This window comes from Sus scrofa, unplaced genomic scaffold, assembly GCF_000003025.6.
Source record: "Sus scrofa isolate TJ Tabasco breed Duroc unplaced genomic scaffold, Sscrofa11.1 Contig1206, whole genome shotgun sequence".
Lineage (NCBI taxonomy): Eukaryota > Metazoa > Chordata > Mammalia > Artiodactyla > Suidae > Sus > Sus scrofa.
The window spans coordinates 1,341,982-1,446,464 of NW_018084833.1; the positions used below are offsets into that span (position 1 = coordinate 1,341,982).

The 104,483-nt window shown below is 66.1% G+C and overlaps 4 protein-coding genes across 22 annotated transcripts; 3 read left to right on the top strand and 1 right to left on the bottom strand.

Annotated features, from left to right (window-relative positions):
• Nucleotides 1-1,237: 1,237 nt before the first annotated feature.
• CARD9 (caspase recruitment domain family member 9) lies at nucleotides 1,238-9,371 on the top strand. 10 transcript variants are annotated; one of them, XM_021081151.1, is made up of 13 exons: nucleotides 1,238-1,432; nucleotides 2,660-2,859; nucleotides 3,142-3,279; nucleotides 3,832-4,136; nucleotides 4,215-4,394; nucleotides 4,480-4,623; nucleotides 4,823-4,948; nucleotides 6,431-6,622; nucleotides 6,941-6,982; nucleotides 7,203-7,251; nucleotides 8,475-8,536; nucleotides 8,952-9,034; nucleotides 9,121-9,371. In XM_021081151.1, the coding sequence occupies exons 2-13, from the start codon at nucleotides 2,676-2,678 to the stop codon at nucleotides 9,218-9,220; spliced, it is 1,605 nt and encodes a 534-aa protein (XP_020936810.1). In that variant the 5' UTR covers nucleotides 1,238-1,432; nucleotides 2,660-2,675; the 3' UTR covers nucleotides 9,221-9,371. The 10 variants fall into 10 exon arrangements, 6 of the variants coding, with proteins under 6 accessions (XP_020936810.1, XP_020936811.1, XP_020936809.1 ...); XM_021081152.1 differs by having other exon boundaries at nucleotides 1,268-1,432; nucleotides 4,516-4,623; XR_002340974.1 differs by having other exon boundaries at nucleotides 1,269-1,432; nucleotides 7,203-8,401; nucleotides 8,475-8,571.
• Nucleotides 9,372-9,569: 198 nt separating this feature from the next.
• DNLZ (DNL-type zinc finger) lies at nucleotides 9,570-11,304 on the top strand. Its single transcript, XM_021081159.1, has 3 exons — nucleotides 9,570-9,815; nucleotides 10,004-10,143; nucleotides 11,048-11,304. The coding sequence occupies exons 1-3, from the start codon at nucleotides 9,615-9,617 to the stop codon at nucleotides 11,214-11,216; spliced, it is 510 nt and encodes a 169-aa protein (XP_020936818.1). The 5' UTR covers nucleotides 9,570-9,614; the 3' UTR covers nucleotides 11,217-11,304.
• A 2,738-nt stretch (nucleotides 11,305-14,042) lies between these two features.
• Nucleotides 14,043-41,243, bottom strand: GPSM1 (G protein signaling modulator 1). The gene is made up of 14 exons (XM_021081153.1): nucleotides 41,112-41,243; nucleotides 34,736-34,957; nucleotides 33,823-33,958; nucleotides 32,966-33,108; nucleotides 32,190-32,313; nucleotides 31,861-31,976; nucleotides 31,372-31,527; nucleotides 30,369-30,477; nucleotides 29,203-29,326; nucleotides 23,087-23,157; nucleotides 22,138-22,317; nucleotides 17,003-17,162; nucleotides 16,503-16,711; nucleotides 14,043-15,575 (listed from the first exon to the last, which is right to left on the bottom strand). The coding sequence occupies exons 1-14, from the start codon at nucleotides 41,174-41,176 to the stop codon at nucleotides 15,369-15,371; spliced, it is 2,022 nt and encodes a 673-aa protein (XP_020936812.1). The 5' UTR covers nucleotides 41,177-41,243; the 3' UTR covers nucleotides 14,043-15,368.
• Nucleotides 41,244-50,778: 9,535 nt separating this feature from the next.
• Nucleotides 50,779-99,562, top strand: CCDC187 (coiled-coil domain containing 187). 10 transcript variants are annotated; one of them, XM_021081057.1, is made up of 28 exons: nucleotides 50,779-51,289; nucleotides 56,017-56,522; nucleotides 57,961-58,059; nucleotides 60,062-60,157; nucleotides 63,483-63,617; nucleotides 63,834-63,899; nucleotides 64,135-65,252; nucleotides 65,465-65,559; nucleotides 69,269-69,828; nucleotides 70,130-70,217; nucleotides 74,234-74,346; nucleotides 74,946-75,098; nucleotides 78,614-78,666; nucleotides 79,012-79,125; nucleotides 80,164-80,285; nucleotides 80,374-80,465; nucleotides 83,205-83,290; nucleotides 83,839-84,029; nucleotides 85,163-85,250; nucleotides 86,484-86,630; nucleotides 87,503-87,654; nucleotides 89,807-89,970; nucleotides 91,884-91,972; nucleotides 92,144-92,219; nucleotides 94,159-94,286; nucleotides 94,617-94,708; nucleotides 95,114-95,190; nucleotides 95,441-99,562. In XM_021081057.1, exons 2-28 carry the CDS (start codon nucleotides 56,057-56,059, stop codon nucleotides 95,743-95,745), a joined length of 4,965 nt encoding a protein of 1,654 aa, XP_020936716.1. In that variant the 5' UTR covers nucleotides 50,779-51,289; nucleotides 56,017-56,056; the 3' UTR covers nucleotides 95,746-99,562. The 10 variants fall into 10 exon arrangements, with proteins under 10 accessions (XP_020936716.1, XP_020936720.1, XP_020936718.1 ...); XM_021081061.1 differs by having other exon boundaries at nucleotides 94,617-94,693; XM_021081059.1 differs by having other exon boundaries at nucleotides 94,620-94,708.
• Nucleotides 99,563-104,483: the final 4,921 nt, after the last annotated feature.

Below are 104,483 nucleotides of genomic sequence, written 5' to 3' on the forward strand. Positions count from 1 at the left end.
CCCAGGCACTGACTTCTGGGAGCCTCGTCCTCCTTCCCAGCTGCGTCCTTTTCACTCTGGAAATTTCCTACACACGAAACGAGACAAGGGTGCCCAGCGCGTCCTGCCCCTGCTCCCGCATACGGCAGTCACCGGGGCCCCCTGCACCCAGGTGTGACGCGTCACACAGGCCGCAGGCTGACGCCCCCTGGCAGGGGCGGGGGGTCCCTTTGCACCCGGGACTCAGTTAACCGAGTCCAGTTTTTCTCGCGACCTCCTCTGACCTGTGGGCTAAGTTTTCTTGTTCAATTTCCAAATGCTGAGTGAGGGTCCCGACGTCTCTGTGGCTGCTGCCTCGCCCAGAGCACACGACGTCTGCCTGAGCTCTAAGCCACGGGAACTGGGTCGTTGAGGGCCCGGTACCAGCCTGCCTGCTGGGCATGTAGGAGGCGGTGGCTCAGTCTCCTGCACCAAGTCCCCACCTGGCTTTCGCGGCTCCCGCAGGGGGCTCCCCATGCCCAGAGGGTGATGTCAGCTCCCCGGAAGGCCAGGCCACCACGCAACCCAGCAGTGCCAGGTCTGTGCCGGGACGCCCAAGGTTTCTGCGAAGTGGCCCGCTGACCATCCTGGGCAGAAGGCAGAGAAGCCCCCACACGGCCTGAGGCGTGAGACCCCACAGGAAGGGAGCTGGCCAGGCGGGAGGGAAGCTCCTCAGGAAGGGGGAGCCGGGAGCACCGGCCAGGCTCCCATCCAGCCCGTCCAGCCGCAGCCCCTTCGCGGAGCTGAAGCTGGCAGCTCGGTTCAACTGGCAAAGCTCCCCGGGCAGCGCGGTGGCCTGGGGATTCCCCAACCTGGCCAGGGTGCAGCTGGCAGCCAGGGCTGGGCTCCAGGCTTTGCCCGGCCTTCTGCAGCCCTTCTGAAGTGCTGGGGTGGGGGGCTGCTGTCACTGTCATGTGTCCTGGTGGAGAAGGGGTGGTCCCAGGAGGGGCGGGGCCGTGCCAGCCACAGCAGGCCAGTGTGCTGCGGGGCGCCTGTGCCCGGGGCCCTGTTTTGGGACACCACACCGCCCCCTCCTGGGACCAAAGTGGGCCAGCAGGGGCTCGAGCTCTGTCAAGCCTTGGCTCGCACTCCCCACTCCTCAGGGTCAGGGCTGGGCCTCCAGGGCGGGCCCTGGGCCCCGCGGCCAGCCCTGCGCTGGCTGGCAGGGCTCTGGGCAGCCTTCCTGGGGAGCCACTTCCACTTCCCTCCCCCGCCCCCCAGGCCGCCCTGCTCGGGCGAATCAGCAGCGGCCGCAGGGATGGTCCCTGCGGGGTTAACGCCAGGAAGTGCGCTCCCTCCCGCCCCACCCTCCCTGGCCGGCAGCCGCGGCAGCTCCCACCGCTCACACACCGGCTTGGCGGCCCAGGCTGGCCGGCGACCGGCCACTGCACAGGTGCCTCAGGAGGACCCCAAGGTAGGCTGGTCTGGTGCCCTTTCGGAAAGGCGGCGGCAAGCCCAGGTGGCTCAGGACTCTTGGGACAGGGAGAGGGATCTGGCGTGAACACCCCAGAAGGGCACCAAACGGCCTCACCTCTGCTGCCCCGTCCCCCTCGCAGCCACCTGGCACGGTCGCTTCGGTGGAATGCACAGCAGGTCATCGTCAGGCGTGGGTGCTGTGGACTTGAGGCTAGAAAGGCCGCAACAGGCCAGGTCCAGAGACCGGCCACCAAGGTGCTGGTGATTCCTCTGGACGCCGCGCCTGTCGCTAGGCGGGCGGGCCGAGGGCGGTGGGACCCACAGCCACGGCCTCTGGGATACCACGGCCTCTGGGACCGTGCCCCAGCCCCCGTGGCCCGGGAGCCGGTGTTTCCCAGGCAGGTTACAGGCTCAGTCCCAGGTGTTGAGGCGGGGTCTCTGTGCCCCCCGACCCCTCTCCCCCAGGAGGAGGCATGGCCACATGGCTGCTCCTGCTCAGCCCGCCCCAGAGCGTGGTCCCTGCCCACCCGCTGCTGGAAGGGCTAGCAGAGAGCAGCTTCCACGTAGATGGTCCCCTGTCAGGGAGCCAGCATCCCCGTGCTCAGCACTGTGGCCGAGGAGATGGGGAGAGCCCGGGGCCAGCTAGTGCCCAGCACCCAGAGCCTGGAGGAGGCGCGCAGCCGCGTCCTGGGCTGCCTGGGCGACACAGCTGGGCCCTCCCCATGTGCCCAGGGCCCTCCGGTGGGCTGCTCTCAGTCACGCTTCCTGGAGGGCACCACGTCCCTGGGCCTGACCGGAGCGGGCCAGCTGGGCAACTGTTGCATCACCAGCCACAGGAAGCAGAGGAAGGGATGGGAGTGGATGTGCGGGGGAATGAGGAAGTCCCGCGTGGCATGGCCTGCCGCCCGCAGGTGGGGGGCGCCCCAGCCGGGCGCGGGCTGGCCGGGGGTGGACCGGGACCCCTCCCTCATCTGCCGGGGAGGTTGTGCCAGCGCTCGGCCCAAACAGCTCCTGCTGCCCCCTCACCTCCAGGGAGGGAGGCAGCCTCCCTGCCCGCCCACAATGCTCGGGGAGGGGGATTCTCCCTGGGCACAGGCTGGGGGGGTAGCGTGGGGCAGGGGCCCAGGGTGACGGGGGCGGGGGAGAGGAAGCCCAGAGCGGCCAGAGGGCGGGGGCAGGGCAGGGCAGGGCGGCGGGCCAGTTGACGGGCCCTCTCTCGGAGCAGTGCGCCCGCCCGCACCATGTCCGACTACGAGAACGAGGACGAGTGCTGGAGCGGCCTGGAGGGCTTCCGCGTGAAGCTCATCTCCGTCATCGACCCCGCCCGCATCACGCCCTACCTGCGCCAGTGCAAGGTCCTGAGCCCCGACGACGAGGAGCAGGTGCTCAGTGACCCCAGCCTGGTCATCCGCAAGCGGAAAGTGGGTCAGTGCCGTGGGCGGCGGGCTCTGCCCACGCTCGTCCCTGTCCCCGGGAGGCCTGGCCGGCTCGGCCCCCGCCCCGCCCCCCCCATCACCAACCTGTCTGCCTGCGGCCGGGGCGCCGCCATGCACAGCAGAGGCCCCTGGGAGAGCCACACGAGGTGGGTGGCCGATGGGGACTGGCCCAGACCCACTCTGCGGCCACCCCGCGGGGCCTCGAGGGGCCACACGCGTGCCTGGGGACGCCGGCCGCCCCGGCCCCCAGCCAGGCCCATCTGGGTTGCAGGCGTGCTCCTGGACATCCTGCAACGCACCGGCCACAAGGGCTACGTGGCCTTCCTCGAGAGCCTGGAGCTCTACTACCCGCAGCTCTACAAGAAGGTCACGGGCAAGGAGCCCACCCGCGTCTTCTCCGTCATCATTGGTGAGGAAGGGCACCGGGCCTGGGGACCCAGGGCCCGGACTCAGGGGCCGGGGCGCCCCCCTGACCTGGGCCCCTAACGGATAAAGCGTGCATGCGCTCTGGCGGAAGGATACCGCCCGCCTGGGGCCCGCCCGCCCGCTCTCCTGCTGCAGCCCGGGGAGGGGGCAGGGGCCGGAGGGAAGGGGGACCTGAACTCCAGGGCGGGAGCAGGGGGAGGGGAGGCACAGGCTGATTCTTGGCTCAGAGCCCCCCTGCCCAGAAGACCACCTGACCCCACTAAAACCCTGCTCCCGAGAGGCCGCGGCAGCCGGAGAGGTGCCGCTCTCCTGGTCCTGAGTCGTGTCCCCTCGCCTCTCAATCAAGATGACCAAAGTGGACAAAGAGGGAGGGACACGTGAGCCCCTGGCTGCACCGTCCTGGGAGGGGCTGGGGACGGGGCCTGCAGGTGAGTCAGGACCAGACCCCTGGGCCGGGCTCCCCGGGCCGCCGGTCCTGGAGCCGCGCGAGATGCTGGGCTGCTGGGCGCGCCGTCTGATGAGGCCCGGTCCGCAGACGCGTCTGGGGAGTCCGGCCTGACGCAGCTGCTGATGAGCGAGGTGATGAAGCTGCAGAAGAAGGCGCAGGACCTGACGGCGCTGCTGGGCTCCAAGGACGACCTCATCAAGGAGCTGCGCGTGAAGGACGGCCTGCTGCGCAAGCACCAGGAGCGCGCGCAGAGGCTCAAGGAGGCCTGCGAGGCCGGCGGCCGCGAGCTCCAGCGCTGCAAGGACGAGAACTACGACCTGGCCCTGCGCCTGGCCCGTCAGAGCGAGGAGAGGGGCACCGCGCTCATGCGCAACCGAGACCTGCAGCTGGAGGTGCCTGGCGGCGGGGCGGCCGGGCGGGCGGCGGGCGGGCGGCGGGCCCCCGGGCTGGGCTGACGGGCGGCCCCGCAGATCGATCGGCTCAAGCACAGCCTCATGAAGGCCGAGGACGACTGCTCGGTGGAGCGCAAGCACACGCTGAAGCTCCGGCACGCCATGGAGCAGCGGCCCAGCCAGGAGCTGCTGTGGGAGCTGCAGCAGGAGAAGGCGCTGCTGCAGGCCCGGGTGCAGGGCCTGGAGGCCTCCGTGCAGGTGGGGCCAGCGGGGCGAGCACAGCGCAGCCGGGCGGGGGGCCTCCAGCCCCGCCGCCCCGCCACCCTCTCCCTTGGCGCCACAGGAGGGGCGGCCGGACCAGAGCAGCCCCTACATCCAGGTGCTGGAGGAGGACTGGCGGCAGGCGCAGCGGGACCTCCAGGAGCAGACCCGCACCGTGTTCTCCCTGCGCAAGGACCTGCGCCAGGCCGAGGCCCAGCGCGCCCGGGTACGCGGCCCGCGGTGGGGGAGGTGGGCTGGCCTCTCAGCGCTGCGTCCCTCCCGGCCCCTTCCTGCAGGCGAGGCCCGGCTGGCCGGCCGGCCCCGCCCCGAGCGCGTGCTCCCCAGGCTGGGTCCAGGGTCCGGGCCCCGGGCCGGGGTTGGCGGGGCTGCGGGCGGCGGGGTTAGCTGCCGTCTCGCCCCCGCAGTGCCTGGAGGAGAAGGAGGTGTTCGAGCTGCAGTGCCTGGCCCTTCGGAAGGACTCCAAGATGTACAAGGACCGCATCGAGGCCATCCTGCGGCAGATGGAGGAGGTCGCCGTCGAGCGGGACCAGGTAGCGGTCAGGGCAGAGCCCCTCCGGGGAGGCGGCGGTCAAACAGGCTTTACACAACGCAAGCAGGTCACGCTTTACACACGGTTCTCGCCGAAGAAGGAGAGACGTTCCCCGGTGGCGCGGCAGCAGGTTAAAGACCCAGCGTTGCCACTGCCATGGCTCAGGTGGATGCTGCGGCATGGGCTTGGTCCCTGGCCCGGGCACTGCCCGCAGCCGCGGCCAAAAATAAACTGAGAATGCTGAGGACGCTAATCCCCGCGCCACCTTCCGCTGTACTTGCCGTTTCTTCTTCGCTCTACAAGAATGGGAGTTTTCTGACTTGTTTTGCAAATGGTTTTTTAGCTTAAGAAGCCGTGGCGCCTGTGTGGGCTGCCCTCTTGTGTGCGGGAGCATGCCCGGCGCAGGGTGGCGTCTGCTCCCTGCCCCATCGCTCTCCTTTCTAATCGGTCACAGCCGATGTTCCAGTCGCTTTCTGGAGGGTGACTGTCACTTGGTGTCAGGAGCCTTAAAACGCAGATTCCTTTTAGCCCAGCAATCCGCTTCTAGAAGCCTCTCTCATGGGAACCACAGCCGTGCTGAAAGCCCGGTAGGTGGGTTCTTATCTCAAGGCCATGGACACAGTGAGATCGGGGGCGGCACCTGGAAATGGGCAGCTCAGCAGACAGGAGGTGCCCCCACCCACCGCAGGGAGTGCAGGGCTGTGGCTGGGCCCGGGAGGCCCTCGGCCTGGGGAGGCTGGGGCCTGGCCGCCCAGGTGAGTCAGGGTGGGGGGTCTGTTTGGTCCTAAGCTGGCAGCATGCACAGAAATGAAGGCAGTGCTCTGACTAATCAGGCCTTGGGAGTGCCCGTCGTGGCGCAGCAGTGGTGAATCCAGCTAGGATCCATGAGGACGCGGGTTCGATCCCTGCAGCGTAGCTGTGGCTGTGGCGAAGGCCGGCAGATGCAGCTCGGATTCATCCTCTGGCCTGGGAACCTCCGTATGCCGCAGGTGCGGCCGCAAAACAGATCAAGCCCTGGCCGTTTGGGGTCGCCTGACACAGGGGATGTGGTTGGGCTCCGTGAATTGCGGCTGGAGACGAGACTGGCTTGTCCTCGGGTGACCAGGGGCGTGGGGGTGCGATGAGAGAGGTGGTTAAATCCCACAGCCGTCAACCGTCGTGCTCCTGAGCTCAAGCCCCACCCAGGGTGTGTGACCCCCGCGTGTGGGGAGGCGAGCGTGTGCCGAGCGTGCCAGGGAGCGGTTGGCAGGGGCTAGTCCTGAGGGTCATTGTCTGTAGATTTTCTGAACATACACGCGTTCTGTCACGCGCCTGTATCACGTTTACGACCCCAAACACGAAGGACGTGCTTGAGGACAGAGGAAGAAGCCAGTGCCGGCCCCCCGCCCGCCCTCCTCGCGGGAACACGGCTAGAGATGGGGCGGCCTGTGCTGCGCTTGCGGGGTCCCCACCGCCTGCCCCGCCCTGCGCTGCCGCCCCACAGGCCATCGTGACGCGGGAGGAGCTGCACGCGCAGCAGGCCCGCAGCCTGCAGGAGAAGGACGTGCTGCGGAAGCAGGTCCGCGAGCTGAGCGAGAAGGTGGACGAGCTGCAGCTCCAGCTGTTCCAGCGCGAGGGCCAGCTGCTGGCTCTGGAGGACAGGCTCAGGCGGCAGCAGCTGGATACACCTGTCCTGGTGGGCCTCCCTGGGGTCGGGGGACCCTCGGTCAGAGCCACGCCTGTGCCTCCGTGGGGCCCGGGGCTGTGTCCACTCTGGGGCAGGTGTGTCCCTAGAGACCGCAGAGGCCCGAGGAGGAGCCGCCGGTCCCCAGCCCTTCCTGAGCCACCTCCCTCCTGCTGGTGGGCTCAGGGCCTGGCAGGCTGCTCTGGGTGCTGTGATGGGGACAGAGAGGGGCTCTGGCCAGGGGCCTCCCTGGAGGGTGGGCTGGTCTGGGACCCTTCTCCACGCCCACCCCCGCAAGCCTGCTGACTGACGCCTCTTCTGTGACCCCAGAGCTCTGACCTGGAGGACAGCTCTCCCCGGAGCTCCCAGGAGGTGAGTATGGCCCCGGGGGTCAGCCCAGGGCCGGCCTCGCGCGGGGCTCCGGGCCTCAACCTCCGCCAGCCACCCTCCCGGTGCTGGGCAGAGCAGCGCGGGCCCCTGAGAAGCTTGCACCGGGGCCGGGGGTGGGGCAGTGACGGGGAGGGGCACACAGAGGGCTCGGCCGTGCGGTGGGGGGTGCTGGTGTAACCGGGTGCCCATCTCTCCTGGGAAGCTCTCGCTCCCGCGGGACCTGGAGGAGGACGCCCAGCTCTCAGACAGAGGTGAGGCGGGGAGCCGTCTGGCGAGGAACCTGGCCAGAGCCTCTTGATCTGCTCAAGTTGGCGCCCACCCTGACCTTCATCACACAACCGAGGACGCGGCTGCCCCAGGACACGCGCCCCAGCCCTGTCCCGCTGGCCTTCACCGCCCCGCTTTACAGATGGGGACACCGAGAAGCAGGGGGATAAGCACCCCCCACGGTTCCCAGCAAGCAAACAAGAGCCCCATTTGAACCCAGGGTCCATGTTTGCAGGTCCAAATCCCAGCTCCGTCCTTGTGGGCACGCCTGGCCCTCAGAGCCCACTCGAGCCCCGAAGGCAGAGTGGCGGCACCTGCCCCCTGGAGCAGGGCCCTGGGGAGGTGGCAGTGGGTCCTGCCCGGGTGTGCCATGCCAGGGAGGGTGCACAGCATGCGGGAGGGGGGACACAGGTGGATGGCACTGGGGGCTTCGTGTGCGGGAACATAGGACACAGGGAGGCAGAGAGGGTGGTGACAGGGGCTCGCTCTGAAGGCGGGTGTCAGATGGGGGTTTTTGAGGACTGGGCGGGGAGGGGGCGGGGGCGGCGCCGCCCGCAGAGGTAGTGCGTGAGGCCGGACAGACTTCCTCAGCGGCAGGCTTGACCCCAGCCTGGGGGTGGGGATGCGGGCAAAAGGGGAAGAAGAGGCAGCAAATGGAGAAGTAAGGGCTCGGTCCCTCTGCTGCTGCCCAAAGACCTGAGCTTGAGGCCACCGAGCCCCCACGGGGAGAGGCAGGCAGCGCCTTCAGGCAGCCAGCGGCACCCTGGGGTTCCCAGCCCAGGCTGCTGTGGCCCCTGGCGGGAGGCCGGGTAGCCTTCAAGGCCAGAGGGAAAGGTGGCAGCTTCGGGAGAGACAGGGGGCTGGGCCTCTCCCACGGCGATGTCCCTGGGACCTGGAACCCACAGGCCCCAATAATAACCAGTTTAGGGGGTCAGCCCATCAGAGCACCGTTTCCAAGAGTCCTGAGCCCTGGGCCCGTCCGGGCGCTGGCAGGTTTGGGAGAGTCTGCTTGGGAGCGCTGGAATCTGCTCCTGGAAGCGAGGAGGGGCCGTGAGGTCCCCGAGCCCCAGTCCTCTTGTCTGTGCAATGGGAGTCCAAGCATGCACCTGGCAAAGGGCACAGGACTGGCTCAGGGTGAGGAGGTGGAGGTGCCGTGGGCGCGTCCTGGCAGGTGGGCAGGACCAACAGGCACAGCTCTCCTTTCCAGGTGGCCCGGCCATTGAGGAGAGTCTGGAGCAGCAGAAGGAGCGGCTTTCGCTGACCCCCACCGTGAGGCTGCCTGGGGACACCGGGACACCCGGGGGGTGATGACAAGGCTCTCTGCCCTGGGGCCCCTGGGGTGCAGTGTTTGGAAGAGAAGGCAGGGTGAGGGCCAGGCCGGGGCTCTGGCCGCCCCTGCCCCCTGCCCGCCCCGGAAGCCTGTCTCCTGGGCCGGGTGCAGCGCTAACCTGAGTGGGAACTTGGCCTCTCTGTCCACCACACGGAGCCTGACAGCAAAGGGGCTGCAGGGACACTGCAGAAGGAACACTGGCCGGGAGCCGGCCTCACTGGCTGTGCACCCCGGCCCAGCCTTGGCATCTGAAAGGCGGGACAGCCCACCCTGACCCCCCCCTGGTCCCCAGTTCGCAGCCCCAGGGGTGGAGGTGGGGTGCCTGCGGAAGCCTGAGCCTCACCCCTCCTCCAGGACGCAGGCCTGGGCCGCGGGGAGCCCCCGGAGAAGGAGAAGGGGCGGCGGCGCCTCAAGGAGAGCTTCGAGAACTACCGCAGGTGGGCCCCCGCGAGCAGTGGGCAGCAGGGGCAGGGGCACGCCTGCGCACACCCGTGCACATCCGCGCCGTCTGGGTCTCCCGCAGGAAGCGGGCCCTCAGGAAGATGCAGCACGGCTCGAGGCAGGGGGAGGTGGACTGGGAGAACACCACGGGCAGCGACAACACCGACACCGAGGGCCCCTAGCCGGCCCCTCCGTCCAGCCGCCTGGGACCTGGCCGCTGCCCCGCTAGGCCGCCTTTGTTGACGAGCACGGGCGTGTTCTGTCTCTGGGGAATGCACACGCACGTTGCAGTGTTAAAAACGCAGCCGCGTCAATAAACGAGCACCGTCCGGACACCGCCTCCTTCATGCTCTCGCTCAGCGCGCCCCCGCCCACCCCGCTCCGGCCAGCGCGCACCGCCGGGCGCCAGGGGGCAGCAGAGCGCGGCCCGCCCGCCGGCGACGGAGGCCGAGGAGGGCCGCTTCCGCCGCGTGCCCGCTTCCAAGATGGCGGCGGCGCGGCCTCGACGGCGAGGGGCGGGGCGGCGCGGGCTCGGCGGCGCGGGGTGGGGCGGGGCGGCCGGGGCCGGCCGGTGAGATGCTGCGGGCGGCGCTGGGCCGCTTGCCGGTACTGTTGAGACGCGCGCGGCCCCGGGGCCCGGGTCCGAGGTGGCTGTGGGGGCCCAAGGCGCGCCTGGAGGCCGAGGGGAGAAGGCGGACGTGGGGTTGGGGCCGGCGGCGCTGGAGCTCTGAGCCGGGACCCGGGCCGGCGCACTACCAGCTCGTCTACACCTGCAAGGTGAGTACGCGGCGGGGACGGGCCTGCACCCGGCGCTGGACGGGCGCTGGGGCCAGGACCAGGGGGCGGGGCCTTCCAGGAGAGGGGTGGGGCTATCCCTCGGGGGCGGGGCCTTCCGGAAGGGGTGGGGCCTCGCGGGGTGGGGCTAAGGCCGGGGAGGCGGGGCCTCACCTCGGAGTCTTGCCCAGGTTTGCGGGACTAGGTCTTCCAAGCGCATCTCGAAGCTCGCCTATCACCAGGGTGTGGTCATTGTGACCTGCCCCGGCTGCCAGAACCACCACATCATCGCCGACAACCTGGGCTGGTTCTCGGACCTGGACGGGAAGAGGTGAGGCTCCCTGGGCAGGGTTGGTGACAACGGAGGCCTGTATTGTGGGCCCAGCCTGGTGGATCCTGAGTCTGGGGCCCCACCCAGCCTCCTCGGGGCACCTTCCTCCTCATTCTTTTTTCTTGGCTACTCCCGTGGCATGTGGAAGTTCCCAGTCCAGGGATCGAACCCTTGCCACAGTAATGACCCGAGTCGCTGCAGTGACAACGCAGGGTCCTTAACCTGCTGTGCAACAGGGGAACTCCTGGGGCGCCCTCCTCCTAATGAGGGTTACAGAGCTTACCCCCCGCCAGCTGCCTCGCCAGAGGTGCACTTAAACTTGGAGATCTCATAAATCACAAGTAACTCTCTGGTGTAAGTGTGCCCCGAATACACAGCATGCTTTGATTTGCTGAGTCTCCTGCCCTAGACTAGCCTCCCTTGACCTCTGCCCTCTGGAAGCGGCAGGGCTTGATGGCGTGACAGGGCCATGGGCCTCCCCTGAAACAAGGGCTTCAGACTAGGTTGGCTCTTTTTTCTGGCTGCACCTGCGGAAGTTCCTGGACCAGGGGTCGAACCAGAGCCACAACAGTGACACCACCAGTTCCTTAACCCGCTGAGCCACGAGGGAACTCCAGACTGAGCTGACTCTTCACAGCAACAACTTGCCTTTCATCTTGTTCCTTCCTTACCCAACATGGATTTTGTGAGTGCCTGCCCCGGGCAGGGGTCCCAGCAGGCAGCTTTCTTGTCCTCTGCTGACGCTGGCTGCTTGGCCGCTCCACACTTGGGCGTGTGTGCGAGGTGATGTGCTCGGGGCCCTGGGCCTGCGCCTGACTTGAGCCTGGCCTGGGGTGTCACTGAGGGGCCGAGATGCAGGACAGCGGCGGGGCCTTGAGCGCCATGGCGCCTTCCTCTTTCTTAGGAATATTGAAGAAATCCTGGCGGCCAGAGGGGAGACGGTCCACCGAGTGGCTGGCGAGGGGGCCTTGGAGCTGGTTTTAGAGGCTGTGGGCCCCCCCAGATCTACCACGGCTACGGGAGGGGCTGAGGACCAGGACCCCAGCCACCCTGGCAAGACGGAGGCCAGCTGACCCGCTCTCTGCCTTCAGGAAGGGTGCTCTGGCCGCGGCCGCTCTGGACGTGCCTGTTTCCTGTCAATAAACAGATGTCATTTGCAGATGCTGGGACCTCGGGCTCTCCTGTCATCCCCGATTCTGGAATCAGAATGACTCTCAGGAGCCCCTCCAGGCTGCGGGCTGGGGCCTTGTGCGGCCGCTGGTGTGTCCCGGTGGGAGGGGCCGGATGAGGCCCTGAGCCCCTCCTGGCTGGGCAGTGTGGCGTTGGGCAGGTCACTTTGCCCCCCCTGGGCCCCTGTCTTCCTTCTGCAGGTGAAGGTGCCACCTTGTCAGGAGTGCAGGCCTAAAGCTGAGACTCAGGACAGGCGTGGGGTGGCTCAGTCATGCCACACGTGTCAGCCCCTGATCTTGACAGCCAGGGGGGCGGGTTTGGCACCTCCAGGCCCCACGGTGATCTTGTCCCTCTGGCCTGGCTCAGGGAGGCCCTGCAGGTCCTCTGTGCCCCTGGACAGCACCAGTGAGCCAATGCCCCTCTCAGCCTTGACCCTCAGCTGCCAGCCAAGCAAAGTCCAGAGCGCTCACTGAGGCCGCAGGCAGGCGGGGCAGCCGTGGTGGACGCAGGGGGGAGCGGGGGGCTGCCGTCTGCCCGGGGCTGCTGCACGCGGGCCCCTCCCCCCGGGGCGTGCGATTCGTCTCCCAAGCTCCCCTGACTGCTTTCTCAGGATGTTCCTGTGTTTATGAAAAGCCTGTTTATTTCCAGAAGTGTGTTCTGGGCTGTGTGACCTTCAACATTAATCACCAGCCGCAATCTCGCAGGATCCCGGCAGAATCTGAGCTCCTGACGGCCGCCCCCGTCGCCCGGGGCCCCGGCATTGTTCTCTAGGCGCTGGCGGTGTGTGCTTCGCTGCGATTACCCCCTGTCCTTCCCGCGGGGACAACCATCTATTATCCCACCCAGCGTCAGACCTGGAGGCTGAGCCGGCCCCGGGCCCGCTCCGCACAGGCCCCCAGCGGACCCGCCGGCCTTGAAACGCCTCAGCGGCTGGGCCTTGCTGCCCCCAGAGGGTTGGGACCAGAGTCTGCGGAGCCCCAGGGAGCTGGCCGGGCTCTGAGTGCAGAGCTGGGCTGGGGGGCACCCAGGCCGGACCCCCACCGTGGGGGGAACAGGGGCCTGGGGTTTGGACCTGTGCTCACCACGCCTTTATTCGCCTGCCTTGTGAGGCTGTGACATCGGGCCTGGAGGCCGGGCAGTTCTGGCAACAGTAGCGACGCCGTGGAGGGCAGTGGGACAGGTTCCAGACGGCTCGGGCGCCCCTCTGCCCAGAGCCTGTCTCTGCACCGGCCCACTGGGCCTGCCTCCCTGCTGCTCCCGCGGGAACCAGTTGCTCCCGCTGACCCGGGTGCTCCCCGATTCCCCGGGGGTGCCTGGCCCCTCGTGGCATCTGGGAGTGTCACCGACTCTCCTTGGTGGTGGCGTCTCCTGATCGCCACTGCCCACCCTGGACTGGAACCACATGGCTGTCTCCTGGCCTCCAGTCCCCCTCAAGCCACCCCTGGCTCTCTGTACCAACCCCATCTCCCCCCCTCATCCCAGTCCAGGACCCTCTTTGACAGGTCTAGGCCACCGCCCCGTGACACTGGGACAGCACTGCCCCCAGTGCTGTCCTCCCAAGGTGGAGCGAGGCAGTGGCCTGGAAGGTCTGAGGACAGCTATGCAGGGACCTGTGAGTTCGAGGACATTAAACTTCTTCCTGCAGGACTTCTCAGAGCCTTTATCCTCTGACCTGGCTGTGAGCCAGCGAGGGACACGGTGCCCTCTTATTTGCCGGCAGAGTGCCAGGCTTCCTGGAGCACTGAACTCGTGGGGGGGGGGCTCACCCCTCCCTTCCTCGTGGGCCTTGCCCTCACCCACCCTCCTCTCTCCTTCGTCTCAGGGGCCACAACCGCCTCCTGTAGCCCCTGCCTACACCTTCTCCAAGCGGCTCCCCTTAGCTGCGCCCACCCCCCACCCCCCGGGCTCCCCACCATCCAGCCTCCCGTGGTCAGTGGGGGGTGGCAGGCCTCTGCACAGCGGGTCACCAGGAGTGAGGCAAGGAGCCTCTCGCGTCTCCACCGCTGTCCCCAAGCTCGTTCCTCCCCAGGCCATCCACCGCGCTCCCGCCGAAGCACCGGGGCCGTGCCGTCGCAGGACACCGCCCTGCCCTGCTCTAAGGGGCCTCAGTGCTGGGCAGGTGGGCGGAGGGGCCACGTCGCCCCCCTGCCACAGGGGCTCGGTGGGCCACGCCGTGCTGCCCAGCGTGCCGGCAGCTGCTCTGCTCCGGTGAGTGGGAGGCCTGCTGGGCCCACCTGCCATCTGCCCCCATGTAGGTACTGGGGTGGTTGTGCCAGGCTGACGTCAGCTGGTTATTAGGGGCCTTTCTAGGGTAGGGCTCTCTGCTGGGTGTTAGCTAGTGCCTCCTTTCCAAGCCCCCCACTGCCCCCTCCAGGGCTCCATGGTCCTTCGTGGACCAGCTGGACCGTCCGGGAGAGCCCCCGCAGCTCCCTCCACATGTCCCAGCATCAAGAGATCTGCTCAGAGAAGGCGGCCTGGGGCTCTAGGAGGCACAGCTTTGCAAGACCCTTGGGCTCCAATACCAGCATCCTTGCTGGCTGTGTGTCCCTGGGCTGCCGCTTGACCCCTCTGAGCCCTGGCCCCACGCGGACAATGCCCGGGGGTGGGCGGGAGGCCCTGCCTCTGAGCCGCAGGCCCCCACAGTGCAGCCGAGCTTACCCGGCGGAGGCCGTCACTGCGCCGCCGGAGGGGCCCACACCCCTGCCGGCCCCCATCCCAGCACAGACCGCTTTCACTTGGCAAACTTTATTTTCTCAGGAAAAACAAGAACAAATGTACCTCTTGGGTCGGAAAGGACCCACTGACAACATGGCAAACACGTGTGGGCAATAAATACGCACGTACGTTCAGGTGTGTGGGGCGGCCGAGCAGGAGCCTGTCCCGTGGCCTCCGACCCCACACCCGCCAACCAACCCGGCCCAGGAGGCCGCTCCGCCCAGAGGTCCCCGGGCTGTACCGCGGGGCGGGGTCCGGCCGCCTCCCCACACGCATCAGAGAGCAGGACCGCAGGCCGGGCAAGGCACCACCCAAGAGGGGCCGCCTCGGGCTGTGGGGGCTGTGGGCCGACCCAGGACCGCTCCAGAAGAGGCGTCCGGGGCGAGGGGCGAGGGCTGAGGCCACCATCTCCCACGGGAGAAGGCAGCGATGTCCGCTCCCCGCTGCTGGGGGTGAGGGTTGGGTGCAGGCGGGGGTGAGCTGAGCTGGGCCCCTCCCCACTTGTGCTGAGCGCACAATGCCTCCTCCAAGCTGGGCCCTCGCGCCTGCTGCCTGCCGCCACGGCCGGGGTACAGGCCTCGCTGCCAGCTGGTATTCCCAGAACCAGGCCGCCGCAGCACCCAGGGTCCTGGCTTAGAGGGAGGGATGTTGGCAGCTCAGGACCAGGTGCCCGGTGGGCTGGGGGCTGAAGTGCCAGGGTCTGGCGACCCCGCGTGGGGGCCCTGCCTGCTCAGGCTCCAGGCTTTCTGCGACTGCCTTCCCGCTGCCTCCTCTGGCCCCGGGGGTGGGGAGGGAGGGAGAGGGACCGTTGCTGGGTAAGCCTGTCTGTGCTGGCTGCCCCAGGACGGGCTTTGGGAGGACAGGAGTGCCTGTGTCGCCGGCGGCCCCAGAGAAGAGGCTTCAGAGCCACCGTTGCGGGCTGGGGGCTGCAGGGTGTTCACATTTGGACAGGGCAGGGGGTGCAGGGAGAGCATGTGGAGGGTCTGGACAGCACCGGGAGTGGGGCCGACATGCGGAAGGCCCGGCCAGGGGCAGGGGCAGGGCAGGGCAGGGCAGGGGCGAGGGCTGGGCTGGGCAGGCCCGCAGGAAGCTGCGTACCACGTGGGGCCGGCCCAGGACAGACGCAGGCCCGCGGCCCTGGGGAGGGGGACGCCAAGGGGGCTTGTGCCCAGCGTCCGGCTCAGTGGGAGGGGCTGGGTGGCTCAGAGCCTGCCCTCAGGCATGGCCTAGGGAGGATTTGGCTTCTTGGGGGGGCTGTGGGCATCCTGGACGTGTGTGAGCCCCCCCACCCCAGTGTTCAGGAGTTGGGGTGGGGCGGGCCTGGCTCTGGGCGCAAGGCCTTAGCTGGCACCAGGCTGGCACTGCTGCCGGGGCTCCGGCGGTCCGCCCGCCTCCGGCTCTGGGCTGCCTGCGAGATCCACCCGCTGCTCATCCATCCGCTTGGCCTGGACCCTCTGGATAAGGCTGAAGAAGTCCTCGTCAGGCATGGTGGGGCCACGGGGCAGCACGTCCGGGGGCGGGCAGCGCTGGTCATCTATCCTGGAGGACTGGGTGGACACGGACACGCGGTTGGCGGCCTTGCTCCCAGGCCGGGGGGCCCGGCCCAGTGCTCTGCGGCCCCAGGGACTGCTGTCGGGCGTCAGCGCCAACTCAGGAGGACTGCTCGGGCCAGCCTGGGGCCCCCTGGGAATCAGTTCCACGGGCAGAGCTGGGACCCCTGATCCCTGAACAGCCCACTCGGAAAAGCTCTGAACCAGAGCCGCTGGGTGTGGCTGGGCCAGGGCTGCCGCGGTGTGGACACCAGGACACCAGGGCGGGGCCCCAGTGGGTCAGGGGGCCGAGGAGGCGTCTGGGCTTCTCTGCAGGGCCTGGAGCAGATGGGCTGGGAGCCGGCGCAGCCGCCAGAGCGCACGTGTGTGTGGGCGGGGGGCACGGGGGTGCTCGGTAGGGGCTGGTTTTGACGCTCCTCGGACTCGCCAGGGGCTGGGCTTTGCTCTTCTCTGTGGGAACGAAGGTCACAGCTGGAAACGTTCCAGCTTCCTGCACAGGGGCTGGGAGGCTGCCCCTTCCCCAGCCATGGCGCTGAAGGTCTCCTGACCCCAAAGCTGCGCCTGCAGCTCTGCCCTGCCCGCTGGCTTTACTGTACCCGTGGGGATGGCCAGACCCCCGCCCGCTGCACCCGGGGCCGCGCCTGGCCCTCGTTTTTTTCCCACACAGGTGTCACGGCTGGAGGAACACCTGAGGCCAAGACCTTGGGGTCCCAGCATGGGAAAGGGGGGCCGCCCTGAGAACATCCTGGAGGGCCTCGGGGGCCCAGGAGGAGGACCCCAGGTCTGGGCACCCACGGGCACTCGGTGGCACTGGCCGAGCTGGCCTGTCCCTGCTCCCCCTAGACCCACCCCGAGGGCAGGCCGGTGTGGAGCAGCCCGGGGCCAAGGACGGGCGAGCCCCCGCTTCCCGGGCTGCAGGCCCACCTGGCATTTGATGAGCATATTGAAGAACTCGTCCCCGGGCTCCTGGAGGTCGCCGTCACCCCGGAGGTGCCCCAGGTTGTTGTGGGTTATACGCAGTCCGGGCAGGCTGCCCACGCTGGCCCGCTGGTCGTCCAGCCGGCGGCTCTGGGAGCTGGCAATGAGGTCGAAGAGCTCCTCGGTCTGGGGGGAGGCTTTCAGCGAGGGCTGGGCTGCGGGGCACAAGGGGTGAGGCCCTGGAGGCTGGCGCCCTGCGACCCCAGGCCCCGGCTGCTCTCAGGGCCTCCGCTGTGAGCCCCCACCCACCTCCGGGGGCCCCAGGAAGTGCGGGGGGAGGGCCCGGCCTCCCACGCCAGCTCTGACACCCTGTGTTCTGGAAGGCGGGGTGATGACACGTCTCCCAGGAGGCAGCTTTGGGCGAGGCGGGGATGCGGAGCTGACAGTGACGGGGCCCTCACAGCTGGTCCGCCCTGCCCTCGAGCCCTGCAGCAGCGGCTGCTCACCGATCCGCTCCTCCAGGCTGGGGGAGGCTGTGGCTTCGGCGGCCGCGGCGGGCTGGCCCTCCTCCAGGGGACAGCGCTGGTCGTCCATGCGGCTGCTCTGGAACTTGCTCAGCAGGTCGAAGAAGCACTCCTCGTCGGAGGACGAGGCCCGCGGGATGCCCTGGGGGCAGGGGCGGGCAGTCAGCGCCGGCTCCCCCAGACACAACTGGGGCTGCTCGGCTGGGGCCAAGGTGAGGCTCCTCCTCTCCGACCTGCAGTCCCCCCACGACCCCGGGCGCCTTCCCCCACCCCCGCCCACGTCTCCCGGGTGGAGGCCACCCTCAGCCAGGCCTCTGTCATCCTGCTGGACTTGGCAACAGCCCCGCCTGGCAAGCCTGCCCCCACTGGGCGTCGTCACCCCCCAGCAGCAGCCCCGTGCTCCGTGCCCACCGGGCACTACTGTGCACAAATGCAGCTCCTGCAGTGAGTGCCACCTGTGCCCGGGCACCCTGGCACCCGACACAGCGCTCACTGGTGTCTGCTCAATGAACAGACGAGTGTGCGTGTGAGCCACTAGGCTGCTGGCAGGCTCGGAGCTCTGACGGCCGCTGTATACACTCGGAGTGCCCTGGGCCAGGGCCCTGGCAGGGTGATGGCGGACCCAGAGGTGCCAGCCACATGAGGTCACACCATCAAAGCCGAGGAGCCCAAACCATGGGAGGCAAGGGCTTCTGGATGCCCCCAGCCCTCCCCTGTGGGGTCTGGATATGTTTACGTCGAGCCGGTCTGTGTGCAGGCCCGGAGGACAGACGCGGGGAGGGCCAGGCCGGAGAGAAGGTGCTGCGGTGGCCCAGCCCCTCCCCCGTCTGCCGGCCCGGGTTTGAGTGTGAAGGCCCGCGGGCTGCTGAGCACGGGGGCGCAGAGCCCGGAGGCCCCGCCGGGAGTCGGTCCTGGTCGCCGGCTGGACCACAGGGACTCCGGGCGATGCTGTCGGCGTGCAGCCCAGACAGTAGGGAGGGCTGACCTTGGGGTGACCCGGCTGGGCCTGGGCAAGGCCCTGGGAGGGAGGGGACCCTCGGAGGGGCCACGGTTTTTAGGGGAGGGGGTAGGGTCTGAGGCCAGGTCACTGGCTGGATGGCCTTGGCTAAGCCCCCTCCCGCCCGCCTCGGTCTGCACCCCGTGAGGCATGGTCTCTCTGAAGGACCCCCCCACCCCCCGCAACAGGCCTGGTCCAGCCTGAGGGCTGACTGGGCGGCTGCGGGAGCTTCCTGAGGGCACTGGGCTGCTCGAGGACGTCCTGCGCCCCCTCCCCCATCAGAAGCTGGTGCCCTTGGCTGCTCAGAGTTGGGCCCGGCCTGAAACGTGTGACCTTCAGAATCCCACCACCCAGAAGAGGCCCAACACAGCAAGAACTCTTCAGAGCTGGGCTCAGGCTGCGGGGCAGCGCGGCCTCCGAAGGCCAGACGCACCCGTTGAGCCGAGAGGGGCGGCCGGGCAGGCAGTCCCACTGACCTGAGCCAGCACGTGGCAGCTTGGCAGCGAGCCCCCACCAGGGCTCAGGTCCTGGGGACACTCCCCACCCCCTGCCTGACCTGGGAGGCCCAGAGCCAAGGCTGGGGGGCTCTATCCTCCCCCCTAGAGCCTAGTGGGGAGGGAGCACTGGCTCCGAGAGCCCTGGCAGGGGCTGCGCCCACTCGGGGCCTCCTGGGGGACCTGCAGGCCCAGCCGCTCTCTGCTGGGTGCGCCACGTGGGCCTCCACCAGGCGGTCGCGGGCTCCGCTCGCAGGCCGAGGGCCCTTTGGCTCAGCCAGGCGAGGGGTGAGCACAGGTCCACCCCGCTCAGGGGACACCTGCTCCCGGCCCGCAGCCCAACATCGGGCCCTGGCTGGGTCTGCAGGTCATCAAAGCCAGGCGCCTCCCAGAAAAGGTGTGAGCCCTGGGCCCTACTTCTCTGGACGCACGCCCCCAACACTCCTCCAGCCTCCCCTGGGCTGGGACTCAGGCTCCCGGGGTGCACCTGGAGGACAGTGGGGGGGTTTGCCTGGAGGCCTCTTGTGGCCCCGTCACCACCGTGGCCAAGGCTGGGCCGAGAGCCCCTCCCCAGCCGTCCAGACAGGCTTCAAAGGCCCGAGACCACAGCACTGCGCCCTCCAGCAGGACACAGTCAGGGGACCTGGGGGCCACCTCCCACTCCTGCCACCCTCTCCTCTGTCCCAGAGGTCGGAAGCCTGGCCTCACTCCAGTCCTCCTGCAAAACGTTCAGCACCCCGGACGAGGAAGCTGGCTGGGTCACTAGTCTGGTCACGCACTGTACCCCCCCGCCCCAGGCCTGGAGCTGCCCGCCCCGACAGCCAGCCTGGCCATCGCCTCAGGGCTGTGGCTCTCATGGCTCCCGAGCTGCCCAGGATGGAGAGCAGGGGTGGGAGGCAGCTGGGCCGGTGGGCAGCCTTGTGCCGGACGCCCCCCCCATACCTGACCGCTGGCCCCCAGCCAACCACACGGCCACTTGGGTAACTGCACCCCCCCCGCCAACCATCACCCCTGCCCCCCAGCTCACACGGGCCACGAGGCTCCGCCCATGTCGGGGACCCCACACTCACGCGGATCGGCGGCTCTCCCCAGGAGCGGCCAGCCGCGGGGTGGGGCGCTGGACCCTGTGGAGCCCGGGCAGGACGCCAAGGTCCCTGTGCTCTGCCCGCGGTGCCCGGAGCTGCCTCACCACTGAGGACCACGGGCTCTGCTCGCTTGATGCTTAAATAGGACCCAGGGTGACGGCTCCTCCCCTGTCCCCGCGCACACGCCCGCGGGCGCACACACACACACACGCACCGGCACACACACAGGCACTCTCCGTAAACACTCGGAGATGGATTTGCCGAGCGCAGAGTCTGCGGGTAGTCGCGGTCGCGGGGCCGGGGGATGGGGCCTGTCTGGAAAGCTCTTTCCCACCCCGACAGCCCGACAGCGCCCTCTCCCTCCCGAGCCGCCAGCCTCCTCCAGCTCCGACCCCCCAAGGCCCAGGCTCAGCCAGGGGGACCGGACCCTGCGCAGCTGCCCCCGGACCTCTGCCCACCCTGGTGACCTTTCCTGCTCTGGAAGGCCCATCCCTGGGCCTGGCAGGGGCCGACCACACGAGGCATCTGAGGAGCTGGCCGCGAGCCCCGGCAGGGGCGAGGATGGGACGCGGGGCCCCCCAGGGCCATCTCTCTGTCCTGCGCCTTCCACGGGTGGGGGGCGGCTAAGAGCAGCCGGCTCCTTCCCCCTCGGCCCCGGACCCACCTCAGCCTGGCCCCCTGAGGCTGCCTCCCCGGATGGGCCTGGGGCTCAGCCCGCCGATGGGGTCCAGGCTCGGGACTCAGGCAGGAATTTTCTCTACCGGCTTCACCACGGCCCGGAGCCTTGCCGTGTCCTCTGCGGGGGCCAAGCTGGGGGTGCCAGAGCTGGCCGGGGCCTTGGGACCTCAGCTCCAGGCTTCCTGGCCAGACGTCCTCAAGCCATTTTCTCTACTGCCCAGGGCCGTGGTCTCTGCCTCGGGGCTGCTGTGGGCACAGCACACGTGACGAGCCTGAGCTGCGGCTGCCGACCATCCGGTCCGGATCTGCAGCGATGGGCTTGGCTGAGGCCAGAATTAACGGGTGGGCCGGGCGGTCTGGCAGGTCCACTGTCTGCTCCAGCCGCTGCTCGTCTGGTGGCTTCCACCTCCCGTCCTGCCTCTGGGACCCCAGATGGGAGGGCGGCCGGGGTACGGCTTGGCTCTGCTTGCCTTGGGGGACGCTTTCAAAGCAGCCCCCGTGCGGGAAGGCGGCGGTGGTTTGGGGCTTCTCTCTGCTCCCGCTGCGGCGGGGGCCGAGGCGGCCGGGGAGTGGGCTCTGCCCCGCCTCACTCGGCCCCCGTTACCCAGCATGAACGCAGGCTGTGAGGACGGCGCCGACCCTGTAAACACCTTCCTTTTTGCTTTTTAGGGCCGCACCCTCGGCGGATGGAAGTTCCCAGGCTAGGGGTCCAATCGGAGCTGCAGCTGCCGGCCTGCACCACAGCCACAGCAAGGCCGGATCTTTAATTCACTGAGCGGAGTCAGGGATTGAACCCGAGTCCTCATGGATACTAGGCAGGCTCGTTACTGCTGGGCCATGACGGGAGCTCCCACTCCCTGGCGAGCATGACCTTGAGCAGGGACGCCAGGCCGTGGGGGCCAGGAGCACAGGCCAAGCCTGGCCCACACTCTGCCTGCGGCGGCTCCCCAGTGTCCTGGCCCTTTCCAGCTGGACCCACTTCCCCGGCCTGACCTCGGGGGCCAGCCCCGCCCCGCCCCACCCCAGGACAAGTTCTCAGGCCCCTCAGACCACCCGCAGCCATACCTCCTCAGACCCCCAAGCGCCCGCTGCGCCAGTGGCATCGCCCTGCGCTGCCTGGGCTCTGGGGCAGCGGGGGGCGCCAGCCCCTCACACACAGGCAGTGTCAGCAACATCCTCCTTTACCTGAGGCCCGAGCAGGGCTCCCCCCTGCCCCAGGGACAGCCTGGCCTCTGTCCTCATCTCCCTCCAGCGACCCAGGCTCCAGCGGTCACTTGGCCACTGGGGAGGCCGGGGCCAAACGGGGCAGGCGGAGCTCCCCCAGGCTCGTGGGAAGACAGAGCAAGATGGGGCTGACAACACCCAGCACGGCACCCACGCGCCTCGAAGCTGGAAAGGTGCTGATTAAACCCTGGGAGAGAACCGCTCAGGCTCGTTCTCTGAGGTCTGGATCCAGGTTGACCTCTGAACCTGGGCTCGGACAGGCAGGTGGGTTTGCCCCTGTGCCCTTGGTAGCCTGGCCCTCCCCTGAGAGCCTGGAGAGGCCAGCCTGGGCTCCGAGGCAGAGGGTCGCCCGGGGCCAGGCCCCCAGCCCCCACGATCCGCCTCCTGAGGAGTCCGCCTCCCCGCCCAGCCGTCCACAGCCCCGTCTGTCCGCCTCCGTCCGCCGTGGCCCCAGGCTGCCCGAGGACCTGACCTGCACCCCAAGCGGTCCTGCAGACCTTTCCTGGGCTGTCTGCTGCCTGCCCCTCCTGTCCACAAAGCTGTCCCCGCAGCAGGGGCCCACCGGGTCCCAGGGGTCAGCACGGGGCCGTGACCTCGGCCCCCCGAGACGCTGTCAGCGCCTGAGGAGACGTCGCCTACCGTGCGAGGCACCTGCACCCGGACGTCGGCGCTGTCCAGCGGGGAGTGGCCGCCCTCCCGGGGCCTCCTCTCAGCAGCGTCTGGCCCTTCCTGGTACTTGCGGCTCCTCACGGGAAGCGGGAGCAGGTCCCTGCCGGGCCCCCGCCAGTCCCCCGCATGGTGGCTGTCTCCGTTCTGCTCCTGGAGAGGGGGAGGAAGGCGGGCGTGGGAGGGCGGCCGCGATCCCGTCCCAGGACCCTGAGGGGGGCTGAGCGGACGCAGCCCCCGCTCGCTGACACACACGGGGGCGCTCGGGCGCCCGAGGAGGACGGAGCGGCGCTGGGCAGCGTGGGGCGGGGAGGGCGGAGGTGCCGGAGAAGCTCGGACAGCCGCAGGCGTCCACCTGCCCACACCGAGCCGTGGGTGACGAGTGGCCCTGAGCCTTGACCCCCGACAAGTCCGTGGGTGTCCCCAGCTGAACCCAGGCTACACTGGAGAAAGGAGGGGCTCCGAAAGGTCAGGCCACTGCTCCAGGGCCTCTCCAGGCCCAGAGCAGCCCAGGGCCCCCACACCTGTGTGGGGCTCGTGGAGCCCCAGCTGCTCCACCTGAACAAGGCGGCTGCCCTGGAGCAGAATCCAGGCGCACGGCAGGCAGACAGGCGGGGGGCCGGCCAGGACACGGGGTCTGCAACACGTAAGGACCGTGGCTCGTCCCCTGGGGGCCCTGGCTGGCAGCACCCTGAGGTGAGGAGGAAAGGGGGGGCAGCTGGTCCCCCAGGGCCTCCCGGGGGCCGCGGAGAGCATCTGTATCTCGCGGCGGGGACGTGACCCAGACGGGTGCCCAGGTGGACAGCGGCTGCTCAGCAAACACCGCACCAGCCTCGTGAGCCTGTGACCCACGCTCTGCTCCTGAGGATAGGTGGCTACCCGCCGCCCCTCCTGCCCCCGCCGCCCCCACCGCCCCACTCACCCGCTCCAAGGGGAGCCTCAGCAGGTCCCAGGTCTCCGCGCTGAGCCTCTGCGTTCTCTTGGGCCTGGCCCCTGGAAGAGAGCAGACCCCGTCAGCCGGCACTTCCCGCCACACGGCTCACGTCGAGGCAAACTCGCTGTCTGATGCCCCATGAGCCCCTGACTGGACAAGCACTCGGGTGCCAACCTTGCAGGCGCCTGGGTGGGTCTGGCCTCGGGCCCCCCTCCCGCCATGAGGTCCAGTTCCCGAGTCCTGGCCCTGGCTTCCTGCAGCCTCCGCTTGCACCGTTCCCTCTCCTGGGATGACCCCCTGCATCTGTACAACCATGGGCCTCGGAGTCGGCTCAGCTGCCCCCGCACCCCCTCCCCGTCCACAGTGGGTGGCCCAGGAGGCGGGGTGGGCAGAATGGGGCCTTGGGGGCTGCAACCCACCCTGAGAAGCTCGGTGTGCTTGGGTCAGCAGTGCCTGCAGTGCAGGGGAGGCCAGGGAAGCACCTCACGGCGGCTGGCATTCTCGGGTGCCCAGCAAGCTACCGTGGGTGCCATGGTTCACCCCATCCTCACCCCCAGCACCGGGCACCGCTCTGCTCGTGAGGCTGAGCTGCTCTGCGGACGCCTGTGTGGCGCGGGGAGCCGGTCCCGGAGGCCGCCCTGTCCAGGCCCTCGCAGCGCGGCCTGGGTTCCGGGCCCACCCCCGCTGTCTGGGACCCGGTCCTGAGGGAGGGAGCCGGCTCCAGGGGCCCGTCGTTCAGAGCGGCCCAAACCAAACAGCTGCGGCTTCACCAGAACTGGGCAGGCGGCCGAGAGCGGCTGGGGGAGATGGCGTGCACAGCCATGTCCCTGTCCTGGCCTCTGGCTCTGGGGAAAACCACGCCCTGTCCCCCGCTTGCCAGAGAAGTGAGCCGGCTCGACGTGGGGAGGCAGTGATCCTCGGAGGGGCCTCTGCGGCCGCCATCCTTGGAGCCGGGGAGGGGGCGGCCACAGCGGCCCGATCAGGGGGCAGCCGGGCGGCTCCCGGGAGTGCTGAGGGGCCCACGGGTCCAGCCCTGGGCGGTCTGCTGCCCCCGGCCCGGCCCCAGTGGTCCTGCAGGTCTGCCGCTGCCCCTGGCTGGTAGGCTCTGGCCAGGCCCTGAGCCAGAGGGACACGGCCTCGGGGCACGCGGCCCACTCGTGGCTGAGGAGCCAGAGCAGTGACGGGCCAGAGTCCCCGCTGCCCACCCCCAGGAGGAAGGCAGCCAGGGCGGAAACAAGGCCTCAACCCTGAACCAGAGGCTCGAAGCCCCCCGTCCACGGTCCTTACTCACCGCAGCCCACGGAAGCCCGGCTCCGCCTCCCGCCACAGGCCAGCATGGGGGCCCCTCTCTGGGCTGGCCCCCCACAGCCGGGGGCCCCACTCAGCTGCCCGCCTCTGCCCGCTGGGCCCCCGGCCCTGCGCGGCTGCTTCTGCCCGCCTGGCCCTCCACGGAAGGTCCCTGTGGGCTGCAGCCGGACTGGCTCCGGGGCGAGTGCCCTCATGGCCGGTGTGGATGGCGGGAGGCAGGTCCTCCAGGTCGGGCTAAATGGCCCTCTGTCTGGAGAGCACGCCGAGGCAGCCGAACCCGTGCTGCCAACAGCCCCTTGGCTGAGCCCGACCTGCCTGGGGCATCCAGGCTGGCACCGTCGGCTGGCTTCCTGCCCCGCCCACTTGAGGGGTCAGGCCTGGAAACTTCCCTGAGGGCCGCCCCCACCGCCCCCCAGCATGTTTCTGGCCCCACTCCTGAAACCCTGGCAGCTGCTCCTGCAGAGCCCTCAGACCCTGGCCCCCTCACCCTGGCCTTGCCCCATGGCTCCTTCTCCAGGCCGCGGCCACAGGGATGCTCCAAGGCCCTGCTTAGACCCTCCTCTGCTTGACCCTGAGGGGCCCCACTGCTCTGGGGGCGGGGCTCACCAAGGGCCCGTGAGGCCCTCGCTGCAGGCCCTGCCACCCTCCACGCCGCCCCTGCTCTCTGGCCTCACTGGCCTCACTAGAACCCCCGCCGCTCCTCCCTCCGGGACCCCTCCTGCCCCGGGGCCTTTGCACGGGCTGTTCCTCTACAGGCTCTGCTGCGCCTCAACTTCAGCCCAGGGCTCACTGGCTCCTCTTCTGCTCAAATGTTGTTTATCGCTTGAATGTCCATGTCCCCACAGTCTTCGTGGGTGACCCCAAACTCCAATGTGACGCTACAAGAGGCGGGGCCTTGGGAGATCTTGGGGCCGGCTGAGGTCACCAGGGCGAGGCCCTCATGACGGGATCAGTGGCCAAGGCAGAAGCCATCGGAGGGCCCCCTCGCTCTCCTCCCCTCACCCCGTCCTTGAACCAGGAAGAGAACCTCCCAGAACCCCACTGGGCTGGCACCCTGATGTCCAGCCTCCAGAACTGCGGGAGAAGCAGCCACCACTCATGCCGCCGGGCCTGCGGGGTTCCGCTGCACAGCCGGAGCTGCCCGAGACCTCCGCGAGGCCCACCCGCTGCGTGTTTACTGCCGCCCCTGCCCCCCCCCCGCCAGCCTCCCCAGAGATGCTCTCTCCCAAAGCACCTGTAACGTGTGCAATGTGTTTTGTTTTCCTTCAAAGGGCTGCAGGTTTGGCACACGGAGCTTCCCAGGTTAGGAGTTAAACTGGAGCTGCAGCTGCCAGCCTACGCCACAGCCACAGCCACGCCAGATCAGAGCTGTGTTTATGACCTACACCGCAGCTCCTGGCAGATCCTTAACCCACTGAGTGAGGCCAGGGGTCGAACCCGTGTCCTCATGGATCCTAGTTGGGTTTGTTTCTACTGAGCCACAACGGGACCTCCCATGGTTTGTTTTCTGCAGTGACCGTTTACCAACCAAAGCCCCAGAGCTTGGACAGGGCTGTGCACGTAGTAGGTCCTTTATGGATGGCAGAAGGACTAGCACCTAGTGAGCACCTACTGTGTGGGGCCTGTGTGCAACTCCACGCACAGTGCCTGCTGGGCCATCCCCTGCATAGGTCCACCCCCCAGGACTGTGGACACTGGGGATAAAGAAAGGGGACCAACGGGCCGAGGCCACAGAGCCTGGCGGGGGCAGAGCCAGATCCAGGACAAGGGAAGTCAGGCCACAGGCGTGCCTGCTCGAGGCGGGGGTTGTGAGAAGTCAGGCTCCCCTGGGCAGCCCCGGGGGGGGGCTGGGGGTGGCCAGAAAAGAGCAGACGTGAGAACAGAGGAGGCCTCGGAGGCCTTGCAGCCCCGAGCTGTCCATCACAGTGCCTGGGCGCGGGTGGGCTGCAGACACCTGCTGTTCGCAGACAGGCAGTGACGTGTCTGCATCTTGGCCTTGCCAGGCACTGTCCCTTGTCCCTGCCAGAGAATCTTCTTGGGACACTGGAGCATGGCTTGGTCAAGTCCCTTGGTCAGCCGGCCAGGACACTCGGAGCAGGGGCCAGAGCTTGCAGCCTAAACCGCCACTCAGGTGTGACACCTCGAAGGTCCCAACCTCCTGAGGTGGCTCAGTGTGGTTCCAGGGACCCCTGCTGCCCTGGGCCCAGCACACCCTGTTGGGAGGGACAGCCGGCCCACTGCGGACAGGCAGAGGGACAGTCAGCAGAGGAGCAGGGGGGCAGCCTGCAGGGCTCAGGGCTGATCCCTCTTTTAAGCACTGACCCTGCATCACCAGGGGGCACAGCGGGAGCTCTGTCCTGCATGCCCCACCCCCCAGTGCCTCCCTGGACAGGCAAGGGTGGACACACCAGGCAACCAGGAGGACTGACCCTGGCCCAGGCAGCAGCGGCAGAGGTTTCCCTGCCCACCCAGACCCCCTGCGGGCCTCTTTGCTGGGGTGGTGGCAGGGAGGGCTCTGAGGTTTTCTCTCTCTCTCTCTCTCTCTCTCTCTCACACACACACACACACACACACACACACACACACACACACACACACGGTCAGGCCGGTTCTGGGGCCTCCAGCCGCATAAAGTCGCACCCACGGCAATGGAGGTTCCCAGGCCAGGGGTCAAAGCGGAGCTATACATGCCAGCCTGCACCACAGCCCCATCAACATGGGGTCAGAACCATGTCTGCATCCTACACCACAGCTCATGGCAACACTGGATCCTTAACCCACTGAGAGGCTGGGATCGAACCCGCATTCTCATGGATACTAATCAGATTCATTACCACGAGACACAACGGAAACTCCCAAGCCCCCTTGTTTCTTCAAGACAGGCCCCTAAGGCCTGGCCTCCAGCCGGCCAGCCCTTCACAGGCCGCGGCCTCCAAAGGCCAGAGCCACGAGCTCCCTCCTGTCCCGTCCTCTCCCAGGGGCTCCTCCGGGGGCTGGTTGAGGCCCCTCCCAGGGGCGCAGCCCCTCCTCCGCACCGCAGGCTCTGGACATGCAACTGCCCACCCTCACCCCCCGAAGACGGCCCCCGGCCAGCCCGCCGTCCCCGCACAGCGCACCCTGAGCGGCATGCGCGCGAATGACCGCCGGCCCTGCGCGGAGCTCCCGCCGCAGGCCCTGCCCCCAGGCTCACCAGCAGGGTCTTCTCTGGGGCTGCCCAGGCTCAGACGGCCTGCCTCCCGCAGCGGCACCCGGCCCGGCGCCCAGGGCTGCAGGGGCACAGCCTCTTCCCAGCGTCTGCTGGCGCTGGGCACTGGGGCACCACCGCCCCTGGGAGGAGGCTTCCGGGGGCCGGGCAGGGTCTGGGCACGGGGCAGAGCCGAGGAGCCGGCGTGGGGAGGACAGAAGCTGCCTTGTTCGCGCACAGCCTGGCCGTTAACTTGCCCGCGGCCCCCTCTCCTGGGCTCGGAGCAGGAGGAAAACACCCGTTGAACCGGGGCTGGGCCGCGCCTCCGTGGAGGCCTCTCCAGACGCTGGGCCCAGCCCTGCCCCCACTTGCTGCTGGGGTCCCCGGGCAAGGCCTCCCGGGGCCAGGGCGTCCCGGGGGCTCTGGGCAGAGCTGCCCACCCTGGGAAAACCCCCGCGGAAAGGCAGGTCTCGGCCTGCGTGTGCCGGGCGGGGCAGGGTGCAAAGGGGCCACAGCGCCTCCCAAACGAGGGCAGCCAGGGCCCCAGTGGCCTGGCTTCTTCTCCTCCATCCTCAGCCTCTGAGTGGGGCTGATACGTGCCCCACCTTCCAGGACAGGCCACTGTCACCAACCCTCGAGCACTGAACACACACACACACACAGAACCCTGACACCTGACACCACAGCCCGCAGGCTTCCCAGCCTCACTCTGGGCGGGCCTGGGGGCTTCGGGGGGCTGGGGCAGAGCGCGGTCTGGGAAGCGCAGCTTCGAAGGGCCTGGGACCGACTCCCCGAAAACTCCGGAAGTACGGATTAGGCAACTCCCGCCCAGGGCCTGCCCCACCCCCACCTGCAGCCGCTCAGGGCGAGCCCCCCCCCGTGCCCCCCCGCTCCCCCTCCCCCTGCATTTATTAACAATATTTGCTCTGCAGGGAACATTCCGTGCCTGTGCCAGTCGCATCCCTGACCTGTACGGGGCGACCGGCAGCCGGTGACTGAGGTCATTCCAACCGGGGCTCAGCGGATGAGCCCCTTGCAGGCGCCCCTCCCTCCTGCCAGCAGCCCCCTCCCACTCCATTCCCCCTGGAAGCCCTCCCCCAGGCTCAGCCCCCAGCCTGGAGAGAGCGCCTCAGCCCCGGGGGCGGAGTGGCCAGGGAGGTCAGTGAGTGTCCCCTCACCCCCCGCTGGACCCCTCGGGCTCTTGGGGACCCGGGCCCTCCCTTCCGCAGAGACAGGACAGGCCCGATGCCCCTTCACCTGTGCTGTGCCCCCACTGCCCGCCTCTGTCCTGCGCCTCCTGACCTCTGGATCCGGTCTGCCCCCAGCACCCTGGCTCCCGCCCGCCCCCGTGATGACCGCGGAGCAGCCGGGGATGGGGCTCAGGTGCTGACACTCCCTAGGAACCGGGCACAGCACCTGAGGGAACCCTTCTCTAACCTGGCAGCTCTGCTGGAACGTGTCCCGTTTGGGGGTAGAGCCCCACTCTCTGCCCCAGCAGGAGCCTGTGCCCGGCCCCGACCCCCACCCCGCAGCCCTCCTGCCACACCCTCGCTCTCCGAGGCCCTGGGGTCTGCGGCTGTGGAGGAACTGGACCCCCAGCCCAGGGACTCACCTTGGGCCTCGTAGCCGGCCAGGTCAGGCTTCTCTGCAGCCGCCGGGCTGGACAGCCGGCCCAGCGCCAGCTGCAGCTGGGCCACGTTCATACGGGCCGTGAGCTCCCCGCTGCGGTCCCCAATCTGCAGCCGGGCAGGTCCGGGTCAGCGGGCAGGTGGGCGGGGAGGCCCCGATGTGACTCCCACGGGACAGTCACCCCCCAGATCTCCAAGGGAACCAGGGCCCACTGCGCTAAAGGGGGAGCCCGGCGGTGTCCCTGGGTGGGTGGCCTCCCGTGTCCCAGAAAGCCCCTCACACCCCAGCCTGGTTGTGTCACGGAGCAGTCCTGGTCCTGGGACCCCTGCTGCCAGGCGGCCACGTGTTTACCCAGGAACAGCCAGAGGAAGGGAGGGACAGGAGGGACCTCTGGGGCCACCGCCCCTACTTGTGCTCGGAGGACAACAGCCTCCCTGACCTGAGCCGCTCTCTCCGCTGCCCCCCACCTCCACCTGGGCTCCCGAGGGCCCTGCCCACCACGGACGCGGGACTGTGGGGGGTCTGGGCAGGTGCTGGGGGTGCTGGAGGGAGGTGACGTGGCCCTGATGGGGGCTGCTTCCCAGGGGTGGGGTGGGAGCAGGATGGGGTGAGGTGAGGAGAGGGCCATCCAGGAGCCAGGCAGCCTGGGTTCACCCCTGCCGACACTGCGGTGCCCAGCGGCGGGCTGCTCTGACCGCAGCAGGAGCGTCCCTGTCCATCTTCCCCAGGAAGGGATCCGGTGGAGGGGTCCCCGGGGACGACTCCCAGGGGCGGCCGGGTCCTCGTGCCCCCAGGATGCCTCTGGGGTCAGGCACAGGTGTTTGGTGGCCCAACTGGCCCCGCTCCGCTGGGGACAGAAGCACCCACTGCCCAAGGGCAACACCAAACTCGAGGGGCAGAAAACAGACCCCTGTGCTCCCCCCAAGCCCCGGGCTACCACAGAAGGCAATGGGGGTCGGGCCCCGGGCAGCACGTGGCAACAGCCAGGGAAGGAGGGAGAGGCCGGCCGGCCGGAGAGAGCCCGGAGCACACAGAGGCCCCTGGCCAGCCTGGGGTAGGCTGGCAGCCCCAGCGGTGGTAGGGGAGCGGGCAACGCTGGCTGAGGCCAGGGATGGGGGCTGGGGCTGGGGCGGGACAAGGCCGGCTCACCTCCTGGGAGATCTCCAGATGCTTCTTGGCGAAGGTCAGGGCCTGTGCCGGGCTCCCCATGGACACGTAGGCGTTCCCCAGGCTCCAGCACGCCCGGCCCTCGCCCACTCTGCCGGGAAAGTAACCCGGTCCCTGCCTGCTCACAGGTCTGCCCGCCTGCCCCGCGCCCGGCCATCCCAAGCCCCCCACCTCCGGGTGGTCAGGCCCGTCAGGGTGGGGGGGGGGGGGGCGGGGAGGATGGGGGGCGGGGAGGATGGGGGGCAGGCTTCCTGGCGTGGCCTTGACCGCCCCCTAGTGGCCGGAGAGGCCGACACCCGTGACTCCCGCCACTTGAGCAGCAGTGACCTCATCACCTTGAATGACTTATCTTCCAGTTGAGATAAAAACAGGGTCACGGCCTCCAGCCTCCCAAGCACCCAACTGAGCCCCGCCCCGCACACAGGCCCCATCGACGACCGACTCGAGCTCCAAGACTTCGTCACCGCCCCAGGGAAACATCACAGGCCACCCTGGGCCTCCTGCGAGAGCTTTTCAGAAGCCCCTCCTCTCCACCCCCCAGGAGAGGCCCCCGGCCTGCGGCCACTGCCCGCCGGGACCTGCCCGCGCGGCTGTGTCAGGGGAGCTCAGTCGGGGGGTCTGTCTCTCCGTAAAGACCCATGTTACAGAGACGCGGCGGGGGCGAGGGGCTCAAAGGGGCAGTGGGCGGGGCCTGGGGCACAGCCCCCCGAGCAGCTAGTGCCAAGGGGGCTGTGAGCACCCAGGTCCACCTGGAGGCACCCGGTCCCACCTGGAGGGTGGCACGGCCCACAGATGGAGGGAGGCCGAGCCTGGGCAGGGCCGCCTTGTGCAGGGTTGCCTGGGGGTCCGTGGCAGAGCCGGGCCTCAGACCCTGGCCAGAGTGGCAAGGCTGCTACGATCAGCTTGTGATTGGGCCCAGGGGCCTGGAGGGGCCGTCGGGAGCTGTCCAGCGGGGCCCTGCCACCCTCACGTGCCCCACACGCACCTGTCAGCCAGCTCCTGGGCGATAAGCAGGTGCCTCAGGTGATACTCGGCGGCGCGCTCGTGGTCCTGCAGCAGCGTGTACGTGTTGCCCAGGCTGTAGCAGGCCTGTGCCTCCACCGCCTGGTCCTTGAGCTGCCGTGAGAGCTGCAGCGTCTTCCTTGGGGGGGGGGCGAGGGCGGGTCGGCTCCCCGGGAAAGAGGAGTCTGGTACTTCCCTGCCCCGAGGCACTGCTCATGTCACCCCCCCACCCCCTCCCAACAGGTAGACGGTGGGCATGGGGGGGGGCACGGGAGAGGGAAGAGGCCCCAGAGCCTCCAGCCCCAGGATCCCATGGGGGTTCTCCAGGCTCTGTCCATCCCTTCCAGGGGGTACAGAACACCCACGTGGCCCCCAGCGAGGCTGGGAGGGCAGACTGGTGTGGGCACGCCCTTGGCCTGGTGTCCAGGTGCCCTGGGGCCCACGGCCCCGGGCTGGGTGCGGGGCTGCCTACTTGTAGTACTCGGCGGCCACGTCGAAGCGCCCCAGGAAGATGTGGGCGTTCCCCAGGTTGCTGTAGGCCCTCCTCTCCGCTGCCTTGTCTCCAAACTCCTTGGCGATGGCCAGGCGCTAAGCAGACACGGGCCCCGATGGTCACGAGCAGCCCGAGCGTGGCATGGATGGCAGGCGCTGCCCCCCTCGCCCCGCGTGGCCAGCCTCATGCTCCTGTGCCTGCAGGGGCAGCCCCAGCACCACGCCCAGAGGAAGCAGGGGAGGCCCCCTGCTGCCCGGGTCCCACCCAGCGCCAGGGCCACCCTGCCACCTGCCCGTCCACCTGCTCACCTCCTTGTGGAAGGCCGTGGCCTCCACGAAGCTGCCCAGCAGGTAGTGGGTGTTGCCGAGGTTGCCGCAGGCCCTGCCCTGGGCTGCCCGATCGCCCAGCTGCTTCACCAGGGACAGGTTCCTCCTGGGGGCAGGTCTGCCTGAGCCCGGTCCCCCCGGCCAGCCCCCACCCAGGCCAGAGGACGCGAAGCAGGCGGCCTCCGCGCAGCCCCTCCCAGCGTCCTGCCCCCAGGAGGGTGGCTCTGCTGTCTGAGCGCCAAGGCCCAGGTCCGGCCCCCTCCCCGCCCCCGCCCCTTCACAGGCGCTGTCTCCATTCTCTCCTGCACCGGGGGAGGGGGCTTCAGCCCGATGTCCGGGCCATTTTTTCCAGCCAAATGTTTTTTTTTTTAATGGCTGCACCCACAGCCTACGGAAGTTCCCGGGCTAGGGATCGAATCAGAGCTGTAGCTGCCGGCCTACACCACGGCTCACGGCAACGCCGGATCCTTAACCCACTGAACGAGGCCAGAGATCAAACCCACATCCTTGTGGAGGCTGATCGGGTTCATTATTACTGAGCCGCGACGGGAACTCCCAGCCGAATGTTTTAAGAAGCCACACGTGGCTTTGGCTCAGCAGTCCGCTGTGTCTCTCCACCGCGGCGCGAGACCCAGAGGTGGGGAACGCCCAGGCGGGGGGGTCCCACCGGGCAGAGGACAGCCGGGGGTGGGGTGGGGAAGGAGGGCGCTCTGAGCCCAGGCCACCCAGTCCCCGTGCTCATCAAACCCGCCGCTCACTCGTAGAACTCGGAGGCCCGGCGCAGCGTCTCGCGGATGGCGGGCGGCAGGTGCCCGGGGTCCTGCGCGGAGCTCCAGGACAGCTGCTTGCCCTTGGCGTGGTACACGTTGCCCATGTTGTAGAGTGCCCTCGCCTCCCCGACCTGGGGGGACACGGAGGTTGAGGTGGGGGCCGTCTCCAGAGCTACCCCCGAGGAGGCACGGCCCTGCCCTGTGCGCACAGAGCTGGTGTTCCCGCCGCCTGGCCCACCGTCCCTGCTGCTCCTGTGGCCCCGAAAGGAAGGACCTGGGGGTGGCATCCCCAGGTCCAGACACTAAGGTGGGGGTCACGGTCGTGGGGAGGGAGGGACCTGGCCCCACCCCTCTCCGATGCCCAAAGGTCAGGGTTCCGGCGTGGCTTCGCCCCCTCAGACAGTGGCCTGGGGCAAGTTAGTCACCGAACAGCCTCTGGCCAGCTACAGCTTCCTGTCTGCACAGGGGCAGGGATGCTTGTCACAGCTGAGGGTCACGGGGGCGGGGGGTGGATGGAGCAGGGCTGTCAGGGGCCAGCGGAGCCAGAACCACCACTGGGGGACCAACGCTGCCTCTCCAGCCAGGTTTCCTCCCAGAGCCCCACCCGGCCCCAGCAGTGATGGGGGCACTGGTGGATTCAGGGGGTGGTTGGTGGGGGGGGGCGACATGGAAGAGGCGGGGCGGGATTCCCAGCCTGGGGAGCCCCACGGCGTCGGGTGTGAGCTGGCCGTGGCCTCATGTCTGAAGGAGCCTGTCCTCCCATCCTCTTCCTCAGGGTTGTGAGTCGTGTCCCCCGCCCCAGTCTCAGCCCCAGACAAGGCCACAGGTCAGGGCCGCCTGCCCACCTTGTCCCCCTGCTCCTGAGCGATGTCCAGGTGCCGCTGGCAGCAGACGACAGCCTCGTCAAAGCGGCCCAGAACCTTGAGCGTGTTGCCCAGGTTCCCGCTGGCTTTGGCCTCCCCCATGCGGTCACCGATGGTCCTGGAGGCAGGAAGGAGTGAGCGGCTGGGCCGAGGACCGGCTGGGACCCTGAGCCTGGCTAGGAGCCCTGGTGAGGGCGGTGAGGACCCGGGAGGACCAAGCGACTTAAGCCCCCGGGACGGGGCTGGACAGGGTCCCGGGTGGTTGGGGTCCAGCTCAGGACGAGTCCTCTGCTGGGCCGGGTCTGTGAGGGTGGGGGGGGCTGCGAAGCCAGCGTGGAGGCAGGGACAGCTGGGGCCTTGCTGAGGGACTTTAGAATAACCCACCCAGTGAGTACCCGCATGTGCCAGCGGGCCCCACACCGGCTGGGGGCTAAGAACAGGGCTCTCTGGCAGAGGGGAAGGGCCTGTGCCGGAAGCTCCGCCCCCACCTGGGAGGTCTGGGCCTGGGGGGCGGGGAGGGGGGGGGCCAAGGGGGCTGTGGAGTGGGCGGGGCCAGCAAGGAAGAGGTGGGATTCCTGCTGAGAGCAGGGCGGCCCCCAGGGCAGGATGGCTCCACCCAGGTCTGGTGGGGGGCCGCCCTGAGCGCCCCCAGACCAGGGAAAGGCACTGGCTTCTGGGCGGTCACCCCCACCTCACCCCGCCCCCTTCGCACAGTCCCAGAGAGGCACACGCACAAGGCCAGACACACGTGCTCACACAGACACGCACCCTGGGGCATCCCCACGCTCACACGCGTGGACCCACAAACAGGCTCACATGCATCTGAGCTTCAACAAGCCCCTGGAGGAACTTCCCCAGGCCAGGGGTGTCCTCTGGGCGCCCTGCGGGCACTCACCGGGCCAGCAGCAGGTCGTGCTTGTGGTACTCCAGCGCGCGGGCGTACTCCTTCAAGTAGAAGTAGGCGTTGCCCAGCTGGCTGTAGATGGCGCTCAGCGTCTTCAGGTCCTCTGTGCCCACCTGCACGGCGGCCTCGAAGAAGGCCACGCCCGCCTTGAAGTCCCCTGCCTTGCACAGCCGCTCGCCCTCCAGGGCCAGCTCCAGGCACGAGGCCTCCATCCTGCGCAGAGGGAGGACAGGTCACGCTGGGGGCCCCGCGCGCCCCACGACGTCACTCGGACCATCCGAGGCCAGTACCCTGGCCGTGGGCACGAGCGGAAATCTCCAGACAAACGCCCGGAAGCGGTGCTGGGTCTGGTGGTGAGCTCAGCCCCAGGCTGGCAGGCGGATGGCTCACCTGTGCCCCACCTTGCTGCTCGCTCCTCCTCAGGCCGGGGGCTCCCCCCGAGCACCTGGCAAAGGCATAACTCTGTGACTACGGCCAGACCTTCAGCCCACGGTGGCCCAGCTGCAGACACAGCCCCCTTCCCCGAGTCCCAGTGGCCCACCATCCGCTGGAGCGGCCACGGGAGCCTGCGCTGGCCTGGACCCCACTGAGGACCAGGCTCATAGGGTCAGCGAGACAGTCAAGGCCACGCTGGCAGGACCCCAGCCCCCCCCCCCGTCCCACCTCCCAGAGGGAGCCCCCACCGTCCAGGCTCTCGGAGGTGGGCTGGGGGCCCAGCCCGTTCTCTGGGGGGCAGGGCTGCATCTGAGCGGGTGTTCTGCCCTGGGTGGAGGGGAGGGCACGGCCCCCACCCCTCCCGCACCCTGGAAAACTGAGAGGCGAGAGGCAGCTCTGTGCCGCCCTGGCTGCCCCGTCCCCCTCCTCTCACTCCCACTGCTTTTCTGAAGTCATCGGAGCTCAAGGAAAACTCATGCGAAGAAAAACACTCGCCCCTTCTCTGCCTGTTAGGACTGTGGGGTGACTAGGCGTTTGGGGGGAACCAATGCATCTCCTTAAAAAGTGAAGTTGTCTCTGGCGCCGTTTCTCAAAGGCCCTTTCGCCATAAGCCACCACACCCCCCTCACTCTGCTCCCGCGCCGTCCAGAGAGCAGGGCACTTTCACACCGACAAGCACACGACAAGCACACGAGAAGCGGCTGCGGCAGGGCTGGCGAGGCCCTCGAGGAGCTGAGCCCCCACCCCCACCACCCCCCGCAGGCTCAGTGCTCTCTCTGTGGGGACCCTCCAATGTCAGGGTCACTCCCCCCCGGGGGACGCGGGGCCCGGGCTCAGGACCCCATCATTTCCCCGCCTGCCCCGGCCTCAGGCAGAGCCCTGTGGCCTCTCAGAGCTGGGGGTGAGGGACAAGGCCTTGAGACCAGGACACCCGGCCCCGGGGCCCGCCAGCAGCACGCCCCTTCTGAGCAGCCACCCCGCCGAGAACGAGAACGCTCTGGGAAGGACCAGCCAGGTGCCCCCTAGGCACGCTCGGGCCCCCTGCCTGGGCCCTGCCGGTCCCTGCCCACTGCCGACCACGCGGCCAGCTGTCCTCTGTTCCCGGGACCGCAGAGACGGGCGTGGGGTCTGAAACGCGCGTGATCTGCTGAACGGAGTGACCTCCCCCAACCCACCTCGCGCCCAGAGAAGTGGCGTCAGTGGCCCAGAGAAGGCAAGTGTCTGGCTTGGGAAGGGCCTGGGGCACAACGATGGGGCATCCGATGTCGTCGCCGGCTGGCCCCGGACCGTGGGGAGGCACCGGGCAGGGTGTCCCAGGCTAGAGGCCCCGCCCCCTCCCCAGGCCCAAGGACCTCCAAACTGGAGGCCGGCGCCCGCTCCCCCCACTGGTCACCCCCCGGAGCCCGCGGACCTCTTCCTCTGCAGGTTCCGCATCTTCTGCACGTACAGCCACAGCTCCAGGCCCACGGGCAGCAGCAGCGGGCGCGGCCGGGGGGCGCCGTACACCACCGTGCACACGGCCCTCTCTGCCAAGCTCAGGGCCACGGGCTGGCCCTCGGCGGCGGCGGCGGCCGGCATGGCAGGGCTCTGGGGCTCCCTCCCGGTCAGCCAGCCCTCGCCGCGCGCCGGCTGCTGGTCCTGGGGATGCGCCGGCCTCAGGGTCCCCTGCTTGCCCACCTGAGTGGTGGGCTGAAGGCTCTGGTGGCCTTGGCTGCAGAAGACCCCGGCCCTCGGACAGGTCATCCAGGGCCTCCCAGGGGCGGCGGCGCATCAGGGGATCAAGGGCGGCTCAGAGCCGGGATCAGCAGCGTCAGCAGGGCGGGGAGGGGGAGCCCAGAGGGAAGCCTGTCCTGGCTCCCTTCCCTCTGGGCTGGCGCACAGCAGGGGTGCAGAGGCAGCGTCTGGCTCCCGCTCACCCAGACTCCTTTGCACACCCTTACCCCTCGCTGGCCCCGCGGCCACTTCTGGGCCAGAGCCAGGTCCCACGGGCACCCAGCGGGCCCCGGGGGTAAGCGAAGAAAGAAAGTGCATGTGCCCCTCCCCTGCCGGGCAGAGCCAGAGCCCAGCTGGGATCGGGCCGGTCTGCACTGGGCCCCAGCCGCCCTCCCGGAGGTCCATCCCTCCCGCCCCCAACCCTGTCCTCCCCGACGCCCCCGCAGCCTGGCCTGGCGGCAGCACGTGACACCAGCACACAGGCAACAAGCGCAACAGGTGAGCACAGGTCCAGGTCTGCCTGTCTGTCCCCCCGCCTGGCGCGGCCCATGTCTCAGTGGTGGAAGGGTCCCAGGCCACCCACACCAGGCCCTGTTCGCCTCCCTGCCCGGAGGCCTCGGTCCAACGCTGCTCGTCCACCCCCGACAACGCAGCTGGGGGGGCCAGGTGGGGCCTCGACTGTCCCCTGCTGGCCCAGCCCCTGCCCACAAGCTGAACCCCCAAACTCGGCAACCCCAGGCCCCTCCTCCGCCTCCAGGAGCGGCTACCTGACGCCTGAACTGCAGGCTGCTCTCTCCCCTCTGAGCCCCTAGCCCAGTAAGAAAGGTTCTGGAGCCTCTGTCCCTCCACACCAGCTCTGCAGGCTTTTGGGCATTTGCCGTCACCAGGCAAGGTGCCACCACGTCCGCTGGGGACATGCACTGGGGCTACCACAACCTTAGGCCACCTGCTTCGGTATCCGTCTGCCGAGCCAGCCTTCCTACCCACAGCCTGCAAGACTGCTGGGCCTCCAAAAGGCCTGTCCCCACAAGGGCCACCGAGAGCCCTACTGTCAGGGCACAAGACCGCCTCCCAGGGCTCTGGGCCAGACGGGCCAGGACTCCTGGGGCCTCGGGGCTCTGGTCTGCGCTCTCCCATCTGGGATTTGCCACATGGGCTGAACAGCTGCTTAACTGCTGGTCCGCAGTCCTTCGCCCCCTGAAGCCCACGCCTCGGGGCAGCCTGCCGGCAGCCAGGCCACTTCCACCCGCTAGGCCCACGACCGCCCAGCGCCTCTCTCCTTGAAAGCGGCTGACCGGGGTCAGCTTTCCCCGAAGCCAGACCGCAGTGGCCAGGAGGCAGGGCACTTTCTGCCAGGCTCCCACCACCTGCCCACTGGCTTGCCAGTTAATGAAGTGGTTATTGACCGCCCAGTGGCTGGCGGTACTGCTTGGGCCACCGTGTCACTCCCATACCTCCCGCCCGTCCTTGGCACCTGAGATGCATCCAGAGAGCAGCCACCATCCTGCCCTGCTCTCTGCCCTCTGCCCCCACGGGCCCTGTGCACCTGCCGTCTGCCTGATGGCTGGCACGACACCCTCCGGTGCCCACCACCAAGGATGGTCTCCCAGCCAGGCCCCAGCTCCCACCACCAAGGCTCACGGGGCCTGTGTCTCCGCCAGCCTTCCTCTTGGCTAAACGCAGCTGTCCCATCCAGGGCTGTCCACTACCTGTCCCACCACCCCCAGTGAAGCCTCCCTGACTCCCCTTCTGTCAGGGGCGTGGAATCTAGGCACAGCCTGGGACAGGCAGCAATGGACAGCAGGAAGCGCTGAAGAGGCGGAGCACAGGTCACCCAGCTTCAGAGGGCGCCTTAGGGCCATGCTTCTAGGGAGCCCTGGGGCGAGGCCATGTGGCAGAGCCACGCGGCCTGGGATTCTCCTGTCTGGGTGCCTGCTGCCTGGGGGCTCCTCCAACAAGTCACCCCAGGGGAGGGGTTGCTCTGCCGCCCCCCCCCCCCCCGCTGTTCCCCTCCCAGCCCTGGGCAGGAGCGCTTGGCTGCTGGCTTTCAGGGACCAGGCGCCACAGGACGATGGCCGGTGGCTCCCCCACGTTGGTTGGGGGGGTTCCTGGACACCTGCCCATCCCCTCCCAGACCCCGTAAGACCCCACCCCCTTGTGCCTCCCCAACCAGTCCCCTCCTCGGGGCCACATGCGGGGACAGAGTGGGCTCATGGACACACCCACACTCAGACCCTCCTCAGCACCTGTTCTCGGCCCAGTCCTGTCCAGGACCTGAACCCACCTCCCCAGACAGAAATGTGAGCACGGGAGGGGGGGGGCCCAGGTTGGGGGGCAAGGCAGAAGAGACCTGGCCTGGCTCCAGGGAGCCCCCACACTGGGGCTCTCCCCAAACAGCCACCCGTGCGGTGCCCGTATGCTGGGCATCCATGTACCAGGCCGCCTGTACCCCGCACTCCCACAGGTGGGCCTCCCCGGACACACAGCCTAGCGGGGCAGGCAACCTTCTGACGGCTTCCCGGCAGCCTCTGAAAACCAGCTCTGACCAGGATCTGCCCTGCCCACACCCAGCCACGGCTACCTGCTTGGGTCCAAGCTCGCCACGGGCCTCCTGACGGGCCCTGGAGGAAGGTGAGTGGCCTGCTCCCCAAATCTCTGTAGGCGTGTCCTTTTGGGCTTAACTCAGGGCTCAGTTTGCGAGGTTCCAGACCTCTGGGCCTCTCCCAGCGTTTGCTCAGAGCTCTGTCACTGCCCAGGAACAGCCCCCCAGGCCAGGGTCCTGTCTGGAGTGCGCCTGCTGGACCCTGGCACCAGCCCACACCCCAGGTGCCCAGCTCAGCTTGTGGAGTGCCTGACAAGACCCCAGGCTCGGCTGTGCAGCGTCTCCCAGGGCCCTGGAGCCCCCTCCACCCGCAACCCCCCCAAACACAGGGCCGGTGGCTCCCAGATCAACTGCGGCTCTTCCCAAACACCCCCTCTCCACCAGAGAGATGCCCCTGGAGCCTTTGCTGTCCCCACGGCTCTCCATTCCCACGAGGGGGCCCGTGGAGGGGGTCCCTAGGACAGGCCTCCAGCGCCAGCTGCCAACAAACCCACCCGCAGGCCCCTCCCCCTGCATGAGGCCCAGGAGCCAGGCGGGGGCTCAGCGCTCCGGCCCACACAATGGGGCTGTGTCTCTGGCCGCAGCACAGACCAGACCAAAGTGGGAGGGGCCACCAGGGCCTGGTTGTGCACCCGGGGGAGAAGGGGGACGTCCGCTGCGGCTGGACTGCTGGTGGGGGCTGGAGCATCCTTGCAGGCCAGGCCAGGCCCCTGGGAGGCTCATCAGCTCCCAGGCCTTAAGAAGGCAGCGAGGAGCTGGGGAGATCAGGCCCTCCAGGTCGGAGTCAGGCCTGCCTCTGGGAGCTGCAGCCAGGAAACGGCCCCTGCGCGGCACTGGCGCCTGCCCCCCTCTGCTGGACACCTGTCCCGGAGGACAGGCCCTCGGAGAGGCTGTGCCCGCCTCAAGGCATCACCTCCTGGAACGCCCTCAACCCGCCTGGACTCACCAAGTAGGCACGCGGCCCTGGTCAGGGCCGCCCTGTCACCCCTGATGGGCGTGGGGCACAGAGCCCAGACCGCTGGCATCACCCATGAACCTGCCCGGGCCAGGTGGTTTTTCAGGCAGGCACACACCCACCTGGCCACTGCAGCCCCCACCCACCACAATCCGCTGGGGCTGGTGGGGGGCAGGGGGCAGGGGGCAGGGGGCAGGGCCCCACCCATGACAGCCTGCTTTCCTCAGCCACGCTGTCTCCCCAGGACTCGGGCCCTGGCACTGTGGAGGTGGTGCCAGGCTTGGAAGGGAAGCTCCTGGCAGCCCCCACCGCACACCTGCAGTGCCAGGGGTCCCGCAGCCAGGAGAGGGGGGCTGGAGGAGCTGTCCGTCTCCCAACCCCTGTCCTGGGCACTGGGGCGGGGGGGGGGGGGAGGACGGGGGGGGGTTCTGCGGGCAGCAGCCCACCCCAGCCGCCCATTCGGCCCACCCACCCCCGGCGGCGTGGGCACCCCCACCCCCCACCGGCCCCGCTGGGAGGGGCGTCCGCGCCACGTTGCGCCCGCCGCCGCCGCCGCCGCCTTCGCCTTTGTTCCGAGCCGGTCGCTCCGGCTCCCGCCCCCCGCGGCCCCGGCGGCCCGGTCCCTGCGCGTCCTCGCGCGTCCCCGCCGCCTGCCCACCCACCTGGAGTAGAGGCGCCGGGCCGGGCCGGGCAGCTCGTCGGCGGCAGGCGGGGCGGGGCCGGCCATGGGGCTGGGGGCGCCGGGGGCCGCGGGCCGCGCACCCCACGCTCGCGCCGCCCTGCGTCGGTCCGCGGGCCGGTCCGCGGGCCGCTGTCCAGCGCCCGCGGGTCGTCCGTCCGTCCGCGCGGGCGGGAGGCGCCGAGGAAGTGATGTGCGCGGCGCCGCCCCTCCCGCCGTGGCCGTGATGTCACCGCCGCCCGCGGGGGAGGGGGCGCGGACCGAGCCGCAGGCCCCGCCTCCACCCGGTGGGGGGAGGGGAGAAAGCGCCCCCCGGGGGGGGCGACGGCCCGCGGGGGGCGGAGCCTTCGAGCGTTGGGCGGGCCCCGGGGGGGGGGTGAGTGCGGGGGCGGGGCCTGGCGTTGGCGTCGCTTCTGGGGACTTAGGGGCCTGTGATGGCCTGGGGCGTCTGTGTCGCCTTCCCAAAGCCTGTCTTCCATCGCGTGGGGGGGGCGTGGGGGGCTTCCCTGGCTTTGTTGGGCATGGCACCCCTCCCCCCGGGCGGTCCTCTGCCTCTCCTCCTGTCCAGCCCCTTCTCTCCACTGGCACTGGGGGGCAGGCCTCCCGGTGCCCCTCTCCCTACTTGGGAGCACCTGTCCCCGCCGGAGTTGGTGGGTGTGGGAGAATGGAGGAGCGTCCACCAGCCGGCGGCCTGGCCCCAGAAGCTGTGGACCGGTCAGCTCCCCTACCCATTTCTCACCTGCGAGGACTTGGGTCCCCATCCCCGCCTGGTCTTTTAGCTGAGAGATGGGGGGTCGGGACCTTGGAAGGGCACAGGGAGAGAGTGGCCGGGCTGTGCCCTCCCCCCGACCGGCATGCCACCTCCTCCTCTGTGGGTTCCTGGGCGCAGGTGGTGGCCCTGTGCTGTGGCTCTCCCCCCCCACCCCCCGGGCTCAGCTCCCCGCTGCTCGAGGGGCTCCCCGGGGTCTGTCTGCTCCCTTCTCCAGCTCCACCCTCCCGGTGCAGCCAGGAAAGTCCAAATCCTGGGAAAAGTCGCTGGGCTTAAGTGGGACAGGGCTGAGTCTGGGAGCTGGAAGTGGGCTGCTTTCCCCAGGAGTGTCCTAGGCGCTTCCCAGAGAACTGCCTGAGGGACAGGACAGTGCCACAGCCACCCCAGCCGGACCCTCGGCAAAGGGCAGCCCGCAGGACGCTGGCTTCAAGCAGAGGCGAAGGCAATGAAAATAAACATGAGATAAAAAGGGCTTTTGGCCCCGAGCTGGTTTGTTTTTCCTGCAGAAGAGGCAGCGGGGATGAGAACCATCTGTGCCCAGAGCATGGCGGCCAGTGGCTCGGCCCACGCACCCTCCCCCGGTGACCACAGGAGCTGGGCAAGCCTTGCTCTCGGCCTTGGCCACGGCGACCAGCAGGCTCCTGCGGGGTGGGTGGTACAGCAGGCAGGGGTGCCACCCCCTTCACTGCAGCCCCAGGCCTGCCTCCTCCTGTCACCCCTGAGCTGGCTTCAACATCAGGGCAGAGGCTACTGTGGGCCCCGCTGATGCCAGGCTTAAGCTCAGTGTCCTCAGGAGCCCCCCGACCCTGCACCTCCTACAGCTGCCCGGGTCTGCAGTCTGGTGCCTCGTGCCAAGGCCAGCCGCTCTAGGGGTGCTGCGATGTGAGTGGCAGAGGGAAGGAGAGATTCCTGGCCCCAGAGTGGTCACTGCGGGGACAGCATCTTCCCCTTTCCTTCCTTGGAGCAAGGAGACGGGAAAGCTGGGTCCCAGGGCTGGCAGGGGCTCCGTTTTCAACCAGAGCTTCGCGGGGAGCTCGAACCCTCCTGGAGGCGCTGTGCAGTGAGTTGGCCAAGGGCTCAGGCTCTGAGTTAGGCCTTCCCACCGCCACCCGCTGTGTGCCTGGCGCAGGTCGCCTTCCCCACCTGAGCCTCCGTTCTGCCACCTGTCAGCAGGGATCAGCAGCTCCATCCGGCAGGAGTTGGGAGGGATCGCGGGACCCGGATAGGAGTGGTCCCTGTGCCTGCCTCACAGTAAGAGCTCGGGGAATGCCAGCTGTTGGGACTGTGCCGCCTGGCCCCACCTGGCCCTTCCAGGCCATCCTGGCCACACCAGGGGACCCACGGAGGAGGGGAGAATCCGGACAGGCACCAGCTGACAGGCCCAGCACGCCCGGCTCACAGGGCCACCCAACAGGGAGACTCGGCTCCGCAGAGAACACGGGCTGCTCAGTGACAGGTCTTGGGGGGGGCGGTCCTGGGGCACCAACCCTCCATCCCCCCCGGCCCCTGCAGGTGCTGGACCCATGCCCTCCGCTCGCCCTCCCCACTGCTCCGCCCTCCCTCCCTCTGCCTCTGCGCACCTGCACATCCCGTCACACACATCCCCCCTGCGGCGCGTGCTTCGTGCAGCAGCAGCCCAGGCAGAGCGGTTCCGCTCCCGCGGGAGGCCGTGAGCACGCCCCCTCCATCCACCCCTGACAAGCCTCATTCCCAGAGGAGCAGCGGGGAAGAAAAACAATTCCCATCCGGATGCCTCCTTCTAGCCCCAGTTGATGGGGAGCAGGGAGGGGACGCAGCGGACCCGAATAGCGATGCCAGACCTGGTCCCGAGAGGCACCACCTCCCACGACCCGGCCCGCTGCCCTCAGAGTCTAAGGGCGCGGCGTCAGCACACCCAGGGCCCTGCCCTTGGCGGGCATCAGTGTGCCAGCTCCACCTGAGGGCACCTGCCACCGTCACTCAGCTCTCCCTCCCTGGCATCCTGCCCCATCAGCGTGCGCCTCGCTCTGATGATCAGACAGAGCGGTGGTGCCTCTCCTCGGGGAGCAGAGGCCAAGCCCCAATTCCTGAGTTACCCCTCCTGGTCCCGTCCCCTGGACAGGCTGCGAGCAGGGACAGTGGACGGTCCGGGGTTCTTGCTGAGCCCTTGGGGGTGGAGAGGCCTGGGCTCTTGGGGAGGTGGTCGCTCAAGGCCAAGGTGGGCCCTTGAGGAGGTCCAGGCTGGGGAGGGCTGAGGAGCGGGGATTAGGCAGGACGTGCGACTTCTGAGACCCGCCCAGGGTTTGCCCAGGAGGCCGAGGCAGGTGGGGTTGTTCGTGGCCAGTGCGGCACCTCCCGGCCCATGGCCTTCCTCCCGCTCCCCCTCCCCAGCCCCTTCCCCAGCAAGGCTCCTCCTGCAGGGCCCGGGATGGGCTTGGGAGCACCACCAACCGCGTGCCACCAGCAGAGGTGCCAACCTGGGACCCGAGGGAAGAGGGGGCAAGAGAGGAGAAAGACCCTAACGCATAGACACAGGGGCACATCCACACGCGCGTTGAGGAAGAAGCACTACTTTTTACCACCGTTTCTAATAACTTCATCAGCCTGAGAGAACTCATCCTTCTGCACAGTTTGGGGTACGAGGCCCCCATTGCCCTGAGGCCCCCAAGACAAAAGGCACAGCTGTTTCTTCTCCTTGGGGCCTTGAAGTCCCCAGAGGGTAGAGGCTGCAGGGTGGGGTTGCAGGAAGCCTGGAAAGAAACAGTCTGTCCCGCCCACAGGGTCCTGAGCACCTTCCTGGCCGACCCGAGCTCCCAGGAAATAGCTGGAGGCCAGGTGAGGCTCTGAACATCCCATGTCATCGAGTGACACCTGGCCACGCGGCATTCCTGGGGCGCTCGCTGGCAGCGAGTAGCTTTGCCACCCAGTTTATGTCCCCAGGGCCTGTGGGGAGGAGGCAGGTACACATGGAGCAGGTGGACACCCACGTGTCCCCGGGGGCGGGGGGCGGCTCGTCTGTGGCCCTTGTGACCGAACCCACGCTCCCTGTCCCACTGTGCCCCTTGTGCCCCTCTGTGCACCTCTGCCCCCCGGGCCTGGCAGACACTGTGAGTGCTGGAGAGAGGCCAGGAGAGAGAGGAAGACAGACGGAGACGAGGCAGAGGGGGAGACAGAGAGACAGAGGAGTGTATTTGGGCCCCAGGCTCCTGGGATGGACCCGGGCCCTCCCTGCCTCGGGTGGGGCCGGAAGGGGCGTCTTCCCCCGTCCGCCTGAACCAAACAGAATGAGGAAGGCAAATCTGCTCCTCCAGATAAACCCTCGGCTGCCCCCAAGGCAAACAGAAAACACAGCGGATCTCTCCCTTTTGGGGTGCCCTGCCCCCTGGCAGCTCCCCATTGTAGGAACGTGGTAAAGAACCCAGGGTCTTTGGGCAGAGGAGCTATGCCCTGCCGGGGTTTTGTTTCTTGGTTTGTTTGTTCTGGCCGTGCCCGTGGCATGTGGAAGTTCCCAGGCCACGGACTGAATGAACCCATACCAACAGCTGTAACCAGCAGTGACAACGCTGGATCCTTAACCTGCTGAGCCATAAGGGAGCTCCTAGGAGCCAGATGCCTGGGTTCCCATTCCACCCAGCAAGCTGTCCCTCTGACACTTGCCTGCCAGGCTTGCTGGGCAGCGGCTGCACACGTTAGCACAGTGACCAGCGGCTCCATGGTGCTTGTTCAGTGCTGCCCGACGGAGTGTGGCCGCTGCCCAAGACTCCTCGGGCTGTCAGGTAAATGACCACGACTCGGACAGAAGAGTGCTCCCTCCGCTCTGGAGGCCGGGAGAATCTAGGGGCTGGCGCGGGCGGGGCAGGGGTGTCCTGCTCTGTCTGGAGGCTCCAGCAGGATCTTTCCTGCCTCTTCCAGTTTCCGGGGCTCCGGGCGTCCTGTGGCTTGTGGCCAGGTCGCTCCCTCTCTCCTTCCTGTTTCTCCTCTTCTCCCAAAAGGACTTGCCTTGGATTTAGGGCCCATCCTAATCGGGGACCATCTCATCTCAAGATCCTTAACCTAACTTTTTTTTCCTTTTTTTTTTAGGGCCACACCTGTGGCATGTGGAAGTTCCCAGGCTAGTGGTCGAATCGGAGCTGCAGCTGCTGGCCTCTGCCAGGGCCACAGCCACACAGGGTCCAAGCCGCATCTGGGACCTATGCTGTAGCTTGTGGCCATGCTGGGTCCTTAACCCACTGAGCGAGGCCAGGGATCCAACCTGAATCCTCATAGATACTGGTGGTTCTTAACACACTGAGCCACAGCGGAAACTCCCTTAACGTAATCTCATCTGCAAAGACCCCTTTTCCCAAATGAGGTCACGTTTCCCATGTGGGTAGATGTCTCTTCTGGGGCCACCGTTCACCCCAGCTCGCTCACTTCTCACGGCGTCTTTCTGAGGATTGCTGCGGAGCTTGGGTCATGTAACACTCGTAGTTTTGCAGCCTTCTCTGGATCAACGTCACCTGGCGAGTATTTCCTGATGTCACAGACACAACCAGGGGTGGGTGCTACATGACATTCAGGATGTGTCACTGTTACGTAACCAGGTCCTTGCTGGTGGACAGCAGCCTGGGCGGAGCAGCTGTGTGCTCCAGGTGGGCAGGGACCAGCTGGCATCCCTGAAGCTCCTGGCATGGGGCTGACACACACGGATCTCTCGCTGATCCATGAGAGAACCTGTCTCCGTTTGGACCCCACCTCATGGACTGTGGAGGGAAGCGTGGGGCATGGGCCCCAGCCTTCTCGGGCCTCTCTTTTCTCTCAGGAGCCCAGTGAATGAGGCCTTGCCTGCGAAGCCCTTGGCGACACCTGAGCCTGCACTGACCCCGTTGGCTGCCTCCGGTCTGGCCTGCAGCTCTGGGCAGAGGCAGGGGCCTCACATGTGTTCGAGGCTGATGGGCTGGGGGTGTGCCTGGCCCTTGGGGCGGGTGCTGCGCTTGTTAACAAGGCCAAAGGGAGCCCAGGTGCCTCTGGGGCCACTGGGCTGAGGGACAGGAGCTGGCCTGCTGCCTGGGAACTTGGAAAAGCTGCTGGAACTGGAAGAAACTCACCCAACTCTGGGCCCTGCAGCCGTAGCCTCCCCCTTCAGTGCCCCCCCTCCTTTTCCCCTGACCTTGGCCCCTGAGCACAGGGCACTAGTGACCTGTGAGCGCAGGGTATGGTCACAGAGCCTGGAAGACGCCTGGTCCCCCTGCACCCCCTCAGCCCGGCAAAAGCCCCCCCACCAACCTGAAAACCAGACTCCTGAGACCCCGCCCACTGCCAGGTGTGGAGGAGGTGAGACCCCAGGCCCCACCTTCCCCTGCTCTCAGACCGTCACTGCCAGCCAGGCACAGGCAGCCAGGCAGGCTGCGGGGCGATGTGCTGCCCCAGCCTGGGTCCGGGGCTGCAGAAGTGCAGAATTGTGTCTTGGAGAACAGAGTGTGCTCATGGGACACGTGGCCACTTCACAGAGCAGGCCGGGGGCGCAGGGAGGACAGCAGGGTGCGGGGCTCGGGCTCCCCTGGCACTGGGTACAGCCTGCATCGGGGGCTCAGGACTCTCGGCAGAGCTGGGAGGAGGCCGGCTGTTCAGGGCGCCCTGGGCCAGGAAAGCTCTGCCACACAGGCTCTCGGGAGGCGCTAGTCACCCCTGCCCCTTGCCCTGCCTGGACTTGCTGCTGCACGCAGGGTGAGGCATGAGGCAGGCAGGCAGCAGCCAGAGGAGCTGCCAACTTCAGCGGGGTCCGTGGGCAACGTCCAGCAGCGAGGAAGCAGAAGGAAAGCAGAACTGCGGGACCACGCCTGGCAGCCCCAGCCTGCCCTCGCCCACCACCCGCACAGGGCTTCTCTCCCCCGAGCCTCCGCCCTCTGGTTCCCGCCGGGCAGCTGATGGTTGCCATGGAGACCCGCATCCTCCCCTGTGCCCTCTCTCGGGCCCTCTGGCTCAGGCGGGCGCCCTCCTCTCCCAGCCCAGTGTGGCCTCGGGGTGGGCTGAGCCCAGCGGTTGGTTGGGGCTGTTTTCACGGGTCAGTTCCTCACAGTTGCCCTGAGACAAGGCAGCGGGTCCTCTCCCGACCTCTGAGTCATCTGATCAGTCCCTGGAGACGCTGCGCCCCCGGGCTGTGCCTGGTTTTCAGGTTGCCTGGGTGTGTGCTGGCCGGGGGCCTTAGTGGAGCAGAGCAGGTGGCTCCAGTCCTGGAGCCTCTGAATTGCCTCTGAATCCTACTGCTCCTGCTGGAGATTGGCACTGCCCTCCTTCAGATGGCAAAACTCCCAGCACGGGAGCACGGGCACTTCCCAAAAGAGCTGGGTCTGGCCCCAGCCAGCTGGGGGTCAGGGGGAGCCGCAGGAGGGGCGGAGAGGCGAGGCTGGGGCCTCCCTCTCCAGACCCAGGGCGCCCCCATCGGCCTGCAGGGCTGGTCAGAGCTCAGCCAGGCTGGCTGGGAATTGGGGACAGGAGCCCCTGTGAACCAGCACACCCCCCTCGTGGCGATGACTGGGTCAGCGCGTGACGGGCAGGCCCTGCCACTTGGTGCTTGGCGCCTGGCCAGGTGTCTGTCTCAGGCCCCAGCCGGTCTGTGTCTTAGTCAGCTCGAGCTGTGTAACAAAGCACTGCCCACCGGATGGCTCAAACGACAGGCACTCCTTTCTCACGGGCCTGGAAGCTGGATGCCTGAGATCAGGGCACAGGGCAGGACCTCCTGGCTTGCAGACAGCCACCTCTCTGTGTGTCCTCATGCGACCTTTCTTCTGCATGCCCGTGGGACAGGAGCGAGCCCTCCGGTGTGTCCTCTTAGAAGGAAACGGATCCCATCAGAGTAGCCTCCCCTTCCCCACATGGCCTCATTAGCCTTAATTATTTCCTTTTTCAAATACAGCCACGCAGGGCCTTTGGGCCCAACCCCCGGGGTCACTGCAAGCTGGACTTTGGGCAGAACTCTCTGACGGGGTCTCTGGGCGCCAGGGTCAAGCCTGGCCCTGTGTCCCGGGTGCGAACCACGCCAACCTTCCCTTTCCCGGTGCAGTGACGGTAGGTGCCCCTGCGGAAGGACTCACATTCGTCAGAGCAAATTCCCATCGTGGCTCAGCAGAAACGAATCTGACTCGTATCCACGAGGCTGCAGGATCGATCCCTGGCCTTGCTCCTTGGGTTAAGGATCCAGTGTTGCCGTGAGCTGTGGTGTAGGTCACAGACGTGGCCCGGATCTGGCGTGGCTGTGGCTGTGGCGAAGGCTGACAGCTGCAGATCCAACTCGACCCCTAGCCTGAGAACCTCCATATGCTGCGAGAGCGGCCCAAGAAATGGCAAAGAGACCAAAAAAAAAGAAGAAAGAAAGACAGACAGACACACAGCCTCGAAGTTAAAGTTTATTTGGGGCAAAATGAGGACCGGAGCCCAGGAGGCGGCATTTCAGAGGGCTCTGCCAACACGGCTGCCAAGAGGCAGGGGCGTGTTGGCGCAGGTATGTGAGATTTAGCTGAGGGGAGAGGTCGGTGCCGTTAAGCCCACGTTTTGCAGACGTCACCGTGAAGGAATTGAGTCCTTTCTCGGTAAAAAGAGATGCAAGCATTGGGCTCATAAAATCAGAACCTCTCTGTCTGAAGGCCTGTTCCGCCAGTTTTCCCAGAGCCCAGAGCACCCCACTCCTGCTCTCCATCCTGAGCTCCTTTCAGGGGTGTCGAGCGTCGGCAGCCGCAGTGGCTCGTGACTCAGTCCGTGTAGAGGCAGGTGGCAGGTGACCGTCTCCAGCTCACGACTTCATGTCCGCCCCTCAGAATTCCAGTGTTGTGCGCCCGGCCATTCACTGTGCCCAGGCTGGTGCCCTTCACTGTGCCCAGGCTGGTGTGGCTGCTCAGGGCGGCGACTGGGCAGCGGAACCTGGCGCCCACAGGGTGGTGCCAGACGCGTGGGGGCTGAGTTGGGACAGCAGACAAATGGCTGCTGACCTGGGGAATGTTGGGGTCTCTTCTGGTCGACTTGGGGTGGGAGGGGTGTTCCAGAAAGTCTCAGGGGAACTCCAGCTGCTTGCAGGCTCCAGCCTCTGGGTCCAGCCCTTGGGTCAGGGGGACCCCTTCCCCCTCCCCATCTGTGGCCCCCTCTCCCCCATTGGTGCCCCCCCATTGGTGGACCCCTCCATCTTTGAAAGTCAGATGCCTCCTGGCTGGTGGCGGCTGAGGGTCGCAGAGCCCCAAGCCCACACCTGCCGAACACAGACCCTCTCTGGCTCAGGGACTCAGCCACCTCCAGGGTGGTCTGGCCTGGAGGGTCCGGCTCTGGTCCGAGTTGGCCTTTCTGGGTGCCCGGCTCTCCTGGGACGTTGTCCAGCAAGTCCCCAGAGGCTGAGGGGCTGCTGCCACCCCCACCACCTCTGGGGGGGCACACATACCCCCGAGTATTTAAGGGCTCAGGCTGCTCCCCAAATCCAAATGTCCTGACCAGGAAGGAGAGTTTCTTGGCAAAACGCTGTTTTTCTGGAGTTTTTTGAGGGGAGAGACACAACTACGGGGGGTGTGGCAGGAGCCACAAAAGCCTGTGGGACATCGCACCCCGCCACCGACGAGGGGAGCTGACTCCCCACCACAATGGGGAGAGGGCGCCACCTGCCGGCGTTGCCCCCACGCCCGCTTGGAGGGCTGGGAAGACAAACTGGGCTGGGCGGCTGCAGCTCCTAGGACCCCTCCCCACCCCACAGGCCCCCCGTTGGAGCCAGGCAGGGTGTGGGGGCAGCAGGCTCTCCCCGACACTCGCCGGCACCCCTAGTTGGAAAACCAGTGCAAGGGCCGTGTGGACCCCAAGCCCAGTGACCCAGACCCCAGGGTCTGCCCGCGGGTTCAGCCCCAAACGTGCCCCGCCCCCTCCCCAACCCCCTCGACGGAGGCCCCGCGACAGGAGGGCGTTTGGCGCACCTGCACCTCGCGCGCTCTGTGGTCCGCATTCTGGAGGCATCACTGTCCAGGCGACCTGCGCCTCACGTCCTGTGTCAGGACGGCTGGATGGCACGCGTCCGCCTCAGGCCCCCTGGTTCGAGCTGCCAGAGCCCGGGTGAGGGAGAAGGGCCGTGGCTGGCTGGGGACGTGGCTGCGGGGCAGTGCCCCAGGTGTGTGCCTCCGCCCAGGCGGGGCGCTCACGCAGGTGCGGGCCCTGGCACCTGGCCCTGGTCCCCCAGGCTTCCAAGAGGCGGCCTGGAGGAGGAGCCTGCCCTGTCGACTCGACTCTGCTGCTGGGGTTTCTCTGGCAACATCGGGGCGGGCCTCCCTCCCAGCCCTCGCCCAACCTCCCATAGACCTGGAGGCCTGGGCATTCAGGTCCCTCCCTGCTCTCTGCTGCTGGCCTGGGGGCCTTGGCTGCTGCCTGGCACCCTCCCACAGTCAGGGAGGCCTGGAGGTGGCGAGCTGGTGAGTACTGGGGGCCGAGTCCTGGCCCGCTTGCCCCAGGCGCCTGGGGGCCAGGGAGGGGCCGGTGGGTGGGGTGGGGGTGCAGGCAGGCTTCGGGGGGGGGGTCTTAGCCCTCCCTTCTTCCGTGGACTTGGCTGTGCAGCTGCCACCCTTCCTCAGCCCTGCGGCCCTTGGGAAGGGTCTTCCTGGGGGCGGGGGACTCCCGCTGAGGTCCTGGGAGCTCCTGGGGGCAAAGCCAGCCTGGGTGTGTCATCCACTGGCTCCTTGCCCAGGGCCACCGGCCCTGCGGCTGCGTCACTGCTCTGGGTGCTCCTGGTTTGGGGGCAGCGGTGCAGAAGGCAGGTCTCTGGTCTGTGTTGTGTGACCGTGGGCAAGGTGACAGCCCCAGGTCACCTGGGGAACCCACTGGGCCTGTGTGCGTTGTGTGCATGCTGTGAGTACGTGTGTAGTGTGTCTCCATGGTATCCGTCTGTGTGTGTGTGTGTGTCTATGTGTAGTGTGTGTGTGTGCTATGTATATATATTGCGTATGTGTTGTCTGTGTGTGTGTAGCGTGTGTTGTCTGTGTGTGGTATGTGTGTGTGTGTGTGTATCTGTGTGGTGTGTGTGTGTGTCTGTCTGTGTGGTGTGTGTGTGGTGTGTGTGTCTGTGTATGGTGTATGTGGGATTTGTGTGTTTCCAGCTGCAGGGCGCAGAGACCCAGGTGCCTTGTCGTGGGCATGTTCCCTCCCCACATGTGCCCCGAGCCTGGGCCAGCCTCGGGAGGGCTTCTGCCGGCCTCCAGCCCCACCTGGTGGCTTCTGGACCTGTTCAACTGGAAACTCATCAGGGCAGAGCCAGTGTGGGCGTGTCCCTTGCAGGGACTGCTGCTTCTCCAGGGCTGGGTCTGGCAGGGGGCTGTTGGCTGCCATGCCAACGTCCAGGCCTGTGGCCGCTGCTGGCACTGCCGCCTCCTCTGTGGTCTCTGACCCTGGGCCCCCAGGGGCTGTGGGCGTGGCGGTCTAACTGTCCCTGAGCCTGCTCAGGCTTGCTCAGGGCCCGCTTGTCCCAGGGCCGAGGCGGGGAGAAGTAAACAGGGCGCTGATTGGGGCTGAGCCAGGGCCAGCTTCCAGGAGGAAGCCCCTCCCCACCCTGCCAGCCAGCCAGGCACACCCAGCCCCTGGCCAGGGGCAGCCCTGGTGCAGCGAGGGACAGAAACCACTGCCCTGGTGGGTCACCACTCTCTGGCCTCACTGTGCAGGTGTGTCGCAGAACCGGGCATGACTGGGGACCTGGGCTGGGGTGGGGACAGCGGTACCCAGCTGTCCTTGCTCGGTCTGTGCCCATCCTGGGGGGGAGGGGGCACTGAGTGCTGGTGTCTTCTGACCCTCGCGGGCACGCCACCAAGTGGGGACTGACATTGCTCCCACTTTATGGATGTGCGTACACTGGGCCACCTGCCTGAGGTCACCAGTGGGCACTTGTGGACTTGGGGCTCTTCACCACTCTGTCCACCACGTACAGGGCAGGGGGCCACGGGGCTGCTGGTTTGCTCTTGGCACCAGCCCCTCCTGACCCAGAAGCCCCGGGGACTCAGGGGCACAGCCTATCTGAGGTGTGGCCAGCTGTGAAGGCCCCGTGCCCGGCTTCCGACCCTGCGGGGCCAGGACATGAGACTGGAGACTGCTGTGGGGCCCCTGGGATGGGCCTGAACTTGCCCCAGAGGACTGTGGCAGGACAGCTGAGCTGGATCAGCACGCCCCCAGGGGCCCCTACGGGGCTGCTTGAGGCCACCAGCTCAGCGCAAAGCCCGGCGGCCGCCCCCTCGGGGGGCCAGTGAGCTGCTGCAGGGCAGGGGTGACAGGCGCAGGATCGGAGCGGCCTGCGTCTCCGGGCTGGGAACGTGTCTGGCAGGGGCCGCAGCAGCCAGGCGGGGTGGGGGTGCACAGGAAGGGGGTTCTGGGGCTTTGTCACAACTCACAGGGCGACCGAGGCTGTTGGGTTTTTCCAAGTTCGCCCCGCACTGGGTTTCAGGGTTTTGCTTTTATTGCCAGAAGAGGGTTTAGACAAGCAGCCGCCTGATATTTGCGGCTCGGCTTCTTCCTGGAGAAGCTGGTCTCTGCTGACCGCCGGGGGCCGCTCGGGGTCCGTTCCACTCAGGAGGGCCCTTTCCCTCTGCCCGGGGAGGGACCCCACATAATGGGGGGGGGGCGGGAGGGCCTGGAGGTGGCGGGGAGGCAGCCAGACCTTTGGTTGGCTGTAGGACCTGCTGCCCCAGCGAAGCTGGGTCCTTCTGCGGGGCCGTGGGGAGGGGCCTCCATTCTTGTCGAGGCCACAGCGGGATTCTGCCAGGTGCGGGCACTCTTTGGGTACGAGGGAGGCAGAGCTGTCTTTGGGCAAACTCTCAGCTAGGGGCTGCGTGGCGGACCCCATGGCCATTCCTCATGCTGCCTCCACCCCCACCCCGAGCTGGCGGCCATGTCCCAAGACCTGCCACCAGCAGAGGAGCAGAGGCCGTCGGCAGGCCGCATGAGTCCCCGGCACATGGCAGGAGCACCATCTGCCTCCACCCCCCCTGAAAGAGCCCGCCTTCCTGCAGATGTCCTAAAGGAACACAGGGGGTCGGGGGGGACCTGCTCCATCTGAGCCTTGCGGGGCCCTGTCCCCGTGGAGCGAGCGAGCCTGGGCAGGGCGGCCCCCGGGCCAGGTGGACGTGGCAGAGTTGGGTGGTGGCCGTGGTGCTGCCTGCCGGGGGTCCTGGCCAAGAGGTATGTCATCTGTCCAGGCCACCTGGGGCGGCGTTTGAGGGCCCGGGGCGGGGAGGCTGGATTTGGGGTCCGGCTGGCTCTCTGCCTGCCCTTCCCTGGTCCTGACGGCAGGGGAGGCTGCGTGGAGTGGAGGAGGTGACAGCTCTCATTCCAGGCAGGGTCTGTCCTGAGCGATACCCTCTCGCTGGCCATTAAATGTGGGATGTGGCCACAGTGACCAGAGGCCCACCCTGCGCCCTGCACAGACGGCAGTGTCTCCGGGCGTCCCTGGTTCCCCAGGATGGGTCCTTTAGAAGGACCCTCGAGGACGGCCTTCTGTTCTCCGAGCCGGCCTAGGATTAGGGGGTCTTGTTTTTTTCTCTAGGGTGGTTTGGGATGAAGTGCCTTGAGGGCAATTCCTGAAACTAATAGGTGTTCCCAGCCAACTCGGTCAGCCACTCCACGACTGCTTTGAATGCCGGCCGCTCCGCAGCGCCCTCCTGCGGGAGTGAACTCACCGGAGGCTCACAATACCAGAGGCAGGGAGGGGTGGGGCTCTGGTCGCCCAAGGTGACACTGCGGCTAGGGCGGAGCTGGGATCTGAGCCAGCACTCCTCCTGGGGACCATGCTGAGACCAGGGCCAGCCGCCTGCAGAGCCCGCGTCCGCCCCACCGCATTGCCCCGCCCGAGCGGTCCGGCAGGTGATGGGAAGCTGGCTGGCGTCGGCTGGGTTGGGGAGCCCTCCTGGAGCACAGGGCCGGGGGCCCCAGGGGCTCAGGCCTCTCCCATTCCTGGTCCAGGGCATGCACTGAGCATGCGCCAGGGTGGGGGCCTAGAGAGGTGGCCCCCATGTCCCCTGACCGGCCCCAGGAAGCCAAAGTGGCTGGGCCGGAGCCCTTGGCCCCTCGTCCAGCTTCTGGGGACGCGCCCCAGACTAGCTCCCCTGTCTGGGGCCTGGACCCCCAGGCTGACCCCACCTGGAACTGAAATGAGCCCCACGCTCACCCCTGCTCACCCCTGTCCCCAGCCTCTCATATCATCCCCACCCTGGCCCCGACAGAGCCTGACCCCTGCCCTGGCCAGCTCACGCACCAGGTGTGCCAGCTGCTGGTCCGGGTGCCCTGGGAGGATGACAGTGGGGGCGCTGCCTGGAGCCACAGCAGGAGCTGAAGGCCCCAGCCCCTGTCGCTGAGTGACACGTGGTTATTATGCTGTCACGAGGCCACCCAGAATTCTCACCCCCTGCTGAGAGGCAGCCCAGGGGAAGGGCTTCTGCCAGCCCAAGGTCTGGCAGCCCACTGTGCCACCCAGTGTCCATGACCATCCTGAGGGGTTCCACCATGGGCCCAGGGACCAGGGCAGGCCAGCACCTGCAGCCAGGCAGCCGCCAGCTCGCCTTGAGTGGGGATGGACGCCGGGCTGCAGGCCACGGGGCCGGCCTACGAAGCACCATCTGACCCAGGGCAGGTATGATGGGGGCGCACTGGCTCTGCCCCCTCTCAGCCCTGCTGCCACAGAAATCTTGGTCATGGGGAGGCTGCCAGGAGGAAATGACCCAGCCCCGCCCCCCAGAGAGAGCCAGAGGCAGAGCCCCTCTCCCTTGGGGCCCCAGGGAGCCGGGCCGTCCAGAAGGCCAAGACCAAGTCCAAGGAATGTGCCAACCGAGGAGCGTGTGTCAGCACACGGGGCAGGCACTGCGGGGAGCTGGGGTGGGGAGCCAGGGCCTGGGCCAGGGCTCTGCTGTGGGCCATCTCCCCAGCCTGCACACCGGGTGCCTGGGCTGCCCACCTCGAGGGTATGTGGTTGGGATTCAAGCGTGAACATCACAGCACTGCCGCTGTGGGGGGCGTTATTATTGGTCCCTCACGCCTTTCTCAGCCCAAGACGGCAAACTGGGAAGCGGGAAGGGGCTGCGGACAGCGAGGGCGCAGGGTGACACCTTTTGCTCAGCACCGCCTTCTCTCCGCACCCCACAGGCTGTGTCTGCCTCTTTCTCCCCAGGGAAGACTGGCTCCGTCCACCTGCGACTGAGAATGAGGTCATGTCTGCCCTGAGGTGGCCCCAGCCCTCCCAGGAGGTAGGCGCCCTGCGGGGACCTCCCCAAGGGGCCTGGTCTGACTACCTCGAGGAGCCCGGCCCCCCAAGGAACGCCTGCAGCCATCCGGTGTGGTCAGCGGACGAGGAGCCCAAGGATGGGGACAGCTCAGTGTCATCGGGCCGCCTCTCTGGCTCCTCGGGAGGCCACGAGTCAGGCACATTTCCCCGTGGGCCCTGGAAGGAGAGGACCCCCCAGGTGCTGGGGCCCTCACGGCGGCCCAGGGAGAGCAGTCCACGGCTGGAGCAGCTGAGGGGCAAGATCCGGGCGCAGGCGAGGCGGCAGGCCAGCTGCGCCTCCCTGGGCACCTCAACACCCTCCAGTGCCTCGCACCTCTACAAAACCCCCACGCCAGCCGCCCGGAGGAAAGCCCGAAAGCCAGCCAAGCCCCCTCCAGCCCTGGCATTCCCAGGTCAGCGGCCGCTATCCCCGGAGAGGGACGGGAGTGGGATGGGGGGGTGGGAGAGATGGGACCACTGCAGCCAGCAGTGCTGGGCATGGAGGCTGCCCTGTCTGGGCTGGTAGCCACCTGGGGAGGCTGGTGCAATGTGCCCCTTGGACCCGAGAGGGTCTCAGAGCCTGGGGAGCCAAGTGGGGATCAAGTCCTCCCGGGGGATGCGTGTGAGTTGCGTTTAAGCACCAGGAAGAGGAGTTCCCGTCGTGGCGCAGTGGTTAATGAATCCGACTAGGAACCATGAGGCTGCGGGTTCGATCCCTGCCCTTGCTCAGCGGGTTAATGATCCGGCGTTGCCGTGAGCTGTGGTGTAGGTTGCAGACATGGCTCAGATCCTGCATTGCTGTGGCTCTGCATAGGTCAGCCGCTATAGCTCCGATTAGACCCCTAGCCTGGGAATCCTGATATGCTGCGAGAGCAGCCCAAGAAATGGCAAAAAGACAAAACAAACAAACAAACAAACAAAAAGCACCAGGAAGAATTGAGTCATCCTCAGAGATGGAGGAGGGCTGGTGCAAGGAAGCAGGAGGGATGGTGGATGGAAGGGCTGGTACAAGGCAGCCAGAGGGCGTGCAGAAGGTACGGAAGGGACTGGTCCCCAGGGCCTGGAGGCTGCAGCCTTGGGGAAGGGGCTGGAGGCGGGGAAGCTGGCCAGGTGTGTGGGACTCAGGTCAGAAACAACCCGAAAAGCCTGCGGAGGATTTTGAAGGTCCCCAGAGACAAGGCAAGTGTTTCCAGCCCCAGGGCAGGGGCCCAGGGCAGGGCGAGGGTGGCAATGTAAAGGACTGAGCGGTTCTGGAGTTCCCGTCATGGCCCAGCGGTTGACGAACCTGACTAGCTTCCACGAGGTTGCAGGTTCGATCCCTGGTCTCACTCAGCAGGTTAAGGATCTGGCGTTGCCGTGAGCTGTGGTGTAGGTTGCAGACAGGGCTTGGATCTGGCGTGGCTGTGGCTATGGTGGAAGCCGACAGCTCTCACTAGACCCTTAGCCTGGAAACCTCCAGGCACATGCCGTGGGTGCAGCCCTAGAAAGCCATACATACATAGATAAATAAAGATAAAGCATGACCTTTCTTTGTGAACGTGGGACTCCACACACATGGCCTGTGCCACGAGGTCCCAACATCTCGGGGGTGACACTCCTTACCCAGCACCACTGGTGAAGCGGCTGCCAGCAGATGTTAGCACCCGTTCCGTTTGGAGAGCTGCCAGCCTGCTCCACGGCTGAGCTCTGGTGCCGGTCCAATTGGCCCGCTCGCGGCACCCTCAGGCCTGGGCCTCCATCAAAGGCAGTGTTTAAAGGCTCTTGAGCGGCTGCCAAATGGGGACGGTTCCCTGGAAATTTCTTCACGGACTGGCCCCTCTCACGACGTCCCTTCTTGTCACTCTGCTCCAGGCTCAGGCATCCAGAGTGAGTCCGAAAGTGGAGTCGAAGACAAGGCAACCCCCAGCCAGGGGCGTGAGCACTCCAGGGTCTCTCGGCGCCAGCCCTCAGGTGAGTGGTCCGTGGCCAGCCATCCTGGCACCCCAGGTGGACACCCAGGCCAGAGCACGGGCGACAGGGTTCTGGTGCCAGGACGCTGCAGACAGCTCCTCTCTCATCCTGGGTGGCTGGCTTTCTTATGGTCCCTGTTCCTAGAGGAGGACACTGAGGGTCAGAGGGGACCCCAGCCACCAAGGGGCCCGGTGGGGATCTGGACCCAGCCTGTCGTGCTCTGAAGCCCCAAGTCTGACCAGCAGGGGAGGAGTCCAGGTGGGCTCTGCAGGGGAGGCTGGGGCTCTAAGGGCGGGGGCCGGGCAGGAGTGTCTCCTTGCCGAGACCTCCTGCCCTGGTAGGCGACGCCTTTCCTGCCTGGTCACCTGCCAGCCACAGGCCAGGCTTGAGGCCCTTCAGGTCCCGGCAGCTCCTGGGCTCATTGTCCTGCTGCAGGAGGCCTCCTTGCCTATGTGTTGCACAAATGGCCTTGCGTGCCCTGGAGATGTGGACGGGTTGGCAGTGGGCGGGCAGATTTCAGACGGGTGAGGAAGGGTCCAGGGGCCCAGCGGCCACTAAATTTGGGCTGACTCCCTCACTCCCGCCCCAGGCTTTCAGGGTGTCCCCAGGGTTTTCCACGGGGCTGTTGGGGAAGAACGAGGTGAGAGTTGGAAGCTCAGGGCACAGCCGCCCCCTCTCCCAGAGGGGCTGTGGTGGCCGGGACGCAGAGAACGTTGGCCCCACGAGGGCGGGGCCACAGAGCGTTTCCAGGCCGTCCTGGGCAGGTGTGCGAGCCAAGTGCAGCCCGGGGCGGGTTCCGAGGGTCAGAGCTTCTCCTCTCGGCTCTGGCCTCCGGTGGGTCCCAGAAGCTCCCGACAGGACTGGGGCGCCCGTCCCATCCCCATTCCCGCTGTGACTCCCGGCGAATGCCCTGCCTCCCTCCTCTTCCGCCCCAGGGACCCCGATGGCTTCAGCTGGTCCAGCTGCTCGGCCTCCCCTCCCCCACACACCGAGGCCCATCAGCCAAAATCAGCACTCGGTCACTGGTCACTTGGGGACCTCAGGGCCCAGCATCATCCATCACCAGTTCCTCCCAGTTTTAGAACCCTCTGGAAGCCAAGTATGGGGCAGGGCCTCAGTCTTTTTTTTTTTATTTGTAGTGAAATACATATAACAATGAAGTTTGCCGTTTTAACCGTGTTTAAGTGCAAAGTTACTTTCTGTTTCTGCGGGTTCAACTGCCCTAGGGAATTTCATATGAGTGGAATCCTGTCCTTTTGTGAGGACCCCCCTGCCAGCAGGGTCGGGTGCTGAGATGGGAGGACGAAGGGACAGAGGGACAGAGGGACAGGCTGAGGCTAGGACCTGTGCTGCACTGCGGAGGCCCAGAGCCTTCAGGCCAGACTTTTCCCACGCTCCCCGGCCCGTGGGGACACAGCGGGCTAGGCTCAGCGCTCACACACGCATTGGCTTGTTGGCTTTTTGGTGCTTCACAGACACGGCCCCCACTCAGTGGTGGACAGAGACAAATGAGGCCAAAGGGAGCAGGGACAGGCTCCCGCAGTGGCCTCTGTGCCTGCTGTGGCCTTGGACAGCCTCCCACTCAGGAGCCCCTGCTTCCACCTGTCCAGCCAGGGGTGGATCCGCCTGTGCGAAGGCCCCTCTGGGTCCAGCCCTCACTCCTCCTCTCCCTGCGATGTTCTGTCTGGACAGCTGCCCTGCCATGGGTTCACTTGTTGATCACATATTCACTCAACAAACACAAGTGCTGTGGTCCGGCCCCGAGCCTGGTGCCAGAGGCAGAGATGGAGGCCATTCTGAGCTCAGGGACTCTCGGGCTTTGTGCGCAGCCAAGGCTATGAGGGAGGGCGAGGAGGGGAAAGGCCAGCCCTGCAGCGGGTCCCCAGGACTGGTCCCACCCAGAAGGTGGCGAGGGGACGGTGAGGTGCCTGGCGAGCGGGTGGATCCCACGTGTTGTGCTGCTACTCAACCTTCTCTCCCTTCCTTCCTGTCTCCTCTGAAGTTCCATGGGAAAACCCGAAAAGCAGGAAAAGTCGTTCTTGCAAAAGCGAGAAGGCCCCCAAGCCGCCTCCCCCGAGGAGAACTGCCAAAGACACAGGTAGGGTTGGCCCGCTGGGGGCTGGCAGGGCCTGGGGACAGGAGGTTGTGGTCCAGGCTGAGGACACGGGCATGTGGCGTGTTTCTGGAGTCGGGATGGCTGGCACAGCGCTGGTTGTGCCTCGGAAAGGCAGGCAGGGCCCGGACGGCACGCGGGGTACAGGTGGACAGACGGCTTTCTCATCACTTGATGAGCTGTGGCCGTTTCGCTGGCTCCGGCGGCAGGAAGTGTGGCTGATGGATGAGTGCCCAGAAGCCTGGTTTGGGACTCTGACCCCAGGCAGGGACTCCTGCCTCCCCTGAGTACCTAGCGATCCCCTGCTCACCCTTGGGGACGCGTTGTATGTCCACGACCAGGAGCGGTCAGTTCGGAGGTGGTGCTGGACCAGTGTCAGGGGAACTCCTAATTCAGGCGTCTCTCCCTCGAGGGCTGGGTGGGGTGTTGGCCTCCAGCCAAGACCCAGCTGCCCAGCCTGGGTTGGTTCATGGAGCCTGTGGGGTGAACAGGCAGGATGTGGGCGTGTGGGAAACGGCAGGAGGCAGGCTTCCTCTGGGGCTTTCCTTTGGAACGTTCTGGGCCGGGGTTGGAGTGGCCTCGCTCAGCCAGTCTCCAGGCATGCCCTGCGCTAGAGCGACAGTAGCCCGCGTCAACCTCACAGCTCTCCTCGGGGCAGGCCGGCTTGCTCCCGCTCTGCAGATGAGGAGACTGAGGCTCAGAGCTGGCCCAGGGCCGCACAGGTGAGCAGGGCAGGGCTCTGACCCGTCTGGCGCCAGGTCTGTGCTTCCCACAGGAGAAGCCCGGCTGTGTGTACCCGGGACCAGGCCTGGGCACCCTCTCAAGGCCCACCCTTGGGGCCTGGACCCTGGGCCCACTGTACCATGGCCCTCGGGACACTAGCAAGAGCACCCAGGCGGGGCGAACCCACCCGCTGGGGCCGAGGTCGGCTCTGCGGGGCCCCCCGTCTCCGGGTAGCAGGCTGGGCTTGCGGCCCCTCCTGGGTATCTCTGTGTCTTGCTTTCCCAGGGCGTGAGGTCACAGTCCCGGACAGGAGTGGGCCGGGTGGGTCTGCCCACATCGTCCCCTCTGCTGTCGGCGGGTCCGGGGTTCCGGCTGGGCATCAGGCTGAAGGTGGGCCCTGAGCCAGGTGGGGACCTGTAGGGAAATGCTCCCCTGGAACCGGAGAGTAAGGGATGCTGGGAGACACGGAGAAGGTTCCGGAAGGCCACTGAAAAGGCATAAAATAGAACAATTTTCCCCATCATGCCTTCCCACCTCCCTCGGCCTTTGGGTTTGTTTTATTTTAATGGCTCATTTGAAAAATGACCTGCCTTCTGCTTGACACGGGGTCAAAAGGGCTTGCCACGGGCTGCATTCATCACGGTAAACGCCGTGTCACCCTGACGGCGTTGACCATTAGTTTCTGTCAGTGACGAAGTCACAGCTGGGCTAAGGAGAGATGAGTTTGGGGTCAGAGGTCAGAGCTACAGGACTTGGGAATTGGATGAATTAGAAATTTGCTGTAGTTAACAAAAAATTAAATCACAATAGTTATAAAATATTCATCCATCCGGGCCCAAGGAAAATGAAGCCCGGTATTCAATTTCAGATTACAGCACCTCGCTTTGCATTTTTTATCATAGATTAGGTCGGCCCTGGAACTTTGACAGGGCACCTGGGGGCTTCATCCATTTCCACAGATTAAAAATCCTCTCGTAAAAAAATTAATTGCCATTAAACTGCTCCGCGGAAGAAAAAAATGTCCCCATCAGGACCCATTTATTGACCTGGACCCCTCTGGCGGGCTGATGGGGAAGCCAGTGATGGAGGGGCCTGTGGGTGGGGGCGCCGAGAGGGGCCTGGCCGGCAGACAGCCCCCTCCCAGCGGTAGGCTCCCCGCATGGCCTCGTTTGCGCGGTGCAGCAGCGGCGGGGGACCAGGACACACAGGACGCCCGCTGGAGCCCAGCCTCACAGCTCCCACGCCAAGCTCACACGTGGCCAGTGGGCAGTCCCGGACTCCGCCCTGGAGGGCCGAATCCTGACCCTTGGCGGTAACTACCGTCGTGAGAGTGGCCTCCTTGCTGTCTCATCTGCGTGGCCTTGTAGGGGAAGTGCTTACGGGAAACGAAGGCACGGGGAAGCGGCCACCGCCCAAGGCCCACGGCTAGTGATCCAAAGAGCGGGGCTTTAAACCCTGGTCTGGGGCTCCGGAGGACAAGCGCTCAGCCTCCGTGTTCCCTGGGTCCCGGGAAGGAGGACCGAGCCTCGGGAGGGGCGTGGCCTGGAGGGCGGCCCCCAAGGGGCGGGGCTTCGGGGGCGTGGCCAACGCGGCGGCCCTCGGGCTTCCGGCGGCGTGGCCTCGGGGCGTGGTTCCGCGTGGCCCTTCCCCTCTCTGGAGCCGCGCCTTCAGGCCTGTGGCCGAGTCTGCGGACTGGCCTGAGCGGGGTGCCGGGTCCAGGGGGCAGGGCGTGCTAGTTGGATGGGCTCTACTACAAGACACCTTTTTTTGGCAGAAATGCCCTCTCCACGGGTATTTCTGGGTAGTCTTGGGCTGGGTAATCTTGTTTCCAGGGTGCTGGTCCCCGGGGGGGAGGTGCCGTGTGTGCTTGTGAGTGCGCGCATGCGCTCAAGGCTGGCGCCACTTCCTGCCTCTGCCAGTGCCCTTGTGGGTGGCTTTGCAATGATGATGGGACTGTTCTTGGCACTCGGTGATGTCACTTGGAATTATGAAGTAAAACCTTGATAAAGGATTTTTATTAGGTTAAAGAAATCTCGTTCATGTTTGGGTCCAGTGGCTTTGGTTTCCACACTCTCGGGGACCCCTCACCCTGCCGGGCTGGGCGTCTTCCTGGGTTCCCCGTCGCCTGTTTCCGCAGAGTCTCACCATTTGAAAACAAACTAATTTCCTCTGGTTCAGGGCAAATGATCAGCCATAACTTTTCCCCTCGCTCCGTGTGAGCCCTGCCCCTGTGTCCTGGTAACTCGGTGTCACTGGCCAGCCTGTACCTCGTGTGTGCCGTGTGCCCGGGGCCTGTGTTGAATGTTTTACAGGCAAATCCGTAGGGAGAGTGTTTTATTACCCCCGAGGGTCAGAGAAATCAGGTCACATTTCAAGGTCGTCCTGTGACTCAGCCCTGCCTCTTGCTGGCCAGTGGCTGTCCAGAGTGGCCTGGACACAAAAGCTTTCAGCCCATCCCCTCCGGGAGCGCGTGGATTGGTCTTCTGGGCCTGCATGGAGCCGCCACCCTTCCTTCCGTCTGGGCCAGCACTCAGAGGGCCTGGGCACCGGGCTGTGTGTGTGTGTGTGTGTGTATTTTCTCTTTAAGATTCTGAGTTGGTTGGTGTTTACGCCTGGAGAAAAGGACGAGCACTGGTGAGGGCGTTGCTTGGGCCCCCGCCGGTCCTCCCCAGGCTCCAGAGCAAGGCGCCCTCGAGACACCGGCCCCCCGCCGCACAATTAGGTACCTTGAGCCTCCGCCTCAGCGCTGCTCTGCTCTGCGTGGCATCTGGAGGGTGGGCACGGAGGGAGAGATGCCCGGGAAGCAGTGACATTGGATTGCGGGCATGGCACGTCTTTCCCAGCGACCCGCCACCAGACAGGGGCTTTGGGGAGTCGCTATGTTTAAAAGCCTAGAAAGAGGACGTCTGACCTTGATAGGCGCCTTTCACTCCCGCAGGCAGGGCACAGCCACTGGGCTTTCCCGACTTTCGCAGGACAGGGGCCCCAGCTGCTCCCAGCAGAGGTCTGTCACCCACTCCCACTTGGTTGTCCCCACCTTCAGAGAGAGTGCCTCGGTGCCAGGTGCCCAGGCACAGCCTCGAGTCACCCGGACGTGGCACCTGCCCCAGAGGTCTTCAGGGGGCTGACGAATGCAGAGCCAAGAGGGGGCCTCTTGGGGTGGGGTGGGGGGGCTGGCTCTGCTCCTCTCAGAGTCCTGCGGCAGCTCCTGCCACCCCCGTGACTGCCTGTCTTTACAGGACACAGCAAGAAGGCCGCAGCCGGGGAGAGCTCCCCGGTCCAACCCCAGGTGCCCAGCCCGGCCTCTGTCTGCAGTGACCCGCAGGTGTCTGCCACCGCGCCCCCCGCGGCTTCCTGTGATCAGTCCGTGAACATCCAGGCTGCCATGGCCATCCTGCGAGACCTCCGCCAGCAAATCCAGGTGGGGCTGGAGCTGGCCCGGGACCGCCACCCTCGGCGAGGGCTGGAGCTGCGGGACCTGGCGGGAAGGAGGCGGCCGGGCCCCCGGAGTCCCCCGGATGTGCGAGGCGCCTTCTGGAAGAGCCCCCGGACCACGACGGAGGGGGTGGCTGCCTCCTCAGAGAGGGCTGGCAGCCTCCCCACGGCCCCGCGGTGGAGCTCCTCGGCCAGGCGGGACATCTGTCCGCAGAGGGCCTGGGTGGCCCAAGGACTGGACCCCTCCCCGCAGAAGCCCGGGAGCCCCCCTGAAAGGCTGAGCTCCTTCCCTCAGCGGCCCTGGAGCGCCTCACCCAGGCAGGCCTCCAGTCCGCAGAGGACGTGGGCGGCCCCAGGACTGGACCCCTCCTTGCAGAGGCCCGGGAGCCCCCCTGAAAGACTCGGCCCCTTCCTGCAGCGGCCCTGGAGCGCCTCGGCCGGGCAGGCCTCCGGTCCGCAGAGGGCTTGGACTGCTTGCCAAGACGGGGAGGGCCCTGCCCGAAGGCCATGGAGCCCTCCCTGCTGGCGGCCCCAGAGTGCCTCCTTCCTGCAGGGGCCCAGCCCCCTGTGCAGGGACAGAGGTTCCCTGCTGTCTGCCTCGGGCACCGAGCTCGCCTGGCTGAGGCCCAGCCGGGGTGCCCTTCGGAGTGAGCCGCGGCGGCCGCCACCCTGCCCGAAGCCCCGGGGACCCCTGGGCCCCCCGTGCAGCCCTGAGTCCCTGCGCCAGAGGACGGTGGGCTGGCGGCGGGAGGCCCTGGAGAAGAAGGCCTCGGCCGAGCGCTCACAGGAGCCGAGGAAGCAGCAGCGGCGGCAGGACATGTACCGGAAGCAGAAGGAGGCTGTCCTGAGCAAAGCCATCCCCGTGGTCTCCCAGACGACCCCCGGCATCGTGACCTTTGTCCCGCATTCGGCACAGTCCAGGGTACGTGACACCTGCCCGCTCAGCCCCCCAGCTCCCCTGGGTCCGAGATGCCTGCCCGCCGGCTGTCACGGACTCTGCAGGGATCCCGTCACCTCTGTCTCTGCTGCAGTGGAGAGGCCCTGAGGGGTCCAGCCTGAGACCCCCGTGGAGGCCGAGGCAGCTCCAGGGTTGAGACGGGGCTGGGGCTCTGATGGTGCGTTCCTCCACTTTAGGGCCTGGAAGCCCCGGGGAGCCCGGGCGCACCCGTGCTGGAGTGGAGCAAGGTGACTTCTGGCATGGTGCTGGGGGACCAGGAGGCCCCAGGCAGGTGGGTGTGCAGGGCGGGGCTGCACTTCCTGGGGTGGGCTCCCTGGCCCAGAGCTGCGCAGCCCTGGGTGCAGCTGGACTTGTCTTCGCTGAAGTGAGACTCATATCGCCTTGTTGTTGTTGTTTTTTTGGCTGCATTCGCAGCAGGTGGAAGTTCCTAGGCCAGGGGTTGAACCTGTGCCACAGCTGCAGCCACACTGGATCCTTAACCTGCTGAGCCACAAGGGAACTGCCACCCCCCCCTTTTTTAAATTTTATCTTTTCAGCTGTGCCTGTGGCATGCAAAAGTTCCTGGGCCAGGGATTGAACCTGCTCCACAACAGTGACCTGAGCCACATCAGTGACAATGCTGGATCCTTAACCCACTGAGTCACCAGGGAACTCCCAAGGTAGCCTTTTTAAAGCAGACAGCTTTGGAATTCCTTTCGTGGCTCAGGGGTTAACGAACCCGACTAGGATCCATGAGGATGTGGGTTCGATCCCTGGCCTCGCTCAGTGGGTTAAGGATCTGGCATTGCTGTGAGCTGTGGTGTAGGTCAGAGGTGTGGCTTGGATCCAGAGCTGCTGTGGCTGTGGTGTAGGCCGGCGGCTACAGCTCCGATTAGACCCCTAGCCTGGAAACCTCCGTACACCACAGGTGCGGCTCTAAAAAAAAAAAAAAAAAAAGCAGACAACCTAGCAGTTTAGCACATTATTGTGCAGCCACTCCCCTGTTGTCGTTCCAGAACCTTTCATCCCCCAAAAGGAAGGCCCATCCCCATTAGCAGTCACTCCCTCCCTCCCCCGAGCCCCGAGCTGTCCCCGGGCTGTGCTCCGTCTCTGTGGATCCGCCAATTGTGATGTCTCGAATCCATGGAGTCCTAAGCCTGGGCCTTTGCACCTGGCTTCTTGCCCTGCGTGTGTTTCCTGGGCTCACCCGCGTCGCAGCCTGTGTCAGGACTTCCTTTCCTGGCTGAGTAATATGCCGTCGTCCCATCGCCCACAGCTGCTTATCCCGGCGTCAGCGGAGGGACCCGTGGGCTCTTTCCCCCTGTGGCCGCCGCGCATGGTGCTGCCGTGAGAGAAATGTCTCAGCGTGTTTCCGTGCCTTGTGCCCGGACCCAGGGCCGGAAGGGCCGGGTTGTGTGGTCCCTCTCTTTAACTTGTGGAGAGCTGCCGGCTCTTCTCTGCAGCAGCCACACCATTTTGCATTCTCACCAGCAGTGCAGAAGGAATCCAGTTTCCTCCTGTCCTTTTGCCGACACGGGTTTTCTGACTTTTTTCCCCTTGCTTTTGTTTTTGCTTCATTTTCACTGCTATGTATTTATTTGGGGCCGCACCCCTGGCATATGGAGGTTCCCAGGCTCAGAGCGGCAGCTGCCGGCCTGCACCACAGCCCCAGCAACGCGGGATCCTTCCCCCCCCTGAGCAGGGCCAGGGCGCGAACCCTCGTCCTCGTGGATGCTGGTCGAGTTCATTACTGTGAGCCACAGCGGGAGCTCCTTCACCGCCCTGTATTTTCGTCTCCTCTGGACCGCTGTCCGAAGGCCCCCTCCCGCTGCAGCATCTCGAAGTCCAGAGTGGGAGACCTTCCCCCACTTTGCTGGCCTTCCCGGTTCCTCCCCTCCTTGGGCACGGGCTCAGGGGATGCCCCATGGGCTTCGGGCCAGTACCAGCTGCTTCCTGGTCACCTGCCTGATGAAGGAGGGAGGGCAGTGTGACAAGGAGCCAGGCTCCCTGAGCAGGACCTGCTTGTGGCCAGAGCGGGGAGCCGGCCCAGCGGCTCGGGACGGGGTGCCAGCAAGGTGCCTCCTGCCCTGGGCTCGCTCTGCACCTGGCTCCTGCTGCATCCTTGGCAGCCCGTGTTCCAGGAGGGGGCTTGGGGGTGAACCCCTCCGTGCTCAGCACCCACCCCTCTTTGCAGCCCCTCCAGCCCTCCCACCCACCACTGAGGTGGGATGGACACGCTTCTCCACTCCTGCCTCCTGGAAGTTTCTCTCTGGCTCCCTTTTGTGTCATCTGCCTTCAGAGTGCACATTCGCGGCCATTCCCCGAGATTCCAGGTCCGTGGGGCCACCCAGGGGTCTGCATTTTCCTTCAGAACTTTTTAAAGTTGACATCTGGGACCATCCAGACAAGGACCCGGGTCCCAGGTGCAGCTCAGTGACCTTCCCACCCAGCACGAGTGTAACCTGCACCAGGACCGAGAAACCGCTCACACCCCCGAGGGCAGCCCCTCCTGCTGCACACCATCCTGGGGGCTCATCACCATGGGTGGGGAGGAGGCTGCGGGTCCTTAGTCTTGCGTCATCGTGTCCTTTTTCTTTCTTACTTAAAAATTTGTGGTAGGAGTTCCCGTCGAGGCTCAGTGGAAAATGAATCTGACTCGAACCCATGAGGACGCAGGTTCGATCCCTGGCCTCGCTCCGTGGGTTAAGGATCTGGCACTGCTGTGAGCTGGGGTGTAAGTCGCAGATGCAGCTTGGATCCCGTGTTGCTGTGGCTGTGGTGGAGGCCGGCAGCTGTAGCTCCTATTCAAACCCTAGCCTGGGAACCTCCATATGCTGCAGGTGCAGCCCTAAAAGACAAAAAAAGAAAAAAAAATGTGGTAAAATACATGTGATATGAAATTTACAATCCTGTTTTAAGCACTCAGTTCAGTGGGATTAAGCGCAGTCACACTGTTGAGCAACCATCCCCACCGTCCTTTCCAGACTGAAGGACGTCTTCCCAAACTGAAGCTCCGTCCCCATTAAACACTCCCCCCACCCCCCCACCCCCGTCCCTTCCCCGGCCCCGGGCCCCGCCATCTACTTCCCGTCTCCGTGAATCTGTTTCCTCTAGGGAACTCATTCCAGTGGAGTCCTACAGGATTTGTCCTGTTGTGCCTGGCTCATTTCACTCAGCATAATGTCCTTCCACGTTGCAGCCTGTGTCAGCATTGCCTTTTATTTTGTTTTATTTTTTTGTCTTTTTTGTCTTTTTGCCTTTTCTAGGGCCGCACCCGCAGCATATGGAGGTTCCCAGGCTAGGGTTCCAGTCGGAGCTGTAGCCACCAGCCTACGCCAGAGCCACAGCAACACGGGATCCGAGCTGCATCTGTGACCTACACCACAGCTCACAGCAATGCCAGATCCTTAACCCACTGAGCAAGGCCAGGGATCGAACCCGCAGCCTCATGGTTCCTGGTCAAATTCGTTAACCACTCTGCCACCATGGGAACTCCCTGACTGTCTTGATGCACAGAAGTTGTTAAATTTTAGAAGTAGCCCCATTTATCTAGTTTTTCTTTGGTTATCAGTGCTTTTGGTGCCGAAGCCAAGAAATCATTGCCAGTTGTCCTCAGTCCCTTTAAAAGCCATGCGCCGTCTGTCATACGGACACACCACAATCCCCACGGTCATAAACAGACGTGGTGAGGGGTTCCCATCGTGGCTCAGCGGTTAACAAACCTGACTAGCATCCACGAGCATGCGGGTTCGACCCCTGGGCTCGCTCAGTGGGTTGAGGATCCAGCGTTGCTGTGGCTGTGGTGGAGGCCGGCAGCTGTAGCTCTCATTCAACCCCTGACCTGGGAACTTCCATATGCTGCAGATGTGGCCCTAAAAAGACAAAAATAAATAAATAAATAAACAGTCACGGTGAGCAGACACCCGTCTGGCTGGGAGTGGTGCCGTGTGTACTCTGCACACGGGCGCCCTAAGACCGACCCTCGTCCTCTCTCCCCGCAGCTTCTGCCTGTGTTTGAACAGAGCCTTGAGCCCCGCCAAGATCCTAGAGACGGGAGGCTCCCAAGACGGCTGGGAGGGTGCCCCCCTGCTGATGTCTGCCTCCTCCCCGGGCCCCCTGCGGCTCACGGACCTGGCCGCGCACTACCCGCGCCCGGGGCCGTGCATCTACCTGGACCCCGAGGAGTCGGAGCGCCTGGGCCTGCCGGGCCCCCTGCGCCTCAGCTGCAAGCAGGCCCAGCTGCAGGCCCTGGAGACCACAGCCAACATCCTGCAGCAGCGGATCGACACCCTGACCGACAAGCTGCGCGAGTCCGAGGCCACAGACACCCCGGGGGACCCGGGCCTGGACCCGCCGCCCTGGAGCTCCGGCACGCCAGCCTGCCCCGGAGCCTTGGTGCCCACCGTGGCCCGAGGGGCGCCCTGGGACTGGGCGGGCATGCAGGCCAGGCCTCTGCTCTCCCCCCGCTGCTTCCTGGACGGCGAGACGCTGCCCCGGAGCCCCGACTGGGAGCTGCAGCAGAGCGCGAGCCCCAGGGGCCACCACGCCAGCCAGCCCCGAGGTAGGGCCCGCACGGAGCCGCCAAGGACCGCCTGCCCTTTGGTGACTAGGGGAACCCTGCTTTCTCCCGTCTCCTGAAAGCGGGGTACAGTGGCAATGCCACAGCAGCTGTCCTGGCGGGGGGAGGAGGGACCTGGTCCTGAGGCTTATGTGCCCCCACCCCCCGCCCTGCCTCCCAAAGATGGGTGAGCCAGCGGAGCGGGTCCCTCCTGCTGTGGGGCAGTGCCACCCTCCCTCAGTCCCCATGGCCAGCAGCTCCTCCCTCCCGCCGCGGGGGAGGTGACGTCCTGGTCTCTCCGGAGGTTTCCTGGAGGACGGACGTTTGGACCTCGGCAAGAGGCTGGCGAGAAACACGGCTTCCTTCCAGGCCCTCGGCCCCTTTCCAGGGAGGTAAGCCTGGCGCCGCCCTCAAGCGACCCTGTGTCCCCAGGGCACCGCCTGTGCTGCCCTAGGCCAGGACCTGAGGGCAGCCAGGCCAGGCAGGGCAGTGACACAGCTCCTCACCGGTCCAGGGAGAGGTGCTGGCCTCGGACACCTCGGGCGGGCCGTGCGTGGTGGACCGTGTGGGGACGCTGTCGTGCGGGGACGTTGTCGGCCATGCCCCCCAGTGTGAGCGGCAGGCTGGTCATGTCCAGGGGTCAAGGACACCGCCGTCCCTCCATCTGCGTCCCTCCCCCGTAGTCCCTTCACCTTCTCGTGACTTCTGTCTCCAGCGCTGGCTGTGGCCTTCTCTCGGGTCCCTTCACACAGGTCCCTTGCGTGGTCCAGTTACAGACAGATGACCGGGCTGGGGCTGGGACACTGGGGGGCCTCGGCAGCCCCCCGTCCACCTGGCCAGTGCAGACTGGTCCTGGGATATGGCCTGAGCAGCCACCACCCAGAGCCAGCAGCTTCCTGGGGACCTTCTGTTCCCGCCCTCAGCGCAGTCCCCCAGCGTCTCGGCTGGCCGCCCCGCCGTCCACTGCTGTCCCTTCCTGTCCTCTCTGTCCTCTAGCTCGTTCCCCACCCCACAGCCAGTGTCCCTGCTCTGTGCCCCCAGCCCCTCTCGGAGAGGGGGCGTTCTTCCTGCCCCGGCCCAGCCCCTGTCACAGCCCCCAGTCCTGGGCAGCTTCTGTCCAGCAGGGGCTCCGAAGGTGGTCAGCACAGGGGAGCTGCTGCAGGTCAGTATCCGGCCTTGGTTGAGCAGCTGCGGCCTCCACCTTCCAGATTCAGAAACACGCCCCGCCGCCTCCTGCACGGACCCCGCCGCCCCATCGCCTGCCTGTCCGGCTGGCACGCCCCTGCCCACGCTTCCTCCCGGCCCCCAGTGCCCTCCTGGTCCCCCACCTCCTTCCCTGCACCGCACACCCGGAGGTTCTCAGACCCCCCCAGCCCCCTCACCTCTGTATCCCGGGACCCAAGGGCCTGGGCTGCCTCCTTGCCCCCCGAGCAGCCCCTCCCCAGGCGGCCCTCTCGCCTGTGGGCCACAGGTCCCCTGGGCCTCCAGGCCTGACTGCTCAGAACTGGGGGCAAGGGGGCCCCAGAGGGGGCCAGGCCCGTGGGTGGACTCCTGGGGGCTGGCCTTGATCGCCTGTCATTGGCCAGAGCCCACCCTGGAGCCAGGCTGGGGATCCCACCACCCGCTGCGCCGGGTCTGCCCTGGGCTCGATGCCCAGGTTGGGGCCCCCGGGGCCCACTGGAGGCTGTGGTGCCCAGAGATTAAAGCAGAGGATGGAGACGGGTCAGGGAGCCAGTGGCGCCAGGAGTCGACACAGGGCCTCCCAGGCGGGCGCCCCAGCCTCTGGGGTCAATGCAGACCCCAGGTCTGGGCTTCCAGCTGTTGACCTGGCACAAAGTCACAAGCCCCTCCAGCCCCAGAGGAGACCCTCCCACCCCCTCGCCCCACACCAGCCTGCCACCTCTTGCGGAATCTGACTCATTGCCACCAGTAGGGGTCAGCATTGGGCTGGACGTGGCGTCCCGGCGGGCGGGTCCTCTAGACTGAGGAGGGAGAGGGGAGAATTTTCCAGAGGTTCGTTCCTGTGCCCCAGGCTCCACGGTGGACGCCCTACAGCTGTGTGTCCTGCTGCTGGACGACCAGCAAGAAGGACCTGTGAGCCCAGGCCTAGAAGGACAGGGCCAGGGCGCCTCTGGGACACTCCCACCGGCACGGCGTCCCCTCCCCCCGAGAGCCTGCCAGGCCTGGAGGAACGGGCAAGGGTGGGCATTGTTCCAAGCCATGCCCTGGTCGGAGACCGGGGCCCAGGACCCAGGGCCTTGCTGGCTCTCAGGCCTCCGGGAAGGCACCTGGCTGGGCCTCTAAGGTAGCAGTTGCCGCTCACTGGAGGGCTGCCTGCCAGTCACTGCCCTCGCTGTCCAAGGATGCAGGTCACAGCTCCCTCCCCAGGGTTGGCCTGTCCTGCTGCCCCTTAGGCCAGGAAATGTTAGAAATGCAGAGTCCTCGGCCCTCCCGAGTCTGAGACGCTGGGCGCGCCCCCTCCTTCCCCTGCTGGGCCGGCAGCGCTCGGTGGCAGGAAGGGGGCCGGGTTTGTTACCAGCATCACGCGGTGAGGCCCCCAGGGCTTCCCACCCCCCACGGGGCTTGGGCCCCCGGTGCCCAGTCACCCTGGCGTCTCTGGAAGGCAGCATGGTGGAGGGTGTGGCCAGCTGTGTGCCCGCCCTCACCCCGCAGGCCTCTGTGCCCTTTCAGCCGCCGCGGCGCTATGGTCTCAGCCCCATTTCATAGAGGGGGAGGCTGGGGCTCAGAGAGAAGTGGCCTTGCCCAGGGGCCCGTGGCCTGTGGCCCGTGGGAGGACAGGTCACAGTTCAGGCCCAGGGCTTGGCCTCCGGAGCTCATGGTTTTCCCCCTCCATCCGTCCCCTGGTCCAGTGGCTCTCAAACTGTTCTCTGCCAGCTTGTTAGAAATGCAGAGTCCCTGGCCCACCCAGCTCTCCTGAATCTGATACGCTGGCCGTGGGCCAGGGATCCGCTGATTCTGCCACTGAGGGGCGAGAACCACTGCCCTGGAAAGTTTAGACCAGTGGTTGGCCGGCCGCAGCCCCGAGACCCACCGCCGGCTCGTCCCTCGAGTCAGCCCTGGATAACTTTGTTAATCCGAGGCGGGGACGGCAGCACCCAAGCTCTGGGTTGGGAAGGAGGAGCGAGAGAGTCTGGGGGAATTCTCCCTCTGTGCCCAGGCATCCCCGGAGCGGCCCCTGCCCACCGCTGCCCCTGGGAACCTCCCCTGACCTCCATGCCCGGGGTCAGAGCTCTGCCCCAGATCCCTGGGTCACCCCAGGATGGGCCCAGCACCGCCTGTCACCTCCTCAGCATCTTTCTGTCGGCCCCAGAGCTGCTCCCTTTTTCTAGAACAGTCTTTCACACACATCCCCTGCAGGACCATGAGCGGCGGGGTCAGGGGCCAGGCAGAGGGTCCCCCACGCCTTCCCGCTCGGCCCCTGGAGAGCCAGCAGGTGCTCAGCCAACACCTGTGGCCGTGGGCCCCACGGGCTGGTGCAGGACCCGTCTCCACGGCTCGCAGGCGTGGTGGCCTCTTTAGTCACTCGGGGGGTCCTCGGTCACTGGGTTCCAGGAAGGACAGCCACGTGGGCTGGTGAATCATAAGCGAGGCGGACTGTGCACACCGCGTGAAGGAGCTCATCACGCACCCGCTGGCATGCCCATCGTGCCCCAGAGCCCCCATCTGGGCAGCTGCTGCCTGCCTGTGTTCAGGCTCTGCCCCCCATCCTGGGCTGCTCCTCGGGAGGGGCCCACCGCCACGCTCCCTCCTCATCCTGTGGGCAGAGGTGCTGGCCAGTCTCGGGTGGGAGCCGAGCTCACTCGGACAGAGGGCAGGTTTCTGAGTCCAGTGGGGCCGGTTTGAGCCACGCCTCCTTGGTCACCCGGCTCAGGCCCCTGTGTGGACAGGGTGGCCGTGCTGGCCCTGAGAAGCTGGTGGTGAGGGTTAGAGCTAGGGTGTGGGCCCTGCCCCACACCGGGCCTGGTGGACAGTCCCCTTAGCAGGTGGCAGGGGGGACAGAGAGCAAGGGTGTGCCATGCCTGGCACTGCCAGAGTGGCGCTTTGCAGGAGCAGAGGCAGGGCAGGCGAGGGCTTCCGGGCGGAGGGCACACTGACCCTGGCTGGCCCCAGTGCCCGATGGTGACGGTGGAGGCAGAGCCTGCCCTGAGCAGTACAGCCTGCGGGTGTCACCATCTACAGGCCCCGCCCACTCCCCCGCCGCCCCCCAGCCCTCTGGACACAGGCCCCATACCCCCTCCACCCTTGGGTCTCCCTGGACCCTGAGTCTGAGACTGGGTTCGGAGAGACGCTCTGGGCTGCAGCGCCCGGATTCCCGCTCCCCGACCCTCGGCCCCACTTGTCGCCTGCCTCTCGGAGCTTCGCTGCTCACACGTGTTTGTGTTCCCAGCTCACTCGGGGCGCCAGCCACACCAGACACCCGCTGTGGCTCCCTGCGGCGGGAGGAGATGCGGTCGGCCAGAGGGGCCGGCCTGGTCACGCCCTGGACCCCCCGGAGCTGCGGTAAGGGCGAGCCTGTGGACAGACCCTGGGCTGGCTGGTCGGGTGGCTGGGGAAGTCCGCTGGGGACCCCCTCCACTGCCTGACGCTCCTCGAGCTTCTGCCGGTGGAGGATCCTTCTCGACGTGGAGAGAATCCACGCATCAGTATTAAAGTTTTTTGGAGGCTTCCGGGGCCTGCTCCGTGCTCTCGCCGCACCTGTCGCGACCGGTGTTTGCCCCACGAGGGTCAGTGGCTTGTTTCTGCTCCGGGCGGCTCTGAGCTACGCTTCCCCAGGGTGTCTGGGGGCTCAGCCCTCTGCCTTCCCTTTTGCTGCCGAGGGTCTCTGTCCCACGTTAGAACGGAGGAGAGGTGCCCAGGGCCACAGGGCAGGTGCAGCTCAGGGTGTGGGGCGCCCCGCCCGGCGCCCTCCTGGGTTCAGGGCCTCCATCCCCGCAGCAGCCGCAGGGACCGTGGGAGGCTCTGCCCAGCGGGGGCTCAGGGAGGGGGTGGCTGCAGGGCCCTGGCCCAGCGCGGGGAGCTGAGCGCCCCTCTGGAAGGCCTGGAACACGCTGTCACCATTTAATCCTGTTTTTCCATTGATGTCCTTCAAACGCTTTCAGAACGGGAAGAAGCCACACTCACATCTCTCTGCGGGAGAAGCGGGCCCTGCAGGTGCATGCAGAGCGAACCCCCAGCCCCTGCCCGCCCCCCAGGAGCGGCCCCAGATAAAACCCATGCCTCCCTGGGTGCCTGGTGGCGCGCCCATCTCACAGGTGGGCAGCGAGGCCTGGGAGAGGCCCGGGGGCAGTTAGCAGCCTGAGTTTCCCTGGTGCTTGGCGGGACGGCAGTTTCAGCCCCGGGCTCCAAGCTGCTCCCCTAAGGGCAGCAGGGGTGTGGCAGAGCCCTCCTGGCCAGGCAGCCTCCCCAGGGACTCCCCACAGACACCTGCCCCCACACAAGACAAGGGCTGGGGCCGAAGCCCTCAAGGGGCTGCCAGAACATTCCTGCAGACCAGCCCTCCGCCAGCCCACTGGGGCAGGGGGGCACGTGTGAGCTGCTGGACGCGCGCGTGTGTGTGCGGGTGATGAAGGGGGCCTCGGGCCCTTTGAGGCGGGGTTCTGTGCCCCCCCACCTTAGTCAGTCTCTGCCATCCGCCTGGCCCCTCCCTCTAGGAGGCTCTCCTGGCTGGGCGGGAGCTGCTGGAGACCCCGACGTGACTGCCTCTCCAGCCTCCCAGGGCCTTGGCTGCCCGCTGGTCTCCCATCATTCTCTGCTCATTCAGCACAGACGCACTGAGCACCTGCTGAGCCTGGCCCTGCCTGGGGACCAGACCCTGTGCTTAAGGCGTCTGCTTTGGGGTGGGGGGGTGGGGGCAGATGGACGGTCAGAGGACACAGAAGTGACCTCACAGCGTGTCAGGTCCCAGACAGTAAGTGTATGAGGGGCGGACATGCCATCACGAGTTCCCAGCTCCCCGCCAGTGTGGCCCAGAGAGGGGCAGTGAGCTGCCGGGGGCGCCCCGGGCTGGGCTGGGACAGCGGCTTAGACTCGGATACCAGCTCTCTGCACCGCCCCCCCCAACCTTCTGGGTGCGTAGGAACCGGGAACCTGGGCACGGCCGTGTATTCAGAAAGCTGGGGAAGCTGGGGGAGCCCTGGCCCCCCTTGACCATCAGCAACACTGTGTCTGCCACATGGGATGGTGCTGGACTCAGGTGTTTAGGACAGAGGGTGGGTGGGCCAAGGGCACCGCTGCAGGCCCTTAGCTTTCAGTGCTGCTGGTCAGCAAGGCCAGGGGGCCCTGTCTCCCAGGGACGCACAGCCCCCCTGTGGGCCATGCCTGGGGGTGGCAGGGCTGATGCAGTGTCTCGGGGAAAGGCAGCCCTGCCTGGATCCCATGGGGAGGGCGGAGAGGGCACCTCAGCACCCTAAAGGGGATGCCGTCAGTCACTGTCGAAAGGACAGTGTCCCTGGACTGGGCCACAGATCAGGCAGCAGGTGTCAGCTTCCCCGCCGTCTCCTCCCTGGAGTGAGCAGCCTGGGCCCAGGCTGAGGTCGGCGGTCCCTTCATGCAGAGCTGCCCCTTCCCCGAGGGTGCCTCTCGGCTGGGCAAAGGGCTGGGCCTCCCAAGAAAGGAGGGGCCTGGTCCGAGGAGCCAGACCCCAGCCCACCGTGGGCCCTACCCCTGCCGTGCCTTCAGGGAAAAGAGCTGGGGGCAGATCCCACTCCCCAGCCCTGCCCCTCCCGTGGGGACGTCCCCCTGGAATCTCTGAGGTCTGGTGTGGATGAAGCTGTTGGCCAGGCCCGCAGCGCCCACCAACCCCCGCAGGCCAGGTGCGGGGCCTTCCAGAAAAGCCGACTTCTCTCCCAGCTCTGCCTCCAGGCTGTCTCTCTGGCGGGGCGGGGGGGGGCTCCCTCCAGGTCCTCAGTCCCTCCTGCGTGGAGGGGTGGAGCCCCCAGCTGCCCTCACCCCCCCCTTGGACCAGGGCCACGTCTCGGTGCCCCTGTGAACTGAAATTCTCTGCCAGGATCTCTCCATCCTGAGGCTGCAGACAGCCCTGCAGCGTCACCCGGACGCTGAGCTGCTCCTGCCGGGCGTGGCTGAGAGCAGAGTCTCGGGGAGCCAGAGACCAGGCAGCGAGCACAGCCCAGAGCATCTGCGCTCGGCTCCTGTCAGACGCCACCTCCAGGCAGCCTCCCAGATAACACAGGCGGGGTCGGGTCCCGCTGCTCACGCCGCCGCAGCCGGCTTGGTGGGAGTGAAACTCGTGTGTGGCCATTGGTCTCGTGGGCCGTGGGAACCCGAGGGTTCGGGCTCTCGTCACAGCTCTGGCTGCTGGAACAGCACCTGCGGGGCCTGAGGTGCTGGGGAACATTTGTGGAAAGTGAGGAGGAAGCCCGGCGGGCGCAGTGCCCTGGGGCCAGGCCCTCCTGTCACACACGGTGGTCGCCTGGATCTCACCTTAGCTGGGGGCAGGTCCCACCCTCAGGCCCCTCTGTTGACGGAGGAGGAGCCCAGAGCTCAGAGGGTGCCTGTCATCTGTCGCCTGCCGCCAGGAAACGGCAGAGCGGGGTCCCATCCAGCTCCAGGTCGGTCCGACCCCAGCTTTGGCCACTGCAGGCAGTGCTGTCCAATAGAACTTTCTAAACAGACATCCAGACCAGCGCTGTCCAGTGGAACTCTCCAGCCTAAATAAACATCTAGATCGTTGCTGCCCAATAGAACTTTCTTCGGGCAGGGAAGCGTTCCAAATTCTGGCCCCCCCACCCCAGTCCTGAGTATGTCATCTCGTTGGACCCGCGCGACCGCCAGGCGCTTTGGGTGGCAGGACGTGCCGGATTCTCGGGGCTCCTCCCAGTTGTTGCCAGGAGTTGGGGAACAAGGCTGGTGCCACCCCCACTCAACAAGGTGACTGCCAGCTGCTTGGCCAGCCACGGCCACACCGTCTTGGGGACAGCTGGCTTCTCCGGGGTCACAGCTCAGAGCTCAGGGACACGCAGCCCGTGTTCCCTGGTGACCTGTTGGGGATGCTGGCCTGGCCGCAGATGCCCAGGGACTCCCATCTTCCAGCTGCAGGGCTGAGGGCTTCAGGTCTCTGAAGCTCCTGGGCCCCTGGAGGCGGGTCAGTGGGAACTCGGTGGGGGACCCGGCCCCTCTCAGGCTCCGCCTCTTTCGAGGGCCACACACAAAAGCAAGGGGGGGTTTTCCCTCTTGAGGGAACTTGGGCTCAGAACAGACACTTTGCAGCAGTTCTGCCCCGTTGTCATTTCCCGAGGTGGCAGTCAGCTGGGGCAGGAGGGAGCACGCCTGGCCTCACCCCGAGTGCTCAGCCTGTGAGGTGGCCAGAGCCCCTGCCCCTCTCCTGGGCTGGGGGCTTCAGCCCCCTCACAGCCGTGGAAACGCCCAGAGCAGGTTGGGCTGCTGTTCTCAGCGATTCGGCTGCTCTAAGGCAGGAAGAGGAGCCGCTCTGTTCCGGGAAGGAGGGCGGTCGGGAGAGCGTTAACCTCTCCCTTCACCCGCCAGCAGCACCAAGGAGCCCGTCAGAGACACAGGCGTCCGCAGACCTGGGAGGGAGCCGCCGTCCCGCAGGCCCCCCGCCGCGGCTCTCACTGGTCCCGCCAGGCAGAGGGAGGGGGGGGCGAGCACCGAGCAGGCCGCTCCGTCCCCGGGCCCCGGGCCCCGGCCCCTGCCCGCCCTCCCTGGGTGCTCAGCGTGTTTCCCTACAGGCCGAGGGCCGAGGCCGAGCCAGCGGAGGCCACTCAGCTGGCCCTTCTCGTGGTTTCTGCAGGTCCGCTGTCCAACATCCAGCAGAAGTCCCTGAGCTTCCTTGAGTCGCTGAAGGTGTGTCACCTTGGACCTCTTCTCTTTGGGGCTGGGAGCAGCCATTGTCCCCGAGGCTGAGCAGAAGGGGCCCCGAGCAGGGAATTGTAGGGTTGGGGCCGGCTGAACTTCAGCCCCGAGCCTGGTGAGGGGAAGGGCAGGGCCTGGGGTGGGGAGAAGGCCCTGGGACCGGCCCTGACTCGGAGGCTGGTGGGCTGGAGGGAGGGGTCCTTCGAGGGGGCCCTCCGGAGAGGGTCCTGTCCCTGGAGGGGACCCTGCCTGCCCTCTCGGGCCGAGGGCTTGCTGGCGATCGTGGGGGGCAGTGGCTGGGGCCCGGGGAGTCCTGAGGCTGGGCCCTCCCTGCAGCTGGACCAGCAGAAGCAGGAGCGGGAGCTGGCCCTTCTGCGGCAGCAGGCGGAGCTGGAGGTCTGGGAGACGCAGAAGGCCCTGGGGGAGCTGCTCTTCCAACATCGGCTGGAGGTCAGCGGGCCGACCCTGCCGGGGCTGCCACAGGCATGCCCACTCCCTACCAAGGGGCAGCACGGCCCCTCCTGCCCGGCCCCAGCCCAGGGTCCGTCTAAAGGCTGGGTGGGGAGGCACTGGCACAGCAGAGGTCAGGCTGCGGGGAGCAGACGCTGCCTGTGCCGAGGGAGCGGAGCGAGGCTGGATAGCCACACGAGGATACCCGCTGAAAGCAGATGCAGGCTTTTGTTCCCTGGTGACAGATGACAGCCTGGGCCTCATGCCTGGCCTTGTCCAGGCTTGTGAACTCGCGTGAGCTGCGGGCTTTGCACTGAACTCAGGAGCCGACGTGTGAGGGTTCTTGTGGCCCCGGGGCTCTGCCGCCGGGGGAGGGGCCGTGTCTCCAAGCCCCTCTGCCCAGCCTCCGGCTAAAGCATCCTTTAGCCCCTTGGGATGGGTTGTGTGCATGGGTTGGGGCGGCCCAGCAGCGCCCGGCGGGGATGGTGCCCAGCCCGGGTGGGGACCGGAGGCTGATGCCTGCGGTAGGCTGCATGTCACGAACCTTCTCGGAAGAGACTCTTCCTTCTCTGGGTCCTTGGTCCGGGGCGATGATGGGGTGCCCTCATACACAGGACTTTTAGGGAGACTTCCCGGGAGGGTACTGTGCACACCAGCACCCACGCCCGGCCCCGGATCCCTTTGTCCCCCTTGTCTGTTCTGGCGTCACACCTGCTGAAGACTGTGCCCCAAGCTGGGGTGCAGGTTCTGTCCCAGGTGTATATGCAGCTGCCCCCACCCCCACCCCCCCACGCTGCTCCAGCCCTGGCTGTGCTCCCCCTGGTGGGCCCCAGCCACCCAACCCCGACCCTGCCAAGGGACCCCCCCTCTCTGGGGGGCGGGGAGGGGCTGCTACACCCCATCCCGTGGAGGCTGGACAGAGAGGCCCCTGAGGGTGGAGGTGCATCTGGCCCTGGGCCCCTCCCTGGGCCCCACCTGCCTGGGGATGGGGCAGCTCCTGGCTCCCCTCCACGAGGCACTGGCTTTCTGTCCTTGCAGCGGCTGATGGAGAAACACCCCACCCGGGCCAGACCCGGAACAGCCTCAGAGCCAGAGTGGCCGCAGGTGCGTGTGGATGCAGAGCTGATGGCCTCTCGGGACACGGTGACAGCCAGACCCAGGTGCGGCCCCTCCCAGTTGCAGGGCAGTGAGGGTCTCAGATGGGCAGCTGGTCTGGAGCTGAAGCTGCAGTGCTTTCTTACCTGGCAGGTCACACCCGCTCCTGCCCAGCGACGCTGCTGTGCCCTCCCTGAGCCCCCAGGAAGGACGGAAGAGTAGGACGGACGCGTCGGCCAGGGCAGGTCAGTGTCCTCGGCACCAGCGCCTCAGCAGCCAACAGAACCCGCTCCCCACGTGGGCCCCGAGTGGGCGGCTGAGTCAGGTCCCCAACAGAGAGGCCCGGACCCTCGCCCACAGCCATGCGGTGTGTCTGCTGCCTGAACCGCGGGACTGGCCATCAGGCACCACTGCCTCCTGCTGTAGGGGCAGCGGGGATCCAGGGAACCAGTAAGCGGACACACAGGCCACTGTCCCCACCCGCACAGACCTGGGGGCAGTGGGCCTGCATTACAGCAAGAAAGCTTTCGGTTGACACCTGCTGAAACAGCCCAACAGCAGAGGCCGTGGCCGAGGAAGGGGGAGTGTGGGCGGGTTGCCCAGGTCTGTCTGCCCTGCTGGCCTTGCTCTGGGCCGACCTACAGGGTGGCCATGGGTGTCTCCCTGAAGCCCTGGTTACAGCCCGTCTCTGCCCCCTCGGGGACAGGGGACCCCACCCTCTCCTGGGCCCCCTCCATCTGTCTGAGTGGTTTTCCCTGAAGCGTCTCAAGCGCTGGCCAGCCCAGCCCCCTAACTGTGTCCTGTGTGAGCATCAGGGGCCTTTTCATGAGCGGTCAGTGGAGCAAAGCCTCTGAGCCCTGGCTGAGCTGGTGGCGGCCAACATGGGAGCTCCCAGGCGGGCATGGCACTTGGCCGTGAGGCTCTGCTCCCGTGATCAACTTCCAGTTGAAGTTCCTCATGGTCACAAGAGCCTGAATACGCTGAGACGTGGGTCTAGTTTGGCGGACGTTCCTCGTGCGCCAGAGAAGCAACGCCGGTAGTGGGCATGTTGGTGTTTCGGGGGATCGTGGGGTTTTGGCGAAGCGACTCCTTTAAAATTCTGTTCTCACGGAAGGACCCTCTCTGTGCTGAGCGACACGCCGTGCCCTGACCCCGGCGGCGTTGTCTGAAACGGGTCCAGCTCCCCGGGCTCGTCCCCAACCAGCGTTAGGCCTGCCCTTTTAACTGGGGCGTGTTTCCGTGGTGCCAGCGCGCTTCCTGGGCTGCACGTCGCTCACCGCGCTGCCCATCGCCGCCCTGAGGGCGGAGCGCGTGGCTGTTTCCATTTCACACGATCATCAGCCTTGTTAGGTTTCGAGTCTCTCATCTTTGCTATTTTCTTTGATCTAAACTGCGCTTGTTTTCTTTTCTCTTTTTCTGCCTTCTCTTTGGATGAGACAAGTATTTTTTTATGATTCCGTTTTTTCTCTGTTGTTGGCTCATGAACACTTATGTCGTGGGCGCGTCAGGGTTTGCAGTGGCACCTGTGGTCTAGCTTCACGCGACGTTCCTCCAGCTTCCCTGGCGGGGGAGGCCCTCCGTGCCTCCTTTTCTGGACGTGAGGCTCTTTCGTTCAGGCATTTGACTTTATAAACCCATAAAACGTTGTTCCTGTTTTAAATACTCCGCAATCGTTTAAAGCTTATGTATGTATATGCACACACGTGTGTATATGCATATGTTTATATGTTTATGTACATAAAAATGTACACACGTGTATAAATTTTCTCATTTCTGGGAGTTCCCATCATGGCGCAGTGGAAATGAGTCTGACTAGGAACCATGAGGCTGCGGTTCGATCCCTGGCCTCCTTCAGTGGGTTAAGGATCTGGCATTGTTGTGAGCCGTGGTGCAGGTCACAGACATGGCTCGAATCCTGCGTGGCTGTGGCTGCGGGGTAGCCTGGCAGCTGTAGCTCCAACTGGACCCCTAGCCTGGGACGCTCCATAGGCCGTGGGTGTGGCCCTAAAAAGCAAAAAAACAACTTTTTTCCCTCCATTTCTGGTGCTCCGCGCTCCTGGTGTTCACCCAGAGCCCTCCCTCTGGCATCATTTCCTCCTGCCCGAAGTCCCCTCCCTAACATGTCTGGAAGCACTGGTCTGCGGGAGACAAATTCCTTTGTTACCAAGTCCAGGTTTGTACTGCTTGCTGCCCCGAAGTCAGTACCCGAGAGGCGCGCGTTGGTAGAAAGGGAAGGTTGCTTCCTTCCAGGGGCTGGAGCCTGGGGAGCAGGCGGACTCACGTCCAAAGGCCAACTCCCTGCAGTGGAGCGGAGGGGGGAGGAGAGGTTTTAAAGAGGGGTGTTTCGGGGTTGTGTAGACAGAGGGAGGGGCTGTGAGCACAAGAGCGCCATCTGCTCCGGTACCTGCCTCGGAGTTCGTCGTCATGTGGAGGTCCGACCAGCGCCGTCCTAGTTGCCTTAAGCACCGTTCATCTTCAGTTCCAAGGTCCCTTTGTTCCCATTTCCCTGAGGACAGTTCTCAGCATCGTGGCAGCTGATGTCATGGCTGCAGTCTGGGCGCCTCGTAGTTAACCTCTTCCCCTTGGCGGGGGCTTCAGTATCTACGAGACAGCGCGCAGGACCTGGCTCAGAATCGCACGTGTCGTCCTCGAGGTGGACGTGTAGTCACTGACTTTGTTTAATGATGACACTATTATTATTTGGTCTTGTTTGTGTGCCTTTGCCTCTGTGTTTTTCTCACTCCTCTGATTAAATTTATTCTCTGGCAAAAGTTTTTCTACAGACAAAAGGCAGGCCAAGGACACTGTGGGAGGTTGGCCCATAACGTCCTGCTCCCTTTCACAGCCTCATGAAGATCTGGTGTGAAGCTGCGTGGGGGTGGGGGCCATTAAACTGCCCAGACATCCTCGCTTTATGAGGTCCTCCTGTAAAAAAGGCACCCGGAACCCCTAGGTGACCCAGCATGCCTGCTTCCTGTCCTCAGAGCCTGTGCAGGAGGGGAGACCAGACCAGAGCCCCTCCCAGTGGCCGCCGGCTCGGCTCTACCCTTGGGATAACCCCAACCTCCAGGTACAGGAGAGGTCCCCGGGGAGGGACATGCAAACGGGGGGCGGGGGAGGCGCTGGCAGTGGGTATGAGACCCCGTCTTCCCGCTGCTGCCTGGGGCCATCAGGGCGAGGCCCTCCTCTCCTAGCGCCTGCACCAGGGACCCTCCGCTGCAGGTCCTGGGCTGAGGGATGGCCATCTGCTCAAGCCCCTTCCTCATGCCTGGGGTGGCAGGGGACCACAGGCATTTCAACCCGTGTTTCAGGCGGGGCTGGTCCCATCAGTGCTGGTTGCACATTTTGGGGAGGCGGCTCCACCTTTCCTGAACCCTCTAGAGCACAAACGAGGGCCTGGCTTGGGACCGGGCCAAGGGGGTGAGGACCCCGCCTTGCCTTCAGCCAATAGCTGGAAAGGGGGTACCATGGGGGAAGAAGGGGGCCGCCGGTCTGGGAAGGCTCCCTGGAGGCGGCAGCCTCTTCCTTGGGCTGGGTGCTGCTCCCACTTGGCGAGACTGGCCCCCGAGGGGCCTCGAAGCTCAGCGGGCCCCATCCCATCGGTCTACCCCGCCGCAGGGGCGCCAGAAGGGGCCCCGGGGCCCGGCCCCCGGAGCCTTCGGCCGCTTCGCGCTCCAGCTGCTCGAGCAGAGCCTGCGGGACGAGGAGCTGCGCGCGCAGCACCGGGCCGCGCTGCTGCGCCTGCGCGAGAAGGCTCTGGAGGAGAAGGCGCGCGCGGAGCTGGCCTGGCTGGAGCAGCGGCGGCGAGGGTGAGCGTCCACGCGCCGCGGCCCCGGCCCCGGCCGCCGTGCTGCGCCCGCGCGCTGACCCAAATAGTGATGGGCGTTTCGGGAAAGGGCGATGAGACCTGAAGCATCCCGAAGCAAAGGACCCATTAAACAAAGCAAAGCCCAGGAGCTCCCGCTGTGGCTCTGCAGAAAGGCATCCGACTAGTATCCATGAGGATGCGGCTTCGATCCCCGGCCTCACGCAGTGGGCGGCTCAGTGGGGTGCAGGGAGCTGTGGTGTAGGTCGCAGCCGTGGCACAGATCCCACGTTGCTGCGCCTGTGGCGTAGGCCGGGAGTTGCAGCTCTGGTTTAACCCCTCGCCTGGGAACTTCCATAAGCCGTGGGTGCAGCCCTAAAAAAAGCAAAACAAAAACAAAACCCCACCCATAGTCCCGCCTCTCCGAAATTATCTCTGCCCATCTCCTAGGCTGTCTTGACCGCTCTTGTTGGGGACAGTACACACGTGGCTGCTTAACCAGCCTTGGGAACAGATTGCACATGCTGTTTGTAACCTGAGCTTTTGTTTAAAAGTGGGGAAGACCTTTCTGTATCCCCGTGTAAGCATCACGACAGCCAGGGCACCCGGCGCAGAGACCGCACCATCCCGTCAGCCAGCGCCCGTAGCTCCACCTCCAGGTGTCACCAGCTCTGGGTCTTGAGACACAGACACCCCCCAGGCACCTGCCTTGACGCCAAGCCCTGGCAGTGGAGCGGCTGTCACTGAGAATGCGTTTTTTAAGCTTGATATCCCCGTGTTCGTCTCCAAAAAGATCCTTCCGGCAAAGGGCCCTGGCCGTTTCTGACCATGCCAGGATGGCACCTGCCAGGCTGTGGGTCTCTATGCCATGAGAACTCCCATCCCATAGCACCTTCCGGCTGGGCTGGGGCCCAGGGTGGGAGGTGCCATGCTCCCTCCCTCTCAGGCCCAGAGGTGGCAGCCGTCACACCACCCGGGGCTCCCTGCCACCCACGCAGGGCCGCCCCTCCCGTGCCCTGCTGTGGGAGGGGGACACGCCAGGCCCACCCGGATGGCCAGGCTGGCCATGCATGCCTGTGGTTTTGCACAGCCACCTGCTGGACCCAAGGCTGGCCGTCAGCTCATCTCCTCTCCCAGGTGTCTGAGTGGCAACGGCAGCTACACAGCGCTGCTGGCCTTGGCAGGAAGGCAGCACCAGGCCCTGAGCAACCTCGAGCAGGAGCAGGTAAGGACCGGCTCCCCTGGGCCGACCCCGGGGGGTCCTGCTGCCCTTCCGGGGCTGGGGACCTGAGCGTCCCGCTCCACAGCTGGACGGTTCTTGGGTGTTCAGCCCCCGCCAGGGCCGCTCAGGCAGCGTCCCGCGCTGGAGGGGCAGCGTGGCCTGGGCGGAGTGCGGCCCTGTCCCCGCGACTCCCGTGGCCTCTGCACAGTGGCTGGGTCCCTGGGAGCCTCGTTCTGCAGCGGTGTGTGTCTTGTGGGGCTGCAGGAGGGCTTAGCACAGCCAGCACTCAGCAAGCTGCATGGACACGGCCGCAGCGGGGCTCCCAGCTGCTTGGAGCCCAGCTCCCTCGTCTGGAAAATGGGGTGGGGCCATTTCGCTGGGGCCCTTTCATTTTGGTCGCCCGACTGCGGGGGGTCGTGCTGTGGCGATGCTCTTTATACAGATGAAGGGACTGGGGGCAGAGGCGGGGGCTCGCCCAGCTGGCAGGTGAGGGTGGTGGTGGGCTTGGGGTTCGAAGCGAGCCGAGGCTCCTGACCTCCATCCTGGGGAGCCTGTGTGGACCAGGGGTGGGTGGCGGGCGTGGGGCACTCCAAGCAGAGGGGCAGCAGGAGGAGGCCCAGACACGGTCTGCAGGGCACATGCCAGCCACAGAGCCAGGAGGAGGGCTCCCAAGGCCCCAGTTACCAAATGGCCCGAAGTGGTGAACCTGGGACCCCGTGTTGGGCGTGGAGACATGGGTGGAGTTGGGGTCTGGCCTGTGACTACGGGGGAGGGACCCAGCCCTGTGAGCCTCAGTCCCCCCCTGAGCTGTACAGGCAGCCACTCCCCCGGGGTGCACTCCTGACCTGGTGGCTCTGCCGAGGGCGTGCCATCAGAGACGCAGTAGGGAACAGAGGACAGTTGGGGACAGTTTCACAAACGGACAGAGCCCAGAACCCGGAGAGAAGGAGGACGTGTGTGGATGGCAGGGGTGTAGCCAGCCTGGGCCAGCCTCGCCTGGGGGCGCCTGGGAAACTGGCACCCCACCTTCCCTCCTGCTGGAGCCTCCTGTCAGCCAAAGCCAAGGGCGTTAAAGTGCGTGGGGGCCTCCTGGCAGAGAGGTTGAGCAGGGCAGGGCATCTGGGGGGCCGAGGGAGGGTCCCTGCTCGGCCCCCGAGCCGGCTCCTCCTAAACACCCCCCATTCATCGTGTGCCGGGCTGGGGCCTCCCTGAGGTCCTCTCCTCTGGCCGGTTCAGAGGGAGATCCGACGCCTGCGGAAGCAGCACCTGCTCGCGCACCAGGAGAGGAAGCTGCTCCTGCAGCATCAGAAGGACGCCCTGTCCATGCAGAGGTCCACCGCCCTCTCGCAGCAGGAGCCTCGGGCCCAGACCGGGCTGCTCCAGGTGGGCGCTCTCTCCTGGCCTGGGGGCTCACCGTCACCGGGCGGCTTTGTGGGAACGTGCAAGTTCCTTGCAAAGACACCTGTGGCCCGGGTGGGAAGGGCCTCTGGACGGAGCAGGTGGAGGGCGGGAGGGTGGCACCTGCCGGGAGGCCAAGGACGTTTCCTGGGCTTGGCGGCCCAGCCGGGCTCTGGAGGAGGAACCAGACCCCCAGGGGACGCGTAGGTGCTATGGGCCCGGAGGTGGGGCCCAGCAGGAAGGGGGTGAGGCTGGGGGTGGAGGGCAGGCTTTGCTGAGCTCCGGGGGGCAGTGGTGAGGAGCAGCTGTAGGGCTGGCGGCTGATGCGGGAAGGAGGGTGTGGCTTGGGGTCCTCAGAGAGGCTGGCCCCTGGGGAACCCTGAGCCGCAAAGGTGCCCTTGCTCCAGCTCCCCTGTCCCCACCTGCTGTCACATGAGAGAGGCCGTTTGGACCCAGACTCAGTCCCCAGGCTGAGCATCTCAGCCCATGGGGGGCGGGGGTGGATGGGTAGGGTTCTCTGAAGCAGCTGGGATGGGGCCGCAGTCACTCTGCGGGAGGAACCCCAGCCCCAGGCCAGCCTGCGGGGGGCACAGGGCTCCCAATGCCACGGCACCACATCTCCTTCCATCCCGGAGCCCCGGGAAGCCTCAGGCAAGGACCCCCAGCTCTGGGCCTCGTGTCGCACCCATCGAGGCCCATCAGCAACCGGGCGGGGGGTCCGGCGCGGAGAGGAGCAGCCGTTTCAGCCCGGTGCCTGTTCCTGAGGCCACACGCCCTGCCGAGGCTGCAGCCGCGTGAAGCCCACCTCCGCTTTTCCTGGGCGGAGATGGACTCTCACCCTGTGCTGTTTCTCATAGAGTTCCAGCCCCGAAGTCAAGGCCGCCCGGCAGGAGGGCTCTGAGACAAGCTGGCAGCCAGAGGGGCCTGCACGGGGCTCCTTGTGCCCCCCGACACCACAGCACATCAGCCACCGCCCCTCCGGGAGCCCTGAGGGCCCGCAAGTCCCACAGTGAGTGGTCACGGGCCCCCCGGCCCGGTGCTTGTCATTAAAAGCCTTTCCTCCGCTGGGTGGCCGTTGTGTCACAGCTGCTAGGCCCTGTGCCATCTGGCCCTGCCGAGGGGGGAGGGGCGGGGACACGTGGGGTGCTCCTCCACTGGCTGCCAGGGGAGCACAGGCGGGTTCAGGGGCGTTCCCAGCTGGGCCGCTGGCCGAGGTGGCACCCCGCTCTGAGCCCATTTCCTCGTGTGTTAAGTGGGGGCAGGGAACCGCCGTCCTCAGGCTGCTGTGGGGCACAACGACCCAGGGAGATAGAGCAGCCTGGCTCAGACAGTGGGTGCGTGTGTGGGCCCCCAGCTGCTGGACAGCCCCCCTCGAGGCTGGCCTGGCCCCGGGCAGCCTGACCGTGGGGCTCCTGGCCTCAGTTTGCAGCCAGGGAGCCTCCCTTGGGAGCTGAGAGGGCCGTTTGGACCCGGAGCGGTCATCTGGGCTGGGGCCGGGGTCCTGGCTGCGGCAGAGCAGGGCTGCTTCCCATCAAGAGTTCCCGCGGCCCTCCTTCCTTCCCTCTTACTTGCAATGGCCCTTGAGAGCCCGGAGGCCCTTTCGCCTCGAGGAGCTGGTGGGGGCCTCTGATCACAGCACCGCCCACCTCCACCCGAAGCGCCAGCCAGGGATGAGGACGCAGAGACAAACGGCACGGGCTGGTCTCCCAGGAGTGGCCTTCGCAGGGAACCCAGCCTGCCCTTGGGGGCACCACTGCCTCCAGCGGCCCCTTCCAGCACTGGGTCCATTTCCCTGCCTCCCCCAGGGAAGGGGGTCTTCGCCCCCTCGGCTCCAGAGGCGCCCCAGGCTCCACTCTGCTCCCCAGGAGTGCGTCGGGTCCCGTTGCGCTGAGCAGACCCGCTTGGTGCCTGGAGTGTGTTTATAGCCTCGGGCGGGGGCTGTTCACCCGAGGCGGGCAGGCCTGGACCTGAGGGCAGGGTCCTGGGGGCACCTGGCTCCTGTGTTTCTCCTCACACCGGTGATGCAAGCCAGAAACCGAGGACAGCCGTGTATTTACGACGTGGCGCCAGGGCTCTGTTCCCCCGGGGGAGCCCTGAGGTTTCCGGGGGGTCCTGGCCTGTGATGAGCAGGTACGCCTCATTCTTCTGTCCCTGCCGGGGAGGCGGAGCTCTGAGCAGGTCAGGGCCAGTGCCAGGGGGCCTCTCCCTGGCCTCAGCCCCCCAGGGTACTGTGGGCTCCCCACCTGCGACCCCTGTGCTCTCAGGGAGTGTGGGGGGAGGGGTGATAAGCCTGCAAAGGACATGGGGGCGGGGCCTCCCATTCCCACTCTATCGCCCAGTTCTTCCCCTGGGCACAGCCTCCTTCCTGTCCTCTGCGTCCTTGCTGCTCGCTGGCAGGGCGGGGACTTGCAGCTGGACGCCCTGGTGCGGACAGATGCCCACGAGGTCCTCCCCAGCGAGGTGGGAGTGCCAGCCCCCCGAGGCCTCTCCTGGCCCACCGATGGGAGGGTGAACCCCGGGGGAGTCACTCAGGGTCACCCTGTGGGGAACAGCAAGCTGTGCCCAGTCGTGGCAGGTGCCCGGGGAGAAAGGGAACAGAAGTGGCACCCAGCTGCTCCTGAAAGAGGGCAGTGGAGCATTCCAGAGCAGGCCTCCCTGTGGGCACTGACCTCGCACTCTGAAGGGGTCCCAAGACCAGGCAGCCTGCTCCCCAGCCCCTCCTTGCGGCTGCGACGGGGCTGGTATCTTGCTGCCCGTCCGTGTGCCCAGAGCCCTGCAACGGGTCGAGGTGTCTCCACAGCTCCGGTGGGGCCAACACGCACGGCGCTGCCCGTTGGGCTGGCGGTCGGTCTCCACGCAGAGTCTGGACAGGCAGGTGCTCTGCTGCACTCTGGGCTGGGGCACAAACGGGGTGTCCCCCAGGCCAGCACTGAGCCTGTGCCTCGTCCCTGCAGCGGCGGCCCCGTGTGGGGTGCGGGCCCTGCTTGACGGGCTGCAGGGTCGGGGGACCCATGAGCCCTGTGCTGACTGCTTGGCCGCCAACCACAGCTGTCCCTGGATGTGATGTATTGTTACACTTGTGGAAGGTTCTGGTCAGGGCTGGTCACCCCGGGAGGGCGCGGCCCGGGTGGGCAGTCACCCCGCTCTGCACTGCCTTGCAGCCCATGCACCGAGCAGCGGGATGGGACAGCCGCCCGGGCAGCTTTGGCCGTGGATGGTCACCCGCGGCCTCCGAAGCTGGCGTGGGGAGAGGAGGCACCCGCGGCCGGCGACTGGCCTGACGCTGGAGGCCAGCTGGTGGAGAGCCACAGCCATGTGGGCCAAGGTAACCAGGCTGGATACAGTGGCAGCCCAGGACAGACAGTCACCCCCTTGGCAACCCTGGCAACTTGCGGCGGTGGCATCGCGTGGGGTCAGACAGACCTACGTCCCGGGGTGCCTGGCTGAGCTGTGTGATGGGGCAACCCGCTTCTCTGTCCCTGTGTCCGAGCAGACATCCCGCAGGAGGGCCTCTCAACACACCTGAGTCAACAGTTCCAGTCAGTGGGGGCAGCTGTGGGGGAGGCCACCCAGCCTGGCACCTCTGCTCCTGTGGGTGCAACTGCTCAGAGCAGCCAGCTGGTCTTCAGGCTGTTGCCAGGCTGGTCCCTAGGCCCACAGACCTGCTGGAGGGCACCCTGCCCGGCCCAAATCCAACCCTAGGGACGCTCCCTCCACCAAAGGCTCACTCTGCTTTTTTTTTTCTTTTTTCAGCCACATCTGCAGCATAAGGACGTTCCCAGGCTATGGGTCAAATCGGAGCTGCTACCCCAGAGCCACAGCAATGTGGGATCTGAGCTGCATCTGAGGCCTCCACCACAGCTCATGGCAATGCGGGATCCTTAACCCACTGAGCGAGGCCAGGGATCAAACCCGCAACCTCATGGATACTAGTCGGGTTCATTAAGTGCCGAGCCACAGTGAGAGCTCCGTCCCTGTTCTCTTGATGTCAGGGCCACATTTCTCAGGCTCAGGGCCCAGTGGTGTGGGTCGCTTGTGCCTCCAGGCAGGGGACGTGTTGGAACTCGGAGTCTGATATGCCCCCAGGCCGTCCTCCGGTCCAGAGAGATTGGCTTATTTTCGGTCTGTCCCTCTGGGCAGAGCCTGCCCTGTGGCCGTGTCCCCCGCTGCTCCCCATGCACTGCAGCCCCCACCAGCCCAGATGCCAGAAGAGCCCTGACAGCAGCCGGGGCGGCCACCCAGCCGGGCAGGATCCTGCACCTCCTCCCGGCCCCTCTGTGCACCGTCCAGGCGCGGTGCTGCAGCAGAGGGCCACGCGCTGGGCGGCTTGACGGGGCAGACGTGCGCTCTCTCCCAGTTCTGGAGGCCAGAGCCCGAGAGCCCAGCACTGGCGGAGGGACGCTCCCGCCAGAGGTTCTGGGGCTGGTCCTGCCTTGTCAGCCCAGCTGCTGGGGCTCCAGGCGTTCCTGGGCTTGTGGCAGCATCGCCTCAACCTCTGCCTCCGTCTCCACGGCCTCTCTGTGTCTCAGATCTTCGTTGCTGCTCCTATAAGACCCCGGGCCTCGGTTTAGGGCCGCCCTAATCCAGGACGAGCCTGTCTCAGATCCCAAAGGAACGGCATCTGCAAAGACCCTGTTTTCAAATATGGGCCCATTCGCTGGCTCTGAGGGCTAAGACCTGGGCCTGCCCATAAAAGGGGCCGCCTTCCCTCCGCCTCGTCCCCTAAAAAGCCCCGTCACCGGAAGCCTCCCTGGCAGGTGGCTTCTGCCAAAACCACACCCCACCTGGCCAACGGGTTTTCTGACTTCCCGGCACGTCTCTAGAGAAAGCTTCTCTAAGCAGAGACGGATGGGCGTGGGGGGGGTGAATTGCAAAGGGGCCCTGGGCCGTGCTCACTGAACTCCTCCAGCCCCCCAGGGTCACCCCGGGAAATGTCTCAGGACCCCAGGGTGCCCTGGAGCACAGTCTGGGAGGCGCTGGGTGGGTGTTGAGGGGTCTCTGGGAAACTGGAAGGAGAGAAAGGTGTGGAGGAGGGGTTTGGGGTGTGGCACTGGGGTCCCAGGGAGACGGGGGTCTGGGGCGCACAGACGGCTGGGTGCTGAAGAGGGAGGGGTGTCTGAGAGCCCCTTCCTCAGAGACCAGCTCTGCTTCCTCTGCAGGTTCGGGGGCTCCCCACGCTCTGGAGGGCTGTCTCCAAGGAGCGGTCAAAGCTGCAGTGTTTGGGTTTGTGTTTTTCAGAGCCAAGGGAGCAGCCTGGTGTCGCTCTGCCAGCCGTTCAGTGGGCAGCCTCCCCGGACCCCGGACAGCCACCGGGCCCAGCCTTTCCTGTATGCAACCCCCCAGAAAGCCCGTTCACTCATTTGCCCACTTGGGGGACCCTCCCCTGCTCTGCTCGTCTCTGCCTGATCTCGGTGGGACCCCGGGTGCTGGTGGGGGTCCTTAGCCCCACCGCAGCCCCGGTGGCTCCTGCAGGAGGGCCGTCTTTCCTCCCCTCGTAGACGCAGGCGGATGAGGCGGAGGGGGGCGTCGGTGCAGCTCAGCTCTGCTCCCGGCCAGTGGAGGAGCCGCCCCTGGGTAAGTCCCCGAACGGCTCACAGCGCCTCCCCGGGCGGCTTTGCCAGAAGCCCCGAGACCCCATGGGTCCCCTCCAGGCAGTGCCAGCCCCAGATAAGAGCAGGGGGGCCCAGGAGGAAACCACAGGCAGAGGCCCGGCTCGGCACGTCGTGGGGCCAGAGCAGAGGGAAAGCGCGGCTGGCTCTGCGTGTTTCCGTCCCTTTATCTGGAACAGACAGGTGGTGATGTGGAAAGCAGCCTGCCAGCAGGGTCTTTGTCCAGTAAGGTGCTTGCACATCCTGAATCCCGGGGTGGGAGGAGACTCACTGCCGGCTCTGGGGAGCCCTGGCGGCGGTGGCATGTTGGGGACAGCAGGCTGGATGGCCTGGGTCGCCAGCGCCCCGGGTGCCCCTGGAGCTCGCCTTCCCTCCAGCCCTGTGTCCCAGCCTTGTGCTCAGAAGCCCCTCTTCGCACTGCCCCCAGGAGCAGGAAGGCGATGATTCCGACCTGCCAGTCTGGGGCCTGGGGGGTCCCTGTGGTGGGGGCCGGGAGAGGGACCTCGGGGTGGGTCCGTGCAGCGGGGAAGGGCTTGGAGCTGCTCTGGTCCCAGCGGGCTGCCCGCAGAGCTTGTGATGGCCCGGGACGGTGCCCAGAGGGGCTCCCCGCCTGACGCTGTCACGGTCATAGTCACGGTCGTGCGGAAGCCCCCAGAGGCGGCCTTCAGCCAGGGCCACGGACAAGAGGGAGGCGTTCCCGTTGGCGGAGTTTCCACAAATCGCTCTGGTCCCCTCAGGCTGGTGGCCTTAGGGTCGACGCCATCCCAGCCCTTGCCAGGTCCCCGGCAGAATGAAGGCCTAGAAGATGGTCAGGAGACGGATAGCCCGCGGGCGCTTCCTGGCAAAGACCACACCGCGGTCCCTGTCCCCATCCCGGCTGCTAGGAACCGACCCGGACACGTTCCAGGCCGGCCCTGCCCTGCCTCCCCAGCCCCCTCCCCAGCAGCGCCCGAGCGGGCAGAGCGCAGGGTCCTCAGCACAGCCCCTGGAGGGTGACGCCAAGGGGGGAGAACGGCTGTGCCAAAGGGCTCATGAGTCCCGTGTGGGGGTTTTACCCAAAAAAATAATCAAGAAGGCTCTACGTTTCAAAAAATGTTTCAGGGCATTCCTGTCGTGGCGCCGTGGAAACAAATCCAACTGGGAACCGTGAGGCTGCGGGTTCGATCCCTGGCCTCGCTCAGTGGGTTAAGGATCCAGTGTTGCCATGAGCTGTCGTGTAGGTCACAGACGTGGCTTGAATCTGACGTGGCTGTGGCTGTGACGTGAGCCGGCAGCTGTAGCTCTGATTCGACCCCTAGCCTGGGAACCTCCATATGCCACAGGCGTGGCCCTAAAAAGCAAAATAAATAAATAAGTAAATATTTTAAAATTTTTTGGCTGTACCCGCGGCAGACAGAAGTTCTCGGGCCAGGAATGGAACTTCGCCACAGCAGTAACCACAGCCACAGCAGTGACAACACCAGAGCCTCAACCCACTAAGCCGCAAGAGCGCCACCATGTCTACCTTTTAAATGATGTTTCTCAAGTGTTTTGGGGCCTCATATAAGTATGTCTCCAACAATAGGGTCGTTTTAGGAGCAGGTAACTGCATATTTTTCTGTCCTCACTAACCAAGTACAAGTAGGTGTTGCAGCTGATTTGAACTTCAAGGCTATTTCTGGGGTTCCCTGGTGGCCTGGCGGTTAAGGACCTGGCATCGCCATTACTGGGACTTGGGTCACTGCTGTGGCTCGAGTCGTTGCTGTGGCAAGGGTTCGATCCTGGCCTGGGAACTTTCATGTGCCATGGGCACTGCAGGAAAAAAGTGGAAAGGCTATTTCCATGTGGCTTCAGCATCTGGGACCCCCTGCCCTCTGCCTCCAAGTCCGGTGCCCATTGGTGCTGACAGTCCCTGTACCTCACAGGAGACCCCCAGACCCACCCCAGCCCCTGGTCAGCAGAGGAGAAGACCCGGGCTCTGCCAGAAAGCGTCCAGGGCCGGAGTCAACAGTCCCCGGGCACAGAGGGTCCCTGCGGCCCCCAGGAAGCCAGTGTGAGTCGCGGCGTGGCCCTGCGCGGTCTGCAGGCCGAGAGGCGGCCCTGCCCTGCTCCGCGGGGCCCTCCTGTGTGGCTTTGGGTGGGCGGGTCACCTGGTCCCTCAGAGGATGGTGTTGGTGGGATGTGACCTCTGGCCCTTCCCAGGGGATTGTCCCTGCTGAGTCTTTGGAGGCCACAGGGAGGAGGGGTGTCTGACGAGTGGGGGGTGGGCTTTGTTCCCTACAGTGGTCGCAAGGGCACGGGGCCCCGTCCGCAGCTAAGGGACGTAGACTGATGCCCAGAAGCAGGGGCTGCACCCTGGCCGTGGCATTTCTTGTGTTTCCAGCAGGTGGTTGAAGGCGGCAGGAGCAGAGTGGATCCTGCCAGCGGCCCCCCGGAGCAGCCCCATGCGACGGAGTGCTGGTCAGGGGAACAGAGGTGGGGGGCCGGGAGGGCTGGTGGGACCCTCCCTGGGCCGGGGGCAGCCCTCGGGCCTGGAGACAGCTTGGCCGGGACGTCCCGTCCTCCTGCTGAGACCCTCCCTCCATCCTGGTCCCCTTGTGCCCGCCGTGCACCCCAGCCCACCCCTGTGCCCTCTGAGTTCTCTCAGATGGTGACTCCCAGTGACCCGATCCAGTGGGGAGTGAGGCCAGAACCCCCTAAAGACCTGGGAGCCTTAGACTCTGGTGGTCACTTCCCACCGGGGACAGACAGCGGGCAGCAGGCTTTTCAAGCATCTGCCGCGGTTGCGGGCCCCCTGCGGAGCCCCTGGGCCCTGGGAAGGAGGCTGGAAGATGCGGCTTCTTCCTGGGGGCACCCCCAGACTTCCTGATGCGCTTGCAGGGTCGAGACCAGTGGGCAGGAGGACCCCGGAGGCCCCTTCTCCTGCCAGGAAGCTGCCCAGCTGCCTGCCTCTCCAGGTGACGCCTCTGCCCCCAATCCCAGGGCCCTTCTCCTGCGTGGGGACCAGTCCTCTCTTCAGGGGACCAGCTGCTATGTCAGAGCAGCCGCCCTTTCTGCGGCTTAGACGCTTCTGCCTCTGTCCGGGGTTTTCTGGTTCGGATCCACTGGCGTGGGGGCCATGGGGAGGGGGCTGGTCTTCCCAGTGCTGGGGGACGCCCTCCGTAGAAAAGGTGTCACCGTCATCCCTAAACTCTCCTCTCTCTGCAGCAGCCGCAGCTGCTGGGTTGGCTGCACCACCCACCCAGCCCGAGGGCAGCCCCCGGGCCCGGCTCCTGGCCCCCTCGGACCTGGGCTCCGAGGCCGAGTCAGCTCCCAGGACCTGCTCGGGGTCCTCGGCTCCGTCCCCCGCCTCCCCTTCTGGGGACAGCCTGTCCTGTCCATCTCTCCAGGAGTTTCGGAAAGTGTCCGCCATCCTGGTGCAGCTTTCCGAGAGCTCCGCCTCGCTGTCCGACTGGGAGGCCGGGGACACCCCGACGCCAACTCGCCTGGTCCGGGCCCATCTCTGCTCCTGACTCCTCGGGGTCCCACCAGGGCAGAGGGCAGGTGACCCGGGAGGGGCTGGAGGGCAGGGTGGGGGGTGGCCCAGAGCTCACAGGCCTCCCGAGGGAGGGGTGGCCGCTGCCTCTCGCCGACACCCCTCTCCGCGGTCGGGGTCGGAGCTGTCAGAGGCATCCAGCGAGATCTGGGACCAGGGGAGCCTGTGCGAGCTTGGCACGCGCGCTGGGCCGGCCCCAGGGCCCCGGGCCCCAGGGTGCTCCTCGCCTCCAGGAGGCTCATTCCGCCTGGAGCCCGGTCTCCACTCAGCTCCCTCCTTGGGCCCTGGGGAGGGGCAGGAAGATTCTGGAGCCAGGGGGAGCCTGGCCAGGGAAACGAACACAGGAAAAGCCAGAGGGTGGTCCCTGGAGGTGGCCGGCGTGACATTCCCGTCCCGAACCTCTTCCTCTGGTGACTCACACTTGTCCCTCTCCTGGCCCTTGGGGACCTCGGCCTCCGAAGGGGCAGGTTTGGGCAAAGGAGGAGAGCCTGGGCCTGCGCAGGCCTCAGGGGGCTGCCCTGAGGTGCCCCGGGAGACTCACCCCCACCCGTCCGCTGCTGAGCCTGAGGTCCCCTTGAGCCCACGGGCTCCTCCTGGGGACCCCGGTGGGCTGGCAGCCGAGAGCCGGGCACCTGGGTGTGGGGGGGGCCGAGCCCCCTCTGCCCCGGAGGAAGCCTGGCCTCCCCCGGTGGAGGGCGTCCTGCCTGAGGTCCAGTCCCCAGTGGACGGGATGCCTACCTACGGCAGCGCCGACCTCCCCTCCTCCACGCACGGGGACCCCCGCCTCCCTCCCCCGCCTCCCAACCTCCCCGCAGAGCATGAGGCCGAGCCCGCAGGCCCCGACTCAGAAGACTTTCCTTCCCCACCGGAAGCCACCGTGTCCCCCGCGGGCTCACTGGGCGCCCCCGGGGAAGACGCCTCCGTCACCACGGGAGACTTGCCCTCCCTGTCTGAGGAGGGCCTGCCCCAGGCACTGCCCCCGGGGCCCCAGGACTCAGGGCTCCTCCTGGGGGGAGCCAGACAGGGCGGGGGCCTTGGGGACCAATGGGGTGAATCAGGTTCTGCTGGGAAGGACTGGGCTGTGGGCGGCCAGGGGTCCCCCTTGTGTGGGGGAGCAGGTGACGCCCCCGAGGGGCTCTCCGCATGGTCGGCACAGCCCCCAGCCCTGTCCAGAGTGGCCTGTGCGCCTGGGGAGAGCCTGCTTCTGCTCTTGGCAGCCAGAGACCCACGGGCCTCTGGCTCTGGGCACAGGGGCCCCCACGCCGACCTCCTGGGCATGGGGAGAGCCCAGGTGGTGGACCTGGTCTCCACCCAGCTCACCAGAAGGATTCTGTGCGACACGCTGGCTGCACTCACGGAGCCGGCCCCACCCAGCGGCCTGGTGATGGAGGAGCGGGCAGGTGCAGCCGGGGGGCCCAGGCTCACAGCGGCCGCTGGGCAGTCACGGGGAAGACGGGACTTCTGAGAAGGCGGGGAGGGCCTGTGGTGATGCACGGACGTCTGAGATGCCGTCGTGGGACTGTGCGTGAGCATGTGCCCGCGTGAGTGTGCGGGAGGCTTCAGGAGGCCTGTGCTGCTGGGGCCGGGCCTCCCTGCAGAGAAGAGACCTGCAGACGGGCCTCCACCTTGGGGCCGAGGCCTGGACACGGACTCCAAAGTGGCTCTGACTCGGAGACGTGCAGGTGGAAGGATGCGCGGGTGTGTCCAGAGCTGGCCGCCTGGGAGGGTGAAGGTCACGGACGTGAGGGAGGGCTGGGCAGGGAGCTCCCACGGTGAACTCGGAGCCCACGAGCCGGACAGGGTGCCTGCGCCTCGGCAAAGGCCGAGAGGAAGGGGTTCGTGGAGGCCAGGAGCTGAGGCCGGGGTCCCGTCTGCACTGCCCCATCCCTCTACTTTGCCTAAATGGGGAGCCTGGACGTGTTCCCTGGCTTCTGCCTTCCAAAGGCGGAGGGCCTGGGGGCCTCCAAGGCATCCAGCCGACGCTGCGTGGCTGGGAGATCGGTGTGGGTGTCCCCTGTGTGCTGAGGTGTGCAGATCAGGGGAGGTGGCAGCAGGGAAGAAGGTCCCCACTTGGGCCCGTCCTCTGGGGGTGGGTGGCCAGCAGCCCCCTAAACGTGCTCAGGAGGCCTCCCAGACGAAACGAGAGCCCGTTTCCCAGTGGCCAGCCACTGCCAAGGGAGCAGCGAGGGCTACAGTGCTGTCCACAGACCTTGGCGCCTGGGCCCCTGTGCAACGCGCTTCTGTAGGGACGTCCTCCGGCCACAGGCCACCGGCAGACCCCGCCTCTCCCGGAACCAAAGGCAGGCAGGTGTCCAGGGAGTTGATGTCGATTCGGGAGGATTTCCCGCGGGGAGGAAGTCGGGAGAGGCTGAGCCGGGTGTGGGGTGGCTCCGGGGCCAGCTCGGTGCAAGGACCCTTGAGCCCATAAAGGACGGGCCACCGCAGCACGACCCCCAGCAGCCGCCCCCAAGCCAGGGGTGGACTCTGCAGCGCACCCCTGGCTCAGAGCAGCGCTGCAGGCACAGCCGCCCTCCCGCGAAGCATCCGCTTGTCCAGACAGCAGCCCCCGTATCCCTCGGCTCTGTCTTCCCGGGGTGGTCGGGAGGCTGGGTGGGGGTGTGTGTGTGCTGGTTCTAACGTGAGAGCACCTCGGAGCTTGTGCTCAGGGAATTCACTAGAAACATTGCAGCGTCTTCTCAACGGACCTGCCTGCACGACCAGCGTGTCCTGGATGGGGCTGGCTCGTGTCGGTATCTTTAGTATTTTTGTCCCGAATGGCATTGTCTGTGCACTTGGAGAAGCGGCTTTGAGGTGAGCTCGGTGGTTGGTTCCTGTGTACAGGGAAGCAGCTTTCAAATCTGCTTCTCACTTGGGACGTTAAGCGGGTTTCTCGAGACGGAGCTCACGCTCAGAGCTTGGATGGCTCGGTTACTCGCTCTGTCCCACAGCAACCTTCTCCCTGTCATTTGAGCCGTCTGGTCTGTGTGTCCACCCGTGTTCTATCTGGTTATCAGCCACTGATCACTTCTGTCGCCCACCTGGGTCAGCTATGTCACCCACCCAGCCAGCCAACCCCGGTTGGAAAATACCTGCTTGATGGGGGGGGGTCCAGGATCGGGGGGGCAGGGTGTTGGCCTAAGGACCTCAGCGGCCCGGGGTTAGCCCCCCAGGACTCAGCTTCGCCGGCTTTGGGAGAGGAACTCATTCGCTTGACTACATTTCGGGGTCCCTGGGGTGACCCAGACTTTGGTGCGCTTGTAGTTTTGAGTGGGAAGCGTCCCCAAAGCTGGCCTGGCAAAGCCCCTGTCCACGGCCTCTACCGTGAGCTCAGGGAGACCTCAGAACACTGCAGGGCCCTTGCGTCGAGGCAGGAGCTCCTGCGCCCCATGTCAGGCTCCAGCCTCTGCGGCGGCCGCTCAGGTCCTGATGGACCAGCTCAGCGGCCTGGCCCCCAGCACGCCCGGGTCATCGTGAACGGGGTCACGGTTCAGGGAGGCACAGTGGGGGGCCGATGTTACGCCCACTCCTTGCAGGCCCACCTTCGATCGCGGGCCAGTCTGGGGCTGCGGGGGGCAACGTGTGCTCCTTCTCTGTGTGCAGCTTCAAAACACATTTTGAGCTACTGCTTTCTTATTGACTTCTTTCTAGTTTTCTGAACAAATTAGTCTGTAATTTTTTATTTTTTTCTATTTATGGCTGACCCTTGTGGATTTACGAGGCCGTGCGAGAGGAATTATGTATCTTACACACACACGTTTGGCACGGCAATAAATCTCTCACGTGGAAACCCTGCAGATTTGCCTCGAATTCCAGTCTGGGGTCGGGGGGCTGGGGGCAGGTGCTGGAATGGGTGGCCACGCCCCCAGCTGGCAGGGGCTCCCCAAGGGATCTGCCACCTTCCCCGGTGCCAGTGCCCGTTTGGGGCCCCTCACCCTTGAAGGGGGCCCGGGGAAGGGGGCTAATGGACCCCCCGGCCGTACCTTCCCGTGGCGCTGGATCTGGGGGACCTGGGTGATGAAATGACTGGCCCGGGAAGGAAGTGTGTCCACGGAAGGTGCTGGACATATTTAATCTCTGCCAGCAGTGCGGGTGCGGGTGCGGCGCGGGGGGCTTTGGCACTCAGATATATTGACCTGGGGCAAAACTTCAATTTCGAGATTGCTCCCTCCAAGGCCTCCCCGAGCTCGCCTTGGCTCCAATCCCTGTAGCCTCTTGGGCCAATAAATCTTGATACCAGCCTCCAGAGAAGTCATTATCTTTCATAGAAAATGATTATTTCTCAGTTAAACCCCACATCGAATTTTCCTGCGATCTGTCTCCTTCAGCTTTCCCGCTTAGCCGTTCCCTCCTGCATAAAATGCCCATGAACTCACCTCCGGCGCTTTAAATCCCAAATCATCAGCGAGCTTTACGAGCGCTTTTGATGACTTCCTCCTCCGGGCAGCCCTTACGGCCTGTCTGTAAAGTACAAAGGAAGGCCCAGGGCGCCGTCCTCGGGGGACACGCAGCGTAGAGGGTGCCTTCCGGCCCTGGGGGCCTTGACCCTGGGCCCGTGGGGCAGGTGGTGAGGGAGCTGGGGCCCCGGGTCAGGTTCTCCGGCAGCCCAGCTCGGGGGACAGGCCATCGAGGGAGCGGCCAAGAACTGGCTCTCTGAGTCCCGCAGGGTCAAGGGCCCAGGAAGTCGGCCAGGCGCCCCGTCCCTGGTCCTATCCACCCACACTGTGCCAGCCATCGGATGGCACACTGCAACTCTGCATGTGTCCCCCATCCGGTGTCTCCTCTGCCCCAGGCAAAGCTGGGAGCAGGAATGGTGTCTGCAAAACTCGAGCACAGGCTGGGAGGAAAGGACAGAATCTCACACACACACACACACACACACACACACACACACACCCAGCACCTCGGGGCTCCCTGCGCCCCACCCCCGCCTGCCGCTCCCCTCTAGGGGCCTCTCCCTGGCCCGTGTCCATCCAGGTTGTAACATGGGCATTTAGAGATGCTCGGAGCCGCCATCCTAAGGCCCGCTCTGCCTCTGGTGGGGGTGTGGCAGGGCCACCCCCACCCACGCCTCCACGTCCACAGTCACCGCCCTCTTCACGGGTCATTGTGAGGACACAGGCCATTGTCCTTGCCAGGCTCTGCCCTCGGCACGTGGCCAGCACTCAGGAATAATCCTCCTTGTAAGTTCCGGGGAATGGCAGGCGTCCTTAACCAGCTGGGCCTGAAGGCCAACCCCGCCGAAGGGGTGTGATGTGGCCAGCGGTGCCCGCTCTGGGGCCAGCACTGCAGGTGAAGTGTGTCTGTCCCCTTCTTCCCTCAATCTCGTGCAGAACCTGCCCTCTCGGGGGCTTTGGGGGGATGCTCAGAGAAGGGATAGCTGCCGTCCAGCTGGTTATAGCTGGCTGTAACCAGGACATCTACCAGGCAGGAGACTTGGAGCTGGAAGGGGGCCCTGCCTCTGTTGGGGACACAGGCGTCAGAATGGGCCCTCCTGGGTGTTGGGGGCACCCGAGTTTGATAGCCCATCTGCCACACGTGCCGAGTGTCCTTAACCACAGGCCTTGGCCCTCCGAGGCTCGGTTTTCCCTTCTGTAAAATGGGTGTACCCGTAGCTCATGTCATCAGCCATCAGATGTGAGCTTCCCAATGTCTTAATCCCTGCAGCGTCAGAGGTGGATCTTAGTGCCCAGAGGTCCAGAAGTGCAGGCGCCCCCCTCTCCTGCAGGGAGACAGGGCAAGTAGGAGGAGGGCACCGGGGGTTGGGGGCTTCAGGCAGGAAGCAGGGCCTGGCTAATCCACTCTCAGACACAACTCACTCCCTGGTTTTAACGTTTCTGCATTTGGCCGCATTTTACAATCCATGGGTGCCTTTTTTTCATTAAGTCGATGTGTGCCATAGGCCAGTGGCCCTTGGATTTGAGAAACCGTGGCATTGTTTTTCGGGTGCAGCCTCCCCGTACTGGGCTAAGGCAGCACATCCCTGCCAGAGAGCGGGGATCCCAGAGCCCTCCCCTCCCACCCCTCAGCCCCTGGACAGGGAACACACAAGCCCTAAAAGAAGAGCCGTGAGTGACTGTGAGACTTGATGGGGAGAGACCGCGTGGCCCTTCCAAGCGGCTCTGGGTCTGTGCGCCCCTAGAACTCCTGTGTTGAAGCCTTAAGCCTGGATGTGATGGTGTTAGGAGGCACCTTGGGAGGTGGTCGGGGTTTGACGCGGGTGGGGCCCCAGGATGGGGTGAGTGACCTCAGGAGAGGAGACACGCCCCTCTCCATGCGCGAACTCGGTGCCCCCCCCAGTCTGCATCCAGGAAGTGAGTCTCACCAGAAACTGACCCTGCCTGCACCCAGATCTCGGACGTCCAGCCTCCAGAACTGTGAGAAATAAATAAGGTCTGTCGTTTAAGTCACCTGGTCTGTGGTGTTTCGCTGTGGCAGCCGAGCAGACTAAGACAGCGTTCCAAAGCTAAGTCCCTCCGGAGGAGTGAAGCAGGTGTGGGCGTGGTCTGCAGGGTGCCGGCGTCCTTCCCACAGCCAAGGGCACCCCACCAGGCAGGAGGCCTCAGGCAGCACTGGGCCCCAGGGCTCCGGAGGGCAGGCTGGAGGGCCCCACAGTGGAGAGAGAGGGAGGGAGCTGCGCCAGGCAGGTGAGGGGTGTGGGACCCCTTTGCTGTCCATCACCCCTGTTAGCTGGGGTCCTGGCAGGCTGGATTTCTTCTTCCCTCCTCCGGGTCCCCCTCCCCCGCCCTCGCCATCCTGGCCTGCAGCTCCCGGCTCATCCCTTTGCTCCCCGTTCCAGCGCCATTCCCGGGAAGCGTCACTGGTCCCTCATTGCCTCTTCGTTCTGGCCTCTCTTTCGCCAAACACATCCGGTCACCCTTTGCCCCCTGCATCTACTCAGGGCCGTTGTCTGGCCACCAGGGAGCCAACCTGCCAGGCCAAATCCACTCGCTCTGGATTCCCAGCCTTGATCTCCACGCAGCCATCTGCCTGCTCCCATGGCCCTCCCGCTGCTGCCCCTTTTCGTCCCCTCCTCTCCTCAGCCTGCAGCTGCAGGCCCAGGGTTCAGCGTGTGGACGGCTCCCTCCAGTCCCCGCTGCCTCCCGTGAGGACCTCAGCCAGCCCGACTTACCCTCTGAGCCCTAGACTCACACGACGAACCTGTGGCCTGATGCCAACTGCAGATGCCACGAGGTCTCTGGAATTGAACAAGCCCGGGCCGAGACCTCCACGCTCACCCCCACACTGCTCTCACCTCCTTCCCTGCAGCCATTCCTCCCAGCCAAGAGCAGCTCCAATCTTTCGGCGGCTGCTGCCAAAGCCCTGCAGGCAGACGTGACCTCTCTGTCACAACCCTGGGTTTAATCCACGCATCCTACCCTCACACCACAACCAAAGTCTAACCCTGCTCATCAGCACCCCTTGCCTGAGCCCCCCCCGTCTCTTCCAGGGGCTGTGATGGCCCCTGCTTCCCCTCCAGCTGCTTCCATCGGCAGCCAGAAAGGCAGAACCAAAACCTTCCTCTGCGCCTGGCGAGCGAGGCCCCTCGCTGTCCTGCTCTTGGCTGCTCTTCCAGCTCCCCCTCTTCCCCAGTTCCCCGCGCTTCCAACACGCTCCACGCCTCTGCTCAGGGCCTTTGCACATGCAGGTCCTCTGCCTGGGCTGCCTGCCACTCTTCTCACCTCCTTCACCCACAGGGTCTCTTTCTCAGAGAGACCCTCCCCCTCCCCCGCCACCAGCTCCGCTGCTTTTTATAGCACTTATCTCCAGCTTCCTTGCTAGTTTGTTTTGGTCCCTCTCCTGGAATGCAGACGCAGTGGCTAGTCTCCAGGGATGGGTGCAGAGCAGAAGTCCGGCAAAGGTTAGAGAAGGAAGGTGGCAGCAGTGAATGGGCAGAGGGCACCGGTGCCTCGTCCAGGGCCCCCTTGGTTTGGATCATCGCATCCAGGGCTTTCCAACCTTTGTCCGAAACGGAAACAAAACCCTTTTCAGACAAAGTCTTACACAGAACCCTACAATGTAATGAGCAGGGAGACAATTGCTTTAGTATAAATGAAGTCTAGGAGTTCCTGCTGTGGCTCAGCGGTAATGAGTCCAACTAGTATCCATGAGGACGTGGGTTCAATCCCTGGCCTCTCTCAGTGGGTTCAGGATCTGGTGTTTCCGAGAGCTGTGGTGTAGGTCACTTGGATCTGGGGTGTCTGTGGCTGTGGCTGGTGGCTACAGCTCCGATTTGACCCCCAGCCCGGGAACGTCCACACCATAGGAACACGGACTAAAAAAAATGTAGTCTATGTTCACATCATATCATGTACTTAATTTAACAGCCAATCACCCATAATTGCAAAGTGGCCTGGAACATGAGAACTTGAACTTCCAGGCCAATGGATGGCGGATGCTGACTCATGTCCGCTCCCTAGTCCACTTCCTTTCTTTTCTGCTTTGGTCACACAGTGCAGAGAAAATCTTGACAAGCCTAACAGTTAGGAATAGCAATTGAAAAGGACAGGTATCCTAGTAAATTAAGCAAATAAATCATGGGAGGCTTATCTAGGTTTGCAGAGGAATCAACCGTGCAACTTGTAAAATTTGGCTCTGTAACATCTGAGTTTGCGCAGCTGTTTTGCTACATGTTCTAAGAGTTAGTCTCATACTAAAAAGTCAAGGTCAGGGCTGCACACTTCTGAAACCCCAGGTAGGGCTGCCAGATAGAACAGA

What these genes read in the sequence shown, in the direction of transcription:
- CCDC187 (XM_021081057.1), top strand. Translation starts at nt 56,057, where the DNA reads ATGTCTGCCCTGAGGTGGCCCCAGCCCTCCCAGGAGGTAGGCGCCCTG. An exon ending in CTCTCGGCGCCAGCCCTCAG is followed by an intron (nt 58,060 to 60,061) that starts GTGAGTGGTCCG and finishes TCTCCTCTGAAG; the next exon opens with TTCCATGGGAAAACCCGAAA. An exon ending in AGTGGAGGAGCCGCCCCTGG is followed by an intron (nt 92,220 to 94,158) that starts GTAAGTCCCCGA and finishes TGTACCTCACAG; the next exon opens with GAGACCCCCAGACCCACCCC.
- GPSM1 (XM_021081153.1), bottom strand. Translation starts at nt 41,176, where the DNA reads ATGGCCGGCCCCGCCCCGCCTGCCGCCGACGAGCTGCCCGGCCCGGCC. An exon ending in CGGGCCTCCGAGTTCTACGA is followed by an intron (nt 32,314 to 32,965) that starts GTGAGCGGCGGG and finishes ACCTGCCCCCAG; the next exon opens with GAGGAACCTGTCCCTGGTGA. An exon ending in CCACGGCCTTCCACAAGGAG is followed by an intron (nt 31,977 to 32,189) that starts GTGAGCAGGTGG and finishes GTGTCTGCTTAG; the next exon opens with CGCCTGGCCATCGCCAAGGA.
- DNLZ (XM_021081159.1), top strand. Translation starts at nt 9,615, where the DNA reads ATGCTGCGGGCGGCGCTGGGCCGCTTGCCGGTACTGTTGAGACGCGCG. An exon ending in AGCTCGTCTACACCTGCAAG is followed by an intron (nt 9,816 to 10,003) that starts GTGAGTACGCGG and finishes AGTCTTGCCCAG; the next exon opens with GTTTGCGGGACTAGGTCTTC. An exon ending in TCGGACCTGGACGGGAAGAG is followed by an intron (nt 10,144 to 11,047) that starts GTGAGGCTCCCT and finishes CCTCTTTCTTAG; the next exon opens with GAATATTGAAGAAATCCTGG.
- CARD9 (XM_021081147.1), top strand. Translation starts at nt 2,002, where the DNA reads ATGGTCCCCTGTCAGGGAGCCAGCATCCCCGTGCTCAGCACTGTGGCC. An exon ending in CCGAGGCCCAGCGCGCCCGG is followed by an intron (nt 4,624 to 4,822) that starts GTACGCGGCCCG and finishes TCGCCCCCGCAG; the next exon opens with TGCCTGGAGGAGAAGGAGGT. An exon ending in CTCCCCGGAGCTCCCAGGAG is followed by an intron (nt 6,983 to 7,202) that starts GTGAGTATGGCC and finishes TCTCCTGGGAAG; the next exon opens with CTCTCGCTCCCGCGGGACCT.